The 144,179-nt window shown below is 36.6% G+C and overlaps 1 pseudogene; it reads right to left on the reverse strand.

Annotated features, from left to right (window-relative positions):
* Positions 1-21,579: 21,579 nt before the first annotated feature.
* On the reverse strand, positions 21,580-107,650 carry LOC133765281 (pre-mRNA-splicing factor 38A-like; annotated as a pseudogene).
* Positions 107,651-144,179: the final 36,529 nt, after the last annotated feature.

Here is a 144,179-nt window from a genome sequence, read left to right on the forward strand (position 1 = left end):
TACTCTTGAGTCGTTGTGGTCTAGTATTATTGATAAAAAAAATTCCTATATAGATAAGTTCCATATTCAATAATAAACAATAAAATAAATCAACTGCAGTATGTGGTTCTGAAATATATTTTGATTTTGTTCTTAAGATGTTGAGCTCATTTATTTCTGTATGTTTTGCAGAGGTAAATATAATTCACAACTTTTTATTTTTAACAAATTTGCACAGTGTGTTGCAGATTCTTGAAGATTCTCCAGATATTTTTTCTAAAATATAATCTAAGGATATAACATTTTGAAATAATATAACTAGCTAATTATATAATTTCTACTGAGATTAGTATAAATATGTCACAGACTATGAATTTTATAATACCATCAGAGGAAATAATAATGTTAGGCAAAAATATGACTTTTGTTTGGGAATCAACTTCAATGTTTAGGAAGATCATTTTATTGGTACTTTGTAAATGTGGAGAAATATTTATATCTATGTTAGATAAAGTAAATCATTTAATAACTTGGAATATACCACTCATGGAACATGTAGGAAATGTTATGTTGCATGACTATACAAATGTATATCAATAATATTATAAATCTTTTAGAAATAAAGTTAGTAATTGATATTTGATATTATTGAAAGTTAACATTAGTGAAAATGTTTCTCTGTAGTCATCAGCAAAAAGTTGACTATATGCCATAAAACAACGTGTATTTTCTTTTTATAAAGATTCATTTATACATTGGAAAGCAGAGTTAGAATGAAAGAGGGAGAGACAGAGAGAGAGAGAGAGAGAGAGAGAGAGAGAGATCCTCTATCTGCTGGTTCACTCCCCAAATGGCTGTAACAGCCAGAGCTGGGTTGATCCAGAGCCAGGAGTCAAGAGTTTCTTCCAATTTTCCCAAATGGTTTCAGGAACTCAAGCACTTGGGCCATCCTTTGCTGCTTTCCCAGGCCAATAACAGGGAGCTGGACCAGAAGTGGAGCATTTGGGAATCGAACTGATACCCATATGGGATGCCAGCACTGCACTCTGGCTTTACCCAATATGTCACAGCATTGGCCCAAAAATTTTATTGCTAAATGAGCTGTTTATTTCTCTCTATAAAATGAATTCATTGAACAAACTTATTGAAAGTTATTTTGAAATGTTTCCACAGTTACAGAGAATAACAGGACAAATTATAAATGAACATTAAAGAAACACTACATAAACAATTTTTATTTTCATAGAATTTATACTTATTGTGAAAAAACATGGATTAAATCAATTAATTATATCAAATATTCTTGGGGCCAGCACTGAGGCATAGTAGTTTAAGCATCCACTTGTGGCGCCAGCATTCCATATAGGAGGCAGTTCAAGGGCCGACCAATTCATTTTCAATCCAGCTCCCTGCTAATGGCCTGAGACATCCCTGGAAGAATGGTCCAACTGCTTGGGCCTCTGCACCAATGGGGGAGAACTTGAAGAAGCTCCTGGCTCCTGGTTTCGGATCTGCCCAGCTCCAGCCATTGCAGTCATTTAGGGAGTGAACCAGCAGATGGAAGACCCCTCTTTCTGTCTCTCCCTCTCTCTGTCTGTAACTTTGCCTTTCAAGTAAATAAATAAATCTTTAAAAAAATATGTTCTTAAGGGGAGATGAAATACAGTACAAGAATATGTAACAGGATTATCTTCTCTGGTTAGAAGACTGAGCAATATTTTATATGAAATGACATTAAATTTAAAGTAAAATTAATTAGTATTTTACTCACTCAATTTATTTGAAAATGTGAGTCTATTAATAACAATTTCAAAAGAGCTGATTGTACATGTGACTAAAAGTGAGTGAATCACAAAGTTTAGTTACTATAAGAAGACAATGTTGAATAACTATTGACAAGATCAGGATCACCTGGAAAGAGTAAACACTTGCATAACAGATCCAAATATATCCAAAATATAATTGGCTTATTCAACTGAAGATATATTCAATTGCTATGGCACACATTTGTTAAGCACCTCATCTTATAGCTCTCTTCAAGCAAATATTACAAAAGGAAGAAACAGTAGACGAATAACAAATACATTATGCTTTAAGTGTTATAACAGAATATTTAAAAAGTTAATGGAAAATTGAATATAAAAATAACTTTATCTTGGTGGAAAAAAGTGTTAAAATTCATGCATACAAGGAATCTTTTTGAGCTTTCACAAAGAAATGTGTATAATGACAAATTCATGCATGAATATAAAAAATTTTGCACTGGGGCCAGCACTGTGGTATAGCAGATAAAGCTGCCACCGGCAGTGCCAGCATTCCATATGGGTGCTGGTTAGAGACCCATCTGATCCAATTCCAATCCAGCTCTCTGCTATGGCCTGGGAAATCAGAAGATGGCCCAAGTTCTTGGGCCCCTGCACCCACATGGGAGAATTGGAAGAAGATCCAGGCTCCTCGCTCCTGGTTCCTGGCTTCAGATAAGCTACAGCTCCAGCTGTTGCAGCTATTTGGGGAGTGAACCAGTGAATGGAAAACCTCTCTCTCTCTCTCTCTCTCTCTCTCTCTCTCTCTCTCTTTCTCTCTGTCTATGCCTCCCTGTAAATCTGCCTTTCAAACAAATAAATAAAACTTTAAAAAATTGCACCACAATAAATGTCTTAATCATATTTTCAGTTACTTATGGAGGGAGATGGAGAGACAAAGAGAGAGAGATTTTCCATCCACTGGTTCACTATATAGTGGCCGCAAGAGCTGGAGTTGGGCTACAGAAACTGTGAGCCAAGCTCCATCATAGTCTTCCATTTGTGTGGCAGGGACCCAAGTACTTGGGTCGTCTTCTGCTTCCTTCCCAGGCACAATATCAGGAAACTGCCTTCCCAAGAACATTATCAGAAACTGGATCGGTAGCACAGAGCAGTAGGCCGGATTGAAACTGGCACTGTGATATGGGGTGCTGGCTTCAGAAGTACAGTTGAATCTGCTATACCACAACATCAGACCCTCAAGGAAATTTTTGAAGCATGCTCATTTATTATCTTAAAATAATTAAAGCAGGTTTTAGAGGATTAACAGTCATGAGGAGAGAGTTGTGCAATTTACAAAGAGTTGCCAGCCACGGAGAATATGAGTATTGAGAAAATACAGGAACATAAGGAAATCAGTTTGGATATAACTTGGAAAGCCATGTAACAGAAAATGAGAAAACCCATTATAACGAACTGAGGCAGACATGCACCTGGTGTATGTGTGGATTGGCAAGGAGACCATGTGGTCAGAAGAAAGGATGTCAAGGAAGAGTGGAAATGAAGTCAGGGAAATAATAAGCCAGAAAAGCTAAGGTACAAGGGGACAATTTAAGGACTGAGGGAAAAAGGAACCACTTAATAGTTATAAGGAAAAAAATAGCATGACCTGAAATAGATAAATATAGTATTTATTTAGCTCGAGTGTAGGGGTTGAAGTGTAATTAGGAAACCATATTGGTAGACTATCACTGCCATCCAAATGGAAGAGGATGACTACTTGAACTAGGAGCTTAGTAGCTGAGATGGTGAGAAATGGTCAGATTCTGAACCTAATTTGATGTTAGAGATAGAAAGATTCTTGCTGAAATAGATATAAAGAGTGAAAAAACAAAAATTCAAAGATCAAATTTTTTTCTTAGTGATTGAAAGATAAAGTTGCTCTAAATTATAAGAAGGCTGCAAGAGTTCTATTCCAACACTTGTATCTGGACAGAGAGGGACCAGAAGGAAACAGATGAAGAACTAGACTATAATTTTTATGAGAGGTGATGAGAAACAGAGGGCTTCATAATTAATGACAACTAGATCAAGGATGAGGACATAGGAAAGCATAGACGAGTTTGTGAGGAGGCGAGTTCAAGGCTTTGAGGAGTCAGAGTGTCTAAAGGGAACATCCATACATTAACTGAGATCTCCAAACAAAAGATATAATCAATGTTGGAGAAATGTTCAAGATTCAGCAGTTAACCTTACAAAGAAATTCCGTGAAGTTTACCAAAGTGTGAGTTGATGACAGTAATAATGATCAGTACCACATCATATAATCTGATGACATCTGGTTCAAAACCGGCAGTCTCAAAAGAGGTAGGAGGGAAATGGTTCAAACTAACAGTAAGGAACAAGCCAAACGCAAACTTGCTTCCCGGGTGCCATAACCTGAAAGGGCTGATCTCAATCCAGTGTCTTCAGAGAAACAACAGGTGTGTGCTAGAATAAGAAAGTGCAGAGCAATTGAAAGCTGATGAGGATATAAGTGAGTTTTCTCAGGAAGGATTGTGAATTCAAGAGAACAGAGTGAGCATTGTATGGAGTGGCTACTTGGGCATAGTTGCACAAATAATTGAGTTATCTGAAACAAAAATTTAACTGGATGTGCCATATTTTGTGTGGCAATCTTATATGTACTCCAAAGAAATACATACAAATGTACACCAGGAGTCAGAATTTGTCCAATAATGTTTCTAGTATTTTTGGACTTGGAAATAGCCCAGTATCCATCAATAGTGGAGTGTAAAAGGTAAAATGAGATAGTTATTGAGTGTGCAAAGCTTTATGGGTTTAGTGCAATAGTGAGGATAATCTGGGTGTTTGACATTTCTTTGTGGTAAACAACAAACACAGAAAAGGTAGAATGGAAAGGGAGAGTGGAGATGTCAATGAACCCAGGAAGCTTGGGAAAGCTATGATTTAAGTCATTTGGCTTTTTGATGGCAGGAATAAAGCTGAGAGGAGGTGGCTCTTAGACACAGGGTATAAGTTCATTTTGACATATTGAGAAGTAAGCCTATATACATTCAACTCAGGGGTCTTGCCTTGAAGATTTTTGATAGATTCAGGTTTATGAAGATGCAAGTGTCACTCTGAGAACACAGGCTCCCTCTTAACCTCTGATAAGGAGACGAAAGACTTACATCAACGTTTAAATCTGGAACACTGGTTAGTTCTGTCCCTTGTCGGAAGAATGGTGAGCTTACTATTAATATACTCTATATCCTTGACCGCTTCTAAAATATTTTTGAACATCTGGGGAATTTTTCTTTTATACCGTTAATAGGATTTTTTTAAAGAATCCCTTCCTTTTCTCAACAGTAGAATAGTTTAGGGCTTTAATTTTAAGTCATCATTCCTCCTCTGAGTCACTGGTATTTATAAAATCTCACAGATAGATCACATCACTTACAGAAGGAAACGATATGTCATTAGGATTTGCAGATGTATAGCAGCAATTGTATTGGTTATGTATTCCTTTCCATCTAGATAGGTTTAAAATTTCACTTCAGCAATCATGAATTTCCCAGATTACTTTATATTCAAATTTAATCAATCAGATCATTCCACTTATATGTGTAGATATTTCCATGGCTTGAGTTAAATATTGTTCATGATATTAGATAACAAAATTGTTAACCCACTATGATTATCAATTTTAGTTTTATGTGTTGAAAGTCAGAGAGACTGAGAAAGAGAGAGATAGAGAGAGAGAGAGAGAGAGAGAGAGAGTTCCCATTTTCTGTTTCCTTCCCCAAATACCCACAACAGCTGTGGCTATGCCAGGCCTAAGCTTAGACAGGGAATTCAATCTCTGTGTCCCATACGGTTGCCAGGGATACAACTACTTAAGCAATCATCTACTGCTCCTATTTGGTACATTTGCTGGAAATGGAAATTGGAAGAAGAGTTAGAACTCAAACCAAAGCACTCAAATAGGGGTACCAGAGCCTCAAATGACATCCTCTTTAAATCTGTGCCAAAAGCCTACCACAGATTGCAAATTATGAGACTCAAGACCCAGGTAATGCAAGTTTCAACCAAATTGACATCTCAGACCACTTTATCCTAAGTATTTTGCATCATGTCAGCTCAAAACATCATACATCATTTGTTCTTTGAAAATAATGAACTTATTTTCATGGGGAGAGTCATACTGATATTATTAATGATCTCAAATCTTCCAATTAGATGTTGTTAGCAATGTATGTTAAATGTGAAGTTTTTAACTTTAGCATTTGTTTATTCACCCATTCAATGATATGAATTACCTATAAGATTTCAAGCTTTCTCCAAAGCTTAGGGACTGCAAAGTATCTTTACTTACGAACTTTAGAATCTGAAGTAAAGTGATGTCCCCAGTCAAATGGAATTAGAAGGCAAAGAATTTTGGATTAAATTAGATTTATATGAGAATATGAGGGCAAAGCTCACATAATGAAAGTATGCCCTTATTAGAAAAGGAAGAGACTAGAGTTTACTCTGATATTCATGTGAAGATACAATCAATATTTCAGACACATACACTTTTTATTAAGGTCTATATGGTAATAATGTCTGATCAGCGGAATTTGATATTTTATGTGTGTGTGTGCTCTGTACAATACAGTTGTATTAGTTATTGTCAGTAATACAGAGATGAAGTACAGTATACAGGGAGATGCAATAACATACCATTTTATGTAAGGGACTTGAGCATCCATGCATTTCGGTATCCACAGAGTGGTGGGTGGTCTTGGAAAAATCACTGTTGGATACCACAGTATGACTGCAAACATCACTCCATAAAGATAATTTTTAGAATAATACTTCTAACTGCAAATAAAATATTTTGAATTGCACTGTTGATTATATGGCTATTTATGGGTCATTTTAGGAGATTAGATTATATGAAGAGTCTTCAGAAAGCTTATGACTATGCACAATATGCAAAAAAGAAAAAAATATGCTTGGGTTTGAAAAGTATTTTGCATCAAAATAAATTTATTTTGGGGCCCTGCACTGTGGAGTCATGGGTTAAACTATGCTCTGCAGCACCATCAGGCCCTGTTCATATGGGTTCAAATCCCATATCCTCCACTTCTGATCCTGCTCCCTGCAAATGAGCCTGGAAAGCGGCAGAAGATGGCCCAAGACCTTGGGTCACTGCACCTATATGAGAGACCCAAAAGAATCTCCTGGCTCCTGGCTTTGGCTCCTGGCCCAAAAGAGGTATTAGAACACAACAAATTTTATGTTTGTGAAATTTCTATGCTACTAGAAAACTAGAAAAGTCATTAATAAGGATTATATGAGTAAAAAAAGTAAACAGAAAGCAGGCAACCATTTTCAAAGTGTTAAACATAAAACCAAATAGACACAAACCCTTAACAAGGTCTTTTATAAACTGTTCAGCCTTACGATCCTATGTATTTAAACTTTCTAATCTGAAAAATATTTCAGATGTTGGATGTTATAAGCACTTAAATATACCAGATTCTACTACATATTTGATAAGCCTTCATCACAATTCATTTACCAGGTCACAAAGAGGAGGCATGTTTAAACATTCCCCTCATACTGAGGGCTCTATGTGTTATGGGTGAGAGTGCACCCACGAAACTGTAAGATCATATAGCAAATATTAGTGTATTCAAAAGTAAAACAATTTTAGTGTGAGTACATAATATTATAAGATAAATATTACTTAAACTTAGAAATAAGGTAAAGATAGGTATGGCATATTCTTACAAGATCTCGCGGGTGAAGGTTGCCTGGGTATTATTTAATACAGAGTAATTGGTTCAACTCTTTCCTCACTACAGATTAAAGTTTCCAGTACAGCTCTCTGCTGTGGCCTGGGAGTGCAGTGGAGGATGGCCCAAGTCCTTGGGCCCTGCACCTACGTGGGAGACCAGGAGGGAGCACCTGGCTCCTAGCTTTGGGTTGGCACAGCGCGCCGGCCTCAGTGCACCGCTCTAGCGGCCATTTGGGGAGTGAACCAACGGAAGGAAGACTTTTCTCTCTGTCTCTCTCTCTCTCACTGTCTAACTCTGCTTGTCAAAAAAAAAAAAAAAAGTTTCCAGACATTACTTGTGGATTAATTCATGAAGAAATCTTATACTTGTTTTCCCTCATGGGAGACACAAATTATTTCTGCCTAGTAAAAGAAACAGCCTGATTGTCTATGACCTTTGGGCATTCACAGATTAGGGATTTTATCCCAACAATCCCTTTGGAAATTAATTAATTTAACTATTTATTATATTTGTTTGAGAAATACAGAGACAGATATTCAGAGTGACAGAGACAAACCAACAAATAGAGTGAGATCTCTCATCTGCTGGTTCACTCCCCAAAAGACCACACACACACACACACACACACACAAATTGGCACTTCGTGTTGCCAAGGTCCAGAGCCTGGAACTCAATCTGGGCGTGTCAATTCGGTGAGCGGCAGGGTATCAACTAATTGACCCATAACTTGCTGCTTCAAAGAGTGTGCTTCAGCAGGAAACTTGAAACAAGAGCAGAGCCAGAACTGGTGGAGCCTAGGCAATATGACACAGGATGTGAGAATCACATTCGATAAAGTTCATCATTTTTCTTAATTCTGCTGAATTAAAAAACACACAGAAATTTACTTTACATACAATATTATTTAAAATAGTCTCAAGTATATATTTACATCCTTCACAGAGAAAGTTACAAATGCTACTGAATAAAAGTTAAGACTATAAAAGTAGTTCCCACCACTTCCATGGATTGAAGGTTAATGTTGTAAGTGAATCACTTTTTTCTAACTTGTTTCATTGCCTCAATCTAATCTTGGACAAGACCTCAGAATACGTGTTTGGGAATCAGAAAATCATATTTGTTGAAAGAAAAAGGGTCACAAATATTTAAGAAACATTAAGGAAAAATTGAATTTGAAGATCTCAGATTGTCTTATCTTATATTCTAATCACAAAACCACAATAATTTGGATAATGCTAATCAGTCAGGACATAGAGAACTGAAAACCACATTCCTGACTATTTTACGTGAAATTTTAAAGTAGAGAACAGCTGCTATGATTTGAATATGATTGGCTTCCAAACTCTTGCAGGACTTTAAACCTCAAAGGCATATATTAATGGTCCTAAAAGGTTATACAATTTTGGTGTTTAGGAATTTGGCCTATTGAAGAGCCCTTAGATCACTGGTGGTGTACTAAGAAAAGATACAAAAATAGTTAGCTATAAAAGCATGAGTCAGACTAAGCTCTTATTCCTGCATCATGTACTGGCTTGTGATACTGTCTTTTGAAACACTTCATTATTCATTTTTTAAAAATTTACTTTACTTATTTGAAAGACAGGATTATAGAGAATTGAGAGTGAGAGGTAGAGATCTTCCATCCATTGGCTCACTCCCCACATACCCACATTTGGATCAGACCACAGCCAGGAGCCAAGAACCAGGAGCTTCATTTGGATCTCCCACATGGGTCCAGGGGCCCAAATACTTGAGCCATCTTCTGCTGATTTCCCAGGTGCATTGTCAGGGAGCTGGATCAGAAGTGGAGCAGCGAAGACTCCAACCAGCATCCATGTTGCATTGCAGGTGCTGGCTTAACCAGTTACCCCACAACCTCTACCATAACACTTTAGTATTCTGCCGTCATTAAAGACCAAAGCACTGGGGCTGCCTGATCTTACATGATGAACTCCAGTATCCATAAGCCAAAATAGAGTTTTTCCTTGAAAAGCAGTTTGTGTCAGGTACTTTGTTGCAGTAATAAAAAGCTGACTAATACAACAATGATATTTGTTATTTGTAGTATCTACCAGGATATTCAAGTGGATATTTAGGTATAATTATGGATATATCTTTCAATATAGATTCTGAAGTATCTATGCTTGATTCTCAGCTACAGATTCCTGCAAATGCAGATCCTTGGAGGCATGGCTTTGGCTTTAGCCATTGATTTCCTGCTACCCACTTCAGAGACCTGGGTTGAGTTTCCAGCTCATGGCTATGGCCTCAGCCTGTGCACCCTCCTTGTTGACATTTGGAAAGTGAACCAATGAATGGGTGCATACTCACTCTCTCTTTCTCCCCTACTCCCTCACATAATTAAAAATAAAAAAAACCTTAACAGTTAATGAATGCTGTTCCTTGACTAGAATGGAATATAATTGAAAGAGCTGCAAGACATTCCATCTCTGGGGAAAGTCCACAGGAAAACTGAAAGTCAAGAGAACAGAGAAAAGAAGTCTGCGGGAGGATTCTGAATTCTCTAACATCTCTAAATGAAGCAAACATGAAATAGAGAAAAAAATCCCTTTCCAGATCAACATAGATCTTCACATTGGAGATCTACATAAACTGATATCTGTCACACATTACAACTCAGGGTTTCAACAAAGTTTCCAAGGCATGCCATAGCTTAAGAAACCTTTGAAAAGACAAAGAAATGATTGGGACTAAACGCACATATTTACACAGATATTGTAAAAAAAAACAGAAAAGAATATTGAAAATAATTCTGACCAATATATCAAGGGTCTAAATGGAAAAAGACCCCAGAACCAAAGACAATTAAAGCAAAAATAGACAATAAGCTAAGAAATTTCTGTAGTATAAAGGAAACATTCTACAAACTGAAGAGGCAACTTACAGAATGGAAAAAAAAATTACAAATTATGCATCTGACAAAGGATTAATATCCAGGATATATAATGACCTCAAGAAACTCAAAAACAGTAAAAAAGGAGTCCAGTAGGGTCAGCAACATTGCAGGCAGAACTGTAAATTTCTTGTTAGAGATGCCCCCTGCCTTTACCTGGCCAGCTCTCCTCCCAGGCCAGCCAAGTAATGAAAGTCAACAGAGTGCCTTCCCCTAGGAGGTTCACATCTCCCTTAGGATATACCCCACTGTTGCAGTTGATTTCTCCACAATGTTGGCATGGCCTTCTCATTCCACTACATTTCCCCCTTTTCGTTTATTTTTGAGCAACGGGAGGCATGATTCTTGGCCATACCATTGTTGACCCCGTTTCCATGTGGTCTCCGTACACAGCTGTGCCTGTCTTAGGTTGTCCCCCAGGGGATCTTACCCGTCATTGACTAACCAGCGCTCAAATCGAGAGACCACAGGATTGCTTGCTCAGATAGGGGTAGGAATGAGGAATAATGGTTATCAGGAGTGGCATGACCGCACACAGGCTGTGGGCCATTGGAGTGGCTGACCAGAGCTAGTGGGGTACACAATGGTAACAGATATGGCTTTGGGCAGTTTCTCAGGGTAGGATGATAGGGCAGGAGCGTCTGCTAACAAGGCGGAGTCTCGGTCTTGTTCAGCTGGTTCTGGTTGGCTGTAAGTTGCAGGCTTGATGTTTCTGGCTGGTACCCAAATGGGCTGTTCTGCATTCTCTGGAAAGACACAAGCATATCCTCGACCTTTGGTTAGCAGAAGCCTTTTTACAGGCGTTGGAATCCAGGGCCTGAATTTTGCGTACACTTCGACATTAGCAGCAAACATGCTGATGGCATGGGATCTAGCGGCTGCCCTGAGATATTGGGGTGCCCAAGTACTGCCACAAATGTGGGGATCCTCACTGGGTGCGGATGGGATTACCTCGAATGAGTTATTATCTAGAGGTCCTCTTAGTTCATCCCACAGGTATGTGGGGGTTGGCTGACTAGGCGTTGCTACCTTGTTTGCTACGTTGTTTTTTTCACTGTCAGAGCTCTCTCTCCCTAAGTCATTAACCATTGTCTGTGAGACAGGGACCTGGAGTGTCAGGCTCCTATCACTCACAGATTCACTATCTTTGATAATCTGCACAGGATTCTGAGAGGGGGGTATCTTTCCCATGTCTGAGCGCTTAAGAGCGGCACGGTACGCCAACTCTAGCCAGAGGAAAGACACATATAGCACTGCTACCGTAACAAAGCAAATTCCTAGCACCTCAACTGTGGATGGCATTTTGTGGGAGGTTTCCCTATGCTAGACAAACAGATAGTGGTGTATCAGATCGTATGTATGTCCTGTGCTTAGTGGGGGACTTCCTAGATTCGTTAGGTCAAGGCCGTATGCCCACACGGTGTCTCTGGAGCGTCACCTCTCTCAAGTGAGGGAAGATGACTTGGTTCCGAATTCTGGGATGATCAGTCCCTTATGTGAATTCGCCGGGCGAACCGAAAGTAAAAGGAGGAGCCGAGAAGCGACGTACGCTTCAGGGCGGTGTGTGCTAACCTGGGGTCACTTAGACCGAGGACAAGGACAAGGAAAGGGGCGTAGGAGGGGGTTCTGTGCTCACCCTCACAGAACCGAACAGCACACCAAACACCGAGGGGCCTACTTGCCGAAATCCAGGGGGGACCTCGCCGAGTCCGACACGCTGTTTCTTTCTCAGTCACGTTGGCGCGCCAGATGTTGTTGTTGATTTCTCCACAATGTTGCAGTGGGTTCGTTTCTGAGAAGAGCAGCGTGGTGGGGGCAAGAGGCGCGGAGTCAACACACAGACCCCGGGAGTCCGGTGAGAGCAGGCTTGAGGCGAGCAGCCGGCAGACTCGTTTATTACAGTTGGTACAACAGCTTATATAGCCAAGACCAACCAATCTGGTCAAGGGGCGGTCCATACCCCAACCAATCACAGCCTGTTGCCAGGCAGTTTCCAGAGCCATCCAATCACAGCCTGTCGCCAGGCAGTTTCAAATCCATCCAATCACAGCCTGTCGCCAGGCAGTTTCCAGAGCCATCCAATCACAGCCTGTTACTAGGCAGTTTCAAAACCATTCCTGACTAACTGACGCTCGCTTGCCAGTGGCCACCTTGGCATGGCCTTCTCATTCCACTACACCCCACGTGAAGTGATAGATAGGTCTGGGCCTCTTAACTTACAAGGCCTAAAGCCCACCAGATTATTATCAAGCCCCTTCTATCAGGTTCTAATTGCCTCTCAATCAGAAAACTTAATTGTAGCTTAGACAGCACCTTTCTTAGCTCCTCTAATAATGACTCTGTCCTTTGTTCTAGACCCTGTCTAGCATACTTGGGCCTCATTCCTTTGTAATCATAACCTCTACTCTACCACCAATGGCTCTAATCCCAACCTGTGTGTACTGATGGTCCTCTTCCCCACTTAATGCTGTATAATTGTTCAAACCTGGTAAATGCCACTCTTAGGATCATTGGTTACTATCCTCACTCTGTCTTTTATGACCTTGTCTAAATATGATCAGAGTCGGCAAACTTGGAAGGCTTCCATAGCCTTGGCAACTCATGACGACAGCCTAGGGTGGTTACTGGCGCCATAAACTAGAGTGTCAATTTGTTGGGTCAACAACAGGAGCCACTGTGCACTTGCTCCTCATGTGGGATCTCTGTCCTTAATGTGCTGTACATTTTGATTTAATACTATAACTAGTACTCAAACAGTATGTGTCACTTTGTGTTTCTATGTGGGTGCAAACTGTTGAAATCTTTATACTAAATTGATCTTCTGTATATGAAGAGAATTGAAAATGAATCTTGATGCAAATGGAAGGGGAAAGGGAGCGGGAGAGGGGAGGGTTGCGGGTGGGAGGGAAGTTATGGGAGGGAGAAGCCATTGTAATCCATAAGCTGTACACTGGAAATTTATATTCATTAAATAAAATTTTAAAAAATAAAAGAAACAAAAAACAAAAAACAAACAAACAAAAAAAAAAAGAAATGGGCAAAGGACACAAGCAGTTTTTAAAAGATGAAAAGCCAAAGCAAAGGAAATCAGTATATGAAAGAGTTGTTTGTACAGCCATGCTTCTAGTAGCTCAATTCATGATAGTTAACATATGGAATCAAGTTGGGTGTCCATTAACTGACAACTGGGTGAAGAAAGCATGGTACTTACACTAGATGGAGTACTACTCTTCCATAACAAAAAATGAAATCCTTTCTTTGCAACAAAATGGATGTAAGTGGAGACCTAAAAAGACAAATATCACAGGTTTTACCTGATTGATTGTAGCTAATACATACAATACAAAATAAAAATGTGTATCTAGCTAAACTGACATCCTGTTGTTTATGTTATGTTTATGTTGTTTATATAACTCTTCTGATTAAATGTTTTTTATTTTGTCTTTTTATAGTAAATGTATTTAGTCTTTATTATAGTAAATATTATTTCTTAAGATTATTTTATACTAAATATTTATTGTTGTTTATGTAAACTAAATATTATTTAAGTGAAATATGTTTTTTAAAAAGAGGGAATGTAATTAGCAATATGAAAGTTTTAAGAGTAAAAAATTAGTAACATTGTAATGGAAATGAAGATGTCTTTGAGGAGCTCACCAATTGATATGACCCAGTCAATTAAAAATATGCAAATAGAAATATCCTACAACGAAGTGCAAATAGGAAAAAAAAAGAATAAAAATATATTGCATAACATCCAGAAGTCTAGAACAATTACACAGGAATATTACATGCATAATAATCATATAAGAAGCAGGTGATTGTCACAGAAGTTAAGATACTGCTTTGGACACTGGCATCCCCTACTGAAGTTCCTGGATTTAATCTTTGATTCCACACCTGATTACAGCTTTTTGCTAATTCACATCCTGAGAGCAGCAGATGATGACTCACGTTTTGGAATCCTGCCACACATGTGGGAGACACATACTGACTTCTGGTTTCCAGGGCATTTGAGGAGCGCATTAGCAGATGGGATCTCTCTCTCTCTCTCTCTCTCTCTCTCTCTCTCTCTCTCTCTCTCAAAAGGCACAAAGAGAGAAAATAGAGCACGAGAAAAATGCGAAAACACTATTTGCTGAAAATATCCTATAGTTAATTACAAACATTCAACCTCACATACATGGGAACACCAAGAAGGATCAATGTCAAAACTTCTACATGTAAGCATAACATCTAAACTGCAGAACAAGAGATAGAAAAACATCTTGAAAGAAGCCAGAGAAGAAATAAAGCCTCTTACCTAAGAGAAATAAAATCAAAGTATTTTCTTCTACATATCACTGTTGAAGGTGAAAACACTGTTTATCTAAAGTGATAACGTGATTTGGAATAGTTTTACTCAATTCGTCATCTTAATGTGGAACTTCTTAAGTTTAAATTTGATTCTGAATCCCCAATGACTGAGCTGATGAAATTTGGAAGAAAAGTGCTTATGAAGTATAGCAACAATAAATGTATTACAACACTAGGGACCTCTGTCAGTATGTAAGATTTAAGAAATAGTCTCTTTGTTTGTCTCCTTTTTGTAATCCATTAAGATTGCTACTCCTGGTCATCCCACTGCTCATGATGAGGATATGCATTTAAAAGTGAGAAACTTTTCTTCTGAACCTGTATTCAGCAGAAGAGTTTCCCCTTTTTACTTTTCCCAGATTCTCATTAGCGAACATTTCAATCTACTTCTCCTTGTGCAAAATGCAAGCATTTGTGTACACATACACATACACATTCACACACACACACACACACACCTGACAAGCATGATGCACTTCCCCACTCTCAGTTCTCATCTCTTCATCATGCGTAATTGCTTCCTGAAACTCAAAGCATCAGAATGTACACCCATCTCTTTTATATCCCTGATGAATTCTTGTCAATGGGCTAAGACAACTACATAAAATCTTGGATGAGGAACATCTTCAGGGTGTTATTAATTTTCCTTTCAGATTCTGAAACATAAAATTAGACAAATACAACTCAGGAAATTGTCCATTCTATTTATTTAAATATTTAAATTTTAAGCTTGTCTATTCTATTTATTTATTTATTCTGAGATTTTCTCTATCTGGCAGAACAAAAGAAATTAATACAATCAAGTTTTCCATTCCATTCATATTCCTCTGCCTGTCAGAAGCATATGCTTAAAGAATTGCAGAGCTGATAAAATTGAAAGGGTTATTGACTCCAAACCCCTTATTTCACACATGAAGAATCAAAGCCTCAAAGAAGTTAAAGGACTTTTCAAGGTCACATAAAAATTTAATCCCAGAAATTTCTCAGGGAATTGCCTTTCTTACATCAATTCATACATTTATACTTGCAGAATTTTCTTAATAAACTATCAAAATGGTTTGTCAATATTTTATATGACTAAATAATTATGTTTTTAAGAGAAGTTAAAACAGTATAAAGTGACAAATTATTTCAGTCGTTAAACAGCTTGTTACCAAAAAAAAAAAATACTGTGCTACTGTGCCATAACAAAATTCAATTTTAGGGTATGTTGAGCTTATGAAATGCTAAATTACAAGATAATTTAGATAATTTTGAATTATCCCAGGCTTTATTTGTTTTACTTGCTTCAAAGTGAAACAGAATAAAGTCTACATTTCAATTCTGTTCAAATCTGTATCAGTGACACTAACATTTCAATCACACATTGTAACACTGGAAAACCACAGATATCATGTGGCCACAACTACTGGTTTGACAAGTACAGAGGCACACTTACCCTGAAGGATGCATTCCAAGACCCCCAGTGGGTACACGAAAATGCAGAATGGCAGCAAACTCTGCATGTACTAAATTCTCTTCTGTACGTGTACACCTAGGATATGGCTTAATTTATGAATTAGGCACAGTAAGATTTAACAATAATAATAAAATAAAGTGATTACAGCAATATATTATAATACAAGCTATCTAAACAGCATGGATTATTAGTATCTGTTATTTTCTGTTTGATATCTTTGGACTGCCATTGACTACAAGCAATTGAAAGGAGAAAAACAAAATTGTGGATAATAGAAAACTACTGTAAATGGTTGTCATTTTAAGACAGATGAGAATACTAAGGTAGGATAAATGTGCTGATACTAAAAAGGATGAAAAGAATGGACAAGATAATTCTACGGGGCTTTTATATGGAACCATTATAAATAGCAAACATGTCTTAATTAGGCAATTTGTCATTTTAACAATGCAGTTCCGCGTTAAGGTTACTATTAAGGATTCTCTTTTTAGCCACTCTTAAAATACTATGGACAGCTGGCGCCGTGGCTCAACAGGCTAATCCTCCACCTAGCGGCGCCGGCACACCGGGTTCTAGTCCCGGTCGGGGCGCCGGATTCTCTTCCGGTTGCCACTCTTCCAGGCAAGCTCTCTGCTGTGGCCAGGGAGTGCAGTGGAGGATGGCCTAAGTGGTTGGGTCCTGCACCCCATGGGAGACCAGGAGAAGCACCTGGCTCCTGCCTTCGGACCAGCGCGGTGCGCTGGCCGCAGTGTGCCAGCCGCGGCGGCCATTGGAGGGTGAACCAATGGCAAAAGGAAGACCTTTCTCTCTGTCTCTCTCTCTCTCTCTCACTGTCCACTCTGCCTGTCAAAAAAAAAAAAAAAAAGTAAAAAAAAAATACTATGGATAACATAGACCCTATTTATGAGATGCAAAAATTAATTTCATATTCACTAAAGTTCAACAATACAAAAAATAAAGAGATAAAACTGGAGAATATATAATGTGGAAGTATAAAATATTTGTTCAAATAAAGCTAATAATTATTTCAATAATAAATCTGAATAAGATAAAAAAATAACATCAGGTTAATTGTGAAAATGATCTATGCTAACACATGGTGAAGTTTGCAGAATTCCCTGCACATATAAAAATTAGCAGGAATTATACCAGCTAAATTATTAGATACTATGAATTAAGAAATTGGTTAAATATTTTAGATGCATTGTCTTCTATGATTTAAGCTGTTTTGTTTTTCCAAGTGCATTTACAAAGAAGTTGACTTAAGAGGCTGAGCAACTTGGAACTTTTCAGAGCTGAGAGCTAGCAAAAAGCCTTGCCAGGAATTGAAGCCTTGTTGTCTGACTCCAAAGCCCCCTCTGCACTATTATGCTATACAGCAGAATCACATCACAGACAATCAGTAAATTCAAATATTCCTTCTCTTTCTCTAATCTAATAATTACATATAGTGTAGAAATCTTACAAATATGCCATTTACAAAATCTTTACTAAAGAATAATTTACTGAAATTATTTGATAGATTTGGAAATACCATAAGATCAAGTGATTTATGTGTGTTTTAAATGAGAATTTATATATATATACATTTATAATTTAAATATATATTATAAATACATGTACATATATATGTGGCTTTTGTATAAATACTGTATCTTTTAGAAAAAAGCTTACCAAGGAAATGAAAGAAAATATAATACATGCATACATACAAAAGTGAAACCTTCAAACCAAAAGAACAAGATAGAGAAGGAAGATAGGCGAGAGAACAGAAATACCATCTCCAAGAAATTAGATACAGCTGAATGGTAGAATTAATACATTTTTAAAAATTTTCATTATGTATTAAAAATTCAATATTTATTTTCTAGAAATTTTCTTATGAAAATTTTAATTCTTTCAATACTGCCTTTCCTGCATTAAAAATAAAGGGTTATGGAACATTTTGATAATTTATGTTATCTGCAATAAACCCTGAAGAATCTTGTAGCAAACTCTAACAAAAGATAATTTGTAATTACTTGAAGAAAATTAAATATGTAAAAAATTAATGAGCTCCATTGGAGAGTAGCAAAAGCTAAAAATAAAAATACATTTAAAAAAATAAAATTATGCAAAGTAGGAATGAATAGTGTTCCAAACTTTAGAATGGAAATCTAGAAGCTTTTCTTAATTTGTTTTTAAATTATATAACTGGCATATATGAAAGAATGTACTAATACTCTAAATAATATTAACAGTAGTATAATAACCAGAATATATCAAGAGAGAAGAAACTCCTCAACAACAAAAGAAACAACCCAGTTAAGAAATGGACAAAGCACTTAAACAGATATTTTTCAAAAGAGGAAATCCAAATGGCCAACAGACGCATGAAAAAATGTTCAGGATCACTTAGCCTTCAGGGAAACGCAAATCAAAACCACAATAAGGTTTCACCTCATCCCAGTGAAGTGACTTTCATATGGAAATCAACAAACAACAAATGCTAAGGAAGCTGTGAGGAAAAAGGCACACTAATCCACTGTTGGTGGTAATGCAAACTGGTAAACCCACTATGGAAGTCAGTTTGGAGATAACTCAGAAATCTGAATATAGCCCAGCCATATGACCCAGCCATCCTGCTCCTCGGGATTTACCCAAAGGAAATTAAATCATCAAATAAAAGAGCTATCTTTACCTCCATGTTTATTGTAGCTCAATTCCCAATAACTAAGACATGGACTCAACCTAAATGCCCATCAACCGAAGACTGTATAAAGAAATTATGGGATATGTACCCTATGGAACACTACACAGCAATTAAAAAATGAAATATAGTCATTTGCTTCAAAATGGAAGAATCTGGAAAAAGTCATACTGAGTGAAATAAGTCAATCCCAAAGGGACAAATATCATATGTTCTCCCTGATCTGTGGCAACTTAGTACCTAAATGGAAACCTGTAAAAGTGAAACTGACACTATGAGAAACAATGACTTGATCAGCCTTTGTCTTGACTGTCAAGGAACAGCTTACTGTTTTATTCTTTTTAGTATTTTCTTTTTCTACTAATACTATTGGTTGGACACTTTACTAAACACAGAAATATTCTTAGGCGTTTAAATTCCATTGAAAATTGATCCCTGTAAAAAATAATAGAGGGAATAAGAGAGGGAAGAAATGTACAGTTCAGAATATGTTCACATGGACTTACTCCTAAGGGTAAAGCTAATAATTTGCCATGGGACTCCAAATTCCATTAAGATGGTAGACACTAATGCCATCTAACATATTAAAGTGATCTTATTTTTTTCTTTTCTTTTTTCTTTTTTTTCTTTGACAGGTAGAGTTATGCCACGGACCGGCTCTCGCGGAGACACCGACCGAGGGAGAACGAGGGGCGAAGGCTCTTAGGACCCGCGTAGCAGAGTTATAGACAGTAAGAGAAAGACAGAGAGAAAGGTCTCCGTCCGCTGGTTCACTCCTTTAATGGCTGCTGTGGCTGGCACTGTGCCAATCCGAAGCCAGGAGCCAGGTGCTTCCTCCCAGTCTCCCATGTGGGTGCAGGGACCCAAGCGCTTGGGCCATTCTCCACTGCCCTCCTGGACCACAGAAGAAAGCTGGACTGGAAGAGGAGCAACCGGGATTAGAACCTGAGGTGCCAGCGCCACAGGCAGAAGATTAGCCAAGTGAGCCACGGTGCTGGCTAAAGTGATCTTATTAAGTTTGTAACTGATCATCATATAGATAGGATTAAGTGTCAAAGGGATCAAATAAATGAGACCAAGTGCCTGCTAATAACAATATATAGAATTAGAAAGGAGAGAATGATCCTACGTGGGAAGCAGGCCATCTGGCAGACTCATAGAATGACAAATGCCCTAAATAGCACTCTGACCTCAGAATCAGCCCTTAAGGCATTTAGATTTGGCTGAAAAGCCCATGAAAGCATTTCAGGCATGAAAAGCTAAGACACTTTGGCAAAAAATGTTCTACTTGGGGATCCCTATGATTGAGATCCCAATAGAAAGAAGGGGCCATCAAGGAAGGCTGTACTTTTTCTCTAAAGGGAAGAGAGAAATTCCAATTTGTGTATGGCCCTCTATACATACTGATGGGGTTTGTGGACCCCGAAGTCTTCCATAGCCTTGGCAGCTAATGACAAGAGCCTTAGATGATCACTGATGTCATAAATCAGAGTGTCAGTTTTTAATCCAATAACAGGAGTCACTTGCTCCACATGTAGCACCTCTGTCCTTAATGAGTTGTACAATGAGAATTAATGGTAAAACTTGTCTTCACAGGACTTTATACTTTGTGTATCTGTGTCTGTTCAAGTGTTGAAATCTTTACTTAGTATAGAGTTGATCTACTATATATAAAGAGAATTAAAAATGAATCTTAATGAAGAATGGGATGGTAGAGGGAGTAGGAGGTATAACCGTTTGAGGGTGGGAGGGTAGGTATGGGGGGAAGAACTGCTATATTCCAAAGGCTTTATGTATGAATTTTATATTTATTAAATAAAAGCATTTGAAAAATCAAATACATAAGTAAATCTTAAAAAAAATTATAGCAGCCCCAACTCCAGAATTCTCAAAGCAGTTCCCATGATACAGCAAACCAAAATATAAATTACAGAAAATTAGGTATCCCTGGCTTGGTAATAGAAAAAGATAGGGGAACAAAGAAGCCCTATCCTTTCTATGTCTCTCGTATCCTTAAGCCATAGATACTCACGACTCTACTAAGTATGAATACTATTAGAATAGTAATAGTCAAAAACTGACCTTAAGAGACATTATCATCCTTCAAAGATCCTTATGATTCAAAATAGCACAAAACTCAGCACCTCTTTCATTTAAAAAAAAAAAAAAACTGGAGAAATTTGCAAGAAAAGACTAAAATATTCTTAGAGCTGTGTGGTAAGCAGGTCTTAATCCTTCCACATAGTTGGATACTCTCACATGCACAGGAGATCACTGGCAACTCCATTACTCATTCTCCATCTGGATCTTCTTAGATCTTACAGGAGACTGAGTGGTTCTGTTTCTATGACTGTAGTGGTAACCTGGGGACTGGAGCAGGATCTGGGCTGTGGACCTTGAGAATTGCTTCAGGATGTCTGGGACTCTTTTTTTTAAGATTTATTTAATATTTTAGCAGAGAGCTGGATTGGAAGTGGAGCAGAGGAGACCTGAACTGGTTCCCATATAGGATGCCGGCACTGTAGGTGGCAGCTTTATCCGCTACCCCACAGCACGGGTCCCCATCTGGGACTCTTGCTAGGATGCAGTTCACAGGGAGGGGAGAGGCTTCTCTGTTAGGGAAACTGATTCCCACTGCATCTGCAAGCAGCTTAGGAGAGCGACTCTCCATAGCTTCCAGTAATCTGGTGATGGACTCTTTCCAGCCTCTCATCTTTCTCTTCCTTCTCTTCACTGGACTCCACGTCATCCATGTCCTTTTTAGAACACTAACTCGAGGCTCCAGTGGCTCAGCTCCCTGCAGCATCTAGCCTTTCTGTAGCCGAGGCAGAATGTTATCACAGATGCTCTCACTGTGCAGTAGTTATCAGTAAAGTCGACTATCTGCATTCGTTCAAACTCCTTCTCTTTTCAGCTCTGTCTCTTAATTTTTCGACAGTTGTTATGCAAAGGCTCCAAGTACTTGGAACAATCTTTCACTGTACCTGGCAGCCTCATGTAAGGTGCCCACAACATATGAACATACTTGAAATCTTCATTTTTGATAAACTCTACAACAATATCCTTCACAGGTTGAATTTGAAGCACCTTCAGGTTATGCACAGAAAGTGACTTGGTTTTATGTTTCCACCATAGATACACCATTCATAAACCTTAACTCCATGGCTTTATCAAGCACCAGATCAGCTGGAGGCCAAAAAAATTCTCTTTCCATGACTTGGGCTCACAGATTCAAGTCAGATCCATGTGCACCCTTCACAGTAGGGTTTGCCATTTTAGAACACCTTCAGTACTACTTCAGTCATGGCCTTTAGACCAGCAATATAAGTTAAAACTTTATTATGGTCAGAAGTTTCCACTGTTTTCTTGGTGGATTATTAAATTCCTGGTAAAAATTTACTGAATAAAAAATCAAGATGCATTTACTGAGACAAGTTATGCTGTTTCTAAACTCTAGCTCTAAGAGTGTTATCTGTTAATCTGGAAATAAGTCACTATGAGTAGATACAGCTTTCTTACCTAACCTTTCCTACTAGAAGTTTTTTTTTTCTTTTAATATATATTTTGTCATTACAATGTGTGATAAACATAGCACAGTATTAATATTTTCAACAAAATACATACTAGAAATTTGAAATAACTTGATTAAAGTGCCTACAAATAGTTTGTAATAGTAGTGTATCAGATGAAATTTAATCAAAGAACAATTAAATATATTGAGTTTCATAGTTACTCTGAAAAATAACATTTCACTTTCATTGGCAATATTCAATTAATAAAATTAGCAAGATAATCATAAACAATTTTTAATATCACTCATTTTCTCTTAGCTTCTTTTCTTCCATGTATATTTATAACATATAGAACATTATACTGGATTTTGGATACTGCCTTTGTATGGTTCCAGTCAGTTCCACTCTTTCCTCCAATTGACTAAACCACAAGTAAACAAAACTTAAAATCGAAGTTTGTGTATTTAATAGACATAAAGGAATGTAATTTAACTCATTTAAAGATTATAATCTTTGTTAGAATTTGAGATATTTTATACAATAATTCATGCCAGAAGGTGGCACCAAAAGACTCAGCTTCAAAATCTCTTTATTAAGAAGTGCATAAGCTCATTCTATATTTGGATTTCTAAATGCAGGATAATAGCATTGCAAATGTGGATTAAGATGATAAAGACAATGCATCCGTTTTATGGTTGTATGTACATTGGGAAGAAATGTCTTTTTTGTATTCATACATGGCATTACAGAAATAATTCCAACAGTATGATCATTTTTGCAAATATATATGTATTTATGAGCCCCTTAAAATGGATCCGTTTAGATAGTTACATAAGATTCCACATCCCAAGAAAAAGTGTCCTGTCCACTTCTCATCGAAGTACCTTTCTGATGCCTTATGATTTATTACTATGCCATGAAGTTGGGCATTTTAGTTTCTTTACTTGAAAATTAGATCTAATTTCACATTATGTGCAAATTCCCAAGTCCATCTCATCAGTGTTATAAATGATATTGCTAATTTTTATTTGTTTTTCTTTGGGGCAGCGGTTAAGATCCATTATTGGAGCAAGTTCCAACATTAGAATGAGTTTAAATTATATTGGGTCATTTAGTAATTACATTGGGTTATTGTGTGATTTTGGGTAACTGGAAAAATTATCTTTCTATCTCCACTGCTATCTCTTTCTCTCTAAATTTGATTTTTTTTCATTTTATTTATTTGACAAGCAGAGTGGACAGTGAGACAGAGACAGAGAGAAAAGTCTTCCTTTTCCGTTGGTTCAACCCCCAGTGGTCACTGCGGCCAGCACTCTGTGGCCAGCACACTTCACTGATCTGAAGCCAGAAGCTAGGTGCTTCCTCCTGGTCTCCCATGGAGGTGCAGGGGGCCATCCTCCACTGAACTCCTGGGCCATAGCAGGGAGCTGGACTGGAAGAGGAGCAACCAGGACAGAATCTGGTGCCCCGACTGGGACTAGAACCAGGGGTGCTGGCGTCACAGGTGGAGGATTAGCCTATTGAGCCGCGGCACCAGCTCTAAATTTGAATTTTAAAGTTACCTTGTAATATGGGTTCAGTGAACTAAATTAAAATATACACAATAAGTGCTCAAGGGAATTCCTGGCAATTTCTAAGTACTCAGGATAATAAAATCTATCAATAATATAACTTCAAAAATAGCTTTGGCATCCAAGAGTTATCATGATGTATTCCCTTAAACTTACACATTCAAATGACAAAACTCCTTGACTAAGAATCATAGCAGGAAATGTCTGATTAACTTAGAATAGAAATCTCCACTGAATTTTAGCTTTTCAAGCAGATTGTTATAAACACTAAGGTTTAACTATTGTAACTCACTTCAACAAGGAACTTTTTGAAGATATTTATATATGAGCATTTCTTCATAAAATAGACACTCAGAAAATATATGATTAAAATAAATAATCAATTATAATACTTACAAATATTTTAGAACTACCCAATTTATTTTAAGTAGAGTAGAAGAAAATTTTTTCAAAGAAATATTACTTATTAATGAGTTTCATTTATGAAATGAGTGATATTGTAATTAAGTAGTAATATATATAACTATATATGCATATATTAATATATATTACTATGGAAACATGACATGTTTATACTTGGAGCACAAACAATTCTGATAAAATAGATATACAAGATTCTATTTCATTTTCTAGGTAAAATTGCAGCTATTCTAAATAATGAAAATCATAACTAAACCCCAGAGCTTTCTTAATTAACCACTATTTGAAAAAGAAAGGCCTATAGATGGCTCCATAAAGACATATCTTAAAAATAATAAAATTTAGGTAAGAGAAAAGAACAAAATATATTATCATTACAAAATATCCAAAGAATTATTTCTATAGCAAGAGCACAATGATTTATCTTACGCGAGGTATAATCTCTTCACTCTTTCTCTCTGAGAAATTTCTATATTCAACACACTTTATTACCATACCACAGAAAACCATAGGTCATTGTTTATTATTGCATTATTATAAATCAGGGTTATAATCTATATGATTTTATTTGTAAAACAATACGATTTGAATTGGATTTAGGCTAATCTCAAGAAGTATAGAGATTCAACTCAGATAAATATTCCAAATTTCATGGACTTTTGAAATCTTGCAATGGGCACATCATTCTGCTATGTTCCCTGTTGTAAATAACAAGAGGCTTTCACACTTGCACATATAATTGTTTGGAATACATTTTTGTATTATCTGTTAGATGTTTTGTGTGTCATCATAGTTTCATAACTTTCTTCATATATTACCAATCAGCACTTCCTCTATTTCTGTATTATACTTGTTCTCTTAATAGTGAGTTTTTTGGGAGATTTATATCTCAACAACTGCCATTTCATTCACCATGTATGTAGCTGTAATCTTAACACAACTGCAGAAAGTTTTTAAGGTTTTTCCGTTGAAGTTATTTTCAAAATAAAATGTGTCCTGCTTTTCTAATAAATTTCTAATGTTTGTCTTAGATGATAGATTCCTAAGGTCCTAGTTGGATGTTATTTGTTATATAGTGTTCTTGTTTCATTCTTACTTAAAAAAATCAAAATATTATGTTAATATAAATCATGTGTAGGGATTTCCTAGGTGCAGAGACATGTAATAAGTTTTAAATGAACAAATGCCAATTTGCACAACTGTTACATTAAATAGAGATACTTAACCCCATTTAATAGATTAAACCATGTAAAATAGAATGAATGGATTTAATAACAGAAAGATAATGAGAAAATAGGCAAAGAATTTAGGATTATAACCGTGTAATATCAAAAGAGAAATAATAGCATTAAAATACCTTGATCTAGAAAGCGTTAGTTTATTCTCTTTCCAAATACATATTCTTGTTTATGAATTTGGTTTATAAAGGAGGTATCTTAATACTGTTCTCTAGTTTGTTCTACATTTACTATGGGGGTTCAAATAGTCATAGACCTTTTATAATCATGCTCTATGTAAAACTGAAAGGAGGAGCAGAAGAAAAGGAAACAGTGCATTAAGATATTTAGTTAGATAATCTGACATAATAATCCGTAATATTATTTGTAAGTCAGACCTAAAGAGTTGTATAGTGGCTGCATTGCAGTGTGGTAGATAAAGCCACTATCTGCAACACCAGAACTCAGCGTCTTGGCTGCTCCACTTGGAATCCAGCTCTCTGATGACGTGCCTGGGAAAGCAGCAGAGAATGGTCCAAGTCCATGGGATTGTGCACACAAGCACTTGTTAAACTAACCTCCTCACCCAACCTGAAATGATAGGCCAATGTGACAAACGGTAGGCCTATCTGTTACAAATTATTCTTTATCAGTTGCCTTAAATATTGCATTTATTGATGGTTAAGGTTTTATCCACTTTTTGTATTCTATCAACTCAAATTTTATATAGTTTACTTAAGATGAACTAAATTCATAAAATGTTCAATTGAAAATACAGAACAACTGCATCCCTTCAAAATATTCTCATGTCCTTTTCCTGTGTAACCTTCCCTGTGTACCGTAGCAACATAAGAAAACAAATAACCTCATTTGAAATACACTTACCAAAAAGAAAAACCATAGGAATGAGCAACAAATGCATGAATATACTATCAAGTTTTTGGATCATCAGATAAATGCAAATAAAAATAAAATAAAATGCATGTTTGAATTGCCAGAATGAAAACAAGTAATGATCCCAGAGTTGGAGATAATGAGGAATAAATGGAATGCGTTAGCCATTTCAATATTGTGGATATTTAAATATGTCAAATTACTTTTCTATCTATCCCATCTATGAATTATGTGTCACATGTCTAGTCATATTTCTGGAAAAAATAATTTTACTTTTGTCATTCAGGTATATAGTCTGAAGGAAAAGCTTAAAATCAACCATGTTTTGCTGTTTGCCTTTGTCTTTTTATTTGAAAAGTTTTTTATATGAAATTACAAGGCAACTAAAAGGGTATACCAAGGTGTATTTAAGCGTAAATCAGATAGTTTCATAGATAGTAGATGCCAAAATAGTAATACAATGAAACTTACCCTACTCTGAGAGGAAGAAAGTCAAGGAGTGTCTTAGTTGTTGTTTTTGTTTAAGATTTATTTATTAGCAAGGCAGAGTCACAGAGAGATAAGGAGAGACAGAGATCTTCCATCCTCTGGTTGACTCCCCATGTGGCTGCAACACAAATGCTGGGCTAGGCCTAATCCAGGAGCCAGGAGCTCTACACAGGTCTCCCACGTGGCTATATAGGCCCAAGCACTTGAGCCATCCTCAGCTGCTTTCCCAGCCACATTAGAAGGGAACTTCACTTCTTCTATTTAAAAATATAACTCTTCAGTTGTAATTTATTACCCATTTGTTTTTTCCTTAATGGAAGTTAATGTTTAGCTTCACATATTATTCATGACTTCTGAAATTTGTCAGTCTTGACTCTTTGCCTTTTTATATACATAATCAATCCAAGTTTCTAAAATGCATGCTGAGATTTAGACAAAGATTGGATTAAATGAGTAAAATAATTTTGAGTAATATTTCTGCAGTATTAACCTACAATCAATGAAAATGGTATAGACTCAACTTAGATAACTTTTCTTTAATAGTGATTTGTAGTTTTCTCTGAAAAAAAATGACTATCATGTTTTGAGACTATGGGAACAACATATGTCAATGTTAAACTCAATAACTTTATTTTTATTCTTGTCATTGCTGTAAATTAGTTCAATGTCATGGGAACTTTTAAATTTTGTAAATAACTAGAGGCTCTGACCAATACATTTTTCAAAGAAGTTCTGGCCCACACTCATTCCTACAGATATCTTAAGAGGCCACAGTTTATACAGAATTGTACCAAATTACCCAAATTGATATACTAACTCACAGAAATATGTATCTTTATTTTAAAATTATATTTCAAGTGTTCTCCTATCAAAAACATTTAAGAACACTTATTTTTTTTTCCTGATGTCTAATGTCATCCTGACTGCTTACAAATACAAACTGGATGACACATGCTAAAGTAAGGTATGTATGTACTCTATATCTAGGACCAAAGACCCAAATAGGAAACACTCAGCATCTGAACGATGAATCCGAGTTAACTGCCATTGAATGTTCCGTATTTAACAATTAATTGTGAGCATGTGCTCATCGCTTTTTTTTTAATACCACTTTTTCCTTATTTACTTTTACTTTGCTTTTTTTTTAAAATTTTTTTATTTTTGACAGGCAGAGTGGATAGTGAGAGAGAGAGAGACAGAGAGAAAGGTCTTCCTTTCTGCCGTTGGTTCACCCTCCAATGGCCGCTGCAGCCAGCGCATCTCGCTGATCCGAAGCCAGGAGCCAGGTGCTTCTTCTGGTCTCCTATGCGGGTGCAGGGCCCAAGGACTTGGGCCATCCTCCATTGCCTTCCCGGGCCATAGCAGAGAGCTGGCCTGGAAGAGGGGCAACCAGGATAGAATCCGGCGCCCCAACCGGGACTAGAACCCGTTGTGCCGGCGCCGCAAGGTGGAGGATTAGCATGTTAAGCCACGGCGCCGGCCTTTTACTTTGCTTTTAAACTCAGTAATCAACATTTTATAAGCATGGTATTCTCAAATTTGTTTAATTTTTCAAAGATCATTTCAAAAGCTGGAAAAATTTTGTTGTAAAAATCCTCACTGATAAAAAAAAGCCTCTATCTAATTTTCCAACCATTAACTATGGTAAACTATATACACAAGAACACTTAATGCAAAGACCAAGAGTAAGATGGTAGTTGTTCCTTTATTTTTCTTTCTCAATATTGAGTCTTGTTAAGAATTAATATTGCTTATAGCCTGGTCTGTACTCTTGTGGAACAGTGATTTCTCTACTTACTACCTGTTGAATTATTTATATACTGGAGTGTTAAAATTATGATCATAAAGCAAATTGAAAGTATGTCATGGACAGACTCTGTGGCACAGCAGGTTAAGCCTCTTTCTGCAGCGCCGGCATGCCTTATGGGCACTAGTTTGAGTCCCGGGTGTTCCACTGCTGATTCAACTCCATGCCTGTGGTCTAGAAAGGCAGCAGAGGATGGCCCTAGTGCTTGGGCCCATGCACCCCTGTGGAAGACCCCTAAAAAGCCCCTGGCTGGTGGCATCTGCTTATCCCAGTCATCATTGCAGGCATTTTAGGAATGAATCAGCAGATAGAAGATCTCGCTTTCTACCCTACCACCCCATACCTCTGTCTTTTGAAAGAAAGAAAGAGAAAGTCATGAACATTAAAAGAAAAATATGAAAATGGGAAAAGGAGAAGGAAGGAGGATGGGTGAAATGTAGAGCATAGGGTGGTAAATATCATTATGCTCTTAAAACTGTATATGAAGTACATGAAATTTGCTCCCTTTAAATAAATTTTAAAAAATTATAACAATTAAATAATGAATTTTATGGACCCAATTGTATGCTAAAAGCATCACCCCAGAAACATCTTTAAAAATGATTTATGTGTTTATTTATTTGAAAGGAAGAGCATTAGAAAAGACACATGTGAGAGAGAGGGACAGAGTTTCTTAGATCTGCTGGTTCACTCCCCAAATGGCCACAAAACCCAGTCTGGGCCAGAAGGCAGGAACTCCATCTCAATCTCCCACATGAGTTAAGGGACCCAAACATATGAGCCATCACCCACTGCCTTCCCTGCACTTAGCCTTCCCTGCTTATTCAGAGCCTAGCAACTGGGACTCAAAGCAGCACTCTAATATGGGATGCCTAACTAGTTGCACCACAAAAATGGTTCTCCTCATTAATTTCTTACAAATACATCCCATATTTAATATTTTCACTTACCACTAAGTTTCTGGCACATAATTCTCTATGTGTGCAATAATTATTTCTAGCATTAATGATGATGATCACCACCAGCATTACCACTCCCTTTTACATGTCTATCACTTGTATCATACGGATGAATGACAGAATTGAGAGGGTAACTTGCTTAAGGCCACAAACTTGAAGAGATTGAAAACATGGATTCCAAAACCACATTTGTGACTCCATAGTATGCTACAATTACTATGAATATTCTTACCACAGCTGTTTTCTAATGTGAATGTCAAAAGTCAGACCTAAAACCAATTACTTTTATGCCTGAGGCTTAAGTAAGGAAGTGATGCCCATGGAGATTAATAAAACAACTAATTGTACATTCATTATACTGAAGTATCTATTGTTCAGTCATCATTTCTAGGATTTTTAAAAATTGCAGAGGAAGAAAATACAAAACGCAAACACACATGCATGCACATTACATACACATGTACATATATAAGTATATATACATATTGATTTAGAAAGAGATTATAGAGCAAGAAACAAAGTAATGAATCTGAAAAATTAAAATTGATAATTACTTTATGATTTCTAGGAGTTATATTCTTGAGGGAAGTGAAATGAATAAGCTTTAGTAAGTAGAAAAACACTTTCAACAAAGGAAAACATTTGGAATTTTGTCAGATGAGTGATTAAAATCCTGGACATTCCATTGGTGAATATGTATCTACTTGAAAGTTTCTTTAGTACATAAAGAACACCAGAAAATACCTTTGCTCACATATAAGAAAATTAAACTAAATTAAATTATGAATGTGAGGAGATGACTGACCAATTAATAAGATAGAATTTTGTAAATAAAGGAGCAATTGGAATAAAGCAGAGATTATAAGTGTTGTTAAGTTAATAGATATCTTCTTCAAATAAAATAAGGAATATTTTAGATAATATTCATGCCTTCATTCAACAAATATTTAATAGTAATTGCAAGTAGAGAAATAGCTTTGTTATGAAGAAAATTGCTTTCGTAGGAAAATTTTAAGTTCATATTATGCAGGAGAATATGTACATGCATATCATCCTGTGGTTAAGATAAACCACTCAGTATGTGATTAATATGCATGAGAGAGCTGTAACCAGAACTCATGGCGTTCAGGTCGAAGTTACAGAGTGTTCAATCTTCCCACTGTTATTTCTTTCTAACCATGTTACTCCTTTAACTTCACAAAAGGATGGCAATCCAATCATTTTTTAGAAACTTAATTGTCTTTATTTTATTTTTTTGCCAAAGAAACATAAGTACAATTTTAGGAATATAGTGATTCCTCACACCGTACCTACTCTCCCGCCTCAATTCCCACCCTTCCTCTGCTCTCTCCCATTCCCAGTCCCATTCTCCACTAAGATCCATTTTCAATTAATTTTATACAAGGAAGAACAACTAAGTAAAGATTTCAACAATTTGCACAAAAAGAAAAAACATAAAAGAAGATGTTCCCCAATAGTTGAGATAAGGGCTATTCAAAGTCATTGTATCTTGAAATTCAATTCACTGTTTTTTGTTGTTGTTGTTTTAGTAATTTAATTAACTTTAAAAAGCACCCAAGAATGATACACCTTTTGTGAGCACTTAGATACAATTAAAATACAATTCATTAAAGACAGAGGTTCTGCATGGGAACTTAGTGCACAGTGACTCTTGTTGTAATTTAACAATTAAAACGCTTATGTATGAGGTCAGTGATCACCCAAGTCTCTTGACATGAGCTGCCTAGGCTATGGAAGCCTTTTGAATCCACAAACTCCTTTCAGTATTTAGATAAGGCCATAATCAAAGTAGAATTTCTCTCCTCCCTGTCATCAGAGAAAAGTACCTCTTTCTTTGATGACCACTTCTTACCACTAGGGTCTCACCCACTGAGGTTCTTCATGTAGGACATTTTTTGCCACAGAGTTTTGGCTTTCCATACCTGAAATGCTCTTGTGGGCTTTTCAGCCAAACCAGAATGCCTGAAGGACTCTGAGGTCAAAGTCTAACTTAAAGCAATTGTCATTCTATGAGTCTGACTTGTAGATTGCTTCTAAGGTTGGAGCATTCATTCTTTTTTAATTCTATCTATTATTATTACCAGGCACTTAATCCTACCCATATGATCATTTTGACACTTAAGTTAATACAGCTTTTTTCTTATTATTTTTTCATAACTCTTTACTTAACATAGAGTTATACATATGTATCTAAAGTCAATTAAAATAGATCTCAGTAAAAAAAATAAGAGAGAGAACAAGAGAGGAGGAAGAGGAGTGGGAGTAGGAATTGGAGGGCAGGCATGGTAGGAAGAATCAGCATGTTCCTAAAGTCGTAATTATTAAGTGCATGAAGTTTTTAACTGTAAAGCTGTATAGTTCTACATACATTCCTAAGGACTTACTTCTAAGGGTACAATTTAGAAACATGCCATGGGACCCCACTTCCCCATAAGCTGGGTGGTAAAAATACCATCCAATCACTTTTAATTTTTGCGAAAGCTAACAAATAATTTCAAGGATTGGATGCTTAAAAGTATATATTTCTGCATAATTTAAGGATTAAAACTTCACTATAGCATGTGGCCACCAAGTTTATTGGAAAGAATTTGCCTACAAGGAATCTTAAATTTGAATACAAGGATACTTTAAAGTGGGTAGAAATCGTGGGAATAAAGAGTTGCCCAAAACAATTTGCAGAATTAATGCAATACCAATCATTGTGATACCATCATATGAGACATTCTTCACATATCTATAAAAAAGTGATCAAAAAAATCATATGGAAATAAAAGAGAACCTAATAACACCTAAAGCAACATTAAAAAATAACAACCACACAAAGCCAAATTTCAAGACATAAATAATCAAAGTACCCTGGTTCTCCACAAAAATAGACATATGGACCAATGGAAAAGAAAATAGAGCAACATAAATTAATCCATACATCCACAAACAGCAAATCATTGATGAGCATACTAAAACAACTCCCTGTAGAAAGGACAGTTTTTTGATTAATAGTGTTGGGGAAATTGGATCTCCACATGGAACATGTCTCCTATCTTAAACTGTACACAAAACTCAACTCACAATGGATCATGTATCTAAACCTAAGACCTAACATCATCAAATTACTAGAAGAAAACATATGGGAAACATTCCAAGACATTGGCCCAGGCAAAGACGTCTTGGATAAGACCCTAGAAGGACGTGTAATAAAAGCAAAAATAGATAACTTGGATTTCATCAAGCTTTGAAGCTTCTACACAACAAAGGAAATACTCAACAAAGTAAAAATATTTACAAACTATACAACTAATAAAGGATTAATATCCAGCATCTACAAAAAACTAAAAAAAAAAAAAAAAAAAAAAAAAAACCAGCAAAACCATCTAGTTAGGAAATGTGTAAAGGATAGGAGCAGTCATATTTCAAAGGATGACTTTCTTTTTCTTTTTTTTTCTTTTTTTTTTTATGACAGGCAGAGTGGATAGTGAGAGAGAGACAGAGAAAAAGGTCTTCCTTTTGCCGTTGGTTCACCCTCCAATGGCCACTGCAACCGGCGCATCTCGCCGATCCAAAGCCAGGAGCCAGGTGCTTCTCCTGGTCTCCCACACGGGTGCAGGGCCCAAGGACTTGGGCCATCCTCCACTGCCTTCCCGGGCCATAGGAGAGAGCTGGCCTAGAAGAGGGGCAACCAGGAATCCGGCGCCCCGACCAGGACTAGAACCCGGTATGCTGGCGCCGCAAGGTGGAGGATTAGCCTGTTAAGCCACGGCGCCGTCCAAAGGATGATTTTCAATTAGCCAACAGACACATGAAAAAATGCTCAGGATCACTAGCCAAAGATGTCTAAGATCGCTATATGAAAATTACAAAACACTAATGAAAGAAATAGAAAAAGACATTAAAAATGGATAAATCTTCCACAATCATGGATTGGAAGATTAACAATATCAAAATGTCCATAATAAAAAAGCAATTTGCAAATTCAATGCAATTACAATCAAAATACCAATGAGATCCTTTGTGGATCTAGAAAACATAATGCTAAAATTCATGTGGAATTACAGGGCTGGTGCTATGACACAGTGGGTTAACGCTGTGGCCTGAAGCGCCAGCATCCCATATGGGTGCCAGTTCTAGTCCCAGCTGCTCCTCTTCCAATCCAGCTCTCTGCTATGGCCTGGGATAGCAGTAAAAGGTGGCCCAAGTCCTTAGGCTCCTGCACCCATGTGGAAGACTAGGAAGAAGCTCCTGGCTCCTGGCTTCAGATTGGCACAGTTCTAGCCATTCCAGCCGGTTGGGGAGTGAACCAGTGGATGGAAGATCCCTCTCTGTCTCTACCAGTCTCAGTAACTCTGTTTTTCAAATAAAATAAAAATATTTTTAAAAAAATTCATATGGAATTACAAGAGACCTCCAATAGCTAAACCTATCTTATACAACAACAAATAAAAGCTGGAGGCATCATTATACTTGATTTTATACTACAGGGCAGTTATAATCAAAAATGCCTGCTACTGGCACAAAAACATATTTGTAGACCATTGGAACAGAATAGAAGCTCCAGAAATTAATCCATGAACCTACAACCAACTTATCCTTTTTTTTTTCCTTTTTTTTTTTTTTCTGATAGGCAGAGTTGGACAGTGAGAGAGAGAGAGCCAGAGAGAAAAGTCTTCCATTTTTCCTTGGTTCACCCCTCAAAGTGGCCGACACGGCTGGCGCTGTGCCAATCCGAAGCCAGGAGCCAGATGCTTCCTCCTGGTCTCCCATGAGGGGGGACATCCTCCACTGCATTCCCGGGCCACAGCAGAGAGCTGGATAGGAAGAGGAGCAACCAGCAGAATCTGGAGCCCCAACTGGGACTAGAACCCGAGGTGCCAGCACCGCAGGCAGAGGACTAGCCAAGTGAGCTACGGTGCCGGCCCAACTTATCTTTGACAAAGGAGTAGCTAAAATCAAGCCCTGGAGCAAAGACAGTTTCTTTAACAAATGGTGCTAGGGAAACTGGATCTCCAAGTGCAAAATATGAATCTAGACAAGTGTTTTAAACCTTTCAGAAAAATCCATTCAAAATGGAAAAAAAACCTAAATCTATGACCCTATACCATCAAATTATTACAGAACATTGCGGAAACTCTGCAAGACGTTAGCATAGGCAAAGATTTCTTGGAAAAGTCTAGAAAGCAAAGGCAATCAAAGCCAAAGTTGACAATTGTGATTACATCAAGCTGAGAAGCTTCTGCATTGCAAAAGAAACACTCAGCAACATGAAGAGGCAACTGACAGAATGGGAGAAAATATTTGCAAAATATGCAACTGATAAAGGATTAACATCCAGCATATATAAAGAGCTCAAGAGGCAGGCACAATGGCTCACTTGGCTAATCCTCTGCCTGTGGCGCAGGCACCCTGGGTTCTAGTCCCGGTTGGGATGCTGGATTCTGTCCTGGTTGCTCCTCTTCCAGTCCAGTTCTCTGCTGTGGCCTGGGAAGGCAGTGGAGGATGGCCATGTCCTTGGGCCCTGCACCAGCATGGGAGACGAGGAGGAAGTGCTTGGCTCCTGGCTTCAGATCAGTGCAGTGTGCCAGCCGCAGTGAGCTGGCCATAGCAGCCATTTGGGAGGTGAACCTACGGAAGGAAGACCTTTCTCTCTCTCTCTCTCTCTCTCTCTCTCTCTCTCTCTCTCTCTCTCTCTCTCACTGTCTAACTCTGACTGTCAAAAAAAGGAAGTCAAGAAATACAATGACAACAAAACAAACAATCCCATTAACGAATAGTCAAAAGATTGAATAGGCATTTTTCAAGAGAGGAATGGCCAACAGACACCTGAGAAAATTCTCAGCTTCACTAGTCATCAGGGAAATGCAAATCAAAACCACAATGAGGTTTCCCCTCACTTCAATTAGAATGGATCTCATACAGAAATCAACAAATGACTAATGTTGGTGAGGATGTGGGGAAAAGGGTACCCTGTCAAATTTTGGTGGGAATGTTACCTGGTGCAGCCATCATTGAAGAAAGTATGGAGATACTTCAAAAATCTGAATATAGACCTACCAGAGGATCCAGCCACCCTACTCCAAAAATTTCACCAAACCAAAAGAAGTCAGTATATGAAAGAGTTATTTGTACCCCCATGTTCATTACAGCATGTTTTAAATGACCTTATTTATATATACTTATGTCTTAAATAGTTTGCATATATAAAATGAAATATTATTGTAAAGGGCTAATGTTTAATATGTCATTTATAATTTAAGTAGGCTTTTTGGTGGCCACGTTTTACTCCCATCATGTTTTTGTTTTATTTATTTTTTATAATTTAGGTTGTCAGAAATATTTATGTATTAAAATTAAGTAGAAGTTAGCACATTTTATACACATTCAAGACTCTGATGAGACAACAGGATACATATAAACCAAGTTTTCAGTTCTGAAGAAGCTAGAAATAGTGGTAAATTGCCTTCATAATAGGATTAGAATCCAATGATACTAACAAGCTAGAAGCAAAAAAAAAAGAAAAAAATAGAAGAGTCAAAGATAAATAACTTAACTACACAAAGGAGCAGTATTACATAACTAAATGTTCCCTCTTGTAAAGGAAATTATGTTTAGCAGCAGATTTTATATCTATCTATTATCGATCGATCTATCATCTATCTATTGATCCATCCATCTATGTACATATATTGCATAAAATATCTGTTTATAGTATAAAAAGATTTCCTTCTAAGATAAGCATCTCAAAAATTACTATGGGATTTTACACTGGACACAATATTTAAGTTGCCACCGGGAAGGCCAGCACCCCATATCAGTGCACCTAGGTCCAAATCCTGGCTTGGCTCCTGATCCAAATTCCTGCTAATCCACACTCTGTGGGGCAGCAAGTGATGGCAAAAGTACTTGCATCCCTTCCACTTATGTAGAAGTCCATCTCCTGGCTTTGGTCTGACTTTCTCTGACTATTGCAGGCAGTTAGGGTGTGGACAGGAGTATTAAAAATCTCTCTCCCTGTATCTTTCTCTCTGTCTCTCTGACTTTCAACTAAAATTAAAATATGTACATAAAATGTTTTAAAATATAATAGTGCTATAAAACTCCAAATATTCACCACTTAAATTAAAAATTTTAGGGGCCAGAGTGTGGCATAGCAGGTAAAGCCACTGCCTGCGACAATAGCATTCCATATGGGCTGTTGCTCCGCTTCCAGTCCACCTCCCTGCTGATGGCCTAGAGAAAGCAGCAGAAGATGTCCACATTTTTTGTGTCCTGGCCACTCACAAGAGAGACCTGGAAAAAACCTCCAGCTCCTGACTTCAGCCTGGACCTGCGCTGGCTCTTGCAGCTATCTGGGGAGTGAATGAGCAGGTAGAAGATCTCTCTGTGTGTCTCTTTCTCTCTCTGTAACTCCTCAGTCTTTCAAATAAATAAATAATTTTAAAAAATAGATAAATATTATCCATATTCATGCACTTTTATTCCTATAAATGTCTGTATTCCTTTACCCAATATAATCATTTCCCTATGAACAGCATTTTTATTATCATTATTACAAAAATAAAAATAATAGGTAATGGTGAAGTTATGGATGAATGTCTGTTAATTTCTTGATTTTGAAGATATAATAAAGGAACCATATGAGGGGAAATTTGAAAAATTCTCAGAGGAATAGTAACTATAGATGGGATGAACTAGAAAGTCATGATATAAAACCTATCTATTTTTGGAATATTCTATTTGATCCAGATATTTTGATGTCTGTTTATTTTAATGTGAAAAAACTACAGTATATATTAGAATAGTACCTCTCTATTTTTTACATACTGTTAACTAAACTTAACAGACAAAAATCCCAGAGTAAATCCCTTGTCAAACACAAGAATATTTCATGTTTCCCATTTCTTACCTCTTTCTGTGTGCACAATATGTAAACATCAGCGTTCATCTCATAATTGTGTACTTTCATTCCAAAACATAATTAACAATTGCCAAGATCTAAAAATGATGTTTTCCCTTAAGAAATTACTGTGATAGAATCAACCACACTTTTACAGCAAAAATGCAAAATAGACAATGAAGGATTATAAGATGTTTATAAAAAGTAATCATTTACACAGAGAAATAATTTTAAATCTTTCACAAATTATGTTAGTCTCAATGTAACTATGTACACATTAAACTTTCTACTCAATAATATTTTAATTTCTGTTCAAATCACTAAATACCAATAGTAGGTCTTATTCCCATGATATCTACTTCCCATCATTGGAGCTTTACTATTATTATCTATATTTCTACAAAGAACCTTGATAACAGATAAGGAAAAGAATGAGAGAGTTGTCCCATATAATAAATGGTGAAATTTAGTTAACTTCAGTCCCTTGGAGGACTCATTGGAAACTCCATACTTAGACCTATATGTTCAAAAATTGAAATATTTATAATACATCAATGATTAATAGTTGTTGGCAGCTTCTATGGGTATGGTTTTGACATAAAAGTGTCCTAAATATAACCACAATTTTAAGTATGTATCCCAGATAGATTCTGTGCTTCAACAATCTCACTAACAGGTGTCAGGATCTTTCCATCTGTCAGCCCTCATCTTCAGTACTTCAATTTATACCACAAGATTAATAACAGAGTACTAACCACTAATTCAAAATCACACCAAGAAGAATAAGGAAAAGGGTAAGGATAAGAATTTGCTAGCTAATTATCACTCTTCCTCAAAGACACAGCTAAAGACTATAATATGTACTTGACTACTTGGCAAAGAGAAAGTAAGGAAGGAAAAAAAAAGGAAAATATGAAAGGGCTTATCTTAATAGCCAAATATCCTCCTATCACTACTTCTACCAAAATAGTTTTACTAAAGGAAAAGAATAGAATGGGTTTTCAATAGGTAATTAGCGATCTCTGCCAAATTTTCCATGAAGAGAAACCTCCAAATGTCCACAGATAATATTTAGTTGAAAATTTTTGGAAGCAAGATCCTAGTTCCATAATGTTCTTCTATAATTCTTTTCAAATTTGTTCATATTATTTGTTCAACATTTTTGAATGCAAATGTTGAGGTTTTAATAATATATAATTTAGCATTCTATATATACCATGATGAAAAATGTTCATTTCAATTCAAATCAGAATAATAAGTCCTTGAATAATGAGCATGACCAATTTGAAATGACCTTTTATAAAATGATTTTATGTAATCAATAGTAATTTTAGGGAAATAATTGCATTTATTTCTGTTGTAAGAAAATGTTAAACTTAGCCTTTAATGTTTGAGTTTAATGTTCTTACCAAGGAAATACTATGGAAATGATGTATTTCCTTCTACAATACAGTATAATTATCTAAATTGCTATAATAGTATTTATTTTCTTATTTTTATGTTCCACATATAAGGTTACATGCAGTTGGCACAGATGTGCTTATTTATTTGTGGTTATTTTTTAAAAAAATACTTGTTTTATTAATGAAATTTTTTATTATCATCATAGCTTTATATATTTTCTGATCTTTCTAGTTCTTTTAGAAGTTTCTCCTATGAAAAAACAAACCTCCCTTTTGGAACATGGACAAATTAGAGTCAGTACTTGCAACTGTATAATGCCTCCAATAAAAGGAGCATGCACAAGGATGTCACAAAGATAGCTGACTGTCTCACTTCTCTGGCTGTCCTCTACTCCAGTTGTGACTCCTGTAATCAAAATCATCCACCTCACTGTGAACTACCTGAAATACAGGAAGAGCAGGTATTCATAAGAAATAAATAAGTGATAAGAAAAGAATAGTAGGCAACGAAGGAAAAAAATGACAAGCTTTAATAAAAAATACTGATTTTGTTTTAATTTCGGTTCTTACAAACCATTATTTTAATTTTCATGGTATCCTCAGGAAGAACTCAGTGCACTAATAAACCACAGCTTAACCTTCTTAATTGGATAATGAAATCCAAGCAAGAAAACAATATTGGAATATTTTCCTTCTTATATGATGTTCAGAATATCACAATCTTTTCAAAAGTAAGTCAAGTAACTGAGGATATTACAGCTTACTATCAGAGAATCAAAGAAGTCTGCAATGCTGCCAAAATAGTTTGCTAGGACGTAAAGAGGCAATGGGAGAAAAGAAGCTGCTAAATGAATAGCCCTGAATATTCAGTTACTTGACTCTATCCCTGTCTGAGGTGTGTTTGTGAAATAACCATCAGTTTCCAAAGACATGAAGAGAGCAGCTGCTGGAAAGCATTGACTGATTTTTGCACCTGCTGAGTTAATCTCAACATGTGCATTTTGCTGCCCTTTTGCTATAGCAAGGAAGTATTCTACTATCTTGGTAACTGGTTAGTCATACTCCAAATCCACAGCTCCACCTTTTTTTCTCTATTTCTTGCTCTTCAGTTGCTGCTTTTGCTGCTTGATTTCCACTTGTAGCTGATAATTCCAAGCATATTCTTACTTTTGCTTTTTCAGTAAAGATGGTAGGTGTAAAAGTCTGATGCTTAAATGTAAGTCACTTATGGAAAATTAAATTGAAAAGTTCATGGAGAATATGCTTGTAAAAGCACTGAAATGTCTCATGCTGTCACCCTGTCTCGCTTTGGTTTTCATTCTGAATGAAATTTCCCTTCATGGTTTTTGATTACACATTCAATTGTAATTCTCCTTCAACACAGAACCCCTCATTGACTTTGGAGATTGCTCATCTGAGGAATATAGAAAGAACATGCAGACTAATGAAGATTTGCAGTGTAATAGGAAAGCAAATATATAAAGAGAAAAAAGAAAAATATCTCTTAAACAAATTATGAATTTAGGGAATATTTTATTCTTAAACTTTACCAGACAGTAGAAACAAAGGAATTTATACTAATTTGTGGCAATTTGTTTTTATGTGATAGTTAGATATACAAATACTGACAAGACTTAGATATTCAATCATAATGAACAGATTCAGCCATTCAATAGAATTCTATTAGGAATTTATTATTACTTTTCTTTATACAACCTTTAGTCTGCTTGTTAAAGCAATGATTAATTTCTTTTTTCTAATAATTTGGCTCATTTATTGTGCAGGAAGACAATAATTCTATTAATCTATACTGATTAAAAGACAATGCTGGAAAAATAAAGCTAGGTTGTATTTATCACTCAGTTTATCTGACTTCACAGGAAAATAATTATTTTCACAAAATGGCAGCAACTGAAAATAGCTTGCTTTCATTATACATACAGACAGGAATTTTACAAATGGTTCCTCTCACAAAATATGTGACTTGAACATTTTAGGCAATTCTTGTTCTTAGTTGTTCATGCATCAGTTTTCCATCTGTGATATTAAATCAAATTATGGTCCTGAGAGAACAGTATGGAAAATCTTCAACCCAGAGGAAAAAAAAGAACTACTGCTTCTGAGAACTTTGTAGTAAGTCGAATCTTATTTTAGAGGCAAGAAAACATCATTTACTTTTATAACTCTGCATTAATGTATATCGCATAATAGTGGGGAGATATGTATACGCTTGTCATAACTTGAAATAATTGCATATTTAAGGAAATATATTATTTATAAATTTATCATATTCAGAAATTAGACTGAAGACAGTACAATGCTTTTAGTTAAATGCCCTTTCTTCAACAAAGCACAGTTTAAAGCCAGGACTAACTTGGTAAATCTAAGCATTTGCAAGTCTACATCTGTATATAGCTCCTGGACTTTGCTGAGTATTCCGATTCATATGTATACTACCCTGGCACTGTTGCTCAACCTTGACTGAACATTAGAATGACCTGGGGAATTCTTAAGGATTCAGAAATCAATTAAATGTCTATCTTTTAGGGAGTTACCCATAGGGCAGTATTTATAATGCTTCTCAGGTGATCATAATGTTCAGCCAGAGAGGGGAACCACTGTACTATAAAATATCCTGAAAGTGTCATAACCAAGGTCTTTCTGTTCTGTCTCTATTCAACATCAGCAAATTCATCTGTCAAGTGCGTCGTGAGGGAACTCTAAATTGAAACTGGTAGGGTAAGATGCATGAACTTTTATTCCTCCTGCAGGTGAAATCCTCTTTCTGTGAAGATGTAGAAAATGACTCCCACTCTCAGTGCCTCTTACAGTTTCCTCAAATCCTAAATAACTTTTTAAAAGTCTCATTTATTTATTCATCTACTTATTTATATTTTCATTTATTTGAAAGGCAGAGGGAGAGAGGCAGAGGAGAGAGAGATGCCATTTACTGATTGACTCCTCAAATATCCACAACAGCAGGGACTGGGTCAGGTCAAAACCAGGATCCTGAAATTCAGTCTGGGTCTCCCACATGGGTTTTAAGGACCCAATTACTTGGACCATTATCTGCTGCCACCCATAGAGCAAATTAATGAGAAACTATGATCAGAAGAGGAGCTAGGTCTAAAGCTCAGGTACTCCCATATGAGATATGTGCATCCCAAGCAGCATTTTAATAACTATATCAAATGTTCACCCCAAGACCTTTATTTTGAACAAATATTCAATAATTGTTTTAGAAATATATCCTATAGCAGGTATTTTATCTTTTCCATATTCTATTTTTCTATATCACAGCATAAATCATTTAAATTATATATCTTCACCACTAAGACTATAATTGTTTTTAATGAATGGATTAGAATTATTTGTCTTTATACAGTAGCATAGTATACTGAACAGTATACACTTTCTGTGAGGCAGTAGAGAAAATGAATTAAGATATATTATGAGGCCGGCGCCGTGGTTCAACAGGCTAATCCTCCGCCTAGTGGCGCTGGCACACCGGGTTCTAGTCCCGGTCAGGGCGCCGGATTCTGTCCCGGTTGCCCCTCTTCCAGGCCAGCTCTCTGCTGTGGCCCGGGAGTGCAGAGGAGGATGGCCCAAGTTCTTGGGCCCTGCACCCTATGGGAGACCAAGATAAGCACCTGGCTCCTGCCTTCGGATCAGCGCAGTGCACCGGCTGTGGTGGCCATTGGAGGGTGAACCAACGGCAAAAGGAAGACCTCTCTCTCTCTCTCTCTCACTGTCCACTCTGCCTGTCCAAAAAAAAAAAAAAAAAAAAAAGATATATTATGAGTCGGTATCCCATTTTTAAACTGGATAGTCAGATAAATTTATTTCTGTAAAATCATCTTCTTGACTATGAAATATACATGACAAATGATCTCACTGGAAAACTATTTGAATTAAATGAGATATTGGTTACAGAGTGCTTACCATAGACTTTTTGTGAAAGTCATGTTTTTGTGGATACATCCATTTCTTTCTTTCTTTTTTCTTTTTTTTTTTTTTTTGACAGGCAGAGTGGACAGTGAGAGAGAGAGACAGAGAGAAAGGTCTTCCTTTTCTGTTGGTTCACCCCACAATGGCGGCTGCGGCAGGCATGCACCGTGCTGATCCGAAGCCAGGATCCAGGTGCTTCTCCTGTTCTCCCATGCGGTACAGGGCCCAAGGACTTGGGCCATCCTCCACTGCCTTCCCGGGCAACAGCCAAGAGCTGGCCTGGAAGAGGGGCAACCAGGACAGAATCTGGTGCCCTGACCGGGACTAGAACCTGGGGTGCCAGCGCCGCAGGTGGAGGATTAGCCTATTGAGTAGCAGAGCCGGCCGGATTCATCCATTTCTATAACAAGTATTTGAGTACTACTGTACATTGGTCACTTTTTTAGAACCCCAAGGTGAACTATCATAATGTCAGTCTTCCGAGTGTTTCTACTGAGTTTCCTTGAATATACAGAACCATTATAAGATAGAGGAGAGAAAAAGAAAAGAGAGAAAGAGAGGAAATTTGCAGGGGGAATTGGCTTATGTGATCATGGAGAATAAGAAGTCCCATGGTAGGTTGTCTGAAAACTGAAGACCCTGGGATATCAGTGATCTGGCTCAGTCCAACTCCCAGTCTTGCAAGTAAGGAAGCTGATGATATAAATCTCAGCCCAAAATTAAAGGCTTAAGAACCTGGGAGGCCACTGGTACCAGTCTCAGAGTCCAAAGGCTAACGAACCAGGAGGTGTGATGTCCAAGGACAGAGGAATAAAGGTATTACAGCTCTAAGAATAACAGTAAAATAAACTTTCTTTTATCTTTTTGTTCTATTCAGGTCCTTGGCCAATGAACAGTGCCTGCTAACATTAAGGGAAGATCTTCTTACTGATTACATATTAATCACTTCTGGAAATACCATCATAGATTTACCCAAAAATAACATATACCAGATATCTAGGTATCTCTTATTCTGCTCAACTTGATGGCTAAACCCATAGTGTTTAGTTTCTCTTGAGTGACACCAGCAATAATAAAAGCTGCAATCAGAGATAGAGATATTTCATGAAAAAATGTAGGTAAAATAGTAGTGACAGAGGATATTATATTAGATATAATTAATATATATAATATATATAATTATATATATAATATAATTAGATATTAATAAAGAACTTGTTGGAGAAAAGGGACATTCTTAAAAAAAAAATAGCGAAACCAAGGAGGAAGCGATGCATGTATCTTGGAGAAGACAATTCAAGGAAGGGAGAAAGATAATATAAAAGATCTTCCATTTGAATGGAGAATCCTGCAAGAGCAGGAAAGACTGGCCTACAGCAACCCTGACCTTGTTTTTGGAGGACAATAATAAAGGAAATAAGTGTGTTCAGAAAGGGGATTATTTTCCAGACCATGAAATATTAAGTCACCAAAAGGAACCCATGAGATTCCAAATGATACAGCAACCCAGCTGCCTCCTATACCAAAATTTTAGAGTCTCTTGAGTAGGTATTTTGTTAGTTCAGGTGAGAAATTATGGTGATTTGAGTTAGAATGTCACAGGCTAAGGTAAGAAGAAGTCAGATTAAGGATATTTATTGATGGCAAATGAAACAGAATATTCTGATAGTTTTGATGCAAATTATGATAACAGTGAGGAATCTAAAATATATCCAAAATGTATTATTTGATCATGTAAATAAATTTACTGTGATGAGTTAGAATTATTTTGTGCAATATGACATTGTTAATGTTTTATAAAGCAGGATTTCTACCAACAATGATGCTACATTGAAAAACAAAAATGGGAAGAAGATGCTGAACAAGTTGAATAACTGAGTCTAATTCAAAGTTATAGTTGAATTTAAATACTTAATTTTGGTAATATTAGTTATTTATATAATTATTCAGAGAATGCTTGATTTTAGCAGCATTTATTTATTATCCAACTATTATTGAAATAAAAATATGTAAAACCTATATAAGGTTGTAAATTATTAAAATTAATTGAAACTATAACAAACTATCAATAATTTGTTAAGCAAAGTAAACAAAATTGTCCCACTTTCTAAGTGGGTTGACTGAATAGTTTAATCCTGTCAAGTTCAATTTATAATTTTAAAATGATTAAAATAATGTTAATTTTAAAATAAAAAATATATTAATTTAAATATATTATTGAAGTGCCATACAGAAACATAAAACTCTTTTGAAATTGAAAATTTGAGTGATATTTTGTTTATGTAAGGATATGACAAATTTCCAAGATTACTGATAAAAGATAGAATATATACTGATGGTAAAATATAGCCTGTAGGAAGCCCATATTTTCACTTATGATATGGGACTAGGAGTTTTCCATTAGTTCATTAGACATTATATTTTTATAATCATACATTTATCACATATATGTGATCAAAACAGCATTAAAAGTTCGAGATGTAGTTGTTAAGAATTTGCCATTATTCTTAGTCTATTCAACTGCTCAGACTGCCACAACAAAATACCATAGACTTATCACTTGAGGAAGACAAATTTATTCTCCCAAAACAAAAGAGGTTGGAATGTCAGATTCAGTTTCCAACAGATTTCCTTTACAAGCAAAGCAACTCTTTGACCCTTTTCTGAAGTCATCTAGTGGCCTTTCCTCGCTACGCGCTTGTATATAAAGAATATGAGCTCTCTGTGTCTTTTCTCTGAGGACTTTCATCCTATTTAATCAGGGACCTACTCTAATAACCTGACTTAATTAATTCCTGTACACCCCGTCTTCAAATACAGTCACAACATACATTATGGAGGCTCCCACATATGAATTTTGGGGATAAATAATTTAATTCAGTCCACAGCATTTTTTCAAACTTGTCCCCCAAACTTCATGCCCTATATAGATTTAAAATACTTGTAACTTATTCCAAAGTGCCCAAAATTCTTAGATCTGGAGTCTAAAATTCAAAGTCTCATCTATATAGCTAAATCAGATATGGATGAGAATTGACATGCATTTCATCTTAAGACAAAATTTCACTCCAATTGTGAGCCTCTGAAGCTAGACAACTTGTATGCTATCAAAATCCAAGGCTTTGGATACCCAAAATCCAGAATTAGATGTCCCTGTTTCAATGGAGAAAATGAAAACGAAGAACAGGTGATAGATTACTTCCAAACATACTCAAAATCCATCAAGGCAAAGTCGTTTGGATCAATGATTCTCAAGAATAAGCCTCTTTGGTTTGATGGTCTCACTTGTGGACCCAGCATGGGCAGAGAGGCCATTCCCACCGTGGGAGGTTAGATCTCTTTTATTTGCAAAGAGCACTCCTGAGGCACCATATCCTCAACTTTATCAGGGTCTTCCCATTCATCCTCACTCCAAATCTTAGGATCACATTCTTTTACAGTTAATGTCTTCAATTAATGGTAAATAAATAGCTTACAATGTTGGGATTTCAACATGCACTGAAATTCAGTGAGGTGTAAGATGAATTTGCAGATTTAATTCTCAGCTATGTCAGGTCTATAGCTTAAGAAATTAAAGACTTACTGTCTTCTAGGACATGCTAATAGCTTCCTGGCCATTTTTGCAATACTTGAGCTGGAATTTATATTTCTAAGCTCATCCTTTTCTTTATCACTTTTTGTCCAACGACATTGTGAGCACCTAAACAATCAAGACAAACAAACAAAAAAATAACACACATCGCTCTTTGCTTCTTATCAGTGATTGATTAGGAATATTCAGTAATGATCTAGAATAGGGCCATTAGCATTTTTTAAATTTATTTGACAGGTAGAGTTATAGACAGTGAGAGTAGGAGACAGAGGAAGGTCTTCCTTCCGTTGGATCACCTCCCAAATGGCCGTGAAAGCCGGCACTGGGCCAGTTCGAAGCCAGGAGCCAGGTGCTTCCTCCTGGTCTCCCCTGCAGGTGCAGGGGCCCAAGCACTTGGGCCATCCTCCACTGCCCTCCCTGGCCACAGCAGAGAGCTGGACTGGAAAAGGAGCAACAAGAACTAGAATCCGGCACCCATATGGGATGCTGGAGCTGCATGCGGAGGATTAACCAAGTGAGCCACAGCACTGGCCCACCATTAGCATTTTTAAATCTAATTAGTTTGAAGAATCAATCCATAAACTGTACAACTAATTCTTTAGAATTATCCTTAAAATTATTTCCTTTTAAATCCACTCTATATTTTAATTTCATTTTTATTAATTTATTTATTAATTTATTTTAATTTAATTTTTTATTGTATTCAAATTTTTATTTTTCAACAAAAAACTTAGGACAATGATTTTAAGAGTTTTTTTTTTTTTTTCAAGACAGTTTATTAAATTTGGACTCCTACAGTTCTGTTGTGGTACTTTCTTCAGCATGTGTATTGTTCCTTAGCATTTTATCATTTTAATTTGTGTTTGTCTGCTTGTAGTGTTGTAACAAAATGCAACAGACTGTGTGGCTTAACCAAAGGAATTTCTTTTCCTGAGGTTCTGAAGGCTGGGTCATGCAATACAAAAGTTCTGGCATGTTTGGTGTCTTGTAAAGGTTGTCTTTCTCTGTTTAGACAGTTGTGCTTCTATTGTGCATCTGCATGCCCTTTCCTTCGCACATGTGCACTGAGATAAGGAAAGAAAGAGAGAGCTATTCCCTGGTATATATTCTTACAAGGATAGTAATCCCATTTGATAATTGTCCTATTCTTTTAACCTCATTAAACCTTAATTACCTCCATTCTGAGACTCTCTTCAAATACAGTTAGGCGGTTTAAGCCTTCAACATGTGAATATTTACACAATTCAGTATGTAGAATTTGGGAACATAATTTAAAATAAAGACTAACCTTTTTGGAAGTGTTATCATCCAAACATCCAAATCTATGAAATAAATATCATCATCATCATCTCATTCTGAAAACATGAAAAATGTGATCAAAAGAGACTTAGTTATATGTCCAAATTCACACAGCCTTTACATTATGAAATGTGGGTCTAAACTAATATTTCTGACTGAAGCAACTTGTGATTTGAATCACTATGTTATAGTGTGTCTAAGAATGATAATACAAAATAAAAATAAAAGAGAGAAGAGCTATTATTAGTACATTAATCAAGGGATTAAAATTTCTCAGTGTAAGGCTACTCTCAGAGATTTTTAATATAATTAAGGAATTTGAATGATTTATAAAAGATTTCAATATAAAAATTATATGACTGTTGATTAGAAATATTAATAGGCACATGAAAAAATGTTCAAGATCACTAGCAATCAGGGAAATGCAAATCAAAACCACAATGAGGTTTCACCTCACCCCGGTGAGAATGGCTCACATTCAGAAATCTATGAACAACAGATGCTTGGGAGGATGTGGGGGAAAAGGGACACTAACCCACTGTTGGTGGGAATGCAAACTGGTTAAGCCACTATGGAAGTCAGTTTGGAGATTCCTCAGAAACCTGAATATAACCCTACCATACAACCCAGCCATCCCACTCCTTGGAATTTACCCAAAGGAAATTAAATTGGCAAACAAAAAAGGTGTCTGCACCCTAATGTTTTTTGCAGCTCAATTCACAATAGCTAAGACCTAGAATCAACCCAAATGTCCATCAACAGTAGACTGGATAATGAAATTATGGGACATGTACTCTATAGAATACTATACAGCAGTCAAAAACAATGAAATCTGGTCATTTGCAACAAAATGGAGGAATCTGGAAAACATCATGCTGAGTGAAATAAGCCAGTCCCAAAGGGACAAATATCACATGTTCTTGATCAGTGACAACTAACCGAGCACCAAAAAAGAAACCTGTTGAAGTGCAAAGGACACTATGAGAAAAAGTGACTTGATCAGCACTTGTCCTAACTGTTGATGTACAATTTAATACCTTATCCCTTTTAGTATTTTTTTGTTCTACTTAATACTATTGGTTGAACTCTGTAATTAACACATGATTATTCCTAGGTGTTTAAATTTAACTGAAGAGTGATCCCTGTTAAATATAAGAGCGGGCATAAGAGAGGGAGGAGATATACAATTTGGGACATGCTCAATCAGACTTGCCCCAAATGGTGGAGTTAGAAATGTGCCAGGGGATTCCAATACAATCCCATCAAGGTTGTATATACCAATGCCATCTCACTAGTCCAAGTGATCAATTTCTGTTCACAATTGATCATAATGATAGGACTAAGAGTCAAAGGGATCACACTACCTATATTTTCTTGAGTGATATTTCATGTCTTTCAAAAATTCACCCTTTTAAAAATTGAATTCATCGGCTGGCGCTGTGGCTTAACAGGCTAATCCTCTGCCTTGTGGCGCCGGCACCCCGGGTTCTAGTCCCAGTTGGGGCACCGGATTCTATCCCGGTTGTCCCTCTTCCAGGCCAGCTCTCTGCTATGGCCCGGGAAGGCAGTAGAGGATGGCCCAAGTGCTTGGGCCCTGTACCCGCATGGAAGACCAGGAGAAGCACCTGGCTCCTGGCTTCAGATCAGCACCATGCGCCAGCCGCAGTGGCCATTGGAGGGTGAACCAATGGCAAAAAGGAAGACCTTTCTCTCTGTCTCTCTCTCTCACTATCCACTCTGCCTGTCCAAAAAAAAAAAAAAAAAAAAAAGAATTCATGGCCATAATTTTTTGTGATATTTTCTCAGTATGCCTTTAAAGTCCCTGAGATCAGTATTAATGCTATTTCAGTTTTTCATATTGGTAACTTATGTCTTGCTTTTTTAAAGGTTGACTATAGGTTTGTTCATTTCATTGATGCTTTTAAATAATCAACTTTTTGGTTCATTGATTTTTACTATTTTTCTATTTTTAATTTTATTTTCTTCTCTAATATTTATCATTTCCTTACATCTGCTTGTGGTTTCTTTTATTTTACGATTTATTTATTTATCTGAAAGGCAGAATTACAGAGAGGCAGAGGCAGAGAGAGAGAAAGAGAAATCTTCCATCCAGTAGTTCACTCCCCAGATGGCTGCAATGGCTAGAGCTGTACCAATCTGAAGCCAGGAGCCAGGAGCCTCTTCCAGGTCTTCCCCTGCAGGTGCAAGGGCTCAAGGACTTGGGCCCTCTTCCACTGCTTTCCCAAGCCATAGCAGGGAGCTGGATTGAAAGTGGAGCAGCTGAGAATCAAATGGGTGCCCATATGTCATGCAGTCATTGCAGTCTGTGGCTTTACCCACAATGCCATAGTGCAGGCCCTGGACATCTGTTTGTTTTTGGTCTTTCTCTTTTTTCTTCAGGTAGAAACTTGTGTTAATGTCTTTAATCAATTTGTAAGTTCCTAATTTTTTTATGTTTTTTACTTAAGAGGTAGAGAGAGTGACAGAGAGAGAGAGAGAGAGAGAGAGAGAGAGAGTCACATAGACAGAGAACCATCCACTAACTCTCTCCCCAGATGCCCATATGTGTGGGCTTTTGTGTTTATGTACTCACAAGTTGGGCTGGGTTTGAATGTTGCTTTTGGACTGTCATTAGTTCTTCACATTAATATCTGAGTCTTCCCTTTGTTAATTTCACTAGACGGTATCACAACTTTCTCAGATGTATTCAAATTTTATTTTTTATATTTGCTCATTCATTGGTAGGTGTGAATTACAGAGGACGTTCTTAGATGTTCTGATTAAGTTTCAGTCCCAACAAAGCATTGTAAAACTTGGTCTTAGAGTTTGATTTCCATCAGTGTTTACACCATTCTCCAAAACTAATACTGGGCCCAGTAGTTATAACACCCCTTGTCCAAACATATGAGTCTTCCTCTCTCTCCTTCCCGTTTTCTGTTCTTCCTTTTTTCCTTCTTTCTTTCTTTGATTGGTACTCTCTCTCTAAAAGCAATGTGTTTGCAGGTTCTCCAGTACTTTCAGGCTATGATTTAGCTGATATTCCCTCTGAATGCAAAATTATTGTTGCATTGAGTAGATAATACAGATCGAGTCAGATTTCCAGTGTTGGCTGCTCCCTTATTCTCCAAATCCAATAAATATCCATCAGTGTCCTTGGACTCCATTTATTTTCTTGGCTTCCTTAATTTGAATAAAAGTTTCTGTCTGGGCTTATTTTTGCAGTATTCCCATTCCTGGAATAACAGAACATTTTGTTTTTCTCTTCTCTCTCCTCTGTCCACTCGCCTTGCTCCTCTCCTTTCTTCTATTCTCTCCCTTTAATTTTATAGGGTTCTCATCCATATTTCTGTGAGCCCCATGGAGTTACTGAAGAAAACCAACTTTGAAAATGATGTCAATGTCACAATTGCCATCAATCCCTGGATATACACTCAGCTAGCTCCTAGTTTTGCACAATTTTAAAAAATATTTCTGAATTAATTTTTCTTAAATAACATTCAGTGATATCTATCTCCAGTAGACAGATGCTCATGTCCTATTTCTTCCTAAAGTTAGTTGGATCCTTCCAGATGTAGTGTTAGTTTCTTTTGTCTTTTGCTTTGTTTTCTGATGATTCCATGGAAAGTTTGTATTTCTTTTCCTAGTGAGGACCAATACTCTTCCTAGCTCTCGACATCTAAAAGGCAAAATCCTCTGTTCCTGTTGAGCCTTTGAATTTATTCTGCTCAACTAACAGTAATTTTTCACATATTCAGAATACTTTCTTCATGTTTAGAGATAACATTTATTAATAACATATTGTTAAATTTTGTATAGACTATAGACTGGTGATGCAGACCTATTATTAAAAGATGTCATGTGCTCTTATTCATCTATCACAAAAGCATAATGTGAAGCCTGCTTTACTACTTTAAACAACTACCACTGCTTTAAACAACTAGGTAGTGTAACACATAGAAAATGAAAGACTGTGGTGTGCATTGACATTAGTGTTAAAAACACTAGTGTACAGAGCATGAAGACTGCTGTGTAGTGGAAAGTCAATCAACATTAGAAATCACTACAGTTGTCAACATGAGTGTCACAAAATACTTTAGCAAAGTCTTAAGTAGAAGAAAGTCTGAAAAAACTCTTCTTGGAGCAGGTGATTGTTGCAGCAGTTAACCCACTGCTTTGGACACCTGTATCCCATACAGGAGTTCCTGGCTTCAAGTTCCAGCTCCACTCTTCATTCCAGCTTCCTGCTATTGCACAGCTTGGAAGGCAGCAGGTGATGACTAGAGCACTTGTGCCCCTCCCACTCACATGTGAGAGCTGGATTGAGTTCCAAGGTATGGCTGCTTCTGATTATACTGGAGAGGCTCTTCTCCTTTGTTCTGAGAATAATAACAGCTATAAAGGGCATACACTACCCACTTTCATGCGAAATTCCTCTTCCACTTCTGTTGAAAGTCTCCCTCATCAGTGATTCAGCTGTTCCCTGCAGCCAGCAACACAGTGAAGGCTGTCCCAGTCCTCTTCTACTGGTTTGGGACAGGGGAAGAAGCATGTTTATAAAGGTCTTGTGTGCTTAAAGGGCAAATTGACCACAGGAAAACCAAGAGAGATGCCTTAGTCTGTCAGGATGCTGTAGCAAAATATCATATATCACACGGCTTATAAACAGCAGACATTTCTTTCTCCCAGTTCCTAAAAGCTAGGAAGTCTGCGATCAAGGTCCTGGCTGATTTGGCATCTGCTGAGGGTTCATTTCTTCCTGTATGGTACTTTTTCTTGGTGTCTTCACATGGTGAATGTTGTAAGGAGTTACAAAATACAATTCATGAAGAATTTGCCAATCCTGACCAAACATTTCCAAAAGGCCTTACCTTTAATAAGGCCTTGGGTGTTAGAGAGTGTCAACATGAATTTTGAGAGACACGTGCAGACCATAGAAAGGTGAATACATATTCAGTAGTAGTTTACTCAGAATCCTTCCCACTTTCTCCTAGGCTCTGTGGATCCTGAGTCATGAACACGCCCCCCAATGGCAAGAAATTCTCTCACTGGTATACACAAGGACGCAGCTTCTCTCTTTACTCTCCCCTTTCATGTATATGTGGATGAAATATTGACTCTTTGGGCTGGAATTTTAATCATACTTTGAGGTTTATATTTTATTTGAACCTTTATTTAGGTTTAACTTCGTTGAAAAAAGTATCTTCTGAATAAACCAATAAATTTATAAAAGAGGGGATTTGTTCAGTGCTTTATTTACAAATAAGTAAGCCATGGATTTTAGAATAATTATAAGATAAAAAGTTAATATCACAGTTTATAAGATTTTAACTGTTATCAAGTTGTGTTGAAAATTATGTATTTTCTTTTTTGGAAATGAAGGCCATTGTTTGATTTCAAATGTATGATCTCAAATAGGTTTCAAAACTTCATTAAAGTATACCTTCAATGCTATATTAAATATATATATATATTGTTTTCATTTAGCTAACATTTATTGATTACTTATTATGTCAGTTGCAGTGGGGAATATAGAGTTAAATTAAGTATTACCCTTGCCTTCTACGAATTTACATTCTGATAAAACAGCTGGCTCTACTTTAGTCCAAATTATCAATGTATATTTTAAGAGAAAGCACAGCTATATGAAATGTACAGCTTGATGAATTTTGACTTGTAAGGTCAATGTAACCATCATCACATCAAGATTCAGAACATTTCTGTCAACTTAAGAAAAACATTGTATGGTTTTAGAATTGTGCCCTGAACCAAGTCTGGCTCTGATCACTACTAATCTTTCTACCACAGATTATTTTTTTTTTTACTTTCTAGATGTTTATCAAATCATTCAATATGTGCTATAATGTTTTTGGTACTTACTGTGTATGCTCATTAGCAGTCTACCTTATTAAATTATTAATCATTATACCATTGATTAGATGTAACACTAGTTTTCAATTTACCTGTTGATGGACATTTTAGATCTATTGTTACTACTGAAAATAACACTGCCTAAACATACTTCTTTACTACAAAACTTTATTTGACAGTAAATCTTCTTTTAGATAAGCTGTGAGGATAGCGATTGTTTGACCTCATGATAGGAGTATGTTTAATCTTAGGCGACCTCTTCTTACTGAATTCCAAAGAGATATATTATTTTACATTCCACTAAAAATGTAAAAGAGTTTCAAGTGGTTGAATATGTCACCTGCTATGATTCAGTTAAATCCTAAAGTCATAAATAGAAATTAGACTGTCTAGGAGATGAGTGTTGAGGGAAATTCTTAGGTGATTGGGAATATGGCCTTGGAAGGTAGTTCTCACAAGAGGGTTAGTTTAAAAAGCCAGGGACCAGTCCCTCCTTCTGATTACTGGCTCACTGGGTGATTCTTCTTCTGTCAGTGTTCTACCTTGCCACTGGTCATGTGATGCTCTGTACTGTCTTAGGATTCTGTCAGCAGGAACACCATCTCCAGAAGCTAATCTTGGACAGTGAACTACAAAGCCCATGAACTAAAATAAATCTTATTCTTTAAGCAGCTTGTTGTAGTAACCAAAGGCTGATGGATGTGCTAATATTTTGTTCTCCTGCCCTTTCACCATTCTAATGAGAATGTAGTAGAATATTATTATGACTTCTATTTGCATTACCTTGGTGACTAATGACGCAGGTTTTGTTCATTTTCTTGATAACTGATCTTCTGTGTAAACATGCAGTCCATGTATCTCACCATTTATGTTACTTTATTGTCCAATTGTCATTAAACTCTATTTTTTCATATTTTCATATGAAGGCTTTGTCAGAATCATATAATTATTATCTAGTAGTACACAGCTTGATTTTTCAAAATATTGATTGTTTTCCCAAATAATACAAAACTTGAGCAAATCTGTTTTTCTTTTAAATTCTTATGCTTTGAAGTTAGGACTTTTTATGACTTACTAAATCTTTGTCTAACTCAACACACAATTTTTTTCAACTTTTGTTACAAATATTTTATAGTTTCAATTCTTAAATCTATATTTTTGTAGTATTAAAAATGTGTGCATATGGTATGAGGTAAGGATAGTAATTCATTAATTCTACATAAATATACTTCTAATACAGCATTAATACACTTATCTCATTAAATTGCATTCAGTCTGTCCAAAGATATTAGTTATTATCTCCAGTGAATTACACTGCTTATATAGCAATATGTCCTTCTTTCCTCACTTTATGATCTTTGCCATGAATCCCATGCTATGTAATATTAATACATTAATTTCTGCTTTTAAAAAATCTTATGTAAATGTATATATCACAAGACTTATGAAGTTAATATGGCAAATGGTAAAAGCTATTAAATCTATATATGCTCATTAAAGTCTTCCTTACACTTTTTTGTATTATTTGAAGTATTTTTAATAAAAATTAAAAACGCAAGACAACCCATATATTTTTTAAAAAATTTATTGCAAAAGTCTGAATCAATTTCTTTGCTTTTATTCTGCACCATTTTTATGTCCCCGTGCTCATACCAGCATCATATTATTTTGATAACTATAATTTTATAACAGAATTTGAAATTGAAAATAAAATCTCCCATGAAAATATTGAAGAAATAATTTGACTTTTCTAGGTATTGTGTCTTTCAATTATCTTTATATACATAAGATCAACTTAATATATACTAAGTAAAGATTTCAACAGACTGCACCCCCACAGACACACAAAATATAGAGTACTGTTTGAGTAGTAGTTTTACCATCAATTTGCATAGTACAAAAATTAATGACAGAGATCCTACATGGGGAGTAGGTGCACAGGGACTCCCATTGTTGATTTAATAATTGACACTTTTATTTATGACGTCAGTAATCACCCGAGGCTCTTGTCATAAGCTGCCAAGGCTTATGTAAAAATGTTTTTAATTATCATCTTAACCTAAATAATGACATATACCAGTGTTGTTTGTTCCCTCATTTTAATTTAAGATTCTGAGTAAGGGACTCCTTTTGATGTTTCTTTTAGGAGGGTCTGTGGATGGGTGAGAAATCCTCTCAGATTTTTGTTTTGCTTTGTTTTGTTTTGTTTCATAAACTGGAATGTTTTAACATTCCCTTCATTTGTGAAGAATAGTATTACTCATTATAGATATGTGAGTTGCCAATTTTTTCTCCTTTATTTTAATACTATGAAACTGTAATCACTTTCACTTTTGGTCAATGGTCTCTGATGAAAAATAATCTGTTAATCTTATTTAACACTACTATTGAAGTGCCTTCATGTTAGAAAGGCACTTCTCTCTCATTGCTTTCAAGATTCCCCTTTATTCCTTAGAATTGGCAGTTTGATTATAATGTTCTTATGATGAATCCCTTTGTGTACATCCTACTTAAGAGTTGAGCTTCTGAGATATGTATACACATGAATTTTATCAAAAACTTTAAAGATTAATTGTTTATTTGTTTTGAAAGGCAGAGCAACAGAGAGAATGGAAGAGACAGAGAAGAGAAAGAGGGAAAGAGAGATGCATCTTCAATCCCATGCTTGATTAATCAAATGATGGTAATTGTCTGGACTGGGTTAACTGAAGCCAAGAGTTAAGAAACCTGCTCCTTAACTCCCACATACATGACAGGGGCCTACACGTTTGAGCCAAATTCTGCTGCCTCCCCTTGCTTATTAGTAGGAAACTGGATTGGTAACAAAGCAGCTGGGCGCAAATCAGCACTTTCACATGGAATCCCATTATTACAAGCACCTACTTAACCTAATGTGTCACAATGCTAACCCCGCTTCAGTTTTTTTATCAAATCTTGAAAAATATCAGCTATTTATCATCAAATTATTTTTGCACTCCTTTTTCTATTTTTATATTGAGACTCCCATTCAGTGTTTATAAATAAATTCAATGGTGTTCATTGGTCAGCCTGTTCTGATTTTTTTTCATTCATTGTTCCTTTCTGCTCCTGAGTTGATCATTTCTATTAAACAATATTCAGCCCATTGATTTCATTGTTCCCCCATTCAAATTTGTTGAAATTTTTCATTTTAGTTTATTATGTTTTTCAACTCCAGTATTTCCAATTGATTCCTTTTATAATTTCTATAATTAAATTGATAATCTTTCTTCATTGACAAATCTAATTTTCTTTGTATGCTAGTAACTTGCCAATGTTCATGCTTCCTAAGTGATAGCTTGTTTTCATTTACCTGTGAAAAGGCAATATTTATCTGGTTTTTTGGGCATCTTTTCACATCTTTCGTTGAAAGCTTAACCGATTGTAACATTACAATAACTGTAGAATTTAGATTCTTTCACCCTTCAAGGTTTGTTTCTATTGTTTGGTATGTGTTGTTCTGTTTGTACTGTGACCATTTTTAAAGCATTTTTATGGTGATTATTTTTGTCCTGCATAGTTTCTGAGTTTTCTGTCCTATTTGTGATTACCAAGAATTGTTTGTTTTGGCAATATTTTTTGAATAATTACAGAAAAGAAAAAAAAATAAGTCCTCCCTTTCTTTGAAATCGTGTTCAATTTGGAACACTTTTCAAACGCTTTTCCATGCAATTTATACCTGCATATAGCCTTCATGTTCTGCTTTCAATAGCCTGAAAGACAGAAGTAAAATTGAAGATCTATCAGGTTATTTCTCAGCAAAAATCGTGCCGTGGCCATGAGTTAGGATGTTAAAATCCTAAGCTTTCACACAATTTTAACGCCTTAATTCTTTTTTCTCAATGTCTGTTATTTGTCTCATCTATCATCTTCAATGGCAGCAAGTTTATCATTTGCTGTTAATATACCTTCTATGACCGCTTTCAATCCTGACAAATTTCGACCTATGTAAAACAAAGGCAATTGGTTTTCATTAGTTTCTCAGGTAGCCTGAGAGACTGAAAGGGACAAATGCAACTCTTTTGGTGCTGTTTTTGTAATTATTTACTTATTTTCATTTATTTAAAATGCAGACAGAAAGGCAGAGAGACAGACATAGAAAGGGAGAGATATCTTCCACCTGCTGGTTCACTCCCCATCTTCCTGAAAGAGCTGCAGCTGGGTTAAGCCAAAGCCAGGAGCTGAGAATTCCACTTGGGTTTCCCACGTGAGTGACAAAGACCCAAATACTTCAGCTACCTCCTGCTTCCCATGTTGCTCATTAGCAGGAAGCTAGAATCAGAAGTGAAGCCTGAGATGTAGGTGTCTTAACCACTGAATAGATTCTTGCCTCCAAGTGAAATCTTGTGAAGTTCTGCTTTGCTTTCTCCATACTTTCTCCATACTAATATGTGCTGTTGTCTTCCATACTGATGCCAAAGTAGGGAGAATGGAAGGCAAAAGCAAGTAAACATGCTGTAAGCTCTCCTACCATGTTTAAAGTATATTTTTCATGATTCTATGTTTGTCATAAACCTTGTACTATTTCCACTTATAGCAAAGTCAGTTATCACATTAGTTCTCATTTTTGCACTATTTCTGTCAAGTGACAGGCCCTAAGAGATACACACTCCACATTTTTGCTAACACCCCTGAGAGATTTTAAAATTGTTTCAAATAAGTTTACAGTAGCCATTGAAATAATATATTTTCTTACATTTTCCCGTTGAAATGATGAAAGTGCATTGTTTCATTTTCAGATGGTAAACCAATCTTGCATTCTGTGATAAATTCCCTTAGGTCAGGTTGTAATTTTTTAAAATACATATATGTTATTTTAAAGATTATTGTCTATTTTAATATTTTAAAATTTTACTAACAGCTTTTGTGTCTATGTTTGTAGTGGAAAACTAAAATAAAGTCCAATATTAGATACTTTCTCAACACCTGGTAAAACTGGGAGGGCTTCGAATGACTCAGCTACAAATTTCTCATCTGCTCCTGCAGAATACCTTAGCCAAATAGCCCTCCTTATCAGGAGGCCCAGGACTGCTCCTGATGACTCCCACCTAGTGGATTTCAGTTCCCTGCCAGCAAGTAGAATTACTCTAGCAGTGCAAAAACATTGTGCTGTGGGAACCAGGACAATCTCATCCTCTTGTTCCTACCAGGGCTACCTCTCACAGTCACTGATTATTCACTGTGTCTGCAGGCACACTCCCTGTGACTCTGTATGGCATACAATGTCCTTCTCCTTCAGGCTGCAAGTTTATGTGGCCAAAAATTGTTGATGATGTAACCTAGCCAGTAAGGATTGCCATATAACCAATCACCCTCGTAACTCTGAGATCAGAATCATTTCTTCACCAAAGGGGTGCGAGCATTTCAAAACAATTTGCCTGTAGCTTCCTTTTCTTGTGATACTTTCAGTGCTTGATAGCAGGATAACACATATTTTATAAAATGAGTTGAGATAATGCTGTTCACCTTGATATACGGAAAATGTTTTTAGAATTCAACCACAATACCAGCCTGACTGGTGTTTCTCTGTTTTTTTTTTTGTTTTGTTTTGTTTTGTTTTTAAAAAAAAAAAAAGGTCTGGGGGCTGCTGCTGTGGCATAGTGCGTAAAACCGCAGTCTGAAGTGCCAGCATCCAGTATGGGAGCCATTTCTAGTCCTGGCTGCTCTGCTTCCATTCCAGCTGTCTGCTATGGCCTGGGAAAGCCATAAAAGATGGTGCAAGTGCTTTAACCCCTGAACCCACGTGAGAGACGCGTTAGCCCCTGAATCCATGTGTGAGACCCAGAAAAAGCACCTGACTCCTGGCTTCGGATTAGCTCAGCTCCAGCTTTTGATGTCATTTGGGGATTGGACTAGTGGATGCAAGATCTCTCTCTTTGCCTCTGCCTTTGTAACTCTGCCTTTCAAATAAATAAATGAAACTTAAAAAAAAAAAACCACCTTTTTTCCCTAACGTATTATAATGTAATAGATGCAATATTTATTTATTTTATTTATTCTTTTGTTACTAAGTTTTTGTTTCCAAATTAATGAACATAAAGGTGTTTAGCTTTTATTATTTTAATGCCTATAAAATCTATGAAAATGTCTTTCTCTTCGATTACAATATTGGTAAAGTATTTAATTTTTTAATTTTTGTTTCATTTATCTAAAGTATATCAACTTTTAATGATATGTTTGGAAGAACCAACTTTTGTTTCATTAATTTTCTGTATTGTTTGTACATTTCCTATTTTATTGATGTGTGATATTGTATTATAATTTTTCTCTTAGTTGCTTTAGGTTAAAATTGTTCTTATATCCTAATTTCTAAATGTGAAAATATATCATTTAATTTAGATACTCTCTAATATCAAGTTTATTCTTTATTTTCTTAGAATACTAATAATTAACACTATAGTAGTATAATATGCTTAAACATTGGTTTAACAAATCAATAAACCAAGTTTTACAAAACTATGTTTGCAGCAGTACTGATTCAGGCAGACATTTCTTTCTCTCTCTCTCTTTTTTTCTTTTCTTAAATTTTAGCTCCCAAATATAAGGAGAACATGCAATATTTGTTTTTCTGGATCTGGCTTATGATATCTTCCAGTTGTATCCATTTTGTCGCAAATGACAGAATTTTGTTCTTTGTTAAAGCTTAATAATATTCCTTTGTGTATATGTACCACATTTTCTTTATCCATTCATCTGATTATGGACATTTTGGTGGTCCCAAAATTTAGTCATTGTGTACAGTGCTGCTATAAACATGGTGGTGCATGGATCTCTTCGATATTTTCTGCTCAAGTCTTTTGGGTATATATCGAGTAGTGGGATTGCTGGATCATATAGGATGTCTATTTCTAGTATTTTAAGAAAATCTCATATAAAGTTTAATGCTTTCATTGTCTCTATAAGTAGTATTTTAGATCTGTCTCATTGATTTTGCTATGATGTTTTCATTCTTATTAAGCCAATATATTTTATAAATTCCCTTTTTCTTTTCCATTTGAATACTTTTTTTAATGTGGACATTAAGATGTTACTTGAGACGCCTAATTCCAATACCAGAGTACCTGAGTTCAAGCCCTGTCTTTGTTGTTTCTGATTTCAACATATGGCTAATGCACAGTAGGTCATGATTCAATTAACAGTCACTGGTTTCTGTCATCAGCCTGGACAGCCACATTCATAGACACCTGGGGAGTGAACCAGCTGATGAGAGATCTCTGTCTCTCTGTCTCTATGCCTTTCAAATAAACAAAATCACCAAATATAAATTTTTAAATAAAGTATTTTTGGGTTTATGTCCTGCTTATGATCTATCCCAGTGTTCATTCTTTTTTGCATTTGCAAAAAAATAATGATTTTGCTATTTCTGAAGGTATTCATTATGTCAATAACATTTTTCAGATGTTTCTACCTTTATGCATGTTTGGCTAGTTTTTTAATAATTTCTGAAGAAAGGATAGAAAGTTCTTCAAATATGACTGTAATATTGCTCATTTGTATTATCATTCCATCATTTCTGCTTTATGTGTTGTGAGAATCTGCTTTTAGTCATATAAACATTTGTGACAATAAAAATCTCCATATTAATTGACAATTTTATCATTATGAAATATTCATCTTTACCTTCATTAATAGTTTTGGTTAAACCTATTTTATAATTAATTAATACATCCTTGCTCACCGTCTTATGATGTAATCTACTCTCAATTTTTTTGTGTCTTCAAAGTGAACTTCTGGTAAACAGCATTGATTTGAATCTAACTCCTAAACCATTTGATAATCTCTATATTTTAACTGCTGCTGTTAATTCATTATTATGTACTGCATTTCTATTTATATTTGTTCCTATCATTTTATTGTTTTCTATTTTTCTTCACTGTTTTTGTTTCTCTATTCTTTTCCTGATTTTACATTCATTATTTGTTTTAATATTTTAAAGATTTATTAATTTATTTATTTGAAAGGCAATTTACATAGAGAGATGGAGAAATAAAAAGAGATTTTCCATCTGCTGGTTCCCTCCCCAGATGAACACAAAGGCCTGTCTGGGCCAAGCCAAAGTCAGGAGCCAAGAGCTTCTCCAACATGGGTGGTGGAGGCCCAAACAATTGGGCCATCTTCTACTGCTTTCCCAGGTGCGCTAGAGGGAGCTGGATCAGAAGTAGAACAGCAGAAACTTGAACTGGTTCTCATATGGGATGCTGGCTTTACAGGCTGTGGCTTAACCCACTGCAGCAAAACCAGTCCCTAATCTGCATTATTTTATTAAGACTTTAAGTTCCAATATCTTTGATTATACTTTCCATTTCTTAATCGGTTCCTGGATAATTATAAAATTAAAGATATCAATACTTATCTCTTTGAAATCCAATCACAGTTTATAATATGAATCTTAATATATATTGGTACAATTTTGCAATTGTATAGAACAGTGCATTATTGCCTTTATACTATTTCATCGAATATATTAGATTTATGTCCTTTATAAAACTAATACAACAATGTTATAGGTTTTTTCTTTAAGCTATTAAATGTCTTATAAAAATAAGAAAGGGTTTTTGAAGAATGTTTGTATTTGATAAGATAGTTACCATTTAAATTGCTTAACCCTCCTTTCATAAGATGTGATTATTCATCTGAAAACAACTGCCATCATCAGAAACACTTTCTTCAAGCAATTCTTCTAAGATAGGCATGCTGAAAATAAATTACTTTAATTTTCTTTTTTCTGAATGGATGTTTCTTTTTAGTCTTGCAAGATGTTTTTGATAAACATAGAATTGTGGGTCAGAATTTCAAAGATATTATCTCAGTAACTATTTTGTATGCTGTTATCTTGACTGGTCTTGAACTGAAAGTTTCTTTTGGAATGTTTCTGTCTCACTCCAGACATTTTTAAATGAACTTAATTGATCATGTTAGGCATATACTTCTTTTAAAAATCTATTACTAAAAAGAGAACAGATTTTATATGTTCCATAGTTACAGTTCCAAGAAGGCAGCCATATTCCGCTGCTCCTCCCCAGTGTCCCTTTCTCCCTCCCCTCTCTTCATGAGTTTTTGCAGACATAATTTTTACCCAGTCTATATTCACAGGCTTATTTCATTACTAAACATAATATTCAACAAGTAAAGTGTAAGAGAACCACAGGTCACAGTAGCATAGACAGGGGCTAAAAATGACAATCTATCTCAAAGTGATCATTTAATTGTTACTCATTGTTTTTGTATTCTGTATTAACTGCCACGTATCAGAGAAATCATATGATATTTGTCTTTTTAAGACTTATTGAGCCATAATGGTTCCCAGGCATATATTTCTTATAAGGATTGTTGACACATGTGAGTAGACCAAATTTGAGATCTCCCCTTGCCCGTTTTCTTTGTAACATCACCCTGCCCCTTATCTAACATTTCCCTTATATTTAGGATTCTGCCTATTAAGGCAAAAATTACTTATTTTTTTTCACCAATACAACAGAAAACCCTGGGTGTCACACAGCCATGTGGCTGGCAACTGGCTAGATTTAAAAATAAAAATCCAGAAGGCCGGTGCTGTGGTGCAGCAGGTAAAGTGGATGCCTGCAGTGCCGGCATCCCATATGCCTATATGTGCACTGGTTGGAGACCCGACTGCTCCATTTCTTTTTTTTTTTTTTTTTTTTTTTTTTTTTTTTTGACAGGCAGAGTGGACAGTGAGAGAAACAGAGAGAAAGGCCTTCCTTTACCATTGATTCACCCTCCAATGGCCACTGGCCGGCGCACCGCGTTGATCCAAAGCCAGGAGCCAGGTGCTTCTCCTGGTCTCCCATTGCGGGTGCAGGGCCCAAGGACTTGGGCCATCCTCCTCTGCACTCCAGGGCCACAGCAGAGAGCTAGACTGGAAGAGGGACAAACGGGACAGAATCAGGTGCCCCGACTGGGACTAGAACCCGGTGTGCCGGCGCCTCAGGTGGAGGATTAGCCTATTGAGCCGCGGCGCTGTCCCCGACTGCTCCATTTCTGATCCAGCTCTCTGCTATGTCCTGGGAAAGCAGAGGATGATGGCCCCAGTCCTTGGGACCCTGCATCCCTGTGGAAGATCCAGAGAAGGCTCCTGGCTCCTGGCTTTGGATGGGCACAGCTCTGGCTGTTGCGGCCATTTGGAGAGTGAATCAGCAGATGAAAGACCTCTTTCTCTCTCTTATCTTCTCTCTATGTAAGATTGATTTTCAAATAAATAAATAAATATTTTAAAAAAAAAAGAAAATAAGAATAATCTATCACCTAAATTCTAGTAAGATTAACTTTTTTTTTTTTTTACATTCTATTTCCTCCAGGTAATTCCTTTTTATTTGTACACCTCATAGTTGTTTTCTACAGAGGAATCGTTCCTAAAGTAACTGAATGAGTGATTCGTAGAAATAGAATATTATTGCTTTGTGTTGAATATAGGGTGATTTTACTTTCTTTGTCAACCATATTGATTTTAGTACAGTTTAATGGACTTTTATTGATCTTCAGTCCTAAGAAAATTTTAGATAAAAGCTTCATTTATTCAAAAAGAAAATACTGTATATACTGTTTTAAGAAAGAGTATGTGCTATTTAATTTTACTTCATCTATGCTTAATTTTGATTTGATAAATTATATTTACTTTTGAACCTTTAATTAATGAACACATTTTAATCACTCATTTAATTAATCATACCATTTAGTGATATTTCAGCCTTACTTTACTATACAATTGTGTAAGGAATATCTGTCTCTCAGAGAGTAAATTGAATAAGGATGACTTTCACTACATAGATCTAATGTGTATTCTATAAAACACCTTTTACAAAAGTTCCTCCCTATTAAAATGCTACATTTTGTCTAATGTCCTTCTGTAAAAGAATACCTATGACTAAATAATTCATAAAGAGCAGAGAATTATTTCTCATTGTTCTGAAGGCTGGTAAAAGCCAGGATCAAGTGCTGGTAGGTTTGTTTTCCAGTAATGGCCTCGTTTCCACTTCCAAGGCAGTACATGAGTACCATATCTTCTGGCTAGAAAAATGCTGTTGCTTGCATAGCGGAAGAATGGAAGAGGGAGAACCCACTCATGCCAGCACTTTTTAAAGTAGTATTTGTCCACTCATTAGGGTGGAAAATTCTTGACCTCAACATGCCCCATTTCCTCACTCACCTAACAACACTTTTACATTGGGGATTAAGTCCTTACCTGTTTATAACTGCCCTGCAGAATTTGTACTTTTTCTAATCCATAGTAAATCTTTGTATGACTTTTATTTGCAAATGGGTTCTATAGGATACTTCAATTATTATAGTGACTTTCATTAGATAAGCAATACTTAGAAAAAATATTTGAATATTCTTAAGAAATAAAGAGAAAATGTTGAGTCTTCTAGTTTGTTGCCAATTTAGCAAACACCCATCACATATGAATTTAATTAAGAGCTATCCTTGCCCCACTTGCCACTCGATGAGCTATAACAGGTTTGGAAGAGCTACAGCCAGTTTTCTGAGTTAATGTAATATTTAAATGAATGACATTCATGGATAATATATGAAATTTCTAAATTAAGTTTTTTGTGAGACAGTGCTACCTGGTATATGACTCTTCATTGAACAGGGGAATTTATCACTACATTTTGTTTTTGAAAAAAATATAGGGTTAATTACATACAATGTAAGGCAGATTTTATGATCTTTAGACTCATATGTTCTAATTTCTCGTAAATGTCAAATACTGATTGCTTGTAAATGTCTTCTTTTTTTAAGATTTATTTATTTTACTGGAAAGTCACTGTTACACAGAGAGAGAAGAGGGGGAGAGAGAGAGAGAGAGAGAGAGAGAGAGAGAGAGAGAGAGAGAGGGGTCTTCCATCCACTGGCTCACTCCCCAGATGGCCGCAACGGCCAGAACTGAGCCGATCCAAAGCCAGGAGCCAGGAGCTTCCTCCAGGTCTCCCACGTGGGCGCAGGGTCCCAAGAACTCAAGCCTTCTTCTACGGCCCTCCCAGGCCATAGCAGAGAGCTAGATCGGAAGTGGAGCAGCCAGGTCTCGAACCGGCGCCCATATGGGAGGTTGGCACTGCAGGTGTCGGCTTTACCCACTACGCCACAACGCCAGCCCCCTTTAAATGTCCTCTTGATAGCATGTTTTGATGCTCTTCTAACACATTTTCCATAAAAAAGTTTATCTGAAAATAAATTGCTCCACATGCTTATTCCTGAGTCAAACACCCAACTGATAACTCAACCTTCACATATATCATTATAAGAAAAAAAGAAAACTCTTTTCTTATAGATATATAAATTTCTATATCTACATATAAATATATAGATATCTATAAATAGGTATCTATAAATAGAGATATATATTTGAAAGGCAGAGTGACAGAGTGAGAGACAGACAGAGGTTCCATCTGCTGATTCACTCAACAAATGGCCATAGTAACTGGGGTTGTCACGTGGAAGTTAGGAGCCAGGAATTCCATCTGGGTCTTGAGTCATCATCTGCTCTCCGGGCACATTAGCAAGCAGCTGGATAGGAAGCAAGTAACCGGGACTTGAACTTGCACTATGATATGGGATGTGAGTGTCCCAAGTGGCAGCTAAAGCTGCTCTGTCGTGATGCCAGCTCATTAGGAAAATAATGACTTTGCTAGTGTTGCTGAGTAGCAGGTTAAGCTGCAGCCTGCAATATTGGCATCTGATAAGGATGCATGTTCAAGTCCTGGCTGCTCTGTTTCCAATTCAGCTCCCTATTAATGCACCTGGGAAAACAGCAGAAGGTGGCCCAAGTACTTGGGCCTCTGAACCCATGTGGAAGACCTAGATGGAGTTCCAAGCTCCTGGCTCAGTCTTGCCCAGCCCTGGCCAGTGTCACCTTTTGGAGGGAAGCAGCAGATAGGAGATATCTCTCCATCACCCTCACCGTCTCCTTCTCCCTCTTCCTCTGCTTATCGCTGTAATTCTGCCTTTTTCAAATAGAACTTAAAAATGACATTTTATATTTTTTTCATTTACAATACAATTTAAAATGATACAATTTAAAAGCATCAAATTGATCAGTAAAATGTTGAGATTTCAGAGCCACTGTTTAGTCCTTACTGTGAAAGTCTGAATTATTACAAGTTTGTAATGTATGAGCTCTATACTACTAATAAGATAGTAATCAGTGATAACTCTTATACTTCTCTATTCTAAAAATCTATTGTCCTGTTTCATGTTATAATTATTTTAAAAAGAATAAACATTTTTCGTGATATGCTTTTTAGATTGCATACGATATATCAACATCTGTATAGCCAGAAACTTCATAAGCACATTATATAACAAATTTTATCAGAGAAGAAATTGATGTCTTATTAAAAGAAGTGGACATGGAACACTCAAATCTTGGAATTTCACTTGTTATATGGTTGAAAGGAAAACGTTGGTTCAATCAAAATTTGTTCCAGTATTCAATCAAGAAGAACTTGTGTGTCAGAAGAGCACAGGATTTCTCTGAGGATGAGATGGTGACAGCATCGCAGTGGTGGAAACAAAGATTCCAAGATCTCATTGCTCAGAGTCTCTGTGTTTTTAGATCCTTCTTGGTACACTTATTAAATTCATAACTATTTTTAAGATAGAATAATGATTTTAAGTTAAAAACTAAAATTCATTAAATTTGGAGACAAACCAGCTTAATAATCCAGATAAGGCAAAATTTATCTTGAGTTAAATATAACTGGAATCTTTTGATATTATAATAACATTAACTATGTAAAATATTATTATGCATATGTATGAGGTGATATGTTTGATGGCTGCCAAAATGTGATACTTAAGATGGTGATGAATGTGATCAATTTGCCATCTGTGTAATGTAAATCTTCCATTTCCTAAGAATCTTTAATGATTAAGCCAAACATGTGGAGGTATAAGAGAAATGTCTTTGCAATTTTATATGGTTTATAAACTGTGGTAATTATATTATTGTTATGTAAATTGCATATAAATAACAGATTTATGTATGCATTTTATCCACTTTTGTCTAAAAATGGCTGTGTTTCTGTTAATCTTTTATAATATGGATTTGAAAAATAAGATTAAAGGACTAAGCCACTGTTTTATGTTTTTCTTTAGTTTTATAACTATACTTTTGTCTTCTTAATCTATTTACTCCCACAAAACATTTAAACCATCCTGAATATAAAAATCTTGATAATAATTATATTTCTTCCATAACATCTTTATTTTTCTACCTTAAAAGTACATTGATTTTTACCCGTTTGTCATTCAGTAAATGCCAGTAATCTGAAATGATGAAATGTTAAATGATAAACACATTAGCATAAATACTACAACTGAAATAAAACAAGAAAGATGATTGATTCAAGAAGTCTTTTAGGGACTGGGACTGTGGCTTAGAGGGTATAGCAGCAAACGCCTGTACAATTCAATGCAACTTCTAAAAGTCAAATCAAAGTTTATCAATAAGTGATAATTAAAAAGATTTCCTACATAGAGTTTTAAGTTTCAGTGACAAAGGCATAGGAAGAAAACAAAGATTGTCGAAAAAAAAAAGAATGCATCCATATTATTACTATTTAACTTCCCCTGTGGTTCAAAATATTTGTGTTATTGCATTTTATTTGCAAGTCAGAGAAAGATTTTCCATCTGCTGGTTCACTAATAGCTTGTAATAGGCAAGGCTAGGCCAGATCAAAGCCCAGAGCCTGGAACTCCATCAGGATCTCCCACGTGGGTGGCAGGGACCCAAATACTTGAGCCACCAACAGAGGCCTTCCAGGATACGCCTAGCCTGAAGCTGTATCAGAAGCAGTGTAGAGGGGACTCAATCCAACCATTTTGAAATGGGATTCAGGAGTCCCAAGAGGAGACTTAACATGGCATACCAAACATCCATGCCCACTGAACATTTAATTTTATGTCAGAAAAAAACTTTGCTCAGAATCAGTCTCCATTTATAAATAACACTTTCCTATTTCCGAGGTATATTTGAAGCTGTTCCAAAAGGCTTTATGTGCTTGTAGGCTTTTAGATTGCTCACTGAAGTACAAAAAATGTTTATTCTCCCAGTTACTATTACTCTATTTAAAAAGTTTATTTTATTCTGCAGTTGAATTTGAATGTTTGAAGACTAGTAAGAAGAACGGCTACCTATGACTTTCATGAGTCCCAGGTACTTTTGCTTTTCTGCCCACTTTCTCCATTAAAAGTATAGCATTTTTGTTTGTCAGGGCCGGCGCTGTGGCTCACTTGGTTAATCCTCCACCTGCGGCGCCGGCATCCCATATGGGCACTGGATTCTGTCCCAATTCTCCTCTTCCAGGCCAGCTCTCTGCTGTGGCCCGGGAGGGCAGTGGAGGATGGCCCAAGTGCTTGAGCCCCTGCACCCACGTGGGAGACCAGGAAGAAGCACCTCACTCCTGGCTTTGGATTGGTGCAGCGCCAGCCATGGCAGCCATTTCGGGGGTGAACCAACGGAAAGATCTTTCTGTCTCTCTCTCTCTCACTGTCTATAACTCTACCTGTAAAATAAATTTAAAAAAAAAAAGAATTTTTATTTGTCTCCTTTTCTGCTTCTGCTTTTTTATTCCTTTATTTGAGAAACAGAGGCAGAGAGGGCTCTCATCTGCTTGCTTACTCCCCAAATACTGACCAAGGTGGGGCTAGGCCAGAGCCAGAGCCAGGTTCCTGTTGCTTTTAAAACAAAATATTTTCATGATTTCTAGTATGAAATTAGAGTTTAAGATCTTGAGCTGCTGGCCAGTGCCGTGGCTTAACAGGCTAATCATCCGCCTTGCGGCGCCAGCACACCGGGTTCTAGTCCCAGTCAGGGCGCCGGATTCTGTCCCGGTTGCCCCTCTTCCAGGCCAGCTCTCTGCTATGGCCCGGGAAGGCAGTGGAGGATGGCCCAAGTCCTTGGGCCCTGCACCCGTATGGGTGAGCAGGAGAAGCACCTGGCTCCTGCCATCGGATCAGCGTGATGAGCCGGCCGCAGCAGCCATTGGAGGGTGAACCAGTGGCAAAAAGGAAGACCTTTCTCTCTGTCTCTCTCTCTCTCTCACTATCCACTCTGCCTGTTAAAAAAAAAAAAAAAAAAAAAAAAGATCTTGAGCTGCTGATCGCGATATGGGACCTAACCCCATCAGGGAGATAGAACTAGGCTCCTGAGCTGGAGGCCACACCCCCTCCCCTGTGGAGACCTCACCTGTATCACCCCCCTGTCAATCAGACTACATAACCACTCCCTGTTTGGAAGTCAATACGAGACTTGGAACAGAACCAGCAGGCCATTGTGCTGCTTCTCATGCTTGCTCTGCTGTTCATCCAGCTGCATGCTCACTCGCTTGCAGTCTTTGGGCTGCTTCCTGCTCCCGTTTTCTTCTTCTGACCCCCTCTCTCTTAATAAGCACTCACATTCCTATATATTTCTGACACTTCTCAAATAAATCCTAAACTTTACCATATTGTCAGTCTCATTCATGCCTGAGCTTAGAATTCTTCTCTAAGCTTAAGGTAAGAACCCAAAATGTTATAAAACTTGGTTTATGTTTCCCGATAACAATAGTGCTTCTCAATGTGAAGCCTCTGGGATCTCCTTGTTTAACTGTTTAGCAATCAGGGCACCAATATTAGAATTCCTGCCCAACCCCTTCCCCTCAATCTAGTTTTATCACCATCTTCCTCGGCCCCTTCCCCGCCAACAGCCCCTTACTAGCTAGGATAGTTGGTCCAGTGGCTCAATTTCTACCCAACAGACCACCTTTCAGTGTGAAGATTGCCGGCATGCTCTCTGCTTTGGGCGGTGCAGTGCGCTTTGTCATTGTGTCTGCCCTCACCCTTCCTTACATTTGCTGGGATTGTTTTCAAAAGTAATTTTGAACTTCGGAAACTTATTCGGATTGTGTAAATAAGTGGATGATTCTGACCAGTTAAGGGACTGAATGTGAAACGTGAGGGCCTGGAAAGCGGCCAGTTTTGGAACAGACTCAGTCTCTGGGCTCATCAGCCAGATCGCCACCTGCCAGGCAGCACTACTAGGCAGCTGAGAGGTGGAGATGGCACCCGGCTTGTGTTAGAGGACCAGGGCCCTCTGGTTGCAGCTTGGATAGGAATCCTGTCAGTCACACTTGGCTGGGTCTCCAGGGCCCGTGGTGCCCCACAAGGGTTTTCTTCTTGCTTCATACTGTTTTTACTTACATACATTGCAATTGTCATCATGTCCTCTTTAAAAAGACACATGCATAGACAAATCCAGGTGAAATGCAAATTTTCTAGGATAAAACACAATCAATAAGGTCCAAGGGTAAATCACGATAAAATGTGTTCCAGCAGAAGGAACACAGCTATTACTTGGCTTATTTACCTATGGTAGTGGGCATTTGGAGACTGCCCCTCATTAGCACTACCTCTCCTCTTTGTGCATGCTTGGGGAGAATCACCTTTTCTGCTTTATCAGGTTGTCTTAGTTTTTGAGAAAGTCCACCTGAATCCTAACTCAGAAAGGACTGAATGTCTTCTACAAAGTATCTCATCCTACTCACAGTGATTGATGTAGATCTGGACAGAAAAACATTTGAGCTAAGGAAACATGGTTAAGAACCTCTGAAAAACTTTCATTAGTGAAAATGTAATTTTTTCTTCATCCGAATAAGGCATAGTGCTTTCTTTCCTTAAGTAGGGCAAGGTATCGGCTCCCACACAGAAGACTCAGAACTGAAACACACAAATATCAGGATGTATTTATGGCTGGGAAATGGAGCAGGAATGTGGCTGATATTATGAACTTCCCAATCAAATGGCATTTTAGTGAGAAGTATTCCAGACTCATCAGTGAGGAAGTCTGTTTATTTATTGTGTAATCATGACATTAGCTACTTAATGTCTTCATTGCTTTCCCTAAACCAAGTATATTTATTCGCTTTTCAATAAAAACATACACACACACACACATATAAATATATGTATATATATATATGTATATATATATATATATATATATATAATGTGAGAGAGGATAAGATTGGCATCAGATGTCTGTTGGATGTAAGTATGTAGCTAAGTCAGGGTGATAAACAAGTGGTGGAATACTGCAACAGAATTTTGAGGAAAAGACGCTTTATAGTCAAAATAATCTTCATCATTCAGGAGCAGTGACTAAGCTTTTCAGAATTCAGTGGTCTGATTGCCGTACCACCTGTGAATTCTGAGAACAGCACTCATTGAAATGTCTGACATAACAGCTATTGAGCTAGAGAAGATATTTTAAGGCAGGTGAGTCTTGACTTCCAACATTGTGGTGTGGTAGGTTAAACTGCTCCTTGAGATGCTGGCATCCCATGTTGGAGTGCTGCTCAAGTCCCAGCTGCTCTGCCTCCAATCAAGCTACTTGCTAATGTGCCAAGGAAGCTGGCAGAAAATGGCCCATCTAGTGTGTCCCTGTCCCTGTGTGGAAACCAGGATGGAGTTCCAGGTTCCTGCCTTTAGTCTGGCCCAGATTGTTATGGCCATTTCTGGAGTGAATCAGCAAATGAAAGATCTCTCTGCTTCTCTGTGTGTTTCAAATAAACAAATAGATAGTGTTTAAAAGATGAATTTCAACATTTGGGTTGTTAAACCTAAATGGACTGCTCTAAGTAATGTGTGTAATGATGTTTTTAAAAGATGAGAAATATTCAGAATTTAACTTGTCTTATACAATTTTATTTACACACGAAGGGTACAAAATCCTGATCCAGAGATGCAGACAAAAAAAAAAATCTGGAGCATTATTTGGTGTTAGTTCTGTATGTATCAAATTCCCAGAGGGTGTCATAATGAAAATCACACGGGCTTGTTCATATAGTCAGTTATATCACAGGAGAGGAACACCAATGTTGAGACTCAAAATTTGTATAGAATGACTCACTTTCCATTCATCATTCCTTCTGGGGACAAATAAACCAACATTTTGAGCTGTCAGGAGAAGGTGCAACCTCTCCTATCACTGAAGGTAAGAAAATGTCTTGGGAAGGAAAGAAGATGACATCCTAGAACATTTCCAGGTGTCAGTCTTTAGGAAAATGTCTAGTGTCCAAGACGTGTTTGCTACTCAAACTAGCCCTTTACTCAAAGGCCCGGATCAAGCAGGGATGGAAGAAACAGTGAAAATGTGTCATTCAGCAGAAATTCTATAAAAAGGAAATATAATATGTAACCAGCTGCCACTTAACAGCAGGGAGATGTTCTGAGAAATGCATCCTTAGGTCATTTTGTCATTGGGTGAGCATCATAGAGTGTTCTTGCACCAACCTAGACAAGCAAAACTTTGAAATGTATATTATGATTTATGATTTATAGAGCACTGCTCCACTTCATTATTGTAGCACATCAAAAAAGAGGGACTAGGTCTTCCATGGTTTCTTAGTGCTTCTGTAGTACTCTGATAGGGTATGCTTGTTGATATTCTTGAAGGCCTTGCTTCCTTGGTGCCAGAACACAAAGGGTTTTGATTTTTAGGCTGCAACATCGCTCCAAAGAAAGACTCTTACCCTGTTCTGAAAAGCCTTGAAACTTGAAGTTGACTTGGCCTCCTAATGGATAAATGTCCTTTCTGGCATCCATTTCTAAAATAGGAAAGTTTCATCGATACTGAAGATTTGCTCTGGCAAGTAGTTTCCCTCCACAATGAGCTTATGTAGAGTTTCCATGAGCTGCCTTCACATCAGCACTTGCACACTCACTGACTTTCATATGATATAATGCATAATAGTTCTATTTATTTTCATTTTTAACTGATCTATAGTTTTACATATTCACAGGATATACTGTGATTTTTGGCATATGTATCATTGTATGATGTTCAAATCAGGGTAAATATATCTCTTCAAACACATTTTGTGGCAAAAGTATTCAAATCCCTTTCTTTTAGCTTTTTAAAAATAGTATACAGTATATTGTCTTCATCTATAGTGACCTTATTGTACAATAGGACACCAGATTTCTTTCCTTTATGTAACTATAACTCAGTATTCATCATTCAACATTTACACATCCTTTACTCCTTACAATAGTAATTCTGGAATCATTTAAGCCACCCAGAGCTAGCAGTGAATTCCACAACATAATCAAGTCTTTTTTTTATTTTATTTTTATGATTTCTTTGAGAATAAATTGCCATCCACTGGTTCACTCATCCAAATGCCTGCAATGATCAGGACTGTGCAAAGGCTGGGAGCAAGCTACTCAGTTTGAATGGGTTTCCCACTTGGGTAGAACCCAACTTACCTGGGTCATCACTACAGCCTCCCAAGGTCTCATTATTGAGAAACTAGAGTCAGGAGCCAGAGCCAGTAACTAACACAGGGGCTCTGACATGGGATGTGTGTATGTTAACTTACATTTGAGCCACCATATCAATATTTGTCCTCATTTCTTTTTTACTTTCTCTTTTCTTTAGAGAGAAAGAGAGAGAGAGAGAGAGAAAGAGGGAGAGAGATGGAGGAAGTGAGGGAAGGAGAAAGGGAGCACTTTTCTTTTGAAAACATTTTGGTCATGATTGCCATGGTTCTAGGAAGGATATATTTCTGTGTTTTTAATCAATTTGGGTCATTATCAGTTCCCCTGTACATGAAATAATCCCTTCTTGAATTCTGGTTATTTTAGCTGTCTTCCATGAAGTAGCTACTTAACAGATTCTATCACTTTTTCTTTTCCTTTAAGATCTTAGCTATAGTGGAATGGAATCATCATTGCTTTTACCATTTTCTTGTCCTTAGTTTCATTTACAAGTCAATCACAAGAAAAGACAACATTGGTAGTGAATTTTGTATGGTTAGGGACCAAGCTGAACAAAACAAGATAAAATGAAACCAAACATGAGGTATGTTGATGCAATCAGAAGTTATGTAAACGTGGGATAGATGCGGTTACTTCCAATGTTACGTGGCACAGCATTTTATAGTAAACACGCAAGTGTTTTATAAGACAAAGGAGTACACTGTAAAAATTGCAATGAAAATATAGAATAGAGGGGGGGAAGGAGGGTTGGATTGTGGGCGAGTGGGAGAGTAGGGTGGGGAGTATCATTATGTTCCGAAATCTGTACATATAAAGTACATGAAACTTGTATAGCTTAAATCATCTTTATTGTGATTTAATCAATTTTTGGAGTTTGAGAACAGTGCTTACTAATGCAGCCATTCTGAAGTGTACTCTTTATTTTTTTGAAGTTTTCATGATTTTAATCATATACAAATAAAATTTGCATATAAAAACAGAATAGTAACTGCATAATCAAGTAACAGCCTTTTATTATCATTATCAGGTATTACAGATAATACCTAATTGTGCTATACTTTTATACAATTGAGCGTTCAAAGGTTTGTTTACAGCAAAATTGCCACAGACAATAATGTGTTGTGTTACAATACTGATGGTTACAATGTCACTAGGCCATAGGAATTTTTCAGCTCCATTATACATTTTTGATACTGTTGTGGGCTAGGTTTGGCCTAAATTAATTTTCCAGACTCTTGCCTTTTACTTAGAGAAGAATTCTAAATACAGGCCTAAACACAGCTTTCATTGTGGTAAACTTTATTTACAAAGTGAGACAAATGCACAGGCTCATTAGGGCTTTATTTTGGGAAAGTGGTCCAAGAAAAGGGAGTTATCATACCCTGCTCTGCTCGTCCTGAGTCCACTAGGAAGAGACAGAGAGAATTTCTTTTCTTCCTAGCTTTTTATGAGCTTAGAACAATGGAAGTGTGTATGTGGTACCACGCCCATGTTCCAAGTAAGATGGAGTACATCCTAGGGAGAGGTCCCCTGATTGACAGGTAGATGAGCATGGCAACACAGAGCAAAGGAGGTGCAGCTTCCAGCTCAGGAACTTAAAATTATCTATCTAATCTTCTGACATCAGTACAACAGTTGTATATGCAGTTCAAAATTGACCAAAATGTTACTATGCTGCACATGACTATAGTTTGTTTTTAACTTAGATTTGCTTAGAGATTTTATTTATTTATTTGAGAGGTAGAGTTACAAAGAGAGAGAGACAGAGACAGAGAAAGATCTTCCATCCTCTGGTTCATTCCTCAAATGGCTGCAGTGGACAGAGCTGAGCTCATCCGCAACCAGGCACCAGGAGTTTATTCCAGATCTCCCATGTGGGTGCAGGAGCCCAAACACTTGGGACATCTTCCACTGCTTTTCACAGGCCATAAGCAAAGAGCTGGATAAGAAGAGGAGCAGTGGGACACGAACTGGTACCCATACAATATGCCAGTGCCTCAGGCGCAGGCTTAGCCTACTATGCCATAGTGCCAAGCCTAAGTTTTTAAACACATTATTCATTTATTCATTTGAAAGAGAAAGAAAGAAGCAGATAGAGAGATCACACTGTTGGTTCACTTCCCAAATGCCATCAATAACCAAGGCTGTGCAAAGGCTGAAACTGGGAGCTGGGAACTCAATCCAGGTTTCTCATGAAAGTAGAAGGGATCCAACTGCCGGAGCTGTCAGTGCTGTCTCAGGGTCTGCATCACCAGGAAGCTGCAGTCAGGAGCAGGAGGCAGGTTTTGAACCCAGGCACTGCAGTGTGGGAGTGTGGAGTCTTAGCAACGAGGGCAAATGCCTGACCCTACAGTGTAAATGATCTCAGAAGACATGGCAGTTGAGATTAGAGGGGCAGATGAGACAGCAGAAAGAAAAAGTGATCTAAAATGATCATTTTAAAGGATAGAAAAAGGAACAAACATAGTCAATGGAGGATAAAAATAGTTCACTTTATAATTTACATATTGTGTAAATTAAATTATAGTTTCTAGGAATGGAAAAATAATAAAGCAAACTGTAAACAAGCTTAGTAGAATTTCCAAATAAAGAAACAAAATATTAAAAGCAAGGAAACTTAATTCTTTCAATAAGAAGTGTGCAATGATATTGTATGACTACATTATTAAAGGTAAATTGGAAAAATTCCATTCCTATCATAAAGTATGTTAAGTTTGTTCACAAAGAACAAAATTCTACCAAATAGTGTGTTGTTAAAAATAAAATACACTCCATTAAAATGAAAAGAATCCAACAAAAATGCCTGAAAATATCAACATCCAAGTATATATCAAAATTAAAAGCCTTGCCTATGAAAAAAAGGCAATGAAGGAAAAAAATGAAATTACAATCACTGTGTAAAATAGAAAAAATACAGAAAGCAATTTTTAAGGAACAATTCATGATGCAAACAAGTTTGCAAGGGATAAAAATTAAGTTAAAAAATGTGTTTTTATCCTTATATTCAGAAAATAGAATGGTTTAAAAACATTTTTAGTATATCAATTTTGTACTAAATATGTAGATTACAAGTAAATTTTAAAATTATACATAGTCACATAATGTTGCATGCACACCATAAGGTAACATCAGATCCTTAACTGCTTATAGATTTAGACTATTTTAAGAAAATAAAACTTGTTGTATATTATCTGTGGATAATGAAAATGAAAGCATTACTTTCTAAAATGTCTAAGATTTGGTTAAAATATATGTATATATTTCTATTTTTATTAAAATATATGACTAGTGTTAATAAAATAAGCCCAGGAGACGGTCACTGTGGTGAAGAAGGTTTAGGCCCTGTATGTAGCACTGGCTTTCCATGTGGTGCCTGTTCCAGACCCAGCTGCTCCATTTCTGATCCATCTCCCTGTAAATGTGCCTAGGAAAGCAGCAGAAGATGGCCCAAGTGCCTGGGCCCCTGCACCCATGTGATAGAGCTGGAAGAAGCCCTGGCTCCTGGTTTCAGATCAGCATTTCTCCAGCCATTGCAGCCATTTGGGGACTGAACCAGTGGATGGAAGCTACTCCTTCCCCCTTTTCTTTCTCTCTCTCTGTGTAACTCTTTCAAATAAAATAAATAAATCTTTTTTTAAAAATAAGCTCTACTTAGTGAATTATAAATATAAAACAAAATAAACATTAAACCATAGAAATAACAATAATACGACAAAATGAATAAGTGAGAATCTTCAACGGGGTGAGAATGATCAAAAATATAAAAATGTCAATTTTTTAACAAGAGCAGAGATATAACACTGCTGAGATTTTTCCAGCTCTGCTCTACTTTACATCACTTTGTGAGATAATGGGAAAATGGGGGCTTATTTAGAAGTTGCTGATTATTAGAGTTTATTTTTTCCTAGTAAATCTATTTAATCTCAGGTCTATTTTCTATTACATGTCATTGTTGGCATGCATAAGGAAACTTCAAAAAGTTCATGGAAAATGAAATTAAAAACTGCATTTATTATAGTGCAAAAACAGAAATCCATACTTTTTTCATAATTCAGTTTCTATTGAAAACCTCTCAGACATCTGTGATTATTTTGTGTAATCTGCTTGTAGCAATAAAACCTGGGCTTAATGAAAAACTGATGCGTCTCTCACATGTAACGATTTCAGTGACAAGTGACTCCAGTCCACACAGTCAGTTAGGGATCAGTACTGCATACATTGTGTGTTTTGCTATGTCGTACAGTGTTAAGTGCATTATGGGAACTGTCTTGTAAGTATTTTCATACTGTCACTTCTAGAAAGAAGAGAGACTATGATGGAGCAAATCTAAAAGGCTTTTTTTTTAAAGATTGACTGATGTGAACACATCATTCCCCATCTCACATGGAGGAGAACTCATTCAAGTGTCTGCACTTTGCTTCCATGTGAGTTTGAAACTTCACATCGAGGCAGCCCATCCCAGTATAATTTTATTACAATGAAAATAGTGAATTTGGGGTCTGTATAGACTGCCTGACTAGGATTAGTGATAGATTCTAAAAATCTATAATTTTTATAATAAATGTTATGCAATATAATACTTTATTATTTTTAATTAACTGGTTTTTGGATATGAACTCCAATTTTTAAAATTTATTTTTAAGGAATACTAATTGCTTTTTAAAAAATATTTATTTAATTTATTTGAAAGGCAGAGTTACATAGAGAGGTAGTGCAAAAGGGAGAGGTCTTCTATCTGTTGGTTCACTCCACAAATGACTGCAATGGGCAGAGCTGAGCTGATCCAAAGCCAGGAGCATCTTCTGGGTCTCCCATGCGGGAGCAGGGACCCGAGGACTTGTGCCAACTTCTACTGCTTTCCCAGGCAATAGCAAAGAACTGGATCAGAAGTGGAGCAGAGAGGGCTTTAACCCGCTGCTCCACAGTACCAGCCCCAGGAATACTAATTTCATAAATAAAACTTTAGGAATGTAGTTATTCTTCCCACCATACCCATCCTCCCACCCCTCCTCCTCTTCCTTCTCCTTTTCCCAGTCCCATTCTCCATTAAGATGCTTTTTCAACTAACTTTGTACACAGAAAACCAACTCTATACTAAATAAAGATTTCAACAATTTGCACACACACACACACACACAAAAAAAAACCAACTGAGAACTAGTTTTACAGTTAACTCTCATAGTACAACTCATTGAGGACAGAGGTCCCGCATGGGGAGTTAGTGCTCCTGTTAATGTAACGATTAGCACTCTTTTTTTTTTTTTTTTTTTTTTTTTTTTTTTTTGACAGGCAGAGTGGACAGTGAGAGAGACAGAGAGAAAGGTCTTCCTTTGCCATTGGTTCACCCTCCAATGGCCGCCACGGCTGGCGCGCTGCGGCCGGCGCACCGCACTGATCTGATGGCAGGAGCCAGGTGCTTCTCCTGGTCTCCCATGGGGTGCAGGGCCCAAGCACTTGAGCCATCCTCCACTGCACTCCCGTGCCACAGCAGAGAGCTGGCCTGGAAGAGGGGCAACCAGGACAGAATCTGGTGCCCCGACCGGGACTAGAACCCTGTGTGCCGGCGCCGCAAGATGGAGGATTAGCCTACTGAGCTGCTGCGCCGGCCAAAATTAGCACTCTTATATATGATGTCAGTGACCACCCGAGGCTCTTTTTTTAAAGATTTATTTTATTTATTTGAAAGAGTTATAGAGAGAGGTAGAGACACAGAGAGAGAGGTCTTCCATCTGCTGGTTTACTCCCCAGATGGCCGTAATGGTTGAAGCAGCGCCGACAGGAAGCCAGGAGCCAGGAGCTTCTTCTGGGTCTCTCACTCAGGTGCAGGGGCCTAAGGACTTGGGCCGTCTTCTACTGCCATCCCAGACCATGGCAGAGAGCTGGAACAGAAGAAGAGCAGCTGAGACTAGAACTGGCACCCTATGGGACGCTGGAGCTTCAGGCCAGGGCATTAACCTGCTGTGCGACAGTGCTGGCCCCGCCCGAGGCTCTTGACATGAGCTGTTTAGACTATGGAATCCTTCTGAATCCACAAACTCCGTCAGTGTTTGGACATGGAAATATGCAAAGTGGAAGTTCTCTCCTCCCTTTAGAGAAAAGTATATATTTCTCTGATGGCTACTTCTTTTCACTGGGGTCTCACTCACAGAGACCTTTCATGAAGAACATTCTTTGCCACAGTGTCTGTGCTTTCCATGCCTAAGAAGCTCTCACAGGCTTTTCAGTCAGACCAGGAAGCCTTAAGGGCTGAGTCTGAGGTCACAATGTCACTTAAAGCAATTGTCATTCTATGAGTCTGCTGTGTTTTATTAACTATTTTATAATATATTAAATCCCTATTTATATACTGCTTTATTTTCTACCAATATTATTTAATTTTTGGTTTGGCACTGACTAAACAAAACAAGTCTTTGATATGCTACACTATTACATAATATTAAGTTGTATTTACGTTAAAGTTCTTTTCTCAATATCATGGAATAAGAGTTTCTCAAGCAAACCTAGTCCAGTCACCTAAATGTAACCATTTATTTGTATGTTAGTTTAAGAATCCCCAAGAATACCAAGTTAAATAAATGTAACTGGGAGAACGGCATTCCTGATTTACTAAAAATAGTGGCATGTGGTTTATATAACTGAACATAGTTAGAAAAAATAAGATTTATTTATTTGAAAAGCAGAGTGACAGAGAGTAAGGAGGACACACACACACACACACAGAAAGAGAGAGAGATGGAGAAAGACCTCCTATCTGCTGGTTCACTCCCTAAATGGCTACAATAGCTGGGGTAGGTCAGGTAGAAGCCAGCTACCTGGAACTCCACTTGGGTCTTCCATGTAGGTGACAGAGGTTCACGTACTTGGACATAATCCAGTGCTTTCTGAGGTACATTAGCAGGGACCTGAATGAGAAGTATAGTAACCAGAATTCAAATCAGCGCAGCATTCTGATGGGGAATATTAGCACCCAGGGTGCCGCTAAACCTGCTGCACCTCAACGCTGACCTTCAGAAAGATTCTTTTGAAATATTTATGTATATTCAAGACCCATATCCCACAGTCATTAAGGGAATTTTTTAACATTTGTTTATTTGAAAATCAGAGTTACAGAGAAGGAGAGGCAGAAAGAAAAAGTAGGGGGAGGAATCTTCTATTTTCTGGTTCACATCCCAAATTGTTACATCAGGCCAGGAGTTTTTTCCAGTTCTCCCAAATGAGTGCAATGGACCAAGTACCTGGACCATCCTCTCCTGCCTTCCCAGGCATATTTGTGTGGAGCTGCACCCAAAGTAGAACACCCGGGACTCACATTGGGGCCCATATGAGATACTAGCACTGCAGGTGGTGGCTTCACCTGCTGAGCCAACCCCAAGGAAAACTTCTTAATTACAAATAAGTCTATAGAAGCAATTCTTAATTCAATTTTGCAAATTCAAAGTAAACTATTTTCTATTATGGACATTTTGAAAATAATGCTTACAATAGTGAGACTATAACCACTTCACCTAGCATATTAATTTTGGAAATGCCTTATCTCCTGCTCAGTTTCTTCTTTTTACCTCGTGATCTCAGCATAAGTCTTTTTTTTTTTTTTCCAGGAGACTTTTAGTCACTTCTCTAGGACTCACAAGGGTCTTCTCGCTATTCTGTATGCGAAAGAGAACAAGTCTATCTGAAGGTAGCGGTCAAGGTTGTGTACGTTTACTACAACAGTGCAAGCAAGCAGGAAGCAAAATCTAGGGGACCTGCCGCCCAGGGTTCCATTCTCCCCAGTGAATGACACCTTGAGACACTCAGAAGGATGCAGGTATCATTTCACTGCTAAAGAATGCCAGACCGCAATACTTGTATATTCGTGGAGATGTGGGCCAGGTTAAGGAACAGGGACAAGCCCCAGGAATAGATGCTGGAAAGTGTCTTAGTCCATGCCCTATGATGAGAACATTGAATGGAGGTTCCTGAGCTCTGAAGGCAGCCAGGGCATGGCTGGCCTGGGGCTGAGGAAAGAGGTTGAGTGCTTGGCTTTCCTTTTGGAAAACCACAAAGTGTTTTCTGTTCACCAAGTCTCACAGAGGTGAAGCGGGGTAAGGTTGGGGATCAGCTCCCCTCATACCTTGCCAGGCAAAGCCTTGTAATTGTCAATGATGGAGTCTGAAATATAACACGCAGGTTATGGTTAGGAGCAGAATTCCTCTCAGTGCCTGCAGGATCTTAAAGCCCAGGAAATGATCCATCATAATTGATTCTGTGATTTACACATTCATATCTTTCTTGTCCTTTATGCTGGTGATTTTTATTGGCACTAAGTTATTGTTCACCTACAATCTGGTCCTACCTGCTTTCTAAGAATGTTAGAAGATAAGACCATGTATATTGTTCTGGGAAAATGATGAGCATTACTTCTGAAATGAAGCATCTAACTGCCAATGAACTCATCCAGTGGTCACATCCCTTGCTGGAGAGACCACATCTTTCTGGAAAGGCCTTGCATCAGATGGTATCATTGAAAGGATCTTGGAACTTCTATCAGTTTAATAAATTCAAGATAGGGATATCGAATATGTAGAGTTACACTAAGAAACAATATCATTGAAGAAACCCAGATATTTTATGTTTAAAGCAGTGCAACAGTAAACTGCAGTAATACAGCTCCCAGTATGTGCTAACCACTGTTTTAGGTAGTGGGGACCTATAAAGGAAAAAGTAGTCAAAAAATAGGCTGACTGTAAAAGGAGATGAACAGATAACCTAAATATGTCAGATATTTAAAAATTCTAAGGGCTTACCTCAGGCAGAGAATAGGAAGAGGGAAAGTGTGGAAGGAATGTCATTTGACATAGGACGCCACATTGAGAAGGTAATGTTTCAGTGAAGATTTTCAGGAGGTTAGCAATATTGCAATAAATATTATTTCAATGTTTTATGTACTGCTTATAGTTGAATAAATTTTGTACTTAGTACCATGTTAAAAATTGGGCATGAATTTTCCATCAGAAGCAATCATGTTTTACACTCTAATGAGAAAATAATTATGAACATTTTTCCATGATAGCATACTTATCGAGTAAAAACATTTGTTATTAGATGTTATTAATAATGAGACATTATTATTACTGACTCCTCTGATATATTTTAAATCAGCTTTATATGATATATTAAGTAAAGCTGACTTGCTGTCGTCAGTTCAAGAATATCTTAGAGTCATATACAATATAATGATTAGAGCTTACCAGTGAAAAGTAGTTTAGAAGAAATATTTTAAGAAAAATAATCAGAGGAAGAATTAGTTAGCAAAATATGTCTGAAACATGGGAAAAATTCATTTTGAGAAAAAGTATATTTGATGTATTCAGTAGGATACAAAGTATGAAAGTTTAATTAGAAGATAATATTTTATCTTACACTATGATTTTAACTTTGTAATATTCCCTTTGAATAAGAAATAATGCCATGCAATTTACCAGATCATAATAATGATTTCATGCATGGATTTTGAAGATTCTTTTTATCCATTTCTATGTAAAATGATAAGCAAAAGTCATGATAGGGATAGACCTACCTTTATATTTACTAGCAGCATAATTAATACAAAACAGATAGTTTTAAATCTACTTCATTTAGCTTATTTGACTAAAGACCTTGAACTGAAATAGTTCTATACATAGTCATTAGTAACTCCTAACTACTGGAGTAATTTTAGTTAATGAACTCTACCCATGTGTGAATTTATATGCTATAAAAGAAATTTGAATCACAATATATTTCACACAAAAAGAAATGACATCAAAAGAAAATACAATGAGACATCAAGATTCATTTTCTTTTCTACTTACATATGCATTAAACATAAGAAAACTAGAAAATGATTTGGTATTCTCACAATCCTGAATTATAAGTGTTGAAAAAATGATTTCCAAATATACTGTTGCTAAAGAAAATCATTAAATAATACATTTAGAAGAAAGGTAAGAAATGAAACATTTATTGTTAAAATGGAGTTTGTTCAACATCAAAAGACAAACTGAATGCTTCAAATACAATTAATGATGGAAAAAAAGGAAGTTATAACTTTCTTTTCAGCATTTTCACATTTATGAATTAATAGATAATGTTACCCTTCTATTTCATATCATGTCCAAATTAAGCAGTAACAGATATTATTTTTTTTAATCTAGAAATAAAATACTCAAAAACATGCCTACTAACCTGCATTCTATCCCTTGGGTATTCCTTGTTTACATGCACCAAACAAACTGAAACAAGAGCAAACAGAGATTTACATAAGATATTTTCTTCAGGGAATCATTATGCAAAAACTCAATAATAGAAAGATTCCTAGCAATCAAAGCTAAGGTTATTTTTCCAATTCTCAAAAATGATAACTTCAAAGACTTTCAACGATGGAATTTATATTGAAAAAAATGAAAAATATTACCACTGGTAGGGTCAGCATGTGGTACAACCAGTAAAGCCACAACCTGTGATGCGAGCATCCCATATCCCAGTGCTGTATGGAGACCCACCTACTCTGCTTCTGATCCAGCATCCTCCTAAAGTGTCTGAAAAGGCAGCAGAGAATGGTGCAAGTACATGTGCCCCTCCAACTTTGTGGGAGACAAGGATGGAGTTCCTGAATCCCGACTTCATCTTGGCCCAGCCGGCTGTTGCAGCCTTTTGAGGAATGAACCAGTGGACAGAAGATCTCCTTTTTCTCTCTCCCTTGGTCACTCTGCCTTTCAAATAACTAAATAATTATTTGAAATTATCACTGAATTTCATGGACATTTCTCATATATTTTGAATAAAACACATTTGAAATTAGAATACTTATTTATGACAAATATATTTATGATTATCTTAACTGTATTTATTATATGTACATATATGTAAAACCACATCAATATAGTAAGAAATATCCTACAAGTTGTTTGGCAAGAGACACATCTCTTTAATATGTTTATTGAGAAAGCTCTAGCAATCCTGAATGCTTAAGTCCCCAAGTCGCTTCGAAAGAGGGTAATCCTTTATTAATTAGATTGGTTACTTTTGGTATTTTACAAATGATATTAAATATTTTACAAGTAAAATACTGTGAACTTTTCCAAGTACTGGTCATTTCTTTGACCACCTATTTCAACAGCAGTTTTTTTTTTTTTCCTTCTTTTAAAATTTTCATTTATTTACTTAATTTTATTTGAAAGACAAAGAGGCACAGAAAGAGAGAGACATGAAGAACTCTTCCATCTGTTGGTTCGCTCCCCAGACACCCACCCTGCCCAGAACTCAGTCTGAGTCTTCCGGGTGGGTGTCAAGGTCGCACGTACCTGAGTCAACACCTACTGCCTGATGTGCTGCACGTTAGAAGGAAGCTGGGATAGGATTTGGGACCTGGATTTAAATGTGGTCACTCTTTTATAGGGGATATGAGCCCAATACCCATCCCCAGCATTTTTTTTTTTTAATTTTGAATTTGAAGGTCTCCTATACATTACCTTACCTGAGTGTCCTGTGGTCTTTTTTTTTCACAGTACATTGTCACTACAATGATTCATAATTTACATAATGATTCATAATTACACCACTCATAATTTATAATTAAAACTTCATTGTAACTAAATGATAGAAAATATCTCCAGCCAAAGAACCAGATATTGGTTGAAGACATAAATGGTTGGAAACAAAGTTTCATCATCTTCAGAACGTGTTACCTTCTAGATCCAGGTGTGACATTACACACAGGCATGATTGATGGGATCATTGTTCATGTGGAATGGAGAATTTTAGTTCCAGTCCCATTCTCTCCCTGGCGTCTGGACTAATGTTGTGTTATACAAAGCCTCATCTCTCTCGGTCAAGGGTTTGGCTTAGCAGTTAGACTGCTGGTTAGGACACCTGCGTGCCATATCAGTGTCTGGGTTTGATGTCCAACTCCGACCCCTGTTTCCATCCTAAGACGCAGCAATGCTGGCTCAGGTACTTGGGTTCCTGCTGAGTTGAGTTCCAGCTCCCTTGCCTCAGTGACTGCCACCCCGCAGCCGTTGTGGGCATTTGAGGAGGGACCTAGGTAGTGAGAACTTGTAGTGTTTAACTTGCTCTATCTCTCAGGAAAATTAAAAACAAACAAACAAACAAAAAAACGAATAAGTAGCAATTTATTTAAAGTCTCAACCCTCGAATTATATGACGAGTTCAGTATGGTGGAGCCCAATATGAGAGTTACCCTAATGCAAAAGAGAAATTTGGAGACAGAAGCAGACATGTATAGAGGTATCAAAAACTACACAATTAAAAACCATCTGCACGACAAAAAGAGAAGCCCTGAATCCATTCTTCCCTCACAAGTAAACCAACCTTGATTTTGGACTTCTGCCCTCCAGAATCGGACATGATATGTTGTTTAAGTCATTGGTTTGCAGTATTTTGCTACAGCATTCTGGCAAACTAACAAACTGTATTAAGGTAATACTATTGTTATTTTACTTATGCTATAATTATTAAAGCATTATTCATTTTTATTCATTAATTTCAGAGACTTTTCTTCAGAAAATAAATGCTTTCTAAACATTTTAAGAACCCTGAGAATCTAGTATATGATACATTATACAAACAAAATTATAATTCTATGTACATTTAGCAGTTGAAAATTGATAAATACAATATTAAGTTCAATACATTTTACGTGAATCTCTTTGATATTATCATATTTCAACTTCTTAGAGTGTTCATTGTTTATATACAAAATTCAGTGCTCTGAAACTTTGTTTGATGATATGAAAATTTTGCCTTTAAAACTTTCCACTGTCAATGTCATGGTTCATGAACCCTAAATACACTGTTAATAGCAGTATTTCAGACTAAGTGTTGACATTAAAACTGAAAAATCATGTTATACAAGATATATCTACAAAAAAACAAAACCAAGCATAGATAATTATAAAAGACAAAATAGTATATACTTATGATTGTTTAAATACTTTTTAATTGTTTAAAGTATATGTATTGTTGTGTTTTTTTTCATTTATTAAACTTTTATTTAATGAATATAAATTTCCAAAGTACAGCTTATGGGTTACAATGGCTTCCCCCCTCCCATAACTTCCCTCCCACCCACAACCCTCCCCTTTCCCGCTCCTCTCCCCTTCCATTCACATCAAGATTCATTTTAATTCTCTTTATATACAGAAGATCAGTTTAGTATATATTAGGTAAAGATTTCAACAGTTTGCCCCCATATAGCAACACAAAGTGAAAAAAATACTGTTGGAGTACTAGTTATAGAATTAAATAACAGTGTACAGCACATTAAAGGCAGAGATCCTACATAATATTTTTTTTAAAAATTAATTAATTTTCTATGCCATTTCTAATTTAACACCAGGTTTATTTTCATTTCCAATTATCTTTTTATACAGAAGATCAATTCAGTATATAATTAGTAAAGATTTCATCAGTTTGTACCCACACAGAAACACAAAGAGTAAAAATACTGTTTCAGTATTAGTTATAGCATCACTTCACATTAGACAACACATTAAGGACAGATCCCACATGGAATGTAAGTACACAGTGACTCCTGTTGCTGACTTAACAATTTGACACTCTTGTTTATGGCGTCAGTAATCTCCCTAGGCTCTAGTCATGAGTTGCCAAGGCTATGGAAGCCTTTAGAGTTTGCCGAATTTGATCTTATTCCGATAGGGTCATAGTCAAAGTAGAAGTTCTCTCCTCCCTTCAGAGAAAGGTACCTCCTTCTTTGATGGCCCTGTTCTTTCCACTGGGATCTCACTCACAGAGATCTTTCATTTAGGTCTTCTTCTTTTTTTTTTTCTTTTCCATGGTATCTTGGCTTTCCATGCCTACAATACACTCATGGGCTCTTCAGCCATATCCGACTGCCTTAATGGCTGATTCTGAGGCCAGAGTGTTGTTTAGGACATCTGCCATTCTATGAGTCTGCTGTTTATCCCGCTTCCCATGTTGGTTCGTTCTCTCCCTTTTTGATTCTATCAGTTAGTATTAACAGACATTAGTCTTGTTTGTGTGATCCCTTTGACTCTTAGACCTATCAGAGCCATCAATTGTGAGCTGAAATTGATCACATGGACTAGTGAGATGGCATTGGTACATGCCACCTTGATGGGATTGTGTTGGAATCCCCTGGCACGTTTCTAAGTCCACCATTTGGGGCAAGTCCGATTGAGCATGTCCCAAATTGTACATCTCATCCCTCTCTTTTTCCACTCTTATATTTAACAGAGATCACTTTTCAGTTAAAATTTAAACACCTAAGAATAATTGTGTGTTAATTACAGAGTTCAGCCACTAGTACTAGAACAACAACATCAACAACAAATACTAAAAAGGATAAAGTATTACATTGTACATCTAGAGTCAGGACAAGAGAAAATCACGGATTCTAAAAATATTAAGTTGGAAATAGACTAGGATTATAAAAGATTTCTAAATATTTTATTGGAATGCAGTCCAAGTATTTTAAGAGTTTGAGAGCAAAGATGTTGAAATATATGTATTATAGGGGCCAGCGCTGTGGCACAACAGATAAAAGACCTGGCCTGAAGTGCTGGCATCTCATACGGGTGCTGGTTCTAGTTCTGGCTGCTCCACTTCCAATCCAGCTCTCTGCTATGGGCTGAGAAAGCAGTACAACATGGCCCAAATCCTCGGGCCCCTGGACCCATGTGGGAGACCCAGAAGAAACTCCTGGCTCCTGGCTTAGGATCAGCACAGCTTCGGCCATTGCGGCCATCTGGGAAGTGAACCATTGGATGGAAGCCTACTTTCTCTGTCTCTACTTTTCTCTGTAACTCTGTCTTTCAAATAAATAAAATAACTCTTAAAAAATAAATATACGAATTATAAAGGATGATCTGATTACAGTAGAGAAAATGAAATGAAGAAACATTTAAATCAAGATTTAATTATAGTTACAATATGGTTAAACACTTCATAAAGCATTCTCTAATATTATACTTGAATTGCTTAGAGGTTTTTCTTCCAAATTAGCTTTGCTCATATTTTTCTTCAACCGAATGACAGCTGCTGTATTTAAGTTGTATATTATCATTGTCACTGTATACTTAATGCTTTAAACTGTCAGGCCAGCAAATGTCCCAAAGATAAGAACTTGTCTTTGCCACAGTTATGTATTTCATAGCATGTTATACTGCACACTGCATCTAGTGATGTATTCAGAAAATGACCAAAAAGAGAAGAAAAGAGTTTTGGATGTCAGGATATTTTTTGGCATTGCTCAAGAGGAAGTTAAAATTTTATTTTTTTTCAACTTTTTTATTATGAAACATTTTCTCATCAATTCTTTTTAAATTTATTTTAAATATTTATTCATTTATTTGAAAGGCAGGGTCACAGAAAGGCAGAGGCAGAGAGAGAGAGAGAGAGAGAGAGAGAGAGAGAGAGAGAGAGAGATCTTCTATCCGCTGCTTCACCCCCCAAGTGGATGCAATGGCTGGAGATGGGCCAATCCAAAGTCAGGAGCCAGGAGCTTCTTCTACATCTCCCATGTGGGTGCAAGGGCCCAAGGACTTGGGCCATCTTCTTTGGATTTCTCAGGTACATTAGCAGGTAGCTGAATTGGCAGCGGAGCAGCCAGGACACGATTCAGCAATCATACAGGATGGTAGCACCACAATGCCAACCCCTTCTCATCAATTCTCTTGTTAACGTTATACTAATACAAACAAAACAACTTCAATGTAGTTAATAGATACAATTTAGATACAATTATAAGAATAAAGTGTTATTTCTTATCTCCCCTCCATCCCTCAATCCTTCCGTTTCTCTCCTCTCCCTCCTTCATTCCACCCACCTTTGTCTCCTTTCCTTCCTCCCTTCCTCCCTTCCTCCCTTCCTTCCTTCCTTCCTTCCTTCCTTCCTTCCTTCCTTCCTTCCTTCCTTCCTTCCTTCCTTCTTCAATGTTTGATATTATTGTTTAAAGGCCTTATCTATATTCCCACTGAACTAGGATCCTTTTACTTGTTGAGCTAATTGCATTCAACCTTTGACTATAATACAAATTGAGAATATGTTATCTCTCCAACTCAAAATCTTAATTTCATATTCCTTCAAAATGTCAGCACTTGTGCATTGCATATATGAAGGTGAAAAAAAGGAAGATGTTGTTCTTATGACTTGTCCTTAGAAGAGCACTTGATTTCTCAAGACTTCTGTGACTCCTAAGATTACTGTCCATGAAAAACATAACACTGGAAAGAGGGATCAGAAAATAAGAAATAACAACCAGAAAAACAACAACCTGGCCTAAAGACGAGATCACATCAAAACTGATACATGGCATCAGAGTAGAACTTGGCTTTCTGTACTGGAGGATTCTCAGTGCGTACGGAAAGTGACAGAAAAAGATGTAAGACTTGCTGAATTCACCCTTGATTGATTTAAATTAAAACATTTATCAGTCTATATTTTTTAATTTGCAAAGTAGAAGTATTAGCATATTAAAATGCTCATAATGTGAGCTATTGTATTTTCAGGCCAGCTAGTGGTATTCTGGATATATATACCTGTGTGCACATGTATGTTTGTATCTATATACAACAGTAAAGGAGATTCACATGTACAAAGAGTTGTTGTTCTATCATTTTTCCTCCAGGTAATCTGGTGAAAGCACAAAGGAATTTAAGAAAAGTGTGTTGTTAGAATCCCTCTTGTTAAAATACAGTTCTCAAGAAGCACCAGGAAGTTTCCATCTTTGAAGATTACTCTTGTGCTTATAGCAGTGATTCTCAAGCAGCTATGCTTATGGGACCCAGAGAACATTTGTCAAAGTCTACAGGTATTTTGAGGTTTCACCACTGGAGAAAAGGGTTGCTACTGGCTTGTGGTAATCTAGTAGGTAGAGAAAACAATGATGTTAAATAAATAATGTAAAGGATAGATCCAGTGACAAAAAAAAAAAAAAACAAAAAAAACACAACCTATCTCAACTATAATCATAGTAGTACTACGATAAAGAAACCTGATTTAGAATCTTGTTGACTTCAGCATGACATTTATGCTTTCACATGCTTGTATTCTATAATTAATGAATTCTGTAAAACCTTTTTGAAATCTTTAGTATATCCAACCTAACATCTTGTGATAATGAATTCTGTGAAGTAATTAGGAACTGTATAAAATAGAACTCATTTGTATATAATTTAGCTAAAGTCCCTCCTGCATACATGTTATGAATAGGAATTACATTTACAAATTTCTTATCACTTGGCATACAAAAATTAATGTTAATTTGTTGTATTTGTTGCTTTCCTGTTAAGTAAGACCTCATTTTATATTATCAGATTTATGAACATCAAAGCCCTGGTGATATTTAATGCCCTAAGTCCTGGAGGTATATTTATATTGTAGCAAAAATAAGCACGTAAGCATTTGGCTTGTAAAGTGATATTGCCTCAGACTCTTACTTTCCAATACCTCAGTGTAACTTGCCAACACGGGATAAGTGTATGTGACCCTACACTGAGTCATCATCAAAAAGTCTCCCTTCAAAGCAACAGAGCGTGAGAAAATGAGGAACTTCTGATACTGTACTTCACTTGTATTTTGTCTCAAGGCACATTCTATAGGCCTATGCTTCTGTAGACATACCCACATTAAGCAATCTCAGTTCTTCATGTAAACCAAAGCCTTCTTTCCAATTAGAAAGTAAGAAAATCTGGGGATATTCTTATTGTAGGCACCCATGAAACTAAGATGGCAAGCCTTTTGGATACTCAGCCTAAAGACCTCCACTTCCATTTGCTACACAAATAAATAAATATTGCTGAGTTAAGAATTCTGTTGCAAAGCTTAAGATCTGGATATGATGTTGAGGTTCTAATAGCAACAAAGGCAAGTTCTCATTTTGAGATTCTTTTAATGGCATGTAGACAAAGATGATAGTACTAGGGCAAGGGGGAGATAAGTTTTAGAGGATAAGTACTATGGTTTGAATGTGTTTCCCAAAGTTCACTGGGTATGAAACCAAATCCTCAGTGATGCAAGGTTAGATATGATACTCTTAAGGATTAATTAGATCATGAATAAGTTAATGTTTTTATCACAGAAGTGGTTTTCTCATAAGAGGATGAATTCAGCCACCTTCTTTTCTCTCTCTCTCTCTCTGGTGTATGCTCTCTTACTCTTCTTGGGATTACTAGAATATACAATTAAAATCCAATAAATTTCAATTCTCTATAAATTACCCAACTTTAGCTACCTCTTATAGCTGCAGAAAGTGACTAAGACAGTAATTGAGAGATACATTTAAATGATGTTGGGTATGGTGGAATCAAGACTGCAGGTGAGATAATATCCATTGTGAGAACTATGGATATAGTTCTATGTTCTTCAGTGATTACTTGAACAAAGAAATACACATTTTCCAGAAAATGAAAAAGGAAGTGCCACTGAATGGATTTTACATTCATTTATATATAATACAAGGTGATTTGCTAAGACAGTAATAATGGACATGAAGTTGGAAACTATAGCAACGTGAGAAATACATAGGAAAGTACCTATAAAAATTTGACAAAGAATTTAAAAAGAATTGGTATTTTACTAAAGATCGGTAAATAACATTCTTAAAATGAAAGTGGATTATAAAATATGTTTCTGACCTCAACTCACAAGTAAGTGATAAAGGGTTTGGATATGCCTACTGAGCTTTTATTGGAAAGAAGGGCCAAGGAAAACACTCAGGATTAAATGTATTTATACAGTTGGCAAAATTCAGAGAACTTATATCCACAACGATGAGAAGAGATTCAAAAGAAAATAAAGCTAGATAATTGTTGAAGAAGATAAGAATGTGGTCAGAGTTTGAATGAGTCCCCCCCCCCCTCCTTTTTTTTTTTTTTTTTTTTTTTTAAATTTGACAGGTAGAGCTATAGGCAGTGAGAGAGAGACAGAGAGGAAGGTCTTTCTTCCGTTGGTTCACTCCCCAAATGGTCACTACGGCCTGCACTGCGCTGATCTGAAGCCAGGAGCCAGGTGCTTCTTCCTGGTCTGCCATGCAGGTGCAGGGGCCCAAGCACTTGAGCCATCCTCCACTGCCCTCCCGGGCAATAGCAGAGAGTTAGACTTGAAGAGGGGCAGCCGGGATTAGAACCAAGTACTCATAAGGGATGCTGGCGCCACAAGCGGAGGATTAACCAAGTGAGCCACAGCGCTGGCCCGAGTTTTCCTTGTTTGGCCACTGTTCAAGAATGCATTTACTCATGAATGTGATACCATTATGGATGCTTTCAAGCACAAATTTTGAGAAACACAAGAAAAATACTTAACATTGTTTGTTCTCATTATCCAAAAAATATTAATTTTGTAGCATATATTTAACCACATGTCAAAATATTTACTTGAAATCACATGCCATATTTGGAATAATATTTTTGTGAATTTATTATTTAATATTATTTAATAATATTTGGTATAATCAGCATGATTTCATTTTCTTGGAAATTTTCACTCAAACTTAAAATAAAAACTGATTCTGGAGGCAGGCATTTACCCTACTGGTTAAAACACTAGTTAAGCTTCTTGCATCCCATGTAGAAGTGTTTGGGATATATACTCAGCATCACTCCAGCTTCCTGTTAACTCAGACCCTGGAAGGGAACAGTTATGACTCAAGTGCTTGAATCCCTGATACCCACGTGGGAGACCTGCATTGAGTTTCTGGCTCATGACTAGCTATTTTGGGCATTTGGGATGTGAACAAGTGGATAGAAGTGTTCTTTCACTATATGTCTCTCAAATATTTGTTAATATTTACTTCAAAATTTTGTATAGCATTTGCTAGTGAATCCCTTAAAAGTCAACTTGAATTTTTTCCATATCATAGCCATTTTCTACAAGCTCTATGAAATTAAATAGCTAACCCATTTTTTCTAAATTTCACAGAATAATCCAATCAATGAAACCTTCAAGTAGTCTAAAGATAGCCTCCCTTCAATGGTGAAATCATAAAAGATTATGGAATCTGAACACTCTGTCCATTTGTGTTTTTAATTTTTTTTTAAATTTTAAACTTTAATTACTTTTTAACACATTCACTGTGATATGTAGATATAATTCTAAGAATGTAATGATAGTCCCTTCTTCCCTCTCTCCCTCCCTGCCTTTCTCTCTCTTCCTCCTTTCTTTTCCCGTCCTTTTTTTTTTATTTTTTTAAGATTTATTTTATTTATTTGAAAGACAGAGTTACAGAGAGAGGTAGAGACAGAGAGCGAGGCCTTCCATCTGATGATTCACTCCCCAAATGGCCGCAACGGGTAGAGCCTAGCCGATCCGAAGCCAGGAGCCTGGAGTTTCTTCCAGCTCTCCTACGTGGGTGCAGGGGCCCAAGGACTTGGGCCATCTTCTACTGCTTTCCCAGGCTATAGCAGAGAGCTGGATCAGAAGAGGAACAGCCAGGACTCAAACTGGCGCCCATATGGGATGTCAGCACTTCAGGCCAGGGCCTTAAGCCATTGACCCACAGCACCGGCCCCTCTTTTTTCTTTTCTTTTCTTTTCTTTTTTTACATTTTAAAATAAAATATTTTACATTTCGATTACCATAAAAAGGCTTTATACGCCACCAAATACGAAGTTTAGCAAGTAAAAACAAAATGACCCTTGCTTAGTGGGAATATACACATTGACTATAAACAATAACAGGTTGGAAAAATGACCATTGCACCCATAAACAGTACATTTTAAAGTAATCACAGATCATTTTAACTATAGTAATATAATATTTTAACTATGTTTTGACAGCTAGAAGACCAAAGTTTACAAAACTATATTTGTAGCAATATTGATACACTGACATTTCTTTTTTAGTTTTTTTTTTTTAACATTTAACTAATACATATAAGGGTGAACATACAGTATGTGTCTTTCTGGATCTGGCTTATTTCACTCAATATGATATCCAACAGTTATATTCATTTTGCTGTAAATGTTAGAATTTCATTATTTTTACAGCCATATAGTATTCCATTGTGTATATATACTACATTATCCCTATTCACTCATCTGATGATGGACACTTTGGTTGGTTCCAAATGTTGGCTATTGTGAACCACTTTTATAAACATGGTGCTGCAGATATCTCTTTGATAGATTGTGTTCAAGTATTTTGGGTATATACCCTATAATGGGATTGCTGTATCATAAGGCAAGTTTATTTCTAGTTTTCTTAAGAAATCTGGTTTCTACAGTGGCTACACTAATTTACATTCCCACCAACAGTGTATAAATATTCCCCTTTGCCAAATCCTTTACAGAGTTTGTTACTCTCTGTGTTTTGGATTTTAGCCATTTTGACAGGGAAGAGGTGCTATCTAATTGTGCTTTGATTGGCAGTTTCCTCATTCTAGTAATCTTGAGCAGTTTTTCATGCGGTTGTTGGCCATTTGTAAGCCAATTCAATAAAGTTGTAGGTTACAAAATAAACATACCAAAAAAAAACGTAGCTTTTTGGAATGCTGATGATGAACTCAACATAAAGAGAAATCAAGAAAGAAATTCTGGGGCCAGCGCTGTGGCGTAGTAGGTAAAGCCACTGCCTGCAGTGCTGGCATCCCATATCGGTACTGGTTCTAGTCCTGGCTGCTCCACTGCTGATTCAGTTCTTTTGCTATGGCCTGGGAAAGCAGTGGACAATAGCCCAAGTCCTTGGGCCTCTGCACCCTTGTGGAAGACCTGGAAGAAGCTCCTGGCTCTTTGCTTCAGATGGGTGCAGATCCTGCTGTTTCCGCCATTTGGGGAGTGAGCCAGTGCATGGAAGAACTTTCTCCCTCTGCTTCTTCTTCTCTCTAACTCTGCCTTTCAAATAAATAAATAAATCTTTAAAAAAATAGACAAATTCCATTCACAAAGTCACAGAGAAAAGTAATTTTTAGGAATATATTTAATGAAATAAGTCAATGATCTCTACAATGAAAATTATCAAACATTGATGAAAGAACCATCAAGAATAGAGAAATGAGGGAGCAAGTTTTAGATCGCTTGCTGACAATAGCAATATTACATGAATACTTAGCAAACTGTTTCAACCATTAGATAACAACTTAAGAAAACATTTACGAGAAGGTCCATTGCCTTTTATAAATTTTAAGAGTCATGTATTTGAAAACACCTCTTAAATATCTAACATGGTGTAGTTTGTTTAACCAGTAAACTTAAGCACAACCATATAAAATGTTTTTAGTTTATTTCTACCAACAAGTTTAAAACATATGATACACAGATTCAGGTCACACAAATTAAAATGTATATTGATTGATTTTAGCAGCTTAAATTTATGGACAATCTTATCTATATGCCCTTTAGAATAAAACTCTTAATAAAATTTCCCCATGTGGACATGCAATATGTACACACATATAACATAGCATAATAGACCAATATAGCAATTTTAATAATAGCTTTTAAAATCTTTAACTCTTTTTGTAGATTGTCAATTGATTTGAATTGCTTTTTGTTTTTAGTAACCTCAGTTAACCATACTTTCTCTCAGTTGGTGCTGTTAATACATTATTGGCTTCATCTGTTTACAGAGCCATCCCAAAGTACTGATTACAATAGAAGTGGCTGGAAAAAGTACATAGGGACCTAACTTAAATAATAATATCACAGCTAGATTCACTTCACCATCAGTGAAGTATACAGTAAGTAGAAAAAACCTCCCTTTCAGACCAAAGGGAAAGAAAGTTTCCTCATGGGCATTGTCTACCTTAGAAAAACTACTACAGAACATGTCTGTGACTATAGACTTGTAGTCCAGGCCACCGAAGATTAGAGATGGGACTTGGGCACTCCTTTGACTTGCATCCTCTGGTCTGCTTTAACACAAACCAGGAGGAAAAGAAAGCTAGGCATCAGAAGCAATGGGTGGCAGGCCTATTAATGGCTGATCTGTACAGTGATCTGCCCTCAAGGAGACCCAACAGGCCAGTCCACTGCAGTGGCTTTCAATGTGGTAAGCCTGGGCTTCAGCAGAAGTCAGCTTGTGAAGAGCCCTGGCAGCCCTGCCAAGAGTTGGATCACGGGAAATGGACCTGCCCTGGAGTCGAAGGATGCCCAGGTCAGAGCCACAGATCTTATTGGCTCTAAGCTGAAAAGCCCTTCACTCAGCCCAACTTCCAAAGTGACCACTGCAGCTGAGGGGATGGTCAAGTAGGGTCAGCAACATTGCAGGCAGAACTGTAAATTTCTTGTTAGAGACGCCACCTGCCTTTACCTGGCCAGCTCTCCTCCCAGGCCAGCCAAGTAATGAAAGTCAACAGAGTGCCTTCCCCCAGGAGGTTCACACCTCCCTTAGGATATACCCCATGTGAAGAGATAGATAGGTCTGGGCCTCTTAACTTACAAGGCCTAAAGCCCACCAGATTATTATCAAGCCCCTTCTATCAGGTTCTATTTGCCTCTCAATCAGAAAACTTAATTGTAGCTTAGTCAGCACCTTTCTTAGCTCCTCTAATAATGACTCTGTCCTTTGTTCTAGGCCCTGTCTAGTGCACTTGGGCCTCATTCCTTTGTAATCATAACCTCTACTCTACCACCAATGGCTCTACTCCCAACCTGTGTGTACTGATGGTCCTCTTCACCACTTAATGCTGTATTATTGTTCAAACCTGGTAAATGCCACTCTTGGGATCATTGGTTACTATCCTCACTCTGTCTTTTATGACCTTGTCTAAATATGATCAGAGTCGGCAAACTTGGAAGGCTTCCATAGCCTTGGCAACTCATGACGACAGCCTAGGGTGGTTACTGGTGCCATAAACTAGAGTGTCAATTTGTTGGGTCAACAACAGGAGTCACTGTGCACTTGCTCCTCATGTGGGATCTCTGTCCTTAATGTGCTGTACATTTTGATTTAATGCTATAACTAGTACTCAAACAGTATGTTTCACTTTGTGTTTCTATGTGGGTGCAAACTGTTGAAATATTTACTTAATATATACTAAATTGATCTTCTGTAAAAAAAAAAAGAACCATCAAGGACATACAAAAATGGAAAAATGGAAAGATATTGCTTGCTCATGGATTTGAAGATAAATATAATTAAAATATCTGTACTATCTAAAGTAATCTACACATTCAATGTATTCCCTATCAAAATACCAATGACATACTTAATAGAAATAGAAAAAAAAATCCTAAAATTCATGTGGAATCACAAGAGACCCAGAAGAGCCAAAGCAATCCTGGACAAGAAAAATCAAGGTGGAGGCTTCACACTGTCTGACTTCAAAGCATACTACAAGGCTTTAGTGAAGAAAGCAGCTTGGTACTGGAATAAAATAATACATAAATCAATGGAACAGAATAGAGGACCCAGAAGTCAATCCACATACATACTGCCAACTGATTTTTGACCAAAGTGCTCAGAACATAAAATGAAGTAAGGATAGTCTCTTCAACAAATGGTGCTGGAAAAACTGGATGTATATATGGAGAAAATGAACTTAGACCTATGTCTCTCACCATATACAAAAATCAACACAAGAGGGATCAAAGACCTAAATTTAAGTTCTGAGACTATGAAAACTGGAAGAAAACTTAGGGAAAACACTCCAAGACATCGGTGCAGGAAAAGACCTATTGGATTAGACTTCCGGAGCATAGGAAACAAAATCAAGACTAAACAACTGGGACTACGTCAAACTCAGAAGCTTTTGCACAACAAGGGAAATGATCAATACATTGAAAAGATGTCAAATAGAATGGTAAATTTGCAAACTACATATCCAACAAAAGATTAATATCCTGAATATGTCAATAACTTAAAAAACCTCAACAATAATAAACATCAAAGCCATCAATTCAGTTAGAAATGGGTAAAGGAACCCAGTAGACGGTTCTCAACCATTTGGTTTTTATAATATAGTTTTAAAGAATCATTTAAGACTTGCTTGAAAGAATTTCAAACATTGATATTTTATATCTGTAATTTGTTTTTATGTTAGAGAATAAATCTGTCCCTAGTCTATTAGGTGTATTTATTAACTATTGTGCTAGAGTGCACCTTCCATAACAGCTTTTAGAAAATACTCCATAAGAAGTAGCAATCAACCTGCTCATTCTGTTTCAAAATGACATCATAAGAGAAATGATTATAGTGGATGGTTTAATTATAATATGTAGAATATGCACATTCATTTACAATATAGTAAAGTTTGTTTTTATATTTTTCCTTCTTAAACAGATTTATTTATTTGAAAGAGTGACAGAGAGAGGGAAAAACAGACAGACATCTTCCCTCCTCTGGTTCACTTGTTTGAGAGACAGAGAGGTCTTCCATTTACTGGTTCACTTCCTGAATGGCCAGGAGCTTCTTCCAAATCTCACATGAAGATGCAGGGCCCAAGCACATGGAACATCATCTACTAATTTCCCAGGCCATTAACAGGAAGCTGGATCAGAAGTGGAGCAGCTGGAACTCAAACTGGCATCCGTATGGGATGCTGGCAGAGGAGGAGGTTGCTTAACCTATTACATCACAGCACCAGCCCCAGAACTGACTTTCTTACTCCTGCCTATAGTAATTTTCCTTAATTCATTGAACATATTTCTCTATGTTAGAGAACCTTGAGATCATGTAAAACTGACTTAAAGCCAGAAAATCTATTAACCTTAGTAAAAGTAATTGTGATTTCCCAATAAAATGACCAGGCAAACACGGCTACTTACTATGTATTGCAACATCATATCAAATACTAATATCTAATATCTCCATGAGTAAATCTCTCATTGACATCTAGGAATTGCATTCAAAATTTTGCTTTATTGGAAGCAGAATAATTGAAAGATAAAAGTGCTATAATTTAGTACCCATTAAATGATTTTCCACAATTCTCCTCTCATCTACATCTCTTTGCTTTTGGTAACTTCATTATACTCTTCACCTCCATAAAATCATGTATCTTAGACTACATATGCGGTATTTGCCTTTCTGTGTTTGGCATGTTTCATAATGGTCTCCAGTCCCATCCATGTTGCTGGAAATGACAAGATTTAATCTCTTTTATGGCTAGATAGTATCCCATTGTGTACATATACTACATGTTATTTCTCAATTCATCAATTTATAGACACTCATTTGTTTCCATTTCTTGGCTATTTTGAATAGTGCTGAAATTCATGGCTATTATTTCCACATGTATTTTTATTCTGTGCTATGCTATTCAGATAAATCATTAAGCTTTATTTTTTTAACAACTGTGCATGGAAATGTCTCATGGGCCACAAAAAAATGAACAAGTTCCATATATTTTCAATTCAAACCAGAAACACAAACATTTCAATATTTTAATTGCACCAGTTATCTGATTTTTTAAATGCATAAATATTTACCTTGGGCTACTTATCTAATTGTAAAAAATAAATACACTAAATACTCCTTTGTCAAAACTTAATTTCCCTATTTTCCTTAAATTTTCAATAGCTTTGATTTATATATTTATTGGGAACTTTGAGTGTTGTATGTAACCTCACGCAAGCCACGTATAATTCAAAAAGTGATCATTCTAACAATAAATGGTACCCATATTTATCCTGTTTAATAACTTCACTGTTATTTCGTACAAATTTGGTATTAGTACAGTTAATATCTTATGAAAATCCCTGTTATGCATTTGCAAGTTTCTCTATCTTTTTTTTTAAACTTTTATTTAATGAATATAAATTTCCAAAGTACAGCTTATGGATTACAATGGCTTCCCCCCCATAACTTCCCTCCCACCCACAACCCTCCCCTTTCCTACTCCCTCTCCCCTTCCATTCACATCAAGATTCATTTTCAATTCTCTTTGTATACAGAAGATCAGTTTAGTATATATTAAGTAAAGGTTTCAACAGTTTGCCCCCACATAAGTTTCTGTATCTTAACTTTGTTTTTCAGTTGGTTTAAGCATTAGTAACATGTAACTGTATTTCTTAATCCAGTTAGATGCTAACCAATATTTAATTATCCATTTATCTGCAATTTAACAATCTACATGCTAGTTTTCTTTTAAAATATTTTATTTATTTATTTGACAGGTAGAGTTATGGACAGTGAGAGGGAGAGACAGAGAGAAAGGTCTTCCTTCCATTGGTTCACTCCCCAACTGGTCACAATGGCCGGAGCTGTACGGATCCAAAGCCAGGAGCCAGGAGCTTCTTTCAGGTCCCCCATGTGGTGTAGGGGCCCAGGGATTTGGGCTGTCTTCTACTGCCCTCCCAGGCCACAGCAGGGAGCTGGACTGGAAGACTAGCAACCAGGACTGGAACCGGCGCCCATATGGGATGCTAACGCTGAAGGTGGAGGATTAACCTTGTGTGCCACAGCACCGTCCCTGCTAGTTTTATTTTTAATAATACTTTAGTTCTCTTTACAATAGCATATTTTGCCTACCATTCTTTATTCTGTTCAGTGTGAACTATATTTCTATTAGTAGTCTTATATAACAATATATTGACTTTGGTGCTTCTACCATAAAATATATTTTCAACTGTTTTCCTCTCTCGCCAAATAAGGATAAAGTATCAAGCAAAGTGACTCCTCCACTTTCCTTCCTGTCTGGTGTGACTTTTAAGAGATTTTACTGGGCCAAGTTTCTATTGTTCTACTTTTGCTAGTAATATGTCCATTATATTTCAAGAATCCAGAATAAATATTACGCCAGGCACTCCATTAATTTATACAGATTTAAACACACATTCATAGGTAGATGATATATTAATAGGTAGATAGCTTATAAATAGATGACAAGATGTTAATTACTGACAACAATCCTTCCATCCACATTTTCTCCTATCTCAAGTTCTTGTCTGGGTTAATGCATTGTTTAATTCAAGCGATTTTGTAGAATATTTCCTTCACATATAATACATGACTAATATAATCTCTGGACCATTTAACTTTCTAATATACATCACCTTGATTGATGATTGATGAATTACATAGTTCTTAGCATAACAGGATACTAAGCCCTAGACTTGTTTTTTCTTTATTATGCAGATGATATTCCACAGCACTCTAGCTTTAAATCTGGTGGTTAAGAAACTTAACCTCAGTCTCATTATTTCTACTTTTAAAAATCATTCATTTTTTTCTAATTGGAAATGTGTAAAATTTATGTTTACTGGTAGACTTGATATTTTAACTGTATATGTATGCATTTTGTTCTTTTTTCAGTCTTGGCTTGACCTTAGGAGAAAAACTATAAAGTTATATCTCAGGAATTTTTAAATTTATAATTTCTAGCAATTTTTTTCTTTAAATTTGAATACCTAAAATGATGTTTCATAACCCTTTAGAATATTGTTGGCATTAACAATCACTATTTGTACTCTATTTTGACATATTTTGTTATCCTGGAATTTTATTATAAATTTTAAGGTATATTTTCTACTCTCTATTTAGTTAATAATTTACTTGTCTAATGGTGACCACACTTTCTTTCAATTTATTTCCTGGTTGCTTAAAAAATAAACAAAATTAAATTTCACCAACTGCTTTGTTGTATAAAAAAATCTCTGTAGGACTGTTGAATCTTCCTGGAGCCCTGTAATTCTGAAAAGCAATGAAGTTTAAGACACTAGACACATACACACCCATAATCCCACCTACTCACAACCCAGACACTGAATTGCCAGGAACAGTTCACTGCGTTTGCTATATTTTCTCTTTTCTCTCTGTATCTAGAACACTTCAGATACATTGTCTGAGTATTAACCAATTCTTGACTCTTGTATCCGGCACTAACTTATGTTCATTACAAGAAGAGCAGGAATATGATTTTCCTTTCTGTGGCTAAAGAGAAACCAGCTAAAAGTTAATAGTGTCTTTGTCACACACTAACAGGAAGTTTTTTTTTTTTTTTTTTTTTTTTTGTCTTTTCCTAGGGCTAGCTGCATGTTAGAGCATCCCCAGCATTAAAGTTAAACAGGCTCAGACTATCTGATGTATTAATTTTCAATCCCTATAAAGTCAGAGTATACCACCCTTCACTTCACAGATGTGCTCAAAACAATGATTATCAATCAACTCTACTCTTGAACATCTATATGAGAACATTTTACTTGTGGTCACTCAGTTGTTATTGGATATAAATGAAATACATGTTGTCGTTATTCTGCTTGCAATGAAGCAAAATTTGCATGTTACTCCTAGACCTCAATGAGAAACTTAATCATATAGACATTAGTAGTAGGCAAGAAGTTGGGAAGCATAATTAGTAGCAATGTTTTATTCAATCATGTTATCAAAAAATCACAATTACTTTTACTAGGGCTTATAGATATCCTGGCTTTCTATTAGTTTTACATGATTTCAAGGTTGTCTGAAATAGAGAAATATGTTCAATGGATTAAGGAAAAGGAGAGATTAAATATGATTTCATAATGGTCATTAAAGATGAAAAAGTGGGGACTTTGCTGGTACAAAAAGGTAGGGGAATAGACTTAACATTATTTGTAATGCTGAACAGTTATTCAAGATGATGGCTGTAAACCTTTGCTACAGCCAGGGTTAAAACAAGCAACCCTTCAGTTATGGAAGCAATTGACACAATGATATCACTGCCTAAGTAAGCAAAATGACCTCTGTTAGGCATGTAAAATTAAAACACCATTGCTAAATTTTATGGAGAGTATCAGAATATCAGAAGAAATACAGTTTATTACATCATTTCTATTAAGAAATCATAGAAGAATTTGCCTGTTAGTAATTGTGATGCACATCAAAAAAAAATTTAAGTGAATATATCTGGGACCATAAAAACTAAGCAATTAATTTGATTTTATCAATTAGACTATTGAGTAATAACAGTGTGAAGATGAAATTATTGGATTTTGTTTCTGTTTCTGTTACTTTCATAATTAAAATAAATAGAAATACATAATATAAAAATTGATGAATGACACACCACATAAAAATCTCTGTGATCCCCGCCGGCGCCGTGGCTCAACAGGCTAATCCTCCGCCTTGCGGCGCCGGCACACCGGGTTCTAGTCCCGGTCGGGGCACCGATCCTGTCCCGGTTGCCCCTCTTCCAGGCCAGCTCTCTGCTGTGGCCAGGGAGTGCAGTGGAGGATGGCCCAAGTGTTTGGGCCCTGCACCCCATGGGAGACCAGGAGAAGCACCTGGCTCCTGCCATCGGAACAGCGTTGCGCCGGCCGCAGCGCGCTACCGCGGCGGCCATTGGAGGGTGAACCAACGGCAAAGGAAGACCTTTCTCTCTGTCTCTCTCTCTCTCTCTCACTGTCCACTCTGCCTGTCAAAAATAAAAAAAAAAAAAAAATCTCTGTGATCCCAATAGAATTTTTTAAAATATTTATTTATTTGAAACAGTTTCACAGAGTAAGGGAGAAAAAGGGGGGGGGGTGGTCTTCCATCTGCATTTTCACACCCCACATGGCCACAATGCTCAAAGCTAAGCCAGGCTGTAGCCAAGAACCATGAGTTAATTTTGGGTCTCTCTCACTTGGATGGCAGGGGTTCAAAAATTTGGACCATCTTCCATTGCTTTTCCTAAGCTATTAGCAGGGTGTTGGATTGAAAGTTGAGCAGCTGGGACTCAAACTGGTACCCATAAGGGATGTGGGCATCTAAGGCAGCAGTTTTACCTGCTATGCCACAGTGCTGACCCTCAGAAGAATTTGTAACAAGGAGAGTGGAGAGTTTAAAGAATAGCAGTCCATAAGATTATCTTCTGTTACTAGTAAACATCACAAATTACAATGGAATAAATAAGACCTTTGATAGGTACACAGGAGAATCAATGAGTTCCCAAAAAAACAGAAGGGAGGGGAAAGTATAGCTGATATCGAAATAGAAATGAACATTATTGTTCAGCCACAAGACTTTAAAACTAAATTGTATCAGGATGTTGAAATTTTAGAATTGAATTCTCTGTCAAAATCACAGTCAAATTTATTTAAAGTTACCTAGAAGAAATAAAAAAAATCCCCAGATAAAACAGAATGAGACAAATATTGATATGTTCTTATCGGATAGCTGCATACTCATAACTAGCACAAAAGAGAATATAAAATCTCATGCTACTAAGAGAAACTGGGTCAAAACCGAGGTCTGCCACTGACTTCATCACTTTCTACCTTATGACTATGAACTTAATAGAAAAATTGTATGTTGTACACTCTGGGATGTTAAAATAATGCTGACCAATTATCTCCATTAAGATGCTAAAGTAGCAATTGCTTAGCATATTGTCAAATCAGCAGTTAGTTTAATATCTTCTTCTGTGTTGATGACAGAAATTATAGTCTCTGAAAAGCAATCAAGTCAGAATTCAAGGGCAGAACACACTGTAAAATAAATAAACAATAGAGAAATTGGATTGAAGTTTTTCATAGTAAAATTTTTCAGAGCATGGAAATAGATGATTATTTAATATTCAAAATCCTATAATAATTTTAAAATGAATAAACATATTTTAGAAAACTTAAAAATCAGCTTAACAAAAATGAATAGATCAATAAGTTATAGAAAATGTGTACCATTAAAGAATTATCTTTGGTTGGGCATTGTGGCACAGCAGATTTAGCTGCCACAGGGGTACTCACATTCATTATTGGAGTGCATGTTTTGAGTCTTTGCTATTTCCTCCTTCTGATCCAGCTTCCTGCTGCTGTACAACCTGGGAGCAATAGCTGATTTCCTCTGTACTCGGGTTCCTGCCACTCACCTGGGACAACTGAATTCAATTCCTGGATCTTGTCTTCAGCCTTGCCAGCCCTGTCTATTGCAACCATTTAACAAGTAAAACAGTTGGGAGATCTTGCTCATTGTTTCACCTTTCAATTAGATTTACAGATAAATAAATAAATAAATATTTGAAATTTTAAAATGTAGCACACTATTTTATGGAGATATTCAGAGAATTATTGAGATAGTAATAGTTGAAAAATAGATGTGGTAATCATTAGGGATGTTCAAACTTTTCTATTCACATTTGCTGAACATAATAATGTTATGGGTTGAATTGCATTTCCTCAGAAATATATGTGTTCACATATAAACCTCATTACCATAACAATCAGTATAATTTGGAAATAGTGTTAATGATACAAGTTCATATAAAATTGAGCCCAACTCATCATGACTAGCATCCTTGTGAAAAGGAAAGAATTGGAAGTAAACAGATATGGAAGGCAACTGATATTGAGAGACACACTGAGAACACCAGGTGAAGACAGAAGCAGAGACTGAAATTGTACTTTAGAAGCCATGGAATATTTGGGGCTAACAGCAGCAGGAAGAGGCGAAGAAGGTTTCTTGCTGTACAGGTTTCAGAAGGAACAAACATGTCTCTTCCGTCAACTTGCTTCTCACACTAGAGTTAGGAGCTATTAAGCTTCTATGGAAAAGAAGGTACCAGATGGGTACATTGTAATAACATCCCCTGGAAATTCATACAGCAGATAGGCACTACCACATCCATGTCACTCACATGTTTCTATGCAATGATAGGTGAAAATCAATGATCGCTATCATATTTAGGAGGAAACACTGAGACTTAATGTGTGAGCTTCCAGGCTCTTTATCTTTCAATTGGAGGAACTCGATAATCAGAATGACAACTGCTCTTGCCCTGGGTCCCAACATAAGGAAAACCTTGGCTAAAGTCCTAAGCTATCCCATGGTGTTTTCAAATATTAGAAGAAAGAAATTTTTTGCAGTTTTAAAAATATGGGGTTATTATTTTTGTACAACTTAGGTACAAACAGACAATGTTGATAAAAAATATTCTGCCATGTGGTATAGCTTAATTGTCACAATTAAGCGGCCAGGATACTATTGTTAGAGACCTAGCGTCACAATCTCTAAGTCACAGCAAAACATTTGTCAAATGTGCCTCCTAATGACTTGGAAAACAGCTCCCTTAGGTGAAGAACTTAAGCTCTAGGGAAAGAGGACAAAAATCAAACATAACCACAGTTTTCACTGCATGAAAAGCTTCATACTTTTAGCTATAATAATTTTTCAAGAAAAAGATAACTTAGTTGATTTGAAAGGAAAAGGAAATACAGTCAGTGTAGGTGAGGGGAAAAAGTAGTGATAACTTATCATTCCTTTCAGTAAAGACTAAAACTCAGCAGGCCCTTCGGAAACCAATGCTAATGAAAACTAAAAATTGAAGCAAGGGTTAAATCAAATTTAAAACCTGTATGTTAAATATTTGCTCTACATCTTTCAATATATTGGTGAGTAAATAGCAAAGGCACCCTAAGATTTTAATATGAAAATTGCTTTTGTTGTTATATTTTTTTTTTAATTTATGTAAGAGGCAGAGAGATACAGAGACAGATAAAAGGAGAGAGGTTCTATTTACTGATTCAATTTTCAACTGCCCTCAGTGACCTGTGGCCTTAAGAGCTGGGTTACAGCCTGGAACCAGGAAATCAATCCAAGTATTTCATGTGGCCAGCAGTACCTGAGCCAAACTGCTTGCCTTCCAGGGTCCACATTGGCAGGAAACTGGAGCGAGCAGCCAGAGTCATGAATCGAATGCCGACGTGCAACGTGGGATAGGTACTTCTTAACTACTGATCTAAAAGTTTGCTTCTGCAAAGTTATTTCTTGAAAGATGAAGTATTTGATTAATAACCAAAAGTCTCATAGACACAAGATTTTTGCACTTACTTCAAAGGACTAAAATAGGATACATGGAGAAAACAGCACATATAGGGAATTTTAAGTGTTTCTGGAAAGTTACTTTGGTTATGGAAAATTATTTTTGGAACTGAATGAAAGAAGTTGCCTAAATATTCAAGACATATGTATTCATTAATTTTTAAAGATTTATTTGATTTATTTGAAAGGCAAAGTTACAGAGAGAGAGAGAGAGACAGGGAGGGAATTCTCCATTTGCTGGTTCACTCCTTAAGTTGCCACAATAACCTAAGCTGGGGTACCCCAAAGCCAGGAGCCAGGAACTTCTTCCAGGTCTCCCATGTAGGTGTAGGAGCCCAAGAACTTGGGTGTTTATTTACTCAGTTTCAGGCACATTAGCAGAGAGCTGGATCAGATGTGGAGCAGCTAGGGCTTGAACTGGTACCCATATGGAATGCCAGTACCACAGGCAGCAGCGTGACCCAGTGCACCACAATGCCACCCCTCTGTAAACTTTTAAAAGATCCCTCATATTATATGTGTTCAAGTAGTGTAATGAAGAATGAAGAACTTTTCAGATAGCAGAATCAAGAACCATATACATGTAGAGTAGAATTCGGACTAATGAATATATGCTCCCAATTTCCACATGAAAAAATCTGCAAAATTTGTGTGCAGCAGAATTTCAAAATTGCATTTTTTTGTTTTTGTTTATAAAGGAAGTTCCTCTTGACTATACTTCTATAATGCCTATGTGGAGTATACAACTTACAGCTTTTAAACAAGGAAGTCTTCAGATCATGAGCTACATAATTTTAATAGGCTTATGAGCTCTCTCATACATTACAATTCATATGTTTAAAGTGTAAAATTTGTTGATTTTTAATGTATTCACAGAATTTGTACATCCATCATCATAATCAACCTTAAAATATTTTAATGTCTCAAAGAATCCTGACCCCTTAGCAATTACCCAACCTGCTACTCCCTCTCCTTAAAACCTCATCTTTCCTAGGCAACCACTAATATGTTCCCAGTTTCTATAAATTATTTGCTTTCTCAGAGATTTTACAAACTATAACCATGTAGTTCATATGTGAACTTGTTTGGATTGGATTTTTCAAATTTGTAATATTCATCCTTGTTGAAGAACAATATCTTAAAATATACATCAATCAGATTGCAAGTACCCATTCATCAGATGAAACACATATGGATTATTACAAGTTTGGGGCTATTATAAATAATGCTATGAATATGCGTGTATAAACATTAGTGTGAATATATATTTTCACTTATTTTGAAGTTTGTGGTAATTTTGAAATTAAAATTTTCATTCTTCCAAACTTGTTCACCTTCTTCAGAATTATTTTGTTTGTCCTTGGGACTTCAAATATCTATGTCTTTTAAGATCAACTTATTAACTTTAGCAAAGAAGTCAGTCAGCACACATCTTCATAAGGATTTCCTAGACCTTGTAGATCAATTTGGAAAGTAGATCATTTTATCAATTCTAGGTCTTCCAATCTATGAGTAGGAATTTCTTTCCATTTATTTAGATATTCATTAATTTATTTCAGGCATGCTGGTAGACTCCAGAGTCGAGGTTTGCATTTACTTCATTAATTTTAATTCTAAATGTATAATTATTTATTCACAATTGATCACACTGATAGGTCTAATAGTCAAAGGGATCACATAAACAAGACTAGTGTCTGCAAATACTAACTGATAGAATCAAAAAGGGAGAGAATGATCCATCATGGGAAATGGGAGACACAGCAGACTCATAGAATGGCAGAGGTCCTAAACAGCACTCTGGCCTCAGAATCAGCCCTTAAGGCATTCAGATCTGGATGAAGAGCCCGTGAGAGAATTGTAGGCATGGAAAGCCAAGACGCTCTGGCAAAAAAACAAAACAAAACAAAAAACAACAACAACAACAACAAACACCTAAATGAAAGATCTCTGCGAGTGAGTTCCCAGTGGAAAGAACGGGCCATCAAAGAAGGAGGTACCTTTCTCTGAAGGGAGGAGAGAACTTCCACTTACTATGGCATTGTCGAAAAAAGATCAAAGTCGGCGAGCTCAGGTGGCTTCCTTGGCCTTGGAAACTCATGACTAGAGCCTGGGGAGATTGCTGACGCCTTAAACAAGAGTGTCAATTTGTTAAGTCAACAACAGGAGTCACTGTGCATCTACTTCTCATGTAGGATCCCTGTCCTTAATGTGTAGTTCAATGTGAATTAGTGATATGACTAGTGCTCAAACAGTATTTTGCACTTTGTGTTCTGTGTGGGGGCAAACTGAAGAAATCTTTACTTAATGTATACCAGATTGATCTTCTGTATATAAAGATGATCAAAAATGAATCTTGATGTGAATGGAATGGGAAAAGGAGTGGGAGATGGGAGGGTTGCAGGTGGGAAGGAACTTATGGGGGGAAAAAGCCATTGTAATCCATAAACTGTACTTTGAAAATTTATATCTACTAAATAAAAGTTAAAAAAATTATCTTAAATGTGATAAATAAAATAATAAGTTGAAAAAAGCGACAATCAGGGAAAAAAAAAAACAACTTATGTTACTATTTTTCCTACAGTGCAATCAACTTTTATATAAGAGTTAAAACTATATTACTCTCTTTTTCAGGCATTTAGATATTCTATTTAGCTCAGTATATAGAAAATTCATAGTCTATTTTGTGAATATGTTCCAAAATGAGTCAAAAATGCTATTGATTTTGCTATTATACTAAAATAGCTTTTAGAAAGAAATATATCACTAAAGACTGTGCAAGTATTATAAATGGACTGATATAATTTTTAACAGCTGAAATATAGCATTTGAAAAATATCTTGGATTCTGCTGGCAATATGCTTTCTTAGTTTACCTTTACTGAGGAAAAATATTAAATTTTTGTGATAATATTATATTTGTAGTGAGTATACTTTGTTATGAAACTATAGGTATCATGGAAGGTAGAATACATAAATTATTATGTGGTGTTCATTTATTGATTTGAAGGGCATAGTGAAAAAAGAGAGGGAGAAAAAAAGGGAGATCTTCTATTCGCTGGCTTACTTTAGAATGGCTGTGAGAACCGGCTCCGGCCCAGGCTGAAACTTTGAACCAGGTACTCCATCCAGATCTTCTATGTTGCTTGCAAGAACCAAGTACTTGGGCCATCATCTGCTGCATTCTAGGCACACCAGTATGAAGCTGGATTATCAACGCAGATCAGCAAGGGTCAACCCAGCACTGCAACATGATATGCAGGCATTTCAAGAGGTGGCTTAACCCAGCTGTGCCACAAGGCCTGCATCTTTTGTCATGTTTTATTACTAATGTGGACAGAAATAGAAAGGAAAAATAATTAGGTAGTTAGTGTCTATATGAAAGAGCATTGAAGGTAAAGTTAAATTTTCTAAAGTAAAATAATATAGACTCAATTGAGATTCAAGGGCAAGGAATACTTTGCAGTGTTTATCTATCTTTTGGGCAATGAGCAAGAATGGCTGAGGCTTAAGTCTTTGTTCAATCAGGTATAATCAACTACTTTACAGAGTCAAGGAACTGGGAAAATTAAAGAGAGTGGGTCTGCTACCCTATTAGGCACATGATGAAAAAGACTTTGGCGAAGGGTCCATGTACCACCTGGTATCAATATTCATTCCCTCTAGCAAGAGAATATTATGGCATTTGGCTCAGATTCCTATTTAATATTTATTTTCTTCTTTACTACATAGTTATAATTTAGGAAAATTTATAGAAAAATTTGTAATATATTCATTTAACACACTTGTGCTATCATTGGACAGACCTTCTTTAAGAGATTGAAACTCATAAATGATAGTATCTGATTTTGAGAAACAGTAATTTTCAAAGTTACTAGAATTTGCTTTTTCTTAGTATTTATTTATATTTGTGGGATGAGGTTATGTAATATCTTTCTTGAATGTCAACATATTTACCCAATAAACAAATTGATGTGTGAACCACTGCAAGCCATTACTGCAGGCTTAATCCTCCTGGTAGCCAGTATTGACTTGCTGCCCGTCAGAATAATTATTTCAACTTTATCTCTGATGATGTAACTGGCTTCTATTTCTATGGAATAATATGGTTGCTACCGTCATTCTGGAGCCCAGCTTTTGGTAACTTTTTGTAGTTGTAACTAAGAGCTTCTCAGGGCTGCTGCCAGCCTTCACCCTCCCACTGGTGCATTTCTTACTGCTTTAGTTTATGGGAATGTCATCAGTATATTATACAGAAGCACATCCACACAAAGATTCCCAATTCTTATGTAATAAATCTTTTCAAACATACCCACCTCTCTAAGTCACCTGATTCCTTTACAAATTTTCTTTTAAGGCAGTGATGATTATATTTTTCTGTAACATCGCTCAATTACTTACTTCTTCCTGCACCTACTGTTTTGCAAAGTGAATATAATTTGCAGCTCCTCCTAAAAAAAGTCAGAGCATATTACTTTAGTTTATGACTTTTTACTGGATCTTTGATGCACTGACCAGTAGGATGCAATGAGAGTGATATGCCTGTGTCTATCCTGGTGTTTAAAAAGACTCTCATACTTTTGTTTGTTCTTTCTCCTGAATCTCTGCTCCACCATCCGAGTGAGCATGTTATCCTGGAGAATGAGACACTAAAAGAATCAGCCATGGTGATCCTAAAATAGCTATAATCAGACTACCTATCTACCAGCATCATATGATCATATGCCTGACATAATCAATCTGACATAAACTGAGCCCAGTGTAGAGCAGAAGAGTCAGCTACCCAACACAGTGCATAGGTAAATTAATGACAACTATTCAGGCACTGGGGTTTCTGGTTTTTAGTTATACAGCAGTATTATGAAGACAGAGAACTTATTAGAAAAGTACAGTCATTAGTCACACACTGATGTTTTCATTAAGAGTGGACTTCATGGGGCCAGCACCGTGGATCATTTGGTTAATCCACCTGCAGCACTGGCATCCCAAATGGGTGCTGAGTTCTAGTCCCGATTGCTCCTCTTCCAGTCCAGCTCTCTACGGTGGCCCAGGAGGGCAGTGGAGGATGACCTGAGTGCTTGGGCCCCTGCGCCCACAAGGGAGACCAGGAAGAGGCACCTGGCTCCTGGCTTTGGATCAACACAGCACGGCCATAGTGGCCATCTGGGGAGAGAACCAGCGGAAGGAAGACCTTTTTCTCTGTCTCTCTGTCTCACTGTATGTAACTCTACCTCTCAAATAAATAAAGAAAAAAAAAGATTGGAATTTATGTGTAAACCATATATCCCATATTTCTTATGTATATATTAAGCCCTACCAGCTAGGTTTTTTGTTTTTGTTTTTGTTTTTGTTTTTGTTTTTTTGTCTCCCTGAAGGTAAAGAGATAGAGATTCCCCCAATGCTAAATTCCTACAACATATGGGTTGTACCTGGCCAAAGCCAGAAGACAAGAACTCATTCTGCATCTCCCACGTAGTGGATGGAGTCATTTGATCTGTCACTGATTGCCTCCCAGGTTATGCATAAGCAGGAAGCTGAAATTTGAAGTGGAGCTAGGACTTGAATCCCAGCATTCTGATATGAGTTTTAGACACCCTAAGCGGTATCTCAATCACTACACTAAACACTTGACCACACCAGATTTGACTAAGCACATTCCATGCTGGTTCCACAAGGACAAAATTGTCTAACAAGGCATCTCTCAGAACAAATCCCTATCACTAAGTGACACGTGACTGTATTTTAGCTGTGTGGTAGAGCTAGCTTCTAATATTTTTACCAATTTTCATCTTGCTTATTCAGAAGTCATTCACATATCCATAAACACTCTAAGTAACAAGCTTAACATTCTGCTGTCTTCTCATCTATGTAACACTATCCAGTTCCTTGCCCATGTGTTCTCCACTTTTATGCTGTTACGTGTTGGCCAGTTTCTGCAGTTTTTACATAAATTACAACATTTTGTGGGCCCACATAATGTAGAACTTTTGCTGTTATTGATTTAGAGGTGATGATGGCCAGAGGTAAAATATAATGAGCAAAACATCATTGATGCATACCTATCTTAGGTAAGGCCTTCTCTAGGCAGTGTAATTTCCCCTCCTATTGCAAGAGATAAGGAGCCAGTTTCACTACTTTGGAGCTCAGAAGAAGCTAAAGTTCAAAGTTTAGAAGTTTATCCATACTATGTCCTTTCTTGGTAATGAATTTCCAGTGTTTTCTATCAAAGGCTTAATTTTTTTTTTAAGTGAAGGCACCCCAGGGTGTGAATTTAGAACTTTCGGGGTTTTGCAGCTCTTTATATCAAAAGATGACAAAAGGCAACCAAAGATGTGAATCTCCCCAAATTTTGCTGTGAAGGATTTCTGGCTTTTGGAGTGCTCACTGGATTGATAGTTCAATGACTGGACCCTTTCCTTCTTCAAGACTTATAGCTCTGTAAATAATATGCAGCCAACTCTAATATTATTATAACTACTATCATTCCAATATGTTTTTTTAAAAGATTTTATTTATTTTACTTGAAGTAAGAGTTACACAGAGAGAGGAGAGGCACAGAGAGTGAGAGAGAGAGAAAGGTCTTCCATCTGCTGGTTCACTCCCCAATTGGCTGCAATGGCCAGAGCTGTTCCAATCCAAAGCCAGGAGCCAGGAGCTTCTGCCTGGTCTGCCACAAGGGTGCAGGGGCCCAAGGACCTGGGCCATCTTCTACTGGTATCCCAGGCCACAGCAGAGAGCTGGACTGGAAGTGGAGCAGCTGGGTCTCGAACCGGTGCCCATATATCGGATGCTGGTGCTTCAGGCCAGGGCGTTAACCCACTGGGCCACAACGCCGGCCCCTCCAATATGTTTCAAGTGCTAGAGGTATTGCAAAATGCCCTGCTTTCTTTTTTATTTGTAGCTCATTCTATTCTCAACAAATGAAGATCTAAGTAACCGTGATGCCTTAGTTTAGGATTTATTATCTGCACCCCATTTCCCACTAGCAGTGGGATACTTGGTACCTTCTGATTAAATCCATTATTTCATCATGATGAACATTGTTATTAACATCGCAGTATAGATTTTTTAAAAAGAATTAAACTGATTTAAAAATTTGGATTTTTTTTTTTTTAATTACAGGAAGTCCAAGTGGAATGGGAAGAGAAAAAATACGCTTCCATGCTTACGCACGATGCATAGTCACACAGGACCCATGCCTGGAAGGGCGCTTTGTTTAGTCAAATGCACTGCTATAGCCATGTCAAAATTCTTAGTAATTTAATCTTTCACTGGATTTTTGGAAGTAAGGAATGATGGAGCAATGAGCTTGCCTAAGAGCAGAGGATATACATCCAGTGTTTCATGACTCCTCATTCCCAATAAAGCATTTGTCATGTCCCAGTATTTGGGAGTTACATAAAACAACGTGTCTTCTAATAACCAAGAAGAAAGGACAAGGGCATGGACATGGAAATATAAATTAAAATTAACTAAGTTATTACAGAAAGAGGTAACATTTCAATTCCAACAACAGAAGCTGATTGTGTAGATTGAAATATATGGAGATAGAATGGGTTTAAAAGGCAAACAATTTCACAATCATACTTCAAGGAATAAGTAACACATCACTTCAAAATGACAGTTATCTCAAAAATTCCCATTACTATTTTGGAATAGATAATTAACTAGTAAGCTCAAGATTTTATTGTGACAAAAGGATGTTCAAAATCATTTGACTCCCACCTGTCTGCTTCAGGCATATGAAGTATGACCCACCAGATGGGAAACTCCTTATATGTCTACCTTATGCCTCTCATGCAAATACATAGCTTTTTTTTTTAACTAGAAAACATTGTAAGAATCAATGAAGTACAACGTAAGAAGGATTCAACCTTTAACAGTTATTTTTCAAGATGGAAGAAAAGGCCATGAAACAAAGCATGCAGCTGCAACTAGAGGGAGGGAAAGGCCCTCAGTTCATAGCCAGTGAGGAAAGAAGGATATTAGTTCAGCAATCTCACGGAACTGAACTCTGCCAACAGTTAGGAAGAGTAGGAACCAGATTCTTCCCTAGAACATGTAAAAAGGAATTTAGTTTAGCAAAACTGTTAACCAAACTTATAAGTATGTATTGTCTTAAGACATTTTTAACTATTTTGTAATAGTTTGATACTGTACCCATAGGGAACTAATACTTATATCATTTCATTATTTTTCTGGTAATCTGCACAAAATATTAATTTTTAAAATAAAATTTTCCTCATGGTATTTTGTTTCATGTTCTATTTACCTGTTTGGTGAACATCTATCACATGAAGCAATATAATGACTAAGAATATAGCTTTTCCATTCAGATTGCCTCAGTTCAAGTCAGTGGTTTATTTGACTAGTGATCTGGCTGCTGTTTTCTTACTGTTCAAAGTAGAGGGATAACGATTGCACTATTCTAGCAGGTTGAGATAGGAATATATATGTGTTAATAAATGTAAATTAAGTGAAATGGCGTTAAGTACAGTTTCAGTGATAAAAAAACAGTGATGCCTAAATTTTGAATATTATATCCCATTGCCCTAAGGATAAATCTGTCTCTGCTATTTATAAAATCACTATATATAACCTCCCATTTTATGCATTTTCAAAATGCAGTTAAATAATTCCTTAACATATTACATTTATGTTGTGCACTCTATGTGTTTTCTTGTCTTTTACTACTTAGCAATCCATGCCAAAATAAGGCAGTTTAAAAGTGTAACCATTTAATTAGATCAAGATTTGAAGGTTTATCTGAGTAATTATCCTAGCTAGTTCAATTTGTCTTTGTTAAGCTTGCTGTTGCTTCCATGATCAGTAGGTAGAATGTTTGGAGGTTGAGTGTTTCAGCAGGGCCTCCCTCACTCTTATGGCTTGCAGGCTGTCATCTGGGTGTGACTATTTCATGTAGCTGTCATCATCTGACAGGCTCATCCTGGCTTCTCGTAGTGCCAGTGGCACAAGCCCTAGGATCTGGAAACCATGTCAGTATGTTTCAGACTTCTATTTCCATCTCATTCACCAACATGGCATTGTCCAAAGCAAGTCTCAAGGCCATGCCAAGTTCAGAGTCCAAGAGAGGTTTACAAAGCTAGCAGACACAAGTAGGGACAAAGTGGTGGCAATGTTTAATGTTTACCATATATCTGAACATCTTTTTTTTTTTAAGATAATGCACAATAAAAGAATTCATAACTTCAACTTGTCTAGGAAATCTCTTATGTGCTTTATCTAAGTCAGTTTTTTTTTCAATTTTACATGCTCATATAAGCTGTTAAATAACTTAGTTTGTAATAATTGTAATAATTGTGAATACCAATATTATTATATGAATATGTATACAATCTAATCTAATATACTATCTAATATAGTATGTGACTGATTTTTGATAAAATTAGAGTTGATATCCTGATATTTACTACAGGTTGACAAATAAAGTGTATAGCATTCTGTTATAATTTTCAAATTATTCTCTTCAGTGATTTTTTTGGGCACATATATTTTCAAATCTATTGAATTTTTATAATTGAACTACATTTCATCGTTATTGCTTCCATTTTCTTACTCCTCCGTTGCAGTGATAAAATGTCTGTACTTAATTTAAGTGCTGGGGACCATCATGCCATAATAGAAAGTAATAGAAACCACAAATTAAGCGATGGGTTAGTGGGTGCACGTGTGCATGTATGTGTAATACAGCTACATCTTTTAAAAATGACCATAGCATAACTACTGGGAGAACTCTGCACAGGTTTATATTACCCACTGGCAGTGTTTTTTTGTGCTCAGTTCCTGGCAATCTTAAAAGATCCATACAAATATTTTGAGATTCCTACGAATAAATGCTATGTATCCTCCAACAACAAAGCAAATTGATTTGTTAATATATAGTGTCAAAATGTATTAAGAACTCTGTGGTTTTTTAACTCTGTTTTCAAACCTAGTGTTTACTCAATCTACATAAGATGACTATAATTTTTTGAATAATCCTTTATTACATGTAGCTATTCCTCTGTAGTCTCAAAGTTCTCAAAGCAAATACATATGACTTTAGCCTTAATAAACTGATTTTAATAGGGATATCATGTTTATTTATGTTACATATACTTATATTTGAAAACATTATCGAAATGTGTATGAAAAGCAAGCATGCTTCTGATCGTCCCAATTATGAATTCTATCAATTTCAAAATGTGATATGTTGCTTCAAGTTGTGTGTTTCTTGAAAATAATAGCTCTTAATACTATGTAATGAGAGAAAAATCAAGAGATTTGCTTTTGTTAAATAATGTGTTCTTTTAACCCTTTTATTTTGGGCTAAGGACCATAACATTTCATAAATATTATTACCCAAGGCCTGTACTGCTTTCACTGTTAGAGACAAAGAAGTCTGAATAAACTCATGCAACTCTGATAAGGGAATGAATAAGCACTCAATAATCCAGACTTAAAATAATGTTGCATTTTGAGATATGAACCAACACAGCATAAGCATTTGTACCCAAGCCAATCAATGAAGATGTCTTTATGTCAAGCAGAGGATAAGATATAGTTAAGACATCTAGTTAGGTGGGAAACTAAAACTGTGTTAATTTGTTCTATGCTTTAAAAATATTTGTTTGATCCTGAAATCACTGAGTCCACTATAGAGCAAAATGTAGAGGAAAGCATAGTTTTTCCTGCAAAATAGATAAAATTTTTCAGGTATTTATGGTAGGAAGAAGTAAAGTTGTCAATGTAACAACATAAGATTTAGAGAACCACATAAAATACTGTGATTGCTTGAAATACATGCAATAATGCTGTAATTGGAGACTTTTTTCCTAGTTTATGGTTGAAAAAGAAAATTTCCTGGGTATAAATATTGATGCACTTGTTACATATACATATATGTAACATATTTATTTTACATATATGCATATGTATAGAGTTGGTTTTTTTTTTACCTTGAGTGGATATTTCATTCAAGGAATATTTAATCAAAAAGGAAGACAATTTAAATATTTTCTGGAAAGATTGGGTTAAGATGGTGGAGTAGGGAAGGAGCTTGCTGCTCCTTTCTAGAAGAAGATAGTTTTAAAAAGTGGAAAGAGTACAATCTCAGGAAAGAGGCAGAAAACAGCAGAGGAAACTCTATGTAGATTAGAGGAACACAGTAGACCGACATCGAGGGAGAAGATGCGTACAACTTAGGACCCCAGCAGCTGAGACCCTCCACACTAGCGTTGGAGTGTGAGATGAGACTAGAATGCAGCAACCTAAGCCAGTGGCGAAAAAGCTAAAGGAATTACCTACAGGGAATCCAGGTTAAAACCCCATGGAGCTCTGTGTACACTCCAAACTAGAGCAGAAAAACAAAGAGGGAAATGTTTTCTCTCTCCCCATCATCCTGCAAGATGACAGGGAGCTAGTACCATTTTGGACATACATAACAGATATTCCAGCTCCTGTCAGTGCCCAGCAATCAGCCAAGCAGAGACTCCTCAGTCTGGTGGGGAGAACAGACAGGGGGCTGGGTGTTTGGGACATCCTTCTCACCTGTTCATGGAATCTTCTCTAGGACTGACCACATGCTAGGCCATAAAACAAGTTTCAGAAAATTCAAAACAATCAAAATCAGACCATGCATCTTCTTAGACCACAATGGAAATAAGCAACTCAGGAATCTCTAGAACATATGCAAACACATGTAGACTGAACAACATGCTCATGAATGAATAGTGGGTCATCGAAGAAATCAAAAGAGAAATAAATAAAATTCTGGAAAGAAATGAAGATCATAATACAACATATAAAAACTTATGGGATATAGCAAAAGAAGTGTTAAGAACAAAGTTTATAGCAATTGATGCCTACATCAAGAAATTGGAAAGATAATAAATAATGAGCTATTAACGCATCTCAAGGATCTAGAAAAACATCAGTAAAAAAAAACTTAAACTAGTAGGAGAAAAGAAATGATTAAAATTAGAGAAGATATCAACAAAATTGAAACAAAAAATAAAAAAATAGCAAAACAAAGGGCTGTTTTTTTGAAAAAATAAACAAAATTGACATACCATTGGCCCAACTAACCAAAGAGAGAGGGGGAAATAGATCCAAATCAATAAAATTAAAGATGGAAAAGGAAATGTAACAACAGACACCACAGAAATAAAAAGAATCATCAGAAATCACTTCAAAGAGCTGTAGGCCAATAAATTGGGAAACTTAGAAGAAATGGATAGATTCCAGGACACACATAACCTACCTAAATTGAGCCATGAAGCCATAGAAAACCTAAATAGATCCATTACTAAGGTGGTAATTGAATCAGTAATAGAGACCCTGCAACAAAAAAAGCATAGGACCAGATGGCTTAGATGCAGAAATCTACCAGACATTTAAAGAAGGACTAACTCCAATTCTTCTCAAGCTATTCAATCAATTGAATGTGGAAGAGTGCTTCTAAATATTTTTATGAAGCCAGCATTACCTTAATTCCTAAACCCAGAAAAGATGCAACAGAGAAAGAATTACAGATCAATTTCCCTGATGAACAGAAGCAAAAATCCTCAAAAAAATTCTGGCCAATCAAATCCTACAATACATCAGAAAGACAGTTCACCCAGACCAAGTGGGGTTTATCCCTGGCAGGCAAGGATGGTTCATTATTCGCAAACCAATCAATATGTTACATTACATTAAAAAAAACTGAGGATGGACCTGCGCTGTGGCACAGCATGTTAAAACCCAGGCCTGAAACGCTGGCATCCCATGTGGGCATCAGTTCTAGTCCCGGCTGCTCCTCTTCCCAACCAGCTCTCTGGTATGGCCTGAGAAAACAGTAGAAAATGGCCCAAATACCTGGGCCCTACACCTGTGAGGGAGACCCGGAGGAAGCTTCTGGCTTCTGGCTTCTAGATCAGCATAGCTCCGACCATTGTAGCCATCTGGGAATGAACCAGTGGATGGAAGACTCTCTTTGTCTCTACCTCTCTCTGTAACTCTGTCTTTCAAATAAATAAAATAAAGTCTTTTAAAAAAAGCTGTGGAGCAAAAAAAAAAAAAAAAAACATATAATTATCTAATAGATGCAGAGAAAGCATTTGATAAAATACATCATCCTTTCATGAGGAAAACTCTAGGCAAATTGGGTATAGAGGGAAAATTCCTCAACATAATCAAGGTAATTCATGAGAAACCCACGCCCAGCTCCTACTGAATGGAAAAAAGTTGGAAGCATTCCCACTGAGTTCTGATAGCAGGTAAGGATGCCCACTTTCACCATCACTATTCAATATAGTCCTGGAAGTTTTAGACAGAGCTATTAGACAAGAAAAAGAAATCAAAGGGATTCAAATTGGGAAAGAAGAAGTCAAACTATTCCTATTTGCAGATGACATGATTCTAAATATAGGGAATCAAAAAGACTCCACCAAGTGACTACGGGATCTCATAGAAGAGTTTGGCAAAATAGCAGGATATAAAATCAATACACAAAAAACAATAGCCTTTGTATACACAGAAAATGCCTTGGCTGAAAATTAACTTCTAAGATCAATCCCATTCACAATAGATATAAAAAAGGATCATATACCTTAGAATAAATTTAGTCAAATGTCAATGATCTCTATGAAGAGAATTACAAAACATTAAAGAAAGAAATTGAAGAAGATACCAAAAAATGGAAAAATCTTCCATGTTCATGGATGAGAAGAATCAATACCATCAAAATGTCCATTCTTCTGAAAGCAATTTACAGATTCAATGCAATACCAATCAAAATACCAAAAACAATCTTCTCAGAGCTAGAAAAAATGATGCTGAAATTCATTTGGAAATATAGGAGGCCTCAAATAGCTAAAGCAATCTTATACAATAAAATCAAAGCTGGAGGCATTATAATACCAGATTTCAAGACATATTATATGGCACTTATAAACAAAACAGCCTAGTACTGGTACAAAAACAGATGGATAGACCAATGGAACAGAGTAGAAACACAGAAATCAATCCAAGCATCTATAACCAACTTACTTTTTGACCAAGGAGCTGAAACCAATTCCTGGAGCAAGGACAGTCTCTTCAACAAACAGTGCTGGAGAAACCGGATTTCCATATGCAAGAGTATGAAACAGGACCCCTACCTTAATCTTAGAAAAAATCTAATCAAAATGTATTAAAGACCTAAATGAATGACTTGATATGATCAAATTAATAGAGAACATTTGGGAAACCCTGCAAGAAATTGGCACAGGCAAAGATTTCTTGGAAAAGACCCCAGAGGCATAGGCAATCAAAGCCCAAATTAACAAATGGGATTACATTAAATTGAGAGGCTTCTCTATTGCAAAAGAAACACTCAACAAAGTGAAAAGGCAACCAAAAAAAAAAAAAAACGGGTGAAATTATCTGCAAACAATGTAACTGATAAAGGATTAATAACCAGAATATATGAAGAGATCAAGAAACTCTACAACAACAAAACAAACAACACAGTTAAGAAATGGGCAAAACACTTAAACAGACATTTTTTTCAAAAGAGGAAATCCAAATGTCCAATAGACACATGAAAAAATGCTCAGGATCATTAGCCATCAGGAAAACGCAATTCAAAATCACAATGAGGTTTTGCCTCACCTGGTTAGAATGGCTTTCAAACAGAAATGACTAAACAACAAAAGCTGGCAAAGATGCAGTAGAAAAGGTACCCTAATGCACTGTAGGTGGGAATATAAACTGGTAATACCACTATGGAAGTCAGTTTGTAATTACCTCAGGAATCTGAAAATAGACCTACCATATACCCAACTATCCCACTCCTGGGAATTTACCCAAGGGAAATAAAATCAGCAAATAGAAATGTAATTTGCACCCCCATGTTTAATGCAGCTCAATTCACAATTCTCAGACATGAAATTAACCTAAGTGCCCCTAAACTGAAGACTGGATAAAGAAATAATGGGATATATACTCTATGGAATACTACACAGTGGTAAAATAAACAAAATCCAGTCATTTGCTTCAAAATGGTTGGATCTGGAAAACATCATATTTAGTGAAATAAGCCAGTCCCAAAGGTATAAATCTATATGTTCTCCCGAATCTGTGGTAAAATAGAGCCCCTAATTGGAAATCTATAAAAGTGAAATTGACAATTTGAGAAGCAATGACTCGAACAGCCCTTGTCTTGACTTTCAAGGAACATTTTTTTTTTTTTCTTAATGGAGAATGGTCCTGGGAATGGGAGAGGGAGGAGGAGGTGGGGTGGATGTGAAGGTGGAAGGGCCGAGTATGATGGGAAGAATCACTATATTCCTAAAGTTATACTTTTGAAATTCATACTCATTAAATAAAATGTTTCTTTGGGGAAAAAAAAAGATAGTTGATTCTCTAAGCCTAGAGAATCGGGCAAACAGTTTATTTGTTAGGAATGTGCTTGGCAAAAGTAAAATATAATCAACAGCAAAATAAGTAGTGGTTTTATTTATGCATTTTTTTTATGAAAGATAGAGAGGGGAAACAAAGAGAGGAATAGAGGGGTGGGGAGGAAGAATATGAATGGGTTTGTCTGTGTAGATATGTGTTTCTATCCACTGGTTCACTTTCCAAATATTTCCTATGGTGGTTGGGACAAGGCTAGGGACTAGGAACTCAGTCCTGGGTCTCCCACATGAGTGGTAGGAACCCAAGTATTTGAGCCATCTCCTGCTGCCTCCCACATCAGGAAGCTGGAATGCTGTGGCTCACTTGGTTAATCCTCCGCCTGCAGTGCCAGCATCTCATGTGGGCGCCAGGTTCTAGTCCCAGTTGCTCTTCTTCCAGTCCAGCTCTCTGTTGTGCCCTGGGAGGACAGTGGAGGATGGCCCAAGTGCTTAGGCCCCTGCACCCACCTGGGAGACCAGGAGGAAGCACCTGGCTCCTGGCGCTGGCCGTGGCAGCCATTTGGGGAGTGAACCAGAGGAAGGAAGACCTTTCTCTCTGTCTCTCTCAATCACTGTCTGTAACTCTGCCTGTCAAATAAATTAAAAAATAAATAAATAAGCAAGATCTCTAGAAGTCAGCTGCTCCTGGCATTGGTTCATTTATTAAAGGGCCTCAGGGCAAGTTTCTCTGCTGTTCCTTTTTCTTTTCCTTTCTTTGTGGTAGCAAGATGGCCACAGGTAATAAAGGAGGCCGCAGGGTGGATGTCAGCTCTAGGGTGCGGACAGCACAGGAGAAGGAGATTGCTCATGGCAGTGTGCTGGCCAAAAGAAAAGGGTTTGCCATGGATCGGCTTAAGTATGACCAAGGGCACTATGTCCAAGTTAAACCTCAAGTGCTTTGGGGTCAAGAGAGAACATCATTCAGTCCTCTTTTTATTTTTTTAACTTTTTTTTTCAAAAAGTGGTCTTAGTTGCCACTGACGATTACTGCTTAGGTTGAGTTTTTACTGAGCAAGTCTTTCTTCTTTAGAAATGGAAAAATGAGGACTGGAGTTCATGCCTTTGATTCTTAACATAAATTACCGCAGGGTAGTAGTGAGACTTCCTGCCTTGCTGCTTTCCTCTTCTCTGACTTCATTATCAGAAAAGAATCTGTTCCCTTGTTGCTGTTACCTGAGAATGATACGAACACAAAAGGAATTAGTGTCTGTCACAGAATGTGGACAGTCTATTCAATAAATGGTGCTGGGAAAATTGGATTTCCACATGCAGAAGCTTGAAGCAAGACCCATACCTATCACCTTACACAAAAATTCACTCAACATGGATTAAAGACTTAAATCTACGACCCGAAACCATCAAATTATTAGAGAGCATTGGAGAAACCCTGCAAGATATAGGCACAGGCAAAGACTTCTTGGAAAATACTCCAACAGCACAGGCAGTCAAAGCCAAAATTAACATTTGGGATTGCATCAAATTGAGAAGTTTCTGTACTTCAAAAGAAACAGTCAGGAAAGTGAAGAGGCAACCAACAGAATGGGAAAAAATATTCGCAAACTATACTACAGATAAAGGATTGATAACCAGAATCTACAAAGAAATCAAGAAAATCCACAACAACAAAACAAACAACCCACTTAAGAAATGGGCCAAGGACCTCAATAGACATTTTTCGAAAGAGGAAACCCAAATGGCCAACAGACACATGAAAAAATGTTCAAGATCACTAGCAATCAGAGAAATGCAAATCAAAACCACAATGAGGTTCCATCTCACCCCGGTGAGAATAGCTCACATTCAGAAATCTACCAACAACAGATGCTGGAGAGGATGTGGGGAAAAAGGGACACTAACCCACTGTTGGTGGGAATGCAAACTGGTTAAGCCACTATGGAAGTCTGTCTGGAGATTCCTCAGAAACCTGAACATAACCCTACCATACAACCCAGCCATCCCACTCCTTGGAATTTACCCAAAGGAAATTAATTTGGCAAAGAAAAAAGCCATCTGCACATTAATGTTTATTGCAGCTCAATTCACAATAGCTAAGACCTGGAACCAACCCAAATGCCCATCAACAGTAGACTGGATAAAGAAATTATGTGACATGTACTCCATAGAATACTATACAGCAGTAAGAAACAATGAAACCCAGTGATTTGCAACAAGATGGAGCAATCTGGAAAACATCATGCTGAGTGAATTAAGCCAGTCCCAAAGAGAAAAATATCATTTGTTTTCCCTGATCGGTGACAACTGAGCGCCAAAGAGGAAACCTGTTAAGTGAAATGGACACTATAAGCAACAATGAACTGATCAGCTCCTGTCCTGACTTTAGATGTACAATGTAATACTTTATCCTTTTTAGTATTTGTTGTTGTTGTTGTTGTTGTTCTAGTACTATTGGTTGAACTCAGTAATTAACACACAATTATTCTCAGGTGTTTAAATTTTAACTGAAAAGTGATCCATGTTAAATCTAAGAGTGGAAAAAGAGAGGGAGGAGATGAACAATTTGGAACATGCTCAATCGGACTGGCCGCAAATGGTGGAGTTAGAAATGTGCAGGGGATTCCAACACAATTCCATCAAGATGGCATGTACCAATGCCATCGCACTAGTCCAAGTGATCAATTTCAGCTCACAATTGATAGCTCTGATAGGTCTAAGAGTCAAAGAGATCACACAAACAAGACAAGTATCTGCTAATACTAACTGATAGAATCAGAAAGGGAGAGAAAGATCCAACATGGGAAGTGGGATACACAGCAGACTCATAGGATGGCAGATGTCCTAAACAACACTCCGGCCTCAGAATCAGCCCTCAAGGCATTCAGATCTGGCTGAAGAGCCCATGAGAGTATAGCAGGCATGGAAAGCCAAGATATCATGGGAAAAAAAAAAAAAAGACCTAAATGAATGATCTCTGTGAGTGAGATCCCAGTGGAAAGAACGGGGCCATCAAAGAAGGAGATACCCTTCTCCGAAGGGAGGAGAGAACCTCCACTTTGACTATGACCCTATCGGAATAAGACCAAAGTCAGCGAACTCTAAAGGCTTCCATAGCCCTGGCAACTCATGACTAGAGCCTAGGGAGATTACTGACGCCATGAACAGGAGTGTCAAATTGTTAAGTCAGCAACAGGAGTCACTGTGTACTTACACCCCATGTGGGATCTGTCCCTAATGTGTCGTCTAAAGCCAAATGATGCTATGACTGGTACTGAAACAGTATTTTTATACTTTGCGTTTCTGTGTGGGCGCAGACTGATGAGGTCTTTGCTAATTATATACTGAAGTGATCTTCTGTATATAAAGAGAATTGGAAATGAAAAAAAAAAAAACAACCTGGTGTTAAAATGGAAATGGCATAGAAAATTAATTATTTTGAAAAAAAAAATTATGTAGGATCTCTGTCTTTAATGTGCTGTACATTGCTATTTAATGCTATAATTAGTAATCCAATGGTAGTTTTTTCACTCGATGTTGCTATATGGGCAAAATGTTGAAACCTTTACCTAATATATACTAAATTGATCTTCTGTATACAAAGAGAATTGAAAATGAATCTTTACATGAATGGAAGGGGAAAGGGAGCGGGAGGGGGGAGGGTTGCGGGCGGGAGGGAAGTTATGGGAGGGGGGAAGCCATTGTAACCCACAAGCTATACTTTGGAAATTTATATTCATTAAATAAAAGTTTAATAAAAAAAAAAAAACACATACAAATATTCACAGTTCTGAACAGGCATTGATTGTAGAAGAACTTGCATGTGTCAAGAAGTGTGAGAGAGTTAGGAGGACAGACCTCTCAAGTAGGAAGGGAGAATCTATTTGGGTAAAATTTAGTGTTAGAAAGTTTTGACAAAATGTTTTTCATCTTAATCAGTGACCGTATTGAGCTCTGTTTAATGAAATTGATAATATAGGCAGTTTCCGAACTTTTTTGACTTAACTTCTGTAGCGGTAACAGATTATAGCTAGTGCTTTGGGATTTTCTTCAATCTTTCTTATTTTCTTTGGTGTATGATAAAGTAGTAATTTTAAGTAGAAAATTATTTAAATAAGGCTCAATTTTGAAAGAATAAATAAATGAGTAGATATTTTCTGAAATTAATAAGAAATACCCCAATAAGAAGGCATTTATACATTTCAGTAGGGTTTACTTAATTATTTTGTGTATGTTTCTCAAATACTGTGTCATTATCTTTCACACACAATGTTGCTGCTTCCTACAGTCTTGTTTACCAGTATTCCAACTAAACTCTCTATTGGCAGAAATAACTGAAATAGAGGTGTTGTCTTCCCGTAGAAAACAATTTTGCAAGGTAGCAAGGTAGCAAGATTTGATGAGGTAATGCATCCATCAGACTGTATGGGCACCTCTTCAGATGAATCTGAGAGAGTGCCCAGTCTACATTTGGACTGGGATAAGCAAGGTATCAAAATTTAATGAAGAGAATGCACTTGACAGGCCAGACAGGCATCTCAGCAAAGAACTGAGAGCCCAGTTTGCATTCAGACTGTCGCTTACAAGAACATGTGTTCCACATCTTCCTGCAGTTCCTTCCCCTCACCCTCCTCTCACGGACAAAGTGTTTCCTGGGTGTGAAATAGGTAAAACTGTTCCCAACATTTTGTTACCTAATGCTATCAGACTGGGTAGCTTGCTTGACTCTGGGCAGAGATAATTCTCCTGGGATATGGTTCTTGGGGATAAGGCTGGGGTGACCTATATAGTTATTGCAGTTATGTGCAGAACTTTGTTGTGCACAATACAGACCTGTTTTCAAGGCATGCTTCCCACACTTCTACACTCCTTTCTGCATGTTCTTTGTTATCCTTAGGCCCCTTTCACACACACAGGCTAATTCCTTCTTCCTACCTAACATCTTCATCTTACAAGTTCTCTCTTGGGTCTTTCTACTCCCCATCCCTTTCCTTTCCTTTTTCCACTGTAGATTCCTCTAGCTTTTCAGATGATTCGGATCACTTTTCACTGATAACTTCAATGTATGTAATGAGACCCTGAGGAAATAAAAGAACATGCCATCTATATTTGAAATTTGGACGTGGGGTCTTTGTGGAGAACTGAAGGTACAAAAGCAGTAGCATTCTATTGAGCATATCGGGAAAGGCAGAGGTTACGGTTGGATTTAGTTACTGATAAAAGCTTTCTTCTAAATGTTTTGCATCTATCAACTCATTAACCTCAAAGTAACATAGTGTACATATATATATATATATGGATATATATATAGTGTATATATATACACTATATATATGCCTATATATATTCTTATTATGAAAGATAAGGGGACTCTAATGTATAAAAGTTAAATATCTTGCCAAAGGACCCGTAATGAGTTGTGAGTTTGCCTTCAGGGTCTAACTCTGGAAGCCATAAATGGTAAATTGTGGTACTATGTCAAAATCATCTATGTGAATATTTTTTAGACCTTATCATACATGATTTACTTGAATCATCAGGTGAGCCTGAATCATAATTGTGAAAAAAGAGAAGCATCTGGAACTGGAGAATAAGCTCACATATTTATCTGCTACTTAATAAAGGCAGATGAAAATATCACATTAATCATAAGACAAGTACTCAGCACATATTCCTTATGGTTTGATTTTCTGTGTGCTTTGTTTATGTGTGAGGTACTGAAATGAATTAGTAGAAACTTATATTATAAGCATTTTTTTCCAAACCATACCACTAATTTGGAAACAAATCTCTATTTAATCCTCTAAAATTTGGTAATCTGACAAAACATAATTTGTTAAATTATCTGATGTATCATTCCTTTGAAAATACTAAAAAATAAAGACTTTAGAAAAATATATTGAGCATGCTAGGAAGAATTAAGTATATTAACTTAGTGTTTGTATTGTTTTAATTGCCATGTTTGGGATAAAATAGTCACATTAACCAAATATAATATTATAACTTTCCTGTATCTTGCTATTCAGATTATAATAAATTTAATTATTAATTATAATAAATTTCAAGCAACTAATGCTACTCTGAACTCTTGCTGTCTTTGCTATCTTTGAAATTTTATACAATTAGCATTCCTGCATAGCACTATCATATTAGTTCACTATTTTTAATTTAATTTCCTTGAAGAATGTAAACTTTTCAACAAATTGGAGGAACTCAGTGTTTAATATTGCAGATGGCAGTTTTTTATGTTCCCCAAAGTACACAGAAAAACTAACTTGCTTGGTTAACATCCTATAGGTATCTTGGCACCGATGATGTAAAATAGTCTTAGCAAACTTCATGCCAAAAAATAAAACATATCCAAAAAAAGGAGATGAACCAAGGAAATTCCTTAATGTCCTGTTATTTCTCACCACTGAACCTTCATTTTAAGGCTATCATATTTATTGGTTATGTTGAGGGCATTTCTGTCAGGAATTTGTTTCAGTTCTACATTTTTTATTAATAAAGACAGTATTATCTGATTTAAAAAGATATGGGTCAGTCATTGGTTTTCACTTATTTTAGTAAGAAACACAGCCCAACTGCCAACAATAAACTGGTTCTATGTAGGCATTTCTGAAAAGATCAAGTAAGATGGTGCAAATCCTGAAATACTGGCACATTATCATTACAAGAGAAACATCAAATAGCAGGCCTTCCTGAGGACTTAAAGAAAATGTAATATCATTAAAGAAAGTAGGTATTTAGTGTAATAGAGAATATACGTATCTTCCCTTACATGAGGTTTCAATGATTTGCATGAATCAGTTGTTATATTGGGAACTTTTCTGCTAAGGGCCAGTTACATTTATATTTTCCATGTATCATTTTGTACATTTATATGTGGCAGTCATGAAACTGATAATTTGTGTAAGACACAAGAATGAATTAGACTATCATATGATGGAAGTAATTATTTTTCCCAGGAAAATATGTAAAAGGGAACTTAATTTAAACTATTTGACAGATGGAAGTTTCGCAGAGGACACCCAAAGTGAGTAAACAGTAATCGTTTGGCCTTCCTCAGGTCTAAGGTTGGGAAGGCTATTCCAGGTAAATTGGGGAAGTTATGAAACACACAAGTGTCTTTGGATATGGGTTAGTGATAAAAGAGAAGATTGAAAAAATAAAGTTTGATCATATTTTCCAAGCTATTATTTTTATCAGAGAATAATAAGAAGTCACTGAAAGATTTCCAACTGAAGAATAAAATGATAGATCTGGCATTTTAAAAAACTTAATTTGGTATACAATTTATGAAAGGGGGCAACTTGGTACCTAGGAGACTAAGTAGAAATCTGTAACAGAGAAAATAAATCTCAATAAAAACTAGAGCAAGATAATGTAGAGTGTCAGAACAAAAGTGGGATGAGGAGATGATATAGTGTTGTAGTGATATCTGGGAGAACTTTACAAACAGAAAGAATAAGCAGTAACTTGATAAGTTAATAAGAAAGCAAAATTCATTACAACTTAGTTATCTTTTCCCAGCATACTGTATTTCCATTCTTATGCTTGTCAATATACTATGAAAATGCCAATATAAATGATAAATAAATATTTTATTAAGATCTTCTAAAACCATAGAATATTTCTGGAAACAAAAAAAAAATTTGGCTTGAATAGCACACATATATCATCAAGAATGTTGGAGAGACAATGTCAACAGAGTTTCTCTAGGATAGATAATATGCCAGGCCATTCAGCAAGTTTCAAAAACTTCCAAAAAATTGAAATCATATCATGTAACTTTTCTAATCACAACGAAATGAATCTAGACTTTAATAACTTAAGAAATTTTAGTAAATATACAAATGCATGAAGACTGAACAACATGCTCCTGAATAAACAGTGTATCATAGATGAAATCAAAAGAAAATAAAAAGATTCCAGGAAATGAATATGAGAACATAACACACTAAACTTACAGGATACAGCAAAAGCAGTGCTGAGAGAGAACTTTATATCAATTACTGCCTATGTCAAGAAATTGGAAGTACATAAAACAAATGAACAAACACTGCATCTCAAGGATCTAGAAAAATAAACAAATCAAACCCAAAATTAGTAGAAGGAAAGAAAGAATTGAAATTAGAAAAAAATAAACAAAATTGAAACAAAGATACAAAAGATCAGTGAAATGAAAAGCTGGTTTTTTTTGAAAAAAAAAATGAAAGCTCTCTGCTAGTGAGATCCCAGTGGAAAGAACGGGCCATCAAAGAAGGAGTTACCTTTCTCTGAAGGGAGGAGAGAACTTCCACTTTGACTATGACATGTCTAAATAAGATCAAAGTTGGCGAACTCAAAAGGCTTCCATAGCCTTGGCAACTCATGACAAGAGCCTAGGGGGGAAAAAAAAAAAGAAATAAATATTGAAAAATGAAAAAAAAAGAGCCTAGGGTGATTACTAACATCATAAACAAGAGTGTCAATTTGTTAAGTCAACAACAGGAGTCACTGTGCACTTACTCCTCATATAGGATCTCTGTCCTTAATGTGTTGTTCAATGTGAATTAATGCTATAACTAGTACTCAAACAGTACTTTACAATTTGTGTTTCTGTGTGAGTGTAAACTGTTGCAATCTTTACTTAATAGATACTAAATTGATCTTCTGTATATAAAGATAATTGAAAATGAATCTTGATGTGAATGGAAGGGGAGAGGGAGTGGGAGATGGGAGGGTTGCGGGTGGGAAGGAATTTATGGGGGAGGAAAGCCACTGTAATCCATAAGCTGTACTTTGGAAATTTATATTTGTTAAATAAAAGTTAAAAAAATTTAAAAAATAAACAAAATTGATACACTATTGGTCCAACTAACCCAAAATAAAGATGAAGAAGAACCAAATCAAAGATGAAAAGGGAGATGTAACAACGTATACCATGTGAGTAAAAAAAATCATCAGGAATTACTACAAACAGATATATGTCAACAAAGTGGAAATCCAAAATAATGGAAAACTCCTGGACACATACAATCTACTAAAAATGAGTCATGAAGACATAGAAAACCTAAGACTGAGTCAGTAAAAGAACCTCCCAAAAAGAGAAACCAGCACTGGATGGCTTCACTGCTTAATTCTATCAACATTTTAAAGAACTAATTCCAATCTTTCTCTATCTATTCCAAACAACTGGAAGTGAGGGAATCCTCCCAAACTCCTTCTATGAGGTTAGCATTACCTTAATTCTGAAACCAGGAAAAAGATACAACAAGAGAACTACAGACCAATATCTCCGATGAGCATAGAAGCAGACACCCTCAATAAAACACTAGTTAAAGGAATCCAAAAGTACATGAAAAAGATCCTTCATCCAGAACAAGTGGAATTTACATTCCAGTAGGTAGGAATGGTTCAGCATCCATAAATAAATAAACGTAATTGATTGCATTAACAAACTAAAGAATTCAATAGATACAGAGAAAGCATTTGATAAAACACAACGTCTTTCACAACAATTGACTTTAAGCAAATTGGGTATAGATGGACCATTCCTCAACAAAATCAAGGCAATATGTGGCAACCCGCAGTCAACATCATACTGAATGGGGAAAAGTTGGAAGCATCTCCACTAAAATCCAGAATCAGACAAGGATGTCCACTCTCACCATTTTTATTTAATACAGTTCTAGAAGTTTTAGCCAGAACTGGCATGCAAGAAAAAGAAACCAAGCAATATAAATTGGAATGGAGGAAATCAAATTATCCCTACTTGTAGATAATATGGACCTTTGTAAAGGAGAACCAAAAGAACACTTTGAGACTATTGGAACTCATAAGAGAATTTGGTAAAGTTGCAGGATACAAAATCAACACACAAAAATCAATAGCCTTTGTGTACACAGCCAATGTCATGGCTGACAAAGAACTTGAAAAATCGGCACCATTCACAATAGCTTAAAATTAAATACCTCAGAAAAAATTAACCAAGGATGTTAATTATCAGTACAGTGGAAATTACAACCATTAAAAAAAAAATTGAAGAAGGCATACAAATAAAAAATCTTGCATGTTCCTGGATTGGAAGAACTAATATTAAAATGTCCATACTACCGATAGCAATTTACAGATTCAATGCAATCTCAATCAAAATACCAAAAAATTCTTCTGAGATCTAGAAAAAAAATGCTAAAATTCATATGTGTCAGGAAGAAAGTCACAGAATAGAGAGGAGGCAGTATATGAATTTACAGCCAGACCAAATTTAATCAGAGAAAATAAATTCACAGAAGTTGGTGCCCAACTGCCGGCGTGCACAATAATGGAGCATGTGGCAGGAGGCCCCACCCCCAGGGCTAGGGATGGGGGTGGTATTGGGGTAGCAGGCAGAGGGGAATTCCTGGAACTGGGAATTCCTGGAACTGGTGGCCTAGCAACTGCTCTTTCAGATGGCCATGGGAACCTTAGAAACTCGTGAAAGAATGCAGGGGTGGGTAATGAAGACCATACAGTGTGAAACCCAATTGAGATTCACAGGCAAGGAATAAATTCCAACATTTATCTATCTTTTGGGCAATGGGCAAGAATGGTTGAGGCATATATTTTTGTTCCATGAATACAGAGACACAAGAGACCCCAACTAGCTAAAGCAACTTTAGACAACAAAAACAAAGCTGGAGGCATGACAATAACAGACTTCAAGACATACTACAGTACAACTTATAATCAAAATGGGATGGTACTGGCACAAAAATAGACATATATATCTATGGAACAGAATAGAAACCCGCAACATTAATCCATGCTCCTACAGCTAACTAATCTTTGAAAAGGAGCTAAAAATCAATCCTAGAAGAAAGGACAGATTCTTCAAAAAGATTGGATTTTCATATGCGGAAGTGTGAAATAGCACTCCTTCATTATACCTTATACAAAATGGATCTAAATAGATCAAGGATTCTAATCTGCATCCTGATATCATAGGGGCTACACTGAAAGATCTTGGCATAGGCAAAGACTTTTTTTTTTTTTTTTTTGACAGGCAGAGTTAGACAGGGAGAGAGAGAAAAAGGTCTTCTGTTGGTTCACCCCCTAAATGGCTGCTACGGCTGGTACGCTGTGGCCGGCATGCTGCACCTATCCGAAGCCAGGAGCCAAGTGCTTCCTCCTGGTCTCCCAGGCGGGCGCGGGGCCCAAGCACTTTGGCCATCCTACACTGCCTTCCCTGGCCACAGCAGAGAGCTGGACTGGAAGGGGAGCAACTGGGACAAAATTCGGCGCCCAACCAGTACTAGAACCCAGGGTGCTGGTGTCATGGGCGGAGGACTATCCTTGTGAGCAACTGTGTCAGCCTGCAAAGACTTCTTGAAAAGAACCCAGAAACACAGACAATAACAGCACAAATAGACAAATGAGATTACATAGAGCTAAAAAGCTTCTACACTGCAAAGTAAACACTCAGCGAAATGAAGATGGAGCTGACAAAATTGGAGAAAATATTTACAAACTATGCAATGGATAGAAAATTAATATCTAGAATCTGAATTAAAAAAAAAAAACCTCACACTCAACAGCAACAAAACAAACAATCCAGTTAAGAAATGGAAAAGGAACTTCAGCAGGCATTTTCAAAGGATGTACTTCAAATGGCCAGCAGAAACATTGAAAAATGCTCAAGATTACACACAAACAAGACAAGTGTCTGCTAATACTAACTGAGAGAATCAAAAAGGGAGAGAAAGATCCAACATGGGAAGTGGGATACACAGCAGACTCATAGAATGGCAAATGTCCTAAACAACACTCTGGCCTCAGAATCAGCCCTTAAGGCATTCGGATCTGGCTGAAGAGCCCATGAGAGTATTGTAGGAATGGAAAGCCAAGATACCATGGAAAAGAAAAAAAAAAAAAAAAAAGAAGACCTAAATGAAAGATCTCTGTGAGTGAGATCCCAGTGGAAAGAACGGGGCCATCAAAGAAGGAGGTACCTTTCTCTGAAGGGAGGAGAGAACTTCCACTTTCACTGTGACCCTATCAGAATAAGATCAAAGCCAGCGAACTCTAAAGGCTTCCATAGCCTTGGCAACTCATGACTAGAGCCTAGGGAGATTACTGACACCATGAACAGGAGCGTCAAATTGTTAAGTCAGCAACAGAAGTCACTGTGTACTTACATTCCATGTGGGATCTGTCCTTAATATGTTGTCTAATGTGCAGTGATGCTATAACTAGTACTGAAACAGTATTTTTACATTTTGTGTTTCTGCGTGGGTACAAACTGATGAGATCTTTACTAATTATATACTGAATCGATCTTCTGTATATAAAGATAATTGGAAATGAAAAAAAAAAGAAAAGAAACCTGGTGTTAAATTGGAAATGGCATAGAAAATTAATTAATTTTTAAAAAAATATTATGTAGGATCTCTGTCTTTAATGTGCTGTACACTCTTATTTAATGCTATAACTAGTACTCCAACAGTATTTTTTTTTTTCACTTTGTGTTGCTATATGGGGGCAAACTGTTGAAATCGTTACCTAATATATACTAAAATGATCTTTTGTATATAAAGAGAATTGAAAATGAATCATGATGTGATTGGAATGGGAGAGGGAGCGGGAAAGGGGAGGGTTGTGGGTGGGAGGGAAGTTTTGGGAGGGGGAAGCCATTGTAACCCATAAGCTGTACTTTGGAAATTTATATTCATTAAATAAAAGTTTAATTAAAAAAAATGCTCAGGATTACTAGCCATCAAGGAAATGCAAATAAAAATGACAATGAGGTTTCTTCACATCACAGTTAGAATGGCCATCTTCCAGCTGGCGCCGTGGCTCACTAGGCTAATCCTCCGCCTTGCGGCGCCAGCACACCAGGTTCTAGTCCCGGTCGGGGCACCGATCCTGTCCCGGTTGCCCCTCTTCCAGGCCAGCTCTCTGCTGTGGCCAGGGAGTGCAGTGGAGGATGGCCCAAGTGCTTGGGCCCTGCACTCCATGGGAGACCAGGAGAAGCACCTGGCTCCTGCCATCGGAACATCGTGGTGCGCAGGCCGCAGCGCGCCTACCGCAGCGGCCATTGGGGGGTGAACCAACGGCAAAAAGGAATACCTTTCTCTCTGTCTCTCTCTCACTGTCCACTCTGCCTGTCAAAAAAATCTAGTACAACTATTATGTCATCCAAAAAATCTAGGACAACTATTTGGAAGACAGTATGGGGATTCCTTAGAAAGTTGAAAATACATATACCTTATGACCTAGCCATCCTACTCCTTTACTAAAAGGAAATGTAATCAGCATGTGGAAGTGTTAATTGTACCCACATATTTATTGCAGATCAATTCACAATAGCTAAGATACAGAATCAACCCAGATTTTCACAAATTCACATTTTGAGATTTGATTATTATTTATAGTCCTTCTGCATACTTTTGAGGAATGGTGATTTTATACATACTTCTTATGTAATTCTTTATTTGGTGGAGGGTTAAGTTTGTGATTATAAAATAGACTAAAGTATGTCTCTAAAAATTAAAAGAAAACAGTAAGAAAGGAAGGTGAATGGAGGGTGGGAGCATGAGATGGAGGGAGGAAAGGATGGGAAGTGTCTGTAAATCTGTAAATATGAAATACAAGAATTTTTTCACATTATATGAATACAAAATTTAAAACAAAGAAAGACAAATGATGAGAACACAGAACTCTCCTACATAATTGATAGAAATGTACATTAGTGGAATAATTTTTTGAAAACCTTATAGAGCTTCCTCAAAAAGATAAAAATAGAATGAATATTATGCCCCAGAAATCTCACCACTGGGTAAATAACCTTTAGAATTTAAATTGGAAAGTTGAAGAAATATTGGCACTCTCACATTTATTTAAGCATCATTCAAAATAGCTGTGATACAAAAGATTCCTAAATGTGTGTCAGTGGGTAAATGGATGGAGAACTTATAATAAATATTTGCATCTAACTATCTATTTATGTTGTTTTTTTTTTTTTTTTAAAGAGAGGCAATTCTACCTTTTGCAACAACATGGAGGAAACTGGAGGACATTATGGTAAGTGAAATAACTCATGCACTGAGAACACTATATGATTCACTTACATATGGAATGTATAAAAATAACTCATAGAAATAGAGTAGAGGGGCTGGCACTGTGGCATAGCAGGTTAAGCCACCTTCTGCAACATCTAGAACCTATATGGGCACTGGTTCAAAACCAGGCTGCTCTACTTCCAATCCAATTCCTTGCTAATGTACCTGAAAAGGCAGTGGAGGATGGCACAACTGCTTGGGCCTACACATCCACGTAGGGGACCCAGAAGAAGTTCCTGGCTCCTGAGTTTTGACCGGCTCGGCTCAGACTATTGTGGTTCTTTGGGGAGTGAACCAGAGGATGGAAGATCTCTTTCTCTCTCTCCTTCTCTCTGTGTTTCTCCCTCTCTCTGTGAACTTTGATTTTCAAATAAATAAATAAACTTTAAAAATGAGAAATAAACAGAGTAGAAAGGTGATCACCAAGTCTTGTGGAGGGTAAGATGCCAACTAACTGTTTAAAGTTTTATTTAGGGTAGAGGAATAAATTTGAATCATCTATTGCACTGCATGCTGACTGTAGTTATGATACTCCACTGGACAAGTATAATTAAAAATTGTTAAAATAGATTTTAATGTTCTTATCACAAAAAAGTGTAAAACTGATGAGACAATGGATATGTTTATTTGCTTCACTGAATATTTAATATATACATAAATCAAAACATCACATTGTGCTAATTAAATACACAACATTATTATTTGACTTTTAAAAGTAAATTTAGAAATAAATAAACCTACTTTCTACAGATGTTTTGTCTTTTAGATGGAAACTGATTAAACTTGGTGAGAGTTTTCAGGGTCCTAAAAATTTACTCCTTTCTTTATATCACAAATACAACATTTTATAAGTTCTTGTGATAATTAAATTTCATTTACAATACTTCGTTGCTGTTACAGGTGCATAAGTGTATTTCTTGTCTGGATAAACAAGTTTCTGTCTCTCAATGAGCATGTCTTTATTGTACAGAATAGGCTCCTTAACAAAATACCAAAATATTCAACATACAACTATAATTTTTAAGCATAAGAGCATTTATTTTTAAAACATATTTTAATGCCCTTTGCTTTATCCTTGACATTGCTTCCTACATTTAACTCACTCTTGATGTGTAACCAATCTGAATAATAACATGACATCTCAAAATAAACTGCAATATTTAGAAGTGATTTAAATTCAAAAGGTTGATAAAACCATGATAAAACTATGTACCAATCATTAATCTAGTCAGAGACAAAAAGCAATCAGTCCAACCTTAATAAAAATTAGGCAATGAGACAAGGAAGAGTCTAGTGACAGAAATATAAAATATATTTTATGCTTCTCTATTTTCTTTCCATGTAAAAATTGAATATTATATCTCCTCAAAGTGTTATAAGGAAAAATGCTTTTATGGCATTTAAAAATCATCATGTTAATAATTTAAATAATAATTTTAATTTTATTCCATTTTCAAAAATATTTACACAAGAAATAAGAAACTGTTACTTAGGTATAACATAAAATTTGTATGTACATTATATTTTACAAAAATATATGTGTGTGTTCTATGTGATGTACATCTTTGAAAACTTATAATGTCCAAGTGAAATTGGATAGATCTCATTTGAATTGTCCCCTAGATAATGTTTGACATGAATTTCAAGATAGCTGGAAAAATTGTAAAATGCACCATTATATGATGATAAAGAATTACTGTTAATATTCTTATATATTGAAATTACTATTAATATTTTATAGATTATACACTCGGATATAGAATGAATTAAAATAAGGCATGTGGTTGGTTTAACATACATCTAGGGGGACCGTGGCGCACTAGGTTAATCCTTTGCCTGTGGCGCCAGCATCCCATATGGGCACTGGTTCTAGTCCCGGTTGCTCCTCTTCCAGTACAGCTCTCTGCTGTGGCCCGGGAGGGCAGTGGAGGATGGCCCAAGTGCTTGGGCCCCTGCACCCTCAAAGGAGACCAGGAAGAAACACCTGGCTCCTTGCTTCTGATCAGCACAACTCTAGCCATTGCGGCCATTTGGAGAGCGAACCAACAGAAGGAAGACTTTTCTCTCTGTTCTGTCTCTCTCTCCCACTGTCTGTAACTCTACCTCTCAAATAAATAAATAAAATATTTATAAAAAAAGTACATCTTTTGCAACAAACAGCTATTTGGACCACATAAGGTACTGTGTGCTAATTTTGAAACTGAGTATTGTAACATGTATGGATTTATTCTGACTTGTAACAGCAGAAATATTTTCTTTCACAGTTCTAGATATTAGAACTCCAAAATCAAGCTCTGTGCCTAGCCTGTCTTTAAAGTTCATAGGGGAAAAACCTTCCTTTTCTTATCTATCTTCTGTTAATGTCTGGACATCGTTGGTACTCATGGGATTGCAAACATGTCATTCCAATCTCTGTTTCCATCTTGACGTGACCCTTTTTTTCCCCAATATCCCAGTGTACACACTTGTGTGTGGGGAAGGGTGACACAGAGAGACAGAGAACATGCATGTCATTTTTAAAAAGATTCCATTCATAATGAATTTAAAGTTTACTCTAATCCAGTATGACCTCCCAACTAATCACATCTACAAAGAGCCTATGTTCAAATAAGGTCACATTTGCTTTCACTGAGAATTATCACTTCAACATATTTTTGAGTTACTTAATTGAGCTCACAATAGTAGCCATCATTCAAAATGATGGAGAATTTAAAAAGTTATAAAAAAGTGATGGAGAATTTAAAAAGTTATAAAAACAACAAAATGTCTAAGACTTATTTCTACAAAAATTCAGAAATATTATTAGGACAAAATAAAAAATTTGAATATATGTTACATGGAAGGCCGGCGCCGTGGCTTAACAGGCTAATCCTCCGCCTTGCGGCGCCGGCACACCGGATTCTAGTCCCGGTTGGGGCGCCGGATTCTATCCCGGTTGCCCCTCTTCCAGGCCAGCTCTCTGCTATGGCCCGGAAAGGCAGTGGAGGATGGCCCAAGTCCTTGGGCCCTGCACCCGCATGGGAGACCAGGAGAAGCACCTGGCTCCTGGCTTCAGATCAGCATGGTGTGCCGGCCGCAGCGGCCATTGGAGGGTGAACCAACGGCAAAAGGAAGACCTTTCTCTCTGTCTCTCTCTCTCACTATCCACTCTGCCTGTCAAAAAATAAAAAAAAAAAAATATGTTACATGGAAAATTTTGTCTTTCAAAATTATGTCACACACCACATACACAAAAACTTAAAGAGGAATGAATTAAATACATATCTTTTTCACTTAGCTGTATGCACTAATTAAGAAACTGACAGGTCCACTTGAGAGAAGCAGTTTTCTTACATTATTCTTTTCATCATATGGAAAACAACACTAAAAATCTAAATATCTCATTGAAGCAGTACTTTATAAAACTAAGTTAAGTAGGCTAATAAATTTATACATCACCATTAATAATAATCGGTATTCTAATTTTAGTCTTTATAAGAATTTTTCTATTTTGAATTCTCATAAAATTCTAAGAAGTAACTCTAAAAATAGAATGCTTCAAAGTTTTAATCAAAAACTTTCTAGTTTCCATTGCTTTTTTCAAAGACTACAGATTAATCATCCAGGAATTATTTTTAATGTGCATTGCTTTAGGTTGTACATAAATCTTGTAACAAAGTAAATCTCTATAATTCAAAGAACCAAAACTGCTTTTACTTCAGCATGCTGTTTTCCCCTACAGCCTTGTTGCTGCTGATTACTCTCTCAGTTTAAATTTGAAATAGAAAAATAAGCTTTCCAAGCTTAAAATCAATACTAGTTTGCTGAACTCTTCTTATAGGAGGACATAACTTCAGTTAATTTTCAGATGTTGCTCCTTAGTGCAAAAATGAATATGTATTCTTACATATAGGGATAAGGGCACCTGAGGGGATATTTGATCTAGCGCATAAGACACTGAGATACTTACATTCCACAGCAAATTACCTGAATTCAGTCCTGCCTCCAATCTGAATTCTAGCATTTAACCAGTGCAAACCCTGGAAGGCAGTGGTGATAGCTCAAATAATTGGGAGACTACCACCCACATGGGAGGCCTGGATATGGTCCCCATTTCCTGGCTCTTAGTTTTGGCCTTCAGCTTTGTCTCTGTGGAAACCCAGAGCCATCAAGGGTATCCGTGTGTCAACACATAAGAGTTCTGTCTCTAATTCATTCCCTCTCCCTCCCACATCCTCCCACTCAAGTAAAACAGAAAAAAAAAAAAGACACCTAAAATATTTTATATCATAAGAACATTTAGTATGCATATACACAGGAGATAATTTAGAGTTAAGAAATATATGGTTGAATGTAAAGAGCACATTACTGCAAAACTCATACAGGAAATCTGGATTCTAGGCATAATTCATCTACACAATATGTGTGGGGTAAATGTGGGTATCCAGACCTTTGAATAATTAGAAATTTCACTCTCCTTGCATGCTAACAATGTAGCAGCTCCAGTTTAATTGACGCTGGCAGGAAATATGGCATCTCTGAGTGTGAAACAGACTTTTAACCATGGAAGGGCAGGCACTATGAGCTGTGTGTTCTCATTGGTTCCCCTTGACTTCAAATCCCACAAGCGTGATATCAAATTGCCCAGGAAGCTTTTGTTCACTGAGTTTGCATCACAGCTGTGTATCCCTGAGCTTAGCAGGTTTCAAATTTTATAGATGTGTAGCTAGCAAACCTGCCAATCTGTCCCCAGGAGAATGGTGCTATCTTTATTGGCTTGGTCATGAAGGAATCTGCCCACCCTCTAAAGGGAGACACTATCCACTACACTATAAAAATACTTCCTGTCTAGACATCCTTAACAAGATGTTCTGGAAAAAAAATAAGCCTCTAAGAACAGTATAAACATGAGAACCATGGAGAATTGTCCTCCAACATTAGCTGTCCTGTTTCTATACCTTCTCAGCCTCAGATGAAGTTTGCTATGATCACATCATTCTCTCAGTTACTCTGATCCATGGGTCCATCAAGAGCTGAAATCAAATCTTCTACAGCATTTAATAAGATTGCCACCAACAAGACCCCAAGAAGAAGGATGAGATCAACCTACAGTATTGATTCAGCCATGCAATACAGGCCTTGGCTGAGCAAATTTGCCAAACCATCAATACGTACCACATGAAGCCAAGTTACTTTACTACCATTTCTACACATCCTGAAATAATAATCCAAGTGAAGCAGGATTGCACAGGCCAGAGTCTACCTTTGCCCAAGAGTTGGAGGTTGAGGATACTTAATTGACTAGTCAATGAATGCAGGCCAGATGAAACACCTGTTCAGGTCATATAACAATACTTAAACACTGGAAGATCTCTTAAGACCTGTCCAAGATTCAAGTCTCTGTGTTTTTAAAAGAGGAATTTAATGTTTGTTTTTTCACACAGGAAGTGCAGTTAGAATATACTGGTACTCCCTTCCTTCTTACCTCTCTACCTCCCCCCTGCTCTCTTTCTTTCTTTGGTTCTTTCTTTCTTGAGTTTTTTTTTTTTTTTTTACTTTTTATTGTTCTTTTTTCTTTATTATTATATAGAAAACAGATTTCATTAAGTTCATAGATATAATCCCAAGAATACAATGTTATATTCTCATTCGCTCTCTCCACCTAACTTTTTTTCCTTTTTTTTATTTTAATGTTTAGTGGAAACATACTTGCAACTTATTTTGCAATCATAGGCTCAATGCTTCTCTAAACAAAGAGATTTACAAGTAAAAGAAACAGAAAGACAAATATCACTTGCCGTTCCTTACATGTGAGAACTAAAATTAAAAAAAAGAGAAAAAAAAAGGCAAAAAGAAACACATGCACATGTGTAGTAGTATTGCTTCAAGTATAGTTTTGTCCAACTTTGTTTTATGTCTTTGTCACACTTGGTTAAGAATGACACACTATTACAGTTTTATGATCTGTGACTATTTTTAAAATTGACTTTGTATGAGTGAAATGGACATCATTTCATTTGAGCATTTGATTTCAGTACTCATCAACATGGAGGACAGTGTAAAGCAGTAGCACTCACTACCTTCTCCTGGGCAGTGTTCTCATTGCTCCTATCCCAGACCAGATATAGCCTTTTTAGTTTGAGTAAACTGTTTCTCAACCATCATCAAAGCTTTGTCACTTAAACTGCCAAGAATGATGAGAGGTCTGAGATATATCCTCCTTGTTAGCTAGAAATTAATTCTGGGATGCAGAAAATTATGGCTACTGTAATTTTATGCTTGTCACCCATGTAAGAAACCTGGATCAAGCTCAGTGGTGCCCAGGCATCTGAGGACTGAACCGGTGGATGGGGCTTCTCTATCTTTTTATTAATCTCTGTATCTTTTTCCTGCTGTCTCTCTGCCTCCGAAATAAAACTAAATTAAAAAAAAAATTAAAGGCAGTTTTTCCTACCCGTTTGCTTGCCACAGAAGACATAAGAATGTTGGGTCAGAGACAAAGGAGTTTATTATTCAAGGCAATAGCTCCAGCACTATAATTTTAATGGAATAATTGTGTTTACAATGATTTTGTAGTTACTGTATGAGTTTTGTTTACTGTCCTAGAAAACTTTAAAAGTTTGAGTACAGCATGTTTAGGTCATCAGTTATTAATTCAAGGCCTGTTGTGAAATCCAGAATGCAGAATGGCAGCATTTACAGATAAACATTCAACATGTGTGGTTGTGAGCAGATTTTTTGTGCTAAAGATCAAGACCATGTGTTGATTTTAAGGATTATAAAATGACAAAAAATACTAATTTCCAGTCTCCCCAAGCCTCTAATATTAAAATGCAGCTACAGTGACTCCATTTTTTGGTCAACACTTGGACTCTCTATCTTTTTAATATGATTTAATGTGATTCATTCTAGAGAGAATGTACAAAAATTATATCAGGATGATATACTGTGGAATAGTATATATAGTAT

Source organism: Lepus europaeus, chromosome 8, assembly GCF_033115175.1.
Source record: "Lepus europaeus isolate LE1 chromosome 8, mLepTim1.pri, whole genome shotgun sequence".
Taxonomy (NCBI): Eukaryota; Metazoa; Chordata; class Mammalia; order Lagomorpha; family Leporidae; genus Lepus; species Lepus europaeus.